Source organism: Sceloporus occidentalis, unplaced genomic scaffold, assembly GCF_023333645.1.
Source record: "Sceloporus occidentalis isolate IW3139 unplaced genomic scaffold, rSceOcc1.0.p SCAF_3, whole genome shotgun sequence".
NCBI classification, from domain to species: domain Eukaryota; kingdom Metazoa; phylum Chordata; class Lepidosauria; order Squamata; family Phrynosomatidae; genus Sceloporus; species Sceloporus occidentalis.
In genome coordinates, this window is record NW_028316983.1 from 94,718,524 (window position 1) to 94,862,702 (window position 144,179).

The following is a 144,179-nucleotide window of genomic DNA, read 5'->3' on the forward strand; positions in this document are numbered from 1 at the left end:
ACAGGCCATGAAAGGCCTAACCATGATAGAGAGGTGATAGTGAAAGATAAGAAAAGGAAGGAGAACTGGAAGGAAAAGCACATGCATAAGAAAACCTTATCCTTGCAGATGGCTTGCTCAATGCTGACCACTCCGGTGCCAGTGCTTCTTCCGAAAACAGTGGACTTGACAGTAAAGGGGACACTTTTTGGTACCAAATCAATTTCACATATGGGCAGCCATTTAGTCTGATCCTATTGCTTTTTCTACTACTACAAACAGAGCAGCGGGTTATCAGCATATCTTCAAACTGATGGAGTGTTATCTCCCCCTAGTGAATGCATGCAGCCAAAGCAGAACCTTGCAGTGTCATAGGAAAAAAATCTCTTAGAGTCAAGTAGACTGTCTAACAACAACAACAACAACAACAACAACAACAACAACTTGAACCAAAGAGTCAGGAAAAGACTATAATCTTAAATCAGTGTATCCAGCTCCCAAGTGGGACAGCCGGGAAGGATTTAATGCTCCATTCAGATAATCTTCTGAAGAATGTGAAGTTATGTTCATCTTGGATTTGTCAAGACACAGACTGTCTGTCAAGGAAATGAATGCATTTGCATTCCCATAGCCTACTTTGACCCTTGGCTGGTATGAATTTAGAAAATCCCTCTCATCCAAGAGTTTCCTGGAACTAGGGGCAAAGACATTCCACATGGCAGGGATGGGTGGAAGAGACAGACAAGCTTTCCTCCTCCAGACCAATTTAGTACAAAAGCATAAGGTAAGGGAGCTTGAGTAATGAGAGGTGGTGATGGTGTTAGGATAGAAACATTTATCATGATGATATAATGGGATTCAACTACAGGATGGTCACAGATTTGTATGACTTCAAAAGTGCTGTTTTAAAAATGTACCTCATGTAACTGGTAACATTTCCCCACATGATATTTGAAGAGCCACTGGTACTCAGTGGGTTTTTGCTAGAAGACAATACTTTATTTTGCTGAATAAAGAAAACAGATTCCACAACCCAGTAAATGTCAGCAACCTGACACCTTCAGTGCAGGACTTTTTTTTTTGTTGTTAAGTGGTTGCTGAGGAACTAAGAAATAAATTGTTTAAAGAAATGAATTGATTAATAAGTTGATTAAAAATATCAAAATCACTGATCCATGACAGTTAAAGTGGTGTCAAACTGCATTAATTCTGCAGTGCAGCCAATGTCCCACTGATCAATGTCTAATAATTAGCTAAAAGTGTAAGTGCAACCTCCATGTTACTATTTACCAAGTCAGAGACATTTCTGTCCTAAGATCTTCAGTACCCATAATTATAGATATACAAAGCAGTTCTGTAGTTACACATCAATAAAATATATCGTGGCTTATCTTCATACAGCAGTGTTTCTAACTGTCAAGTGCCACCTGCAAAGTACAATGTTTAGTTTAGTACTTTGTATTTAGTATTCTGTATCTAAATATTCCTTTTAGGCAGTGCTGCACCCAGCTGAGGCTAAAGGGGATAAGAGTACATTTTCAATGTTCTTTCATAAAATGTTAGTTTTGTAAGATACTATAACTTGTATGTGGCACCTTATTGACACAAACACTGATATATGACAATGATGGGCCAGAACTGGTGGAAGCATGCTAGTTGCACTGACTCACAGAGCCCCCACCCTGAACATTTTGGTTTGGGTTTTTACATTTGGCTAATAATGCCCCCCTCCCCATGTTCACATTGCTGTATTTTTTGGCATGCTTACCATGCACCGTATAAGGAACAGGAGAGGCCATTTTCCAACCAAGATGCATGAAGTGTCATGCTGAATATAAACAATGACTGGCATCCTGTAATGCATAGACAATGGCAGTCATCTTGTAATACAGGTAAGGATTTATAACCTACAGTTATACATCTGTAACCTCTCCATATGCATTAATGCTATGTAATAATGATAGAGGTACTATCACCAGGATTGTAAATACGTCCTTCCCCCGCTACTTACCTTAACAGCCAGCAGCAGCAGTACTCAGTAATGGAGGTCTGTTCTGCTACTGAAGATCAGGTGCAGCAAGACGAAATTTCCAGTCCCTTCCCACCAGTGAGCAAAGCTTCGTTGAGTAATTGCAATAGGCATCCTGCTCCTGATTGTTCTGGTCTTGCTCACTGGCAAGAGGGGCTTGGAAATACCATCCTGCTGTGTCCTGATCAGCAGCAGAACAGACCTCCATTGCTTGGTGTGCCTGCTGGCTGTTAAGGTAGGTTGTGGGGGTGGTCAGGCCAGGAGACAAGCAAATGTGTAACTAAGTATGCAATATAGGATATCAGCCAATAGTGATCTTCTTAATGATGACTATACATAAAACGTTCGGTGCATGATAATATTTGCTATTGCATTTGTGGCCCAATTAACCCATTATTAAAAATGACTATTGTCTATATTTAAGCCACAGGAGACAGAACTGAACCCACCTTCAACTGATAAATTAGTCTAGCTGTGCCACTGTATCTCACCTCATTCATAACATGGATCCTGAAAAATACTTTGTTCAGTTTTTATTCCCTTTTCAATATTCCCTTCCTATAAGTAGTCCAGGGCCTGTAACTAAACCAAGCACGAAGTAACTGAAGCAGCTACTTATTCTTTCCCTGCTTGCTTTTACTTTCACTGTCTTCCTTTTCTTTGGCTATTTCCCATGTCAGATTGTACACTGTAAGCTTCTACTGGGCAGCTACTGTATCTATCTGGCATCTAGCTTCACCTTCATTAACACCAGACTGATTCTCTTGCAGGGTGTAACACCTTTTACAACTTATTTCATCTTGGCCTAAGAAACTGTTTGAAATAAATTGTTTGAGAACAAGTAATCATGCCAGGCCTAAACTTTGTATAAAGTTTACATACAGTGGACATTTCATACAAAATAGTTTATGAGATTTATAGCAGTCCCTCTGACCTTTTTTCAAATTTATAGCAATGCCTTGAAGAAGTAGTATAAATAATTTAAACAAATGAAGATTGGCAAGAATTCTTGTCTCCATAATGTGATGTATTCATGCCATTTTCTATTGTGAGGCCACTGATCAATATTTATTAGTCACCATTACAGTTTTTTTAAAAAGTTATGTTTAGCTTTATTGCTGCAAAATTAAATCCAAGAAGAAAACAAACTACAAGGCTAACATCATTCTATTTTCAAATGTACTTTACTCAGCTGCTCACTTTCTGAGATTGGTGGCCAGTTTTATTTCCTTCAAATTGTTTCCCATCTTAATAGATCTCATTGTTAGTGAACATTGGTTGGAATACAGTTGGTGACTTACATCTTTGTAGGTGGATTTATGTCTGTGGGAATTAGAGTTGGGAAGTTCTATAATGTCCTTGAATCAATAGCCATACATCTCATAGGTGAGCATCTTTATGCCACATTAACATAGTCAACAAATTCTACATTGTGCTGACATTGTGGTTGTGCTACACTGCTCTACTAAAAACCAGCACTGTGCAAATGACTACATTGGGCAATGGGAAATGCACAGTGGCTGTTTCTGTAATCCAAGTAAACAATGTGGTACATTAAAGGCATTGAGAAACAGTTATACAGCATCCAGTCACACACAACTACATGACTGGAATGCTTTTGGCTAATCCCAACCAGAGCAGAGCCATTGAATCCATTGTGGAATGCTAAATCAACACGTAAGTAAATCCACTGATCTAATCGCGCTATTATATGTGGGACTAATAATAAGATTCCATCTTATATGAAATGGTTATCCCAGTGGTATTTCACTCATGTACTCATCATGAACTGAAAATATTCATTGCACAATGACCAAAAAAGTGTAACTGCGTGTGTAAAGAAGCCTACACATCTGTATAACATCAACAGGACTGTGGCCACAATTTGTGATGGATGGTAAGGAGAAAATAAAGACACATTCTTCTATGAGGAAGAAGGAAATGGATATTAACAGACAAGTGACATAAAACAAAAGATCAGCAGCAAGGGAACTAAGAAAAGACCATGCACCCTTCTACATGTCACCATGAAGTGCATTAGCAAGACAGCTAAGACGCAACCACTACCCTATTTATATGTAATGGAAATCAATCAAATTCCTTTTGTTTGTCTCTTTCCCCACCTTTCATCTCTTTCTCTGTTGTCAGGGTGAATTATTTGATGTAGAACCTTTTGCTCGGAATCTGTTCTCCTTTTCTCAGTAAAGTGCCATGCCTGCTGATGGTGCTGTACAGAACAAGAGAAGCAACATAATATGTCAGACTGCTAAAACTCTTATTGTTTACAGAAGGAAAGAATTTAAGGCTGCTACCTGAGCTAACTTACAATTTCCATACTTGTTGGAAAACACTCTAACTCTTAAATGGAAGAAATGCTTGTCAGAATTCTGTATTGTCTTTATGCATGTGCAAGCACCATAGATAGAAGTGCTACACAGTGAATTCTGGCTCAACCCACCAAATCCCGCTTACCAGGCAGCAGCCACTGCAATCGGCAGGAGTCTTTTCCTCTGTCACTCATAAACATATATGTGGAAATGACTGAATTAGTCACAAAAGATGTGACAAGGTTCCTTTCTCTTTTAAAACTGAAACAGATTAATATGTCTATCCATAGTGGTTCTTTAACACATGGGACAAATCAGACTTAGAATAATCTTGGAGTTAGCTTCATTTTCTCCCCCTCTTTTTCTGACCATGTGTTTAAGCCTGTGAATCTCACACAAACAAACCCTGATTTTGAGAGTTACATGTGATCCAAAGACAATGAGTTTCCTCAATTTAAGAAGTAGTAAACTTTATTTGATGTGGGACTAATTAAAGAATGTAGCGGTTGCTAGAGTTACTAATTCAATGGGTATTCAATTCTTACATAAATTTTATTGGAGCTATATAGAGATCATGAGTCTACTTTGGTTGAGATTAACAGTTGTTGTTAACTACTCTAATTTTTGGATACATCCTGTCCTTTAGGTTGTTGTTGTTGTTGTTGCTGTTGTGTCTCTTTAAATAATTTCCAATTTATGGCGTCCCTAAGACGAATGTATCATGAGGTTTTCTTGGCAAGTTTCTTCAGAGGGGTTTGCCAATGCCATCCTCTGAGGCTAAGGTCACCCAGTGTGTTTATATGGCTGATCAGGGATTATAACCTTGGTCTCCAGAGTTCCACTCCAAAGCTCAAACCACTACACCATGATGGCTGTATCCTTTAGGCATGTTTCATCAAATAAGACAGTGTGGTATAGTGATTTGAGCGTTGGACTAGCACTCTGGGAGACTAGGACTCAAATCTCTCTGCTCAGGCTTGAAACCCCACTGGGTGGCTTTGGGCAAGTCATGCTCTCTCACATGCAGAGGAAAGCAATGGCAAACCTCCACTCAATCAATTTTGCCAAGGAAACCCTATTGAAGACACATAGTAGCAATAAAAAAATTTTTAAGAGTCAAATAGGATGGGCCCCATTTAAATCTGACCCATTTCTAAAAAGATGTATTTCAGTGAGTTTGTGATTCTTACATTGTCTTAAAGATAATGGCCAGTAGTCTATATCATCTACATAAGGGCCCATTCACACGCTGAAAATAAGCCATGGTGAACCCAGGTTATTTTCTTGGTGTTCACACCTGCCTGAAATGTACTTGGTGCACTTTGGGGTGGGGTGGGGGGGGGGTTATAGATTTTCTCAGGACATAAAGGCAAGTGTAAATGCACCCTAAGTAAACTATTCTTACCTAGCCACAATAAGTCTGATGGAAATGTCATTCACCCATTCTTCCATTGTTTGTAGAATGGAGCTCCTTCTCCCTATACAGGTGATGCCCAGTAAAGTGTGGTGTGAAGAAGAGTTGCAATCCTGGCAATAGTGCTGCAATTGTGAATAAGCAACAATTGTGAATATGGAATACCTAAAGGTACAAAAGGTAAAGGTAGTCCCTTGTCATGAATGTCTAGTTGTAACCGACTGTAGGGGAAGCTGCTCATCTCTGTTACTAAGCCAGCATTGCCGAGGACTGCTCTGGTGGTTATGTGGCCAGAATGACTGCACCGAATGCTGTTACCTTCCCACTGAGAAGTGGTACCTATTGATCTGCTTGCATTTGCATGTTTTTGAAATGCTAGGTTGCAGAAGCTGGGACTAGTGACAGGCATTCAACCCATCATACAGCGCTTGTACCTTGAACTGCCAACCTTCTGTTCTTCCGTTCATCAGAACTGGCATCTTAACCACTAAGTCACCGTATGGAGCACTTACAAATGAGTAAATCTAGGTAACTATTCTATAACTATGATCACTACTTAGGAGTCTTTCATATGAGTCCCATTCTCACAGTAATTGTGTTAGAAAGAGGAACCAGATACGTATAGGGTTGCCATAGCTGAGGACCTCCAAACCGGGACAAATGTAGGACAAGGTTTAAAAATGTAGGACCTTTTTTTTTTAAAAAAAGGTCCTACATTTTTAAACCTTGTCCTCCTTCTCCTTCCCAGCTTGGGAGGAAGCCTCGGCCTGCTCCCAGGCCGGGAAGGAGCGTGGGGGCCACCTGTCATCGCGGCAATCGCAGCGATGACAAGCGGCCTCCTCAGCCTCGCAGAGGCCTTGGAGGACCCTGTGGCCGGAGCTCCGACCACGGAGTCTTCCAAGGCCTCCCTGGGGCTTGGGAGAGGATATCTCCCAGGCAGCAGGGAAGCCTGGGAAGGGGCTCCGCAGCCGCAGAGCCTGCTCCAAGGTCTCCCTGGAGCTTGGGAGAGGATGTCTCCCAGGCAGCTGGGAAGCCTGGGAAGGGGGAGCAGGGCACCGCGATCGCCGCGATCGCGGGCGGCCCCCACTCCCCTTCCTGGCCTCTGTGGAGGCTTGGGCCTCCATAGAGGCCGGGAAGCAGGGAGAAGGGCGCCCACGCTCGTGGCGATCGCGGGCGGCCCCCACTCCCTTTCCTGGCCTCTGTGGAGGCTTGGGCCTCCACAGAGGCCGGGAAGGAGGGAGCAGGGCGCCCGCGCTCGCCGCGATCTCGGCGATCGCAGGCGGCCCCCACTCCCCTTCCCGGCCTCTGTGGAGGCTTGGGCCTCCATAGAGGCCGGGAAGGAGGGAGCAGGGCGCCTGCGATCGCGGCGATCGTGAGCGGCCCCCACTCCCCTTCCCGGCCTCTGTGGAGGCTTGGGCCTCCATAGAGGCCGGGAAGGAGGGAGCAGGGTGCCTGCGATCGCGGCGATCGCGGTGATCGCGAGCGGCCCCCACTCCCCTTCCCGGCCTCTGTGGAGGCTTGGGCCTCCCTAGAGGCCGGGAAGGAGGGAGCAGAGCCAGGCCGCCTCCCTCGCCGGCAGAGGAGGCGACAAGGCAGCAGAAAAGGGCCTCGCCGAGGTGAGACCCTTTCCTGCTGTCAGGCCGCTTCCCTCGCCAGCGGAGGAGGCCAAGCAGGGAACGGAGGCGAGGCTCCTTTCCCTGCTTGGCGTCCGTCGTGGGGTGGGGGGTGTCCTGGGGGCGGGGCCAAACCAGGGCGGGACCGTGCGGACCCGCCCCAAACCGGGAAAGTCCCGCCCCCCGGCGGGATATGGCAACCCTAGATACGTAACAGTTTCAGAGGGTTCTGTATTGTGTGTCTTTTCAAAAGAGCAATTGAGTTCATGCTGTCTTCCACATTATTCCCTAACCTCACATTCTTGCCCTATGCCCTATGCTTTAAGATATATTTTTAAGAGATATTTTCAACTTGAGAGGAAACCTAGGACAAACAGAGAGGACGAGAGGACGTGAGGGGAGTGGATGGAGAGAAAGGCTGCGACGGAAAAGAGGACAGGGGAGGAGACTATGGAGATATTCTCAACTTGAGAGGAAAGCTAGGACAAACAGAGAGGACGAGAGGACGAGAGGGGAACGAACGGAGAGAAAGGCTGTGACGGAAAAGAGGACAGGGGAGGAGACAACGGAGATATTCTCAATTTGAGAGGAAAGCCGGGACAAACAGAGAGGACGAGAGAGGAGAGGACAGGGAGAAAGGTTGCAACGGAAAAGAGGACAGGGAAGGAGACGACGGACGATTATAAAAAGGGCTTGAGACTGGGGAAAATTGATTAAGATTATTGCTGGTCTGGAACTTGTGCTGTTACATGGTTATATACATAGGGGTTTAAATTGGTCATCTTTGGTTAAAATATAAATACTTAAAAAGCTAAAAGGTATGATTTAGATATAATCAATATAGGAGATAAGAGAGTTGAGGCCTAATTAGGGATTGAGAGAAAGAAACAAAATAAGGTAAAATAAAGATTGTTTCTTAAGATACTAATTTAAATCCATTGAAACTTAAGAAGCTGGAAATTGGAACTAATTTTACTTTATAAAGAACCTAGACTGACCAACGAAGTTATTTAGATTAATTCTTCTAAAGCTGATTTTAAATTATTGTAAAAAGACAGTACAATCATCTCAGACAGAACATAAAATTTCCAGAATGTCAGTCGTAACAAGACAAACAGCACAAAAACAGATACAAGGAAGCATGTCAGCACAAGCTAGAAGACCATCATTGGAAGCAAAACCACCTGACTCTAATGAAAAAATACTAGAAGCAATAGAAAGGATGGAAAAAAATTTCAGGCAGGAACTTAAAACCTCTAGAAGTGAAATGAAGGCTGACTTTAAGAAGGAAATAGAGGAATTAAAAGGCACAATTAAATCTATGAATGATGATTTAAAAGAAATACATAATGAGGTGACAACTCTAAAACAAAAAACAGAAATATTAGAAGCTAAGACAAAAGACATTGAAACAAAGCAGATCTTTGAAATTGAACAAAATCTAATTAAAGAAGCCAAACATAGGAAAAAATGTCTGAGAATTAGGGGGCTAAAGGAAAACACTGGAGAAAATTTATATGATTTAATACTCCCTTTTTTGGCAGAATTAATGGAGGTTTCTATTGAATGTATTGAGGCAGAGACGGATAAGATCTACAGAATTAGTTCAAATTTTGCAAAAAGGAAAGGACTCCCAAGAGACATTTTGGTTTTTTTCTTGAAAGAAAGGACGGTAGATAGGATTGTGAAGGAAGGCTTTGGGAAAACAATGTTAATTGTTGACTCAACTATTAAAATATTTTGTGATATCCCAGCCGCAATATTGAAAAGACGTAAAGATTATTTTTTTTTAACCAAAATATTGCAAGATAGAAATATTCGATTTAGATGGGACTTAAGTGAAGGTCTATGGATCTATTGGAAAGAGAAAAACATAAGAATAAACACAACTGAGAGTGCCAGACAAATATTAGAAGAAATTCAGGAAAAAGGGGAAATACTTGACACCACTGGAAACTTAAAAACTTTAGACCCAGAAGCCAAATTGGACCCAGCTATAGATCCAGAATTAATATAAAACCAGTATGAAATTTATTTCTTGGAATGTAAGGGGAATGAACACTCCCCACAAGCGTAAACAAGTGTTTCATTTACTGGGAAAGGAAAAAGCAGACTTGTGTTGCATTCAGGAGACTCATATAAGAAGGAAAGATTGTAAATATTTATTACAACCTAAATTAGGGAAAGTTTATATCTCTGCCAGAAATCAAAAAAGATGTGGGGTGGCATTATATGTCTCTGATAATATACCGTCCAAAGAAATTTTGATAGACAGTAAAGGGAGATTTGTTGCTGTAGAAATAAAACTAGATGAGAAGATAATACTTGTGATTGGTTTATATGCCCCAATAGATAATAAAGTTTTGTTCTATGAAAGATTAAGAGAAAAAATTATAAGCCTGGGCTATGAGTCACATGTGATCATGGGACACTGGAATGGGGTAGTAAATCCTTTGAAAGATAGAGATCATCCAAATAAGAAAATTAAAGAAAAACAAGGCAAACTACCTAAAGCATTTTTTATTTTAAAGGATACTTTAAATTTGTATGATATATGGCGACACCAAAACGAATCTGCCAAACAATTTACATATTACTCGGACTCCCAGAAATCGTTGTCCAGAATTGACATGATAATGATTTCGCAAGATCTTGTTAAAATGGTGAAAGAAACGAATATTCTGGCAAAAAAAATATCAGACCACAATCCCATCAGTGTGGAATGGTATAGAAGTAAGAAAGAGAGAAACTGGAGATTGGATGAAAACTTGTTAAAAAATCCGCACATAGTAAAACAAGCTAAGGAAATTTTGAAATTTTATTTTAAAGAAAATCTAAATAATGGTGTGAAATTAAATACGGTATGGGATGCCAGTAAGGCCGTCATGCGAGGTTTTTTTATCCAGAAAAGTATAGAACAAACAAAAAAATGGAAATTAAAATATGAGATTCTAAATAAAGAAATTCAAGAAAAAGAACAGGAGTTAAAGAATAAAGGGAATAGAAAAGCTATAATGGCAGAAATAAAAGTGTTGCAGGCCCAATTAGCAGTGATGACATCAGAAGAACTTGATAGAAAATTAAAGAGTGTAAAACAAAGATATTTTGAATGGGGGAACAGATGCGGGAGACTATTAGCTTATAATTTAAGAAAACAGAGAGAAAAGAGAGTAATCTCAGAAATGCGTGAGAATGGTAAACGAATCATGAATAATAGAGAAATTAAGACAATATTTGAAAGATATTACGAGAACCTGTACAAAGAGCAGGAAAAAAGCCAGAACTTTTCGGAAGAATTAGAGAAATATATACGCAAAAACAGATTACCAGCAATTAATGAAAAACAAAGGGAACTTTTGAATAATAAAATTACAATGCAGGAGTTAATAGAAACCATAAAAGGAACGAAACAGGATAAGGCTCCGGGTCCTGACGGGTTGAGTATAGGTTATTACAAAACGTTACAAGAAGAGTTATGTTTACCATTTTTGGAATTGCTTAATGAAATAACAACTTGCGATATCCCCGATTCCTGGACTACTGCATTTATAACTCTGATATTTAAATCTGGTAAAGACCCCCAAAACCCCAAAGTTATCGCCCTATCTCCCTGCTTAATGTTGACTATAAAATTTTCTCGGCAATTCTAGCTAACAGACTGAAAAAGATTCTACAAGAACTGATTAAAAAAGAACAAGCCGGTTTCTTACCTAAAAGACAAATGAAACAGAACATAAGATCCATTGTCAATATGATAGAATACTATGTTGAGAACCCTACTAAAAAATGCGCTTGCGTCTTCTTAGACGCAGAAAAAGTGTTCGACATGCTTGACTGGGAATTTATGAAAACAGTGATAAAGTCGACTCAGATGGGCGATAAATTTGGTAAATGGATAGATATGATATATAACAAACAAACCGCACAGATTCTTGTAAATATGGAAAAAACAAATATTTGTAATATTGAGCGAGGTACGAGACAAGGATGCCCTTTATCCCCATTGATTTTTATATTCACTTTAGAAATTTTGTTAAATCAACTCAGAGGAGAAAACACTGCTACTGAAACAACCAAAACACTAAAAACGTTGGTGTTGATTATAGAAGACCCATTAGAAAATACTAATGTTATCCTTAATGTAATTAAAGAATTCGGTAAGTTTTCTGGACTTAAGATAAACAAAGAGAAAACTCAGACCTTGACGATTAACCTAAAGAAAGAAGAAAATTTGCTGTTTCACCAGAAAACGGGGCTTCATATCCATAAGAAAATAAGATATTTGGGAATAACACTGACGAATAAAAATTCAGAATTGTATGACAATAATTACACTACTTTGTGGAAAGAAATCAAAAAAGAACTAGAAAGATATTCTAAATTGAATTTATCATTAATGGGAAAGATTGCCACAATCAAAATGAACATTTTGCCCAAATTCATGTTTTTTTTTCAAAATTTGCCCATAGTCAAAAATGAAAAAACTTTTATTTTGTGGGAAAAAGAATTATTTGGGTTTATATGGAATAAAAAGAAACCCCGAGTAAAAAGAATTGTTATGAAAGATTCAAAAGAAAATGGGGGTTTAGGGGTACCTGATTTAAAATTATACCATGATGCGTGTACGCTAGAATGGATACAGAATTGGATTTTGTGTGATAACCATGATTTATTAAAACTAGAAGGATTTAACATGAGCTGTGGGTGGCATAACTATTTAGGATACAAAAAGAAACCGAAAAATAAAGAAGTTGGGGATCACGCAGTCAGAACGCCACTGTACCATGTCTGGGAGAGAACAAAAAAGAAATTTTATAATAAATTACCAAACTGGATCTCTCCTCAGGAAGCTTGGGGTCTGAGAATAGGAGAAACACAAAAGATAATCAGATATAAGGATTTACTTGACTGGACAAATGGTATCCCAAAAATGTTATTCATAAAAGAACTAAAGGATAAAGGAATTAATGTAGATTGGTTTACATTTTATCAATTAAAAGAAAGATTTAAATGGGATAGGGAGCGACTGGGAATAAATGAAACTGAAACAGAGCTGGATAAAGTGCTTATACATTCAAATAATGCTACTATATCTAAACTGTACAAGGTACTTTTGAAAAGAGAAACAGAAGGAGAAGTAGTTAAAGAAACATGTGTTAAATGGTCGCAAAACATAAGATATAGTATTTCTTTGGACAGCTGGCAAAGGGCATGGGGAAAAGACCTGAGATTTACTAGTAGTATGGATGTAAAGGAAAACTTTTATAAAATGTTACACCGCTGGCACTACTCTCCTAGTAAAATAGCTAAAATGCAAAGGAGAAATTTAAGTTTTTGTTGGAAATGTCCTAGTACAACTGCAACATTCTATCATGTATGGTGGACATGCCCAGTGGCAAATAAATATTGGAAAATAATTCATGACATTACACAAAAAAATTTACAGATTAAAATTAATTTTAAGCCTGAGGTTTTCCTGTTAAATATACTAGAACAGGGGTCGGCAACCTCCAGCCTGCGGGCCGGATGCGGCCCGCGGGCGCCTTTCTGCCGGCCCCCACTCCCTCCTGCCGCCGAAATCGCCGCTGATTTCGGCCGCTCCAGCTGCCATTTTGCCTTTCAAAATGGCGGCAAAGTCTCGCGCGACCATAAAGGCCGCGTGAGACTTCGCCGCCATTTTGAAGGGCAAAATGGCGGCGCCCATTGGGAGGCCCGATGCGGCCTCTGGAGCCCTGAAACGGGGCTCCAGGAGCCGCACCGGGCCTCTGGGAGGCCCAATGCGGCAGCCGAAGCCCTGAAACGGGGCTTCAGCAGCCTCACCGGGCCCCTGGGAGGCCTGATGCGGCATCTGGAGCCCTGAATCGGGGCTCCAGGAGCCGCACCGGGCCTTCAAATGGGCCCTGCCCACCTCCCTCCTGGCCCCGCCCACCTCCCTCCTGGCCCCGCCCTCCTCCCTCCTATAAATGGAGGGGGGGGAAGGAGGAGGAGGCAGAGAGAGAGAGAGGGAGGGAGGGGAGGAGGAGAGAGAGAGAGAGTGGGAGGGAGAGAAGAGAGAGGGAGGGAGGGGAGGAGAGAGAGAGAGAGAGAAAGGGTGGGAGGGAGAGGAAAGAGAGGGAGGGAGGGAGGGGAGGAGAGAGAGAGAAAGGGTGGGTGGGAGGGAGAGGGTGGGTGGGAGGGAGAGGGTGGGTGGGAGGGAGGGGAGAAGAGAGAGAGAAAAGGTGAGAGGGAGAGGAGAGGGAGGGAGGGAGAGGAGAAGAGAGAGAGAGAAAAGGTGAGAAGGTGGGAGTGATAGGGAGGGTGGAAGGGAGAGAAAGAAAGTGGGTTGAGACAGTGGCATGCATTTTTTGCTGTTTTGTGGCCTTGCCTAGTTGCTTCCATTCTTGCAAATATTGCTCTTATTATTGTTGTTGTTCTCCTTTGGTATTCTCTTTGTAAAATCCCTCCACATGGACTTGCTTGCTCTTTTGTGGGTTGAGACAGTGTGCATGCGTTTTTCCTGTGTTATGGCATTGCCGGCCCTAGTAGCTTCTTGCAAATATTATGCAGCTCCGCCCCTGGAGGGTGGAAACTCCGCTCCTGACATGTGGCTCTGCCCCCGGATAGTGGAAGCTCCGCCCTGGCATGTGGCTCCACCCCAGAGGGTGGAAGCTCCACCCCCATGTGCAGCTCCGCCCCCGGAGGGTGGAAGCTCCACCCTCCGGCTTCGGCCCCCCAGTTGTCTGAGGGACAGCAACCCGGCCCCCGACTCAAAAAGGTTGCCTACCCCTGTACTAGAAGATAAAGGTGAACGTATTAATCTGAAGTTTTTGTTGTATGCTTTTACGGCGGCAAGGTTATGTTACGCCAAACGCTGGAAAGATAAAAGTGCTCCAACAACGCAAGATTGGTTGGAGAAATGGTTGAGTATGGTACAATTGGACAAACTAACACTATTAAGAAAGGACAAATGGTCCGATGACTGGGAAGAAAAATGGAAAAAAATATATGATTATGTGAAAAGTGAAATGTAATGATAATGTAGGATCAGCAGTTTTATTGTATCTTTCAGGAACAAGGATAAATGAAGCTTGATTGCAACTCATTGACAGATTCAGTGTAAGATATGGCAGAGAAGGGGGGGTTTCAAAGTATTGGGGGGTAGAAAAATTTAAAAAACTATATGATCAAGAATGTATAATTGTTTATCTGTATAATCCGTAATTTTGTTTGGAATCTGTAATATCTTGATCTAATAAAAATATATATTAAAAAATATTTTTAAAAAATTAAAGCAATTCTGGAGGTATGTTTAATATGATTTTTAAAAAGAAAGGAGAAAGAAAAGAAGAGCAGGTTGTTGGGGATAATCAAGGGGAGAGGAGGAGGACACTGACAACATGTGACTGCTCAATACCTTTTGCCATAAACTGGAAACGAAGGCACACAACAACAACAATTACAATAAATTGTACACTAGCAAGAGCAAGGACATTTCTATACCACTTACCAATGTACTAAGCTGTTTACAAAGAGTGAGCTAATTGCCCCCAATGAGCTAGGTACTCATTTTAGCAACCTACAGAAGGATGCCAGGCAGAGTCAACCAGGAGACCCTGGCTGGTATTGAACTCACAGATTGCGTGGTTTGTGAGTGAGTGGCTGCAGTGCAGGCATTTAACCACTGTGCCACCCACCAGGGCTCACAGGCAAATAAGAGACCCAGAGATGAGGACTGGGCTAGCGTCACTCTAGCCAGGATAAAAACTTGGAACATATATTCATTTTTTATATATATATAATAACAGGCAAAAGAGATGCCCAGACATGAAGGGCTGGGCTATGGCCACTCTATTTGGGAGTGTGTGTGTGTGTGTGTGTGTGTGTGTGTGTGTGTATATATATATATATATATATATATATATATATAATAAAATATGATTATAATAATAGGCAAAAGAGATGCCCAGACATGAGGGAGTACTGGGCTATGGCCACTGGAGTCGGGATCATAATTCATTCTCTCTCTCTTCATAATAAGCTATGATAGTAACCACCAGGTGTAGCCTAGGGCAAAGGGGATGCCCAGAGGTGAGGCCTAGTCCTGGGCCTTGTCTGTGAGCCCATTCTAGAGTCCCAGGAGGAGGAGGAGAGGGGCCCAATGGCTCCCTTCCTGGCTGCTGCCACCTATTGGCTGCTGGGGGCCTCTCTCTCTCTGGGCAGAGCCGGAGGAGGAGGAGGAGGAGACTGGAGCAGAGGCTGCAGCAGCAGCAGCAGGTGGTTCTCCCTCTCTCTAGTCTCTCTTGGCTGCTCTGGGGCCAGCAGCGCCATGCCTCTGGGCCTGAGGGGGAAGAGGCGAGGGCAGCCCAAGGAGGCGAGGGCGACGCTGGTGGAGGGCGAGGCCCCCTTGGCCAGCCATGGCAACGGAGGAGCAGGAGCAGGGAGAGGGGAGGCTGGGGCTGGGGCTGGTGCCGGTGCCTCGGCGGGGCCCCCCGTCCGCCTGGTCTTCCACACGCAGCTGGCCCACGGCAGCCCCACCGGGAGGGTCGAGGGCTTCGCCAGCGTCAGGGAGCTCTATGCCAAGATAGCCGCCGCCTTCTACATCGCCCCCGAGGAGGTAAGGAGGGTCAAGGGTGCAGCGCAGCCACACTGGGGAAATAACCCGCTTTGGCACCGCTTTAACGCTCTGGAATTCTGGGAGTTGCAGTTTGATGTTTGTTTGTTTGTTGTTTTTCCTGGACAAAAGCTTAAAGAATTCATGCTCCTTAGTCCTGCTCCAAATGGAGGGCATTTGGGAATTCCTCCTGGACAGAAGGATGACATGGAGGACATGTCCTGGAAAAGGAGGACGTGTCTGGTGGTCACCCTGCTGAGGACCCCTGAGGGAAACCTTTGGCCACTTCATTTTGTGCTCCTTGGAGAGAGACTCTTTCTAGGGCTGCATCCTCACTTCCAGAAATGATCCAGTTTGAGACTGCTTCAACTGCTGTGGCTCCTTATGGAATATGGAGAAGTGGAGTTTGTTGGGGCACCAGAGCTCTCTGACAGAGAAGGTTACATATCTCACCAAACTACACATCCCAGGATTACGTAGCGTTGCGCCATGGCGGTTAAAGCGGTGTCAGACTGGATTATTTCTGCAGTACAGATGTGGGGATTATTATTATGCTGTTACTTGTCTTGACTGGCTTTGCATTCCAGCCCTCAAGAAACTCTGGTGCCACAACAAACTACTGTTCCAAGGATTCCATAGTATGGAGCCATGGCAGTTAAAGCGGTGTCAAACCAGGTTATTTCTGCAGTGAGGATGCAGCCCAGGTGTCACCCAGGCATCATGTGTGAAGGGCCAGGTGGGCAGCCAGTATGTGCTACTGGTTTGGGGTATGCAGCCAACTGCAGGGTGGTTTGCTCCAGTTTATAGGAAAACAAGAGCAAGTGTGGTTTGAACATTGAAGTGGGACCCTGGGAGGCCAGGGTTCGAATTCCCACTCACCCATGGAAACCCACTGGGGGATCTTGGGGATGTCACACTCTCTCAGCCTCAGAGATGCAATGACAAAGGCAATCCCTCCCTGAAGAAGCTTGCCAAGAAAACTCCATGATAGCTTTGGCTTGTTGTTGTTGTTGTTGTGTGCCATCAATTCATTTCCTAAGATGGACCTATTGTGGGAAGTTTCTTGACAAGTTTCTTCAGAGAGGGTTTGCCATGGCCATCCTCTGAGGCCGAGAGAGTGTGACTTGTCTAAGGTCGCCCAGTGGGTTTACACAGCTGGGATTCGAATCCTGGTCTTCAGGCTAGATTCGTAGTCCAAGGCTTAAACCATCACACCTCACTTGGTATCAAGGCTTGCCTTAGGGTCGTCGTAAGTCATAAACACACAAGAACAAATAGGAAACAGTAGGGTCTGGCTCCAACATTTTTCTCCATCTAAATATGGGAGCAGGCTGTGCGGATTAAGAGAAAAACAAGCCTTTTTCATCTGCTCAGAAGCCAAAGTCCACATACATCTAAGCCTGGGGATTGCTTTCCTTTTCTAATGGAGGAATTGGAGGAGTACATTGAATTGCCCTAATTTATGAGCATTTCACCTGCTCTCTATCCTAGGCTATCCATCCTTCACATGAAAGCTTAAGGTATTTTAGGGGGAAACGGTCCACTAATCCTCAGGGATAAACTCTCTTAGGCTGAATCCACACTGCAGAAATAATCTAGTTTGACACTACCTTAACTTCCATGGCTTCATCCTATGGGATCCTGGGATTTGTAGGTTTGTTGTGGTACCAGAGCTCTCAGACTGAGAAGGCTAAACATCTCACAGAACTACAAATCCCAGAATCCCATAACAATGAGCCATGGCAGTTAAAGTGGTGTCAAAATGCATTATTTCTGCAGTGCAGATGCAGAGTTCAAACAAAGACAAAAGCTTGGTTGGGGAAAAAAAGGTGTCTCTGAGCAGAGGAGGAGTGAATTTCTTTGTGTTTACTATAGGTCAGTACTGTGTTTCTGTGATACTTGCCCATCTGATATTACCAAACAGCAGCTCAAGGTGTTGTTAGGATCAGTACAGAAAAACACAAGCTCAGGAATGTTGCACAGCATCCAGCAAAACTCTGTTGCTGCATTCATAATGTGCCTCTTTGGAAGTAATTTCTACAACATTCAAGAGAGATTTTACTTCTAAGTAAACTCACTTCAAATTGCAGCCTCCCCTTTTCTCTTTTTTCCTGACATTGCTTCTGATCCTGGTCTTTTAAGGTGTAAGGAAATCACTTGTGTGGGGAAAAATGCCTTCTGGATCGCATGTGAATTGTGTGTAATATTCCAGGATGCCATCATTTGTAATTCCTTTTTTTTTTCTATGTGGGGATCTAAAAGGGTAAAAATTTGGACATCCCTACATACTTTTACTCTATATGTCTGGATGAAGTGAGGATTCTGGTTAGAACTGGGAGCAAATTTAGAAATGTGAATAATAATTTTAAGTGTATCAAGTGCAAATGTCACACATGGCTTTATATCAGACTTAAGTCTTGATCTACTGAACAGTAGAGCTGTTCGGAGACAACCAAAATCATTATGATGCGTGAACAGAGACCCAAATAATGGTTTTATCTCCCTCAGAGACATAAGTGGTATAATAAACACTTTCCCCTCTGTTAATGGTTTCTTAATATTTGAGGTGCATTGCCTTTTCCTGTCCAATAGCTCGATGAGTCCTCCAGCAGTTGTTCTGAATAAAATATAGTTCCTTTTTATGATGGCATTATTCAAATTTCTGGGAAAGGACAATTTTCTTTAAAGTTTACAAAACTTCAGTCAAGGTTGCAAATGGCAAACTGCATAATTTTCTTCCTTTATCCAAGTTGTTGTGGTTGTCCTGTTTGTGTAGCTTGAAGCGTTTGAAAAAGGAGCAAGTCTGAAGATGTGTAATTATACTCCCGACTACACGGATCGTTTTCCCTCGGCATTGCAGCTTGTCACAATAGTATCTCTTCTTTATTATCATGAAGAACAATACGGCCTTTGAAAGACAGTGAAGTTTTCCTGAGTGACAAAGAATTGCAAAAGTTATTTCACACCAGACATGGTTTTGAGCATTGCAAATACTACCATGCCAGCAGTTTTCAGTGCACAGAATGGAGCGGTTCTTATTATTACTTTTCCTGCTTAATTAGCAGGAAAACTTAATTAACTTAATTACATTTAATTAATTTAATTTAAAACTGTCCATCCCTTTTAATTTAATTAAAAGGGACGGACAGTTGCCTAGCTCATTAACAAGCAATTTAACTAGAAATTTACTGTTGTACACCAATAATTCTGACTGGATATAGTTCTCATTACTTGTTTTAAAAATCCAGGAGACAAACCAGAAAGCAGCTGAAGCCAACTTCATTCTTCAAACATTCCTTTTAATTATACCATTAATTATAATAGTTTTTCAGTGTGGGCAGCTATTTTTGGTTAAATTGGTTTCAGACCATTAGGTTTGTATAACAAATAAGTGTTGTTGAATAGGGCTGAACAGAGGTTCTCCAATCATGTAGAAATAGGGAGTTGGGGTCAGATCAAAAGCAAAAAGGACAAGTGATGTGGATACATAGTGCAGAATTCACTCACCCGTGCTTTTCACTTCAGCCAAGACAGAATACAAAGCTGTATGCGATGAAAATATTTACTAGTGGAATGGATACTACTGGAGAAGCTGGTTTACCTCTCTCTGTTCCTGCAAACTCTCAGATCTGTTTGGATGTTCGTTTTGGGGACTTCTGGAGCAATTTTGGGTCTGGACTGTAGGGTTGCTGCAGGGACGAAAGCAAGGAGAGGTTCCATTGCATGAGGAAATGTCTAGTTATGTCACATTGGAGGCAAGGCACCCAAACTAGTATCTGCTGTTCAGTCAGTATATTTCATATATTACACCTCCTTTTTGAACATAATAGGTTAGTATTTAAACATACATGACTGCCACTATCACTCTTGTTTGGTTCTAAGAATATATGTTGGACACTTGCAGTGCATTACAGCCATTGGCTCTTAATTCATGCAGCAGAAGGTACTTTTAATGGAGTGTGCTGCACAATTTTTATGTTTTAAATGTTTCAAACTGTTTTATCTTTGTGTTTTTAATAGCATTCTTTTGTTCATTTTTTAAAAAACTTTACCATTATTACTTTTTAACTACTAGTTTTCCACTATTGGTTTGCTGAATTTTGTTATTGTAGTATCTCTGCTTTGACTTTTCAGAGGCATCACCACATATTATAGATGGGCTCAAATATTGGATCCACGCTATTAAAAAAACCATTGCTATGGATTCGTGTTGACAGCTCAATTTACAATAAAATAACTAAACTCTCATTTGTTTTGCTTATTTGAATTAACAGGAGACTTTTATTGGGTGACTCAGATTTCAGAATTATTGTTCATAGTAAGGTATGCATGTGTTTGTAAATCTGTTTATTTTTTTCTCAAAGGGCAGTGAGTACATCCACCCTTTTCCCCTGTCCATGTTTTCTGTCATTAGTCAAAATATTGTGGTTTGATTGCTGTAGCTGAGAGAGACTGCTGTAGCTGAGAGAAAACAGACCTTGTGGGGAGCATGTCATTTACTAACATGTCACTAATTCTTTATAAAGGTGAGATTGGACATATTGTGGAAATCAATCTACCTAGGTACTCCATCCATTAGATAATTAAGCAGTATTGTTTCCATTCCTCTACATACCTGGCTTCATCATCTCCATTTCTTGTTGGACTTGTGCCTGTGTCCTCTGCCTCCATTGATTATCTGTCTGTGTCTCGTGTGATTTATTCCTGACCTTACGACAAACAGCTCTTGCAGTCAGCATCTCATCCTGTCTCCTATTTGACCAGTGCTTCATTTTTAGTTTTTTTTTTATTTTAAAAGAAAGTTAGCATTTATTACACATACACAATAAGAATACAAGCAAAGCTTCTCTTGCACTTTTTGCGTTATCTGTGAATGCTGTTGTTGAATATGTTGTAGAAATATACATGTTAAGTTGCACGTTTTACAGCATTCTACAGTATTATTTAGACGTGTTAGCCGTTAAATGGAAGTAAAATCAATTAAAGCCTTAGATGTGAAATACTCTCCACTTCAAGTTCAAATTACTCCCATTAATGGGAATATATATTTTCATGCTGGTTAGTGTTGACACAGTTTAAATTATTGGACAATAATTTATTGAGCAGTGATGCAGTTAGATAACTTTAGAGTCTGAACGTACTAGTTATAATGGACTTTTTCTTTATATCGTAATATTAAGTTATGTACTCTAGCCCTTTTGTGTTTGGGGGCATTTCTGCTCAATTCTGTTAACTTGTCTGCCCCGAAGACCTGCTCAATCTTAGCTACAAGCAGCTAGTAATAATAAACCCAGAACTTTTTTTCTTCCTTCATGATGGTAAGCAATTACTGTTTTAAAAAGGTGGATTCATCATCAGTCCCTAGCCAAGCCATAAGGTGGATAGTGGTCTACAGGAAGTTGCAGTCAATATAAGAAGGGAAATGCTAGAACTGCAGAACAAAACTCTTAGCAGTATGGCTTGTCCAGAGACGGATGATGAACCAAACATTTTTAAAGGAGGCTGCACTGGGAGTAACAACAAAAGGAGGGGACAATGTTGAGTCAGCAGAAATTCCTTCTGAAGTATGTATGTGCTCTAGTTCCATGAGTCTTTTACAATATCTGTAAGAAGGGCATAGATGAAAGTGAATTAAAGAAGGACTTTGTTTGCTTTCTATTAAGAGAAGTATGAGTTGGATCCTCCAAAGCTAAAATGGAATTAACTTCTGGAATTCTGGCAATGGGATTTTAAAATAAGAAATTAGATGAAAAAAAGAAACCTGGCCAACTGATGTTCCTTATATTAGAAAAATCTGTCATATAAATGTATTTCAAGGCATTTTTTTTTTAAAAAGTAATGGTTATGTTTTCCAGTGCTTTTGGAAACACTGTGGAGATAAGGGGACATATAGTGAGCTAAGAGCAGAGATTGAGATTGGAAGTTACACAGATTAATACTAGGATCTGATGAATTGAACTGTGCCTATGAAATCTTAGGCTAGAAATCCATCATTGCCTGTTGATACTAGGATATGATAGGTTTAAATATATTTGTAAACTCTCAGTTTCTTTTTTGTCTCAGTCTAAATATTAGGATTTTTGAGAAGCTTCCACTCATGAACCACTTGAATGAGAAAGTGGACACTAGTAATACATACTTCATGTGTCTCCGTGTAGAAGGAGGGTTCAGGAAGCATATAATATCTGTTCTAACTCAACAGCATTGGACACTAAAAAGTTTTCCAAGCCAGTGGCATACCTAGTATATTTGACATAATGCAAATCATTTTTTAAAAATTCCCTCCCCCTTCAGCAGCCTTTTCTGAGTCTGGCGGAGCTACTGGCTGCATGGCAAAAGGAGGGATTCTATTGCTCAGCCAGCAGAGTCACCAGAACCAGAAGGCAGCCCACTCCTTCTGATGGCCGCTGGTAGAGTGGGCTGCTGTTGCTACCATGCTGTCTTTTTGGGTCTGGGGAAGCTGCTGGCCAGGCAGCAAAGGGAGAAGACTCTTTTTACTGCCTAACCAGCAGAGCTGCCAGACCCGAAAGGCAGCTGAGTCCTACCAGTGGTTGCTCCTGCCACCCCACAGCCTTTCTGGGTCCTGCTGGGCAAACAGGAGAAGGAGGAGACTTGCTTTCCCAGCCAGTCAGCAGAGCCGTCACATGCGAAGGCAGCTCAGTTTGACCAGTACACCAGGTGCCACCTTCCCAAGATGTCACCCAGTATGGTCCCTATCCCCTGAACACCATGGTTATGCCCTTGCTCCAGGCCCAATTCAGGGTAGTAATACACACCTTTAAAGACCTAAACAGCATAGGTTTGTCCCCTGTTGCCTGAGATGTGGGACAGAGAGTCTACTTTATTAAATAGAATCTGTAATAAGAACAAGGCTTCTGCTTTATATTGCCTGCATGGTTGGAATTCTTTACTAAAAGGAGTATATTCTGTGCTGCATTCTGCTGTCAAGTGTTATAGTTTTTATTCCAACAGACTTGTGCCACTGATGGATGCTAGGGGCAAAGTGGGTTGCATCTAGACTTAGCCAAGCTTATACTGTAGTAGCCAGATCCAAGAAATAATTACAGGCAGCCCACTAAAACAGAGGAATGAGTAGATCCAGAAGCAACAACAACCATTAACATCCAAGGAACTATATTATGAGAGCTCAGACTTCTTTAGACCAATCTGGAACAGTCTTTAGTGAACTTTAATACAGTCAGCTCTCTGTATCCACAGATTCTGTATCCACAGATTCAACCATCCACAGCTTGAAAATCTAGGTATGCTTTTTAAAAAATATATAAATTCCAAAAAAGCAAATCTAGATTTTGACATTTTATGTAAGGGACACAGTTTTACTATGCCATTGTATATAAAGGGATTTGAGTATCCATGGATTTTGGTACTCGAGGAGGGTTCTGAAACCAAACTCCAGTGGATGTCAAGAGCCTAAATTGTGTAATGCTTTTTATGTTGGAAATAGTGGAATTATTCAGTTATTCATTTAATTCACTCATTCAAACATGGCATTATTACATATAATAATAATTTTCAGCAGTCTAGAATTCTTTGGAAAAGGTTTAAAATTATATTCTGTTTTTAAATACATTTATTTGCATTGGTTGCTTATTTTCACTGTGTATAGCTCTCGACTTGTTTTCACTGACAGTAAAATTAACAGGCACCAACCAATAGTCTGCATTGGCTACTTAGTTATACAGTATATGTGTAGCAAAATACAGTAATATCTCCTGGCCCAGCCGCCCCCAAGCCAGCAGCTACATTGGGTAAAGAGTGTTTGTTCAGCTGCTGATTGGGATGCAAGAAATAGGATATTTTCTGCCTTCTCCCGTCAAAGAGTTAGGTTGCAACAAGGAATTGCAACAGGGATCCTGCTTCTGAGTGTTGCAGCCTTGCTCCTTGGCAAGAGGGGAAATGCATTCTGTTCGCACCTTGTTCAGAAACTGAATGGACCTCATTCGCCTGGTGCAGCTTCTGGCTGTTAAAGTGGGCTTCTGGCTATTAAAGGTGGACTGTGACTATGTAGGATAGTGAATGTGTAGGATTTATGACTGCAACACAGAATTCTGCAACACAGGATGCCAGCCAGGGATTTTATAGAGTCAGAATGATCAATTACAACTTTCACTGAACACATCACCCTGATCTCTACATCATTTAAGCTAGAATGTTTTTGAATTCTATCTTGAGCAAATAGCAGCTGTGATGTTGTACACCGCTTGATCACTCCTGCATAGCTCCCCTGCCAGCAGGAGTGGTTAAACAAGTCAGGGCCTTTCTGTTATTTGTTGGTTTAGTTTGGTGTCTTAAATAGGATTTCCCACCAACATGAACCAAGACACAACCCTGGTTTATGATTCTAGTTTGCTAGGAGTGGAACAAGCCATATATTATGCTTCAGGTGTTTTGGACTTCAACTCCCAGAAGCCTGTCCATCATGGCCTATAGTCTGGGATTCTGGGCGCTGAAGTCCAAAACATCTGGAAGGCCAGAGTTTTGGAATCACTACTTTAAACAAACCACAGATATTGGCCTCAGTCTAACAGTCCATTAGCATAGTGTTAATACCCACATATGCCACAGCAGCTCTGTGCAATGCACATGCAGAATAGCAATATTTTGAAGAACACAGCACAATACACAATCTCAATGCAATGTATAAGATGCACAACCACAATGTGTAATCACCATGTAAAGTGTGGGATGCCAAATCATAATGGGAAATATAGGATGCACAACCACAGTATGTAATCACAGTGCACACTGCACAACCACAAAATGCAGTCACAAGATAAACTATAGGATCCACAATCACAATGTGTAATCACTATGTAAAGTATAGTATGCATAACCAAAATGTACAGTTTGTAAAAACAGATGCACATGCTGTTTGCTCAGCTCTGCTCCCAATGCTATTAAGAGAATACATCTATTGTACAATTGTGACTTTTTGGTCATGCATGCATAGCATGATTTCTGCATGCATATGATTTCCAGCCAGAGATCCTCTGGCTTGTTTTTACTGTTGGCAGGAGGAGGCAACATGTTAAGACTGAGCAACATGCACTAACATGCTTGTTTGTTCACAACGAGCTATTTCTTAAATATTTTTTGGAAAATCTAACATATTGTGATGTGTGACCCTGCCCTTTGATATATATTCCATCCCTTAGCCAAGAGGGGTAAACTATGGGGAAAAAAAGGAGAATATATGCTCAGTATGGGGACTTACGTATAACTACAGTGGGCCCTTGGTATCCACTGTAGTTTGGTTCCAGGACCCCTGTGGATACCAAAATCTCAGTGGGATAGTAAAATGATGTCCTTTATATAAAATGGCAAAATCAAGGTTTGCTTTTTGGAATTTATATATATATATTAAATATTTTCAAGCTGTGGATGGTTGAATCTGTGGATAATAAATCTGTGCATATGGAGGGCTGACTGTATTATGCTTTACTTTTGTGCTACTTTTTTGTTGTCAAACTCCTTTGGAATTTGAATTACTTTTTGGGAACGCAGAGGAAAATGTTTTGCTACATTGGCATTCCTGTCTTACGTAGAAATGGGGAGGGGGGGAATGATTAAAGTTCTACATGGACTGATGTCTTTATAGAGGGAGATGGCATAAAACTGTCTGGAGGTGGAGGCTGCAGTCTGTATGTACTGCCCAGCTGTAGTTCTAAATAGAGTTTTGTGGTCTCATATTTCTAGATATCACATTTCTTTTCTCCTGCCAGTTTTATCTAGCAAAGGTGTGAAACCAGTTATGAGACAAGGTGAAAGTTATGAGGCTTTTCCTTTAAGGAAAAATATCCTTTATTTCATAGGAAAAGGGACAGGAATGTTGTGATTTTCTTAGACAAAATTATGAGGCTTAGCAACACTAATATCTGAGAAGCTTGGACTAAGGGGCTTATGTTGCGACCCTTTGTTCATGAATATTTTATTGGAGATGGAGAAACATAGAGCCACATTTTTGTCACGGCTATAAAGCTTTAATCACATGAAAATCTTTGTATTAACTGATTACGGATTAAAATTTCTGAGAAAGAAATATACATTCCATGTGTAAGCCATATAGAGGAATGCTTTTTTCTTTCTCTGCCAGACCAAGTACAAAAAAAGACTTACAATGGCTTTTCATTCTAGTTTATATCTAAAACTTGTGGATATTTCGTATAAATATATGTCTTTCCTTCTATGAATGATCACATTTACCATTATAACAAGCAATGTATTCAAAATCATTTTAAGGGGGGGAAATAGAAGTTTTTTTCCAGAAACAGCATGCAAAATATAATAAAACAATTAAAAGTACATTTAAATTAACATAAAAGTGACCTACAAAAATAGCAATAAAATAATTTCATATTGAGCCAGCCATTCTTAAACTATTAATGCTCATTTGAAGTCAACTTGTGTTGATTATAGCTCTAAGAAGTGGAAATGGCTCATATTTGAAATGATTTTGCTTTTTATTGTTTTAATGTGAGAGAGTACACTTTATATTACACAATCCTAAACTAATGGAAAATAAATGGTAAATGTGGTTTTTCCTTTTTAACAACTCATAACAACTATTGTTTGCTAATTTGTAAAATGTTATTTCCCCTCCTAAATCTTCAAAGTCAATCTACATTGAAGTTTTGGTAATGTGCAAGTATGTACATTCAGTCTATTAAATCCTGAATTGTTAACCCTGGAAAGGGGAATTGAGAGATTACAAGGCACATCTACAATTATTACTTTGTAAATAATATAGTTCATACGTGTGAAAATTCACTCATTCACCAAAAGCACTGAAAAAGTAGGAGCAGATTTGTTTCTTGCAAAACAATTGGACATAGAATTGACTAGAAATATAGTACATAACTGAGCTGCTACAGAATCTAGGCACCTGCTATTATTATTATTATCATTGTTATTATTGAAACTTTAAAGGCCAGGCAAACTAATGATCCAAATAGGTACCAGGTGGCATACCTAGAGTATGGATAAAAACTGGTCACGCTGTTAATATGACAAACCTTAAACATCACCCTCCCATTTGAGCTTCCAATACAGGGACACACCCTCTCTGATACTGGAGGGGGAAGATTATGTATTCCTATATCAGTAGAGCGGGAGAGAAGCTCCCACCTTTCCACTTGCTCAGCATCCTGTATATTTTTTATACCCGTCTATCATTTCTCCTCTTACATTGCTCCTTTCCCCCCATAAGCTTAAAGAATCCAAACCATTGTAAAGAAAACCACATTGGACCCCATATTGAAAGAAAAGCAGAGTATACATTGCCTGGTGGTGCATTTGTTAAATGCCAGCACTGCAGCCACTCACAGCCACAAGGTTGTGACTTTGATCTCAGGCAGGACTCCAGGATACACTCAGATCTCCATCGTATCATAGGTTGGTAAAATGGGTACACAGCTTGTTGGGTTACATATTGTAAACCTCTTAGGGAGTGCCAGTTCACTCATAAGCAGTACAGAATTGTACTTGATATATTGCTTGCTATTGCTATAAATTAAATTAAAAAATCATAAAGAAATCATAAAGTTTCATCGAGTACCTCGATTAAAAAAAATATTTCACAGTTCATACCATCATAAATTCATTAGGCTTTAAGAAGTCACAAAACACTTTGTTTCTGTTGTAATGGATTAACATGGCCACTGCTCTGAAAAAAAGTTTTAGTATCTCTTGACATATGAAGTTGCTACTTTTCTGACAGACGATGACCTAACCTAATTAATGTTTGGCAATTGATTACAATCAGTTTTGATAAGCATAGAAAGGGTGAAACACAGTTTGACTTAAGAAGTGGGCAAAAATGAAAGGTGCAGGTTGTTCTTCATGTGTGGCATTATACACTGGCACACAGCCTACATGTAAGCAAGCTGTAGTAGGCTATAAATTGCCCAATATAATTGTACAATGGCATGCACTTGATATTAAGCACTGCTCTCTCTTTTTGCCAATGTGTGCACAGCTTTGTTCTCATTTAAAGTAGTTTAACATAACTGATTTTTAATGGGACCTTCTTTGTATTACTGTAAGTGAAATCTAAAACCACACCAAAGTTTTATGATTCACTCCAGGAAGTACAAAGTTTATTGCAGATGAAAGTCCTTGGTTGAAGCATTACTTTCAACAGCAATAAAGACTTGTTTTTAAAGTTTAACAAGGTCAGGCAATCTAGCAGTACTTTCTAGCAGAGTCTGTAAAGTTACTTTTATGGAGAGTTGATATAATGTCATACCGAAGTCATCTATAGCTGATCAGCGACAGGATGATGATCTGGGACACTCAGTTATAGGTGTCTTCATCATATCATTGTATTTATTCTTCTTAAAAGTAACTTTACAAACTCTACTTTCTAGTGACATGGAAATTATACTTGTTGTATATATAGAGAAACTCATGCTATGACTCAATTATGTTTGTAAGAGGCATAGGATACCCAAAGAAAAGCTTCCTAATTCTAAAGAGAATGGGAGGAAATGTTACTTGGATTTTTATACTGTGATTTTGGAGGCAATTAAAACTTGGGTTTGAGTATCGCAAGAACAGTAAATAATTTAAAGAAGAGTTATAGAACTGGACAGTCTGGATATCTTATGGCTTCATTCTATGCCCCACTGCATTCAGATACTAGATTACAGGTATGGCATTAGGTCTGAAAACAGCATTTAGGCCATAGAGGAAGCTATTCAAGTACTAGAGCCTGGAAGTAAGTCAAACAATTAATGACATTAGCAGCAGACTAGTAAAGAGAAAGGAATTCTGTGTCACCTTTAAGACTAGGAGTCTCCCTCCTTGGAAGTCTTTAAACAGAGGCTTGATGGCCATCTGTCGGGGATGCTTTGATTGTGATTTCCTGCATGGCAGAATGTAGTTGGACTGGATGGCCCTTGTGATATCTTCCAACTCTACAATTTTATGATTATATGATTCTAGCCAATTCAATTCAGCATAAGCTTTTGTTGACTTACAGACCAAGCATCTGAAAAATGGGCTGTTGTCCATGAAAGCTTATGCTGAAATAAATTGGTTAGTTCTCAAGTTAGAGAGAGGGTTCCTTTATTCTTCTCTTTTTATACTGGAACAAATTAAGAGCCATATCTTTGAAAAATACATCATTCTTACTTGTAGTAGTGACAAGTGCATAATGATGTATGTTTTCCTTGAACACCAATTTATTTGAACACCGATGTTCTTGATGCAACAACTTTACCCACCTTACTGGGAAATAACATTTGTATATTCCGTTGAGGCTGAGAATTTTCCATGGGCTCCAAGGAAGAGTAAAAAAAAAAACAGCCAATAAGGTTCATCCAAGTGGGACTGGAAAAGCCAGAAACAGAGGTTTCAATCTGGTGCTCCCCTCACTAGTCAGTTTTGGATATTTTTCCCTTTGCTGCCTTTCTTTGTTTTCCTGTTAATGATTTGGGGGCTTTCTTTTGTGGCACATTTGAATTGTAATAAATCTTTAATTTTATCATATTTTTGAGAGGTTTTAGCATGGGGCCCTGATTTTGTTGCTGAGAGATGGGGCCTCTGTGTCCTTCTGATGTGGTTGAGGTCCCCTTATGAGAACTGGGATTATGCTCACCTTGGGTAGCAGAGGAGCCACGTAGTGGTTTCTGCCCATGTGGAATCCCACACCTGTCATTCCAGAAGGTGGCTTGGGTGAACTGGTTGCCCTTCTGAAAACATGGGTGATTCTGTCCCATCAGTTGCCAGGAGGATTGACCGATGCCTTGTTTCAGAGCATGCCAATCTCTGCATTGGACTGGTTAGTTCAGTTGTAACCAATACAAGTTGTGGCCTGTTTTATCCCAGGATATGTCATTATTGCTAAGTAGAGCCTCAATTGCTGCTGAGCCCACAATAATCAGTGTTTACTCTTTATTGAGAAAAAGAAACATACACATTATTTTGAGGCTTACTGAGAGCAATTTGTGGGTTTATTTTTCTATTTTTAATGGATTGGAAAATTATAAGCCTCTTTTAAAATGCTATATTAATACAGTGTTACTAATGCATCCTCCAAGAACACTTATAGTTGATGCACTATCCATTTGTAAAGTAAAGACTGTGGTAACTCTTTAGCTATTTTCAGTAACATTTCTGAGTTCTACCCAATATTTTGGGAAGGCATTGATTGCGTTGACACTAGGGCAAGCCGAAGTGGGAGGCTGAACTGAAATAATTTTTGAAAGAGTGTCTGTGTCAGTCACAGAGGAAGAGAAAAAATTGAATATTCTGTGCATCTGAGTGGATCCCTGGGACCACCATTCAGCCCACAAAGCCATTTTTCCAGCCCTTGGCCCTTCCAGCTTCCCAAATCATCCGTTATCTCGCCTATTGAGAAGCTCTGCCCCCTACTTGCATAGCTCCCAATCTTGCCACTGCTTGCAGTTGAAGTCTAATTCCTCCATGTACAGACAGATATTACAATTATGGGATTTAACATTTAGACAGTAATGTTTTTAGATATAGGAAAAAAAAGTGTATAACCTGTGAGCCAGTGCCATGTGTGGTTTGAGTGTTGGACTACAACTCTGGAGACCTGGGTTTGAATCCTGACTTGGCCATGTAAACCCACTGGGTAACCTTGAGCAAGTCACACTCTCTCAGCCTTAGAAGATGGCAATGGCAACCCCCTCCCTGAGAAAACTTGCCAAGAAAACCCTGTGATGGGTTCATCATAAGTCTGAAACAATTTGAAGGTACGTAACACACACACACACACACACACACACACACTATGATAGATAATTAATGAAAAATAAATAAGGATAAAATAATGTAGGGAGGAGAAAATGGAATACAATTGGTCATGGATTCAAACATCCAGGGCTTGAAAATATTAATACAGTACATGTATATATACATTCCAAAAAGCAAACCTTGATTTTGCCATTTTATACACTATTTTACAACACCCTTATATTTAATGGGACTTGAGCATCCATGGATTTTGGTATCCACAGGGAGTGTTGGAACCAAAACCCCAGCAGACACCAAAGACCCACTGCCCACTGTACATATTTCAGTGGCAGTTAGAGGAAAGAGGGAAGTCTTGGTTTAATGAGTGGTAGAGAGGGAGAAAGGGGATATAGTATACGTTGTAAGGATTGATGTCCTTTTTTGTGGTTGTAAGTGCTTACGCATTTAGGTTTATGTTATTGTCTGTGTAAATATGTATGGTGTTTTTTTAATTTTGAAAACTACTAATAATATTATTTTAAAAAGAAGTCTAGTACCTCTATGCCAGTCTCAGTCCTTATAATAACAGTCTGGATTTTAGATTCCTCCTAGACTTACAGTTTTGTGAGGCAACTGTTTTAGTAGCTAGTTATTTGTGTTATTCACTAGTTCTTTGTGTTATCCACTCTAGAGTTGTTTCTCAATATGGAGTTTTCAATTATGGAGTTGTTTCTCAATATGATCATTATATATGCTTTAATTCTGGTGAGTTCCATAATTTTGCCCATTTTGCCTCCTATGTTTGTGCAGATGACAGAAACCAATGAAGTCAAAGATTTTTCTAGGTTTGCATTCCCAGTACATGTATGAGTTCATATATGTAACTTAAATGAATGAAAAATAGTGAATTTTGGTCTATGACCATAAATAAATGATGATAATGAAGATGATAAAAATATATGCATCCTGAGAGCATATCTGGTAACCACCTACCCCAAACAGCAATTGCATTTCAGGCCAAATTCTGGTTAGATCTTATAGTTATAAACTGTAAAATCAGACAGTGGTTTATTTCCAGTACAGTCAGTACACTTTGGTTGGAAGAGACATGGGCAGGAGTATCAAAATTATACTGAATTTATCCAAAGCAGTCCGTTGCTTGACTTAAGATTGAACAACGTTACCATTTATACCGCTTATAGGGCCCTTTTTGCTCTGGGACACCTGGCCCTGCTTTATTCCTACCTCACACCAGCAAAATCACTTCTATTTAAATAGTAAAACCTCAAATAGCAATCAGCCTTGCTCAAAGGAATACTGAAATGAGGTAGGAAGTCACTGTTATTTTTCTGTACTTCCTTCACTTATACTCCCACTATCAAATTTTGCCATTACTGTTTTTTTCCCCTGTCTTTTTTTTAAGGAATGGCCACCTTTTTGCAAACTGACTTCTTTGTCTCTTGCCTGGAGACTAGAGATTCTAAAACAGATTAGCGCTTTATAGACTTCGCCAGATATTGATTCTCTTTCTGTAAGGACCTATTTTGGAGATTTGCTTATAGCCCTTTTGTCTTGCCTGGAACTGAGGTGTACCCTTGTCTCCTGTTTGGAGATGTCCCATGAAACCCAGAGACTCAGGGCCAGACCCTGAGTTCTAGTAGCCCTAGTCAGCATATACACAATCCTATTTCTGCTTCCATGTGATGTGTGTGTGCATGAACCTTCAAGTTGCCTGTTGACTTACGGCAACCCCATGAATTTCATAGGGTTTTCTTAAGCAACTGGTTTTGCCAGTTACTTCCTCAAATTTATAGCCTGTGATAGATCCTGAAATAGTCCTGTAGTTTGGAGAGATGCTGACTTTCTTTATGGAATGGCTTTTGCAACGAGTTTTCATTTCAGTAAAGGGTCTCAGATTTGACACAGTTGCACAGCTATGGAGATTCTGCATACCAGATACTACAACCTGAATCTGTTGCCTTGAGACCAATATACAGGCCATCCTGTGATGTCAAGGGAGAATGTTTTTCATTGTGAATGGCTGTTTCTGCAAAAATGAATAATATACATTTCCCCTCTTGTCTTGTAGATAATGTTTTGCACTTTGAATACCCACAAAATTGATATGAACAAGCTCTTAGGAGTCCAGATTGGTCTTGAAGATTTTATATTTGCTCATATAAAAGGAATAAAAAAGGAAGTGGAAGTTTTCAAATCTGAGGATTCACTTGGACTTACTATTACTGACAATGGAAATGGATGTGCATTCATAAAGGTAATGATGATGGAATACATGAGTGTGTGAAATGTCTGGGCAGAAATGGAGTAGCAAAATTATTTCAGCGATTCTCTGTTACCAAGAATGATGTAGAGGTGACACTATGGAAAACAGCCCACATCCAAAAGAGAATGGTATGAATGTGAAAATGAGGTATTCATATCGTGACATAAATGGGCTGAAATCCTGTTGTAAGTGCTTATTTTTGCTATGTGCTTTTATTAGAATTCTTCATATAATTGTTTTAAAACTTTTGTATTAGTAGTTTTTAAGGCTGTACTTTGTTTTAATTTGTTGTGAGTTACATGGGTCTGGTGCCAGCAAAAAAAGTGTGATATAATTTAAATAAGTAAACAAATAAACTGCCTCACTTTTACTGTATATACTCACGTATAAGTTGACTTCATGTATAACTCGAGAGCAGGTTTGGGGACCAAAATTATGAATTTTAATATGACCTGTAGATAAGTGAAGGGTCATTATGTGAAGAGAGGAAAGCACCAGTGCCCACTCAGGGGACCAGTTGCCTCTGCCACTGCTGCCACCATTTCCCCACCCAGCCATTTAAAAAGGCCTCTCATCACTCTACTCAGAGAAGGGGATGGTTCCTTTTTAAGTAAAAGTAAAGGCACAGTATTAACTCTTATCAAAAAAGGAACCACCCTTTTTTCTGAGTAGAATGGTGAAAGGCAAGAGCTTAGTCCATCCTGAGAGAAGCTTAAAGAAGAACCAACTCCATCTAGTCTTTCAGTGCTTCTTTGAGGGGAAGCTCCAAAGAGCTACTGCCACTGCCGCCATTTTCCTGTCCAGGCATTCAATGAGGCCAGAAGCGGCACCATGGTGGAGAGAGTAGAGAGTGTTGCTGCTTCTTTTAGGTTCTCCCAGGATCGACAAAGACCTCACCTTTCATCCCTCTACTCAGAGAAGAGTTCCTTTTTTGGGTAATAGTTAAGGTACAGAACTTATATTTTCCTGTGGATACACTGACCAAGTGTTTTGGATGTGGATATTTAGCCTGCTTCTGGTTTTGTAACACTGCTTGAGGATGGACAAGGCATGTGTCTATGTGTCCGTGTGTGGAGCACTTTATTCTAAATAATTGCTACATCTTTCCTATATCCCAGTGCAATAAAAAGCAAGCAAGTGGGCAGCTGTGTGATCAAACTGGATTCGCAATAAAGGGAGCATAGAACAATTGCATAATTTCATGGGCATTGATTTATTGTACGCAACTTTGATGGAAGATCTAAGGCAGGATCTGCAAAGCAGAGACATTTAAAAGGAACTGTCCACATATCTTGGTAAAGAAAAGGGCACTTTGAGCAGCATAGTTGTTCTTCTTTTGGACTGATGGCATTTTGTTGCACAGTTGTTTTTATTTTGTTTCATATGCCATTTTCATTAGCCTAGAATTATTTCAAGGTTTTAAAAAATGAACAATCAGGCTAATGTTTGGTACATCTGTAAATGGATTTGTCCACATTTTCAACAGAAATGTATTGCCTCAGAACATGTATGGAAGAGATTGCGCATTTTACAGTTTTACTGCATAGAAAACTAGTCATCATATACTTTCCAGTGGGACACTCTAGTATAATTCTGTCACTTCTGTTTGAATACAATCATAGAAAGGACCTTCTATTGAAAGGGACCTTTTTAAGTCATTTAGTTCAACCATCTGCAATGCAGCTGTTCTTAAATTGCTTTTGTGAAGCATAGCCTGCCATTATCTGAGGCGGTCTCTTCTAGTTTCATGCAGGTCTTCTCATTAGTCTGATGAAAATCTGCTTTCTTATCATTTCAACTAATTAGATCTAGTCTTGCCCTCAGGAACCATACAGAAAATCTATTTCATGTCCTGTGTGCTAGCCCTTCAAGTATTTGAAGATAGCTATCTTGATTTCCTTTAATCTGTCATCTGTGCTAAACATGCCCATCTTTTTCCAGTTGTTGGTCATGGAACCTATTTTTCAGACACCAGTCTGTATTTATTATTGCCTTTTGGACATGGTCTCTCACAGAGATAGTTCCGGTTCAGTGTAGTTTAAAAGAAAGGGCAACCAACTGCTCCATGATGCATTTGGATTAAATCTATTATTAGTCCCAAAGAGATTATAACTATTAAAATAAAAGAGGATAAAGTTGCAACTAACAAGTCCCATTCATTTCAGTGCATCTTATTTAGTTGGTATTATCATTGGATATAGGCTTTTGTTTATATTCAGTAGCTTATTAAGCATTAAGAGAATATTAGTGAAGTTAGCATAACTATTGCTGGTTTTTTGAGGGGTAAATTTAGGTTTAAATCCAATTTAGTCCTGACTAGAGTAGATCCATTGAATCAGTGGAACATCCCAGTCTTTATTTGCCATTTAGAAATTGATTTAATAGTCTAAATAACAGGGACCAACAATTGGATTTACAGGTGGTCTCAATTTACGTCAGGGTTGTGTTCCTATACTTGCAATGTATATTGAGACTGATGTAAGTGGGAGAGCTAGGTCCATGGGGAGTCACTAGAGACTGGAGAATGTGTTCCAAAGGGGTTTGGCTGAGGTGAGCTGGCTTGGCATTAGATGATGTTAGAGAAGCACACAGACAGGTATGGGTAAGAACGGTGTTCTGCTCCTGTGCCTTCTCCAGCAGCCTTCCTAGGTAAATTAGGTAGGCACATTAGGAAAAAGGCAGAAAGGATATCTCCTGGTCACAGTAGGTCTTCTGCAGCAGGTGCAGGGGGAACTATAGGAGGAAGGTGGCACATCTCCTGTACAGTAACCATCGGTACTGAAAAAAAGCAAAGCAAAATGAAAGACACAAAAGCCCCCCTCCAAAAAACAGCCCTTGAACAAAGTAGCCACTGATTTTTCTCCTCCAGCATGTTGATGATAAGCAGGCTTTAAGATGTCACAAGAATCTGTATCATATTTACTGCAGCGTGCTTAGCAATTATTGTTTTTGGCTTTATTAGTGCCATACAGTGACTCTCTCCACATCATGGCTAAGCAGACAGAGGAAATCCTTTTTCCCAACCACACCAAAACTCCAAGATTCCAGTTTCTTTTTCCCCTTCACATATCCTTTCTAGGCTGGGGATGGAGTTGTTTTCCTTCTGGCAAAACTGGGGATGGAGTTGTTTTCTGTCCCTCTTCATTCCTCCAATATAGGCAGATAAAAGAAAAAGAGCTCTGTGAGGTTTTTTGATGCCTAAACTCGAATTCATACTACTCTCCTCACTCTCTTGCCTTTTCTACCTTGCTCAACTGCAGAAACACACTGGGAGAACTGCATTGTGGGCAATACATGTATCTATTTATTCATTTATTTATGAGAAAACATACTTGTGAACTGCTGTAAATGGAGATAATGTGTATTGAGGTGTTAATCTTACAGTGAATCTACTTGTCTTTCTTACATAATAGCAGAGTGCCAGCATGGTGTAGTGGTTTAAGCAGTGGACTACAACTTTGGAGACCAGTGTTTTAATCCCTGCTTGGCCATAGAAACCTACTAGGTGACCTTGGGCATATCACACTCTCTCAGCCTTAGAGGAAGGCAAAGGCAAACCCTCTCTGACCAAGTCTTGCCAAATAAACCTGTGAAAGGTTTACCTTTGGGTCACCATAAGTTGTAAATGACTTGAAGACACACAACATCATCATCAACAACATAACATTGACACGTTTATAAATACTAATCTGCAGACCACACATAATCAGGCCAAGAGCCACATGCAGCCCATATTAGATGGCTATTGGAAATGGTGGAAGTGAAGTATTTTGTGTTTGTGTATGTTTAAGTATTTGTACTTGACTAAAATGGTATCTGTTATAAATTAAATTTGGTTTTGGGATATTTATTATTGGATCATCAACTTTCCACTCAAAAAAGCCACAGTAGTGAAGAAATGGGATTGGGACTGTGACACTGAGAATGGAAGACAAAATAACCCCATCAGATTCATCTATTTGCTTGCTATGAATGCACTGAATTACTTTGGCCCAAGACAGATGGGCCAAAAGTGGCTTGGCAGCGGTGATACTACGGTTCCAGATCGTGCAGCAAGCACACGGTCTGAAACCCTAGTGTGTAATGGCGGCGGCCTAATGGCGGTGTCCCATCCACACGGGCGCCACCATCTTGACGTAAGGGACACGCAGCGTCCACACGTCGCTACACATCGCTTATGTCATGAGTGCGCTAGTGGCGCACTCACAGCATAACCTGGATGCCACAAAAAAAACCCCAGAAGAAGCAGGTTCTTTTTACTCCAGAGGGACGTTGCATGGTTTGGCGGCTGCGGTGTCCCCCCTGGAGTTAAAATGGGCACCTGCAGACCACTATTTTCTGGTGCTCTGTCTCGGGCCTTTATCTCTTATTGAGACTGATTTGATAACAACAAAGATATTATCCTTTTACCAGAAGCCTTTGGAGAGAGTTTATAGATTATATAGATACTTGCATTGCCCATGGAGAAAAGGGCAAAGGGATTCAAATCTGGGAAAATGGTACAGGGACAAGTTTAATCTCACCACACAGAGATGTCACCTTCATCTGGTATAACTTTACCACCACTTTTACATTACTGCTTTTACTTTTTGGTGGGGGGACAGGAAGATCAGATTTGGTTTTCTGTAAATTGACTTCTAGAGACTGCTAAACATACATCAACTAACAAATTTTTAAAGGGTATCACTAGCATCTTTCCAAGAGACAAAAGAAGAACAAAATGCAAAGTTTTTCAGACAAAGTCCTTGGAAAGTACAATTGAATATGCAACTTTTCACCTACTGTCTGTAACAGTAGTTTGAAGAATTCTGTATCGTTTACTTGTTCTGAGTGTGTAGACTGTTTCAGAGTTTCAGATTGCATTTTATATTTATCCTTGTGTAAGTGCTGATTCAGTTAGCATGAAATATGTTTTGTTAATGAACAATCAAATATGTCTGGTCTGCACTGTGAACATCTAGCAATCTTTGTGGACACTGTTCCATACTTTAAAAGTACTCAATCTATAAGCAGAAAGATTTTTTTTCACCTGAACTCACTGATTTAAAAATATGTGGATGAATATGTGGATCTAGTAAATAGAATAGCTGAGCATTTTGTATCTTTTTGTTTTTTTACTATTTCATCTAGCTCAAAAAATGAGATTTGTTTGTTTTCATACTTCCCCCATCCTATAGTCCTGCAGAATAGTCTTTTGTTTCCTGAATTCATCATAACTAATATAATGCTTTTTCATCCCACAGAGAATTAAAGCAGGCAGTCTTATTGACCAAATAAAAACTATATGCGTCGGTGACCACATAGAATCTATCAATGGAAAAAGAGTAGTAGGCTGTCGTCATTATGAAATTGCTAAGATTTTAAAGGACTTGGAGAAGGGTCAGACATTTACGCTAAAATTAATAGAACCAATGAAATCGTTTGGTGAGTGACATGTACCCATGATAAATTACACCTGTAGTTTCCTGCTGTATGTGTTTATAGATAGAGTAAAACCTGTCCTGTTTGAACACACCAAAAAGACATGCAACTTGAAGTATAAGATTGAAAACAGGCCTTCCAAACATTTGACCCAGTAAACTAACTTTAGCTATGGTACAGCCAGCTAGGGCTTAATAAACTTTTCCTCTCATTGCTGCACATGAAGACTTGTACAAACCAAGGAAATTACAAAGATACTTCCTAAATCACAGAGGACAGCTTTACTTCTTAAATTTTTATATTTTTCATCTGTTATCTAGGTTTTATCTAATTCAAGATAGGATATTTGTAATCCCATAGAATACAGTCCATTTGGCTAAAATGCAGCTTCTTAACATTTGTTTGGTTTTCCCCCAAACCCATTTTGCTTACTTTAAAAAGCTCCTGTCACTAGTCCCAGCTTCTGTCACCCAGCAGTTCAAAAGCATGTAAAAGGGCAAATAGATAAATAGGTACCACATCAGTGGGAAGGTAACAGTGTTCAGTGCAGTCATGCTGGCCACATGACCATAAAGTCATCATTGACAACACTGGTTCCCTTGGCTTAGTAACGGAGATGAGCACCATCCCCTACAGTCAGATACGACTAGACAATCATGTCAAAGAGGAAACCTTTACCTTTAAGATAAATTAAAAGCTCAAAGACCAATTGGTTCAAATCATAGAAGCAGAACTCATTTCAGATGTTTTCTCCTAATACAGAAGTTAACTGTACTCTAATCCTGACCAACTCAGACAAAAATGTAATAACCAAGGTCACACTAGGATTCTTATCTTCTTATAAGAATGTGACATAAAATTGGGTGATTGCTTTGGTACAGGAGCCCTGGTGGCACAGTGATTAAATGCTGGTACCGCATCCACTCACAGCCACAAGGTTGTGAGTTCGATTCCAGCCAGGAGCTCCAGAGTCAACTCAGCCTAGCATCTTTCTGAGGTCACTAAAATGAGTCCTCAGCTTGTTGGGAGCAATTGGCTTACATGTTGTAAACTGCCTAGAGACTGCTTAGTTCAATATGAAGTGGTATAGAAATATAGCTGTTATTGCTGTTGCTATACATTTGCCAATAATGGATTGATCATATGTTGTTGGACCTCCTTCTACAATCTACAGGACAAAAGAATGTGGTTCATGGATTCTACTTTCCTGATTATTGCAGGGACAAAATGTTGCAGTGTAGGAGACATGAGCAAATCTATCTCAGAGCATTTCAGAGGAAAAACCATTAAATCTGGCTTTTGTGAAAAGATTACAATAATTAACAACAGTTTAAACACTCTTTTGTTAGTGTGAAAAGTCCAACATATTCTATGCTCAAGCTTGGTGAGTATGAACGAGTCCCGAAGTCACAAAAAACAATATCCACAGTCTTTGTTTTACAGTTCGAGGACAAAACCATAATTGAGATGTAAAAGGAGGGATGATGACAGACCAATTGAAGCAGTTTTTGGGATGACAAGCTTTGATCAATGGCTTGTGTAACTGTTCTGAGATAGATATACAAGTAAACATGTCTCTGATTTTAAATTAGTAACCTTAAGCCAAATTTTTAAAGCTGCCTTTGTCATTAGATGGCATTCCCATATTTCTAGAATAGAACTGTTTTAAGAACACATTTGGGAATTTGAAGGTGAGCCCATAAAAATTTAGCTTGAAGAATTTAACGCCAGTGGCGGGATACAAACCGCTGCTTTGCGGCGCTTCCCCGCCGCCGCCGTTTGCTCCGTGCGGGAGCTGCAGCAGCCAAACCGCGCGGCTCCCGCGCGGAGCAAAAAAGAAGCTCCAAAATGGAGCTTCTTTTGGAGTCGCGTTTGCGACGTAGCGAGGTGCCAGGGGCGCACTCACTACGTCACAAAGGACGCGACACGTCTGGACGCTATGCGTCCAGTACGTAAAGATGGCGGCGCCCATGTGGAAGGGGCGCCGCCATCTTGTACGTATAGGATACGTACTAGGGATAGGGGGGTGCGGAAGCACCGCCCCTTCCTAACCCTAGTACGTATCCTATACGTACTATATGGCGGTTTGTATCCCGCCTTTGTTTCTCCTCCCAATACAATTGAGAATACAAATGCATATGAAGTCTACAATCTGTCAAGCAATCCCTGGACTAAATTCAGTTTAGATATTCATTTTGATGAATCTACAACCAGAATATATAGCACATGAGCCCAAATTTTGCTTTACCTTTGACCAATACTTAAAACAATAACTATTTTGGATTAACATTCTAAATTACATAATTAATTTCCGTTGTAGAAATGATTGAGCCACGATCAAAGGGTGGAGGTTTTGTAGAGGGGAAAATCTCCAGAGGCAAAGAAACACTTCGACTAAGATCCAAAGGACCTGCTACAGTGGAAGAAATGGTGAGTTTCTCTTTTATGATTTTGCATTCTGGAGATATGGGACAGAATTCTTGGTTTTGAGGAAGGTCTTAAACCGGTGTCCTAGTTCAGCTATAATGCCAAACTGTGGCATTTGGAGATAACTACAGGGGCTTGACAGATGGACAGCTCTGTGCTGCCCGTTTGCGCCACATCATTGCTGCAGCAACCAAATAGTGCGGCAACAATGTGCTCCCTCCCGGGAGCAAAAAGAAGCTGCCAAAAGCAGCTTCCTGGAAGTGGCGCGATTAGTGCGCGCATGCCCCCATTCATGTCACTTCCTGCCAGCACCGTTTGGGAACTGCACAACGCTCGCCCCATCATGGGGCTGCCTGTGTGGACAGCGGCGAGCCATTATGGTGGCATCCTCACGAACTAGGGCTGCTGGGCATGTAAATGCCCAGCCTCATCTAGCCCTAGTTTGCCGGGAGGATGCCACAAAATGCCTGTCCGTACCAGGCCTACAGTCTGTAACAAAAGATGTAAAATTAATTAATACCAAAGTGGAAGAAATACAAGAAAAGACAGAGAAACTAGAGAAATAAACAACAAACTTAGAACATTCTAGATCCAAAGAAGAGGCAGAAAACTCTTTAATTGAAATAAGATTTAAAGTTAAGTGCATCAAAATTACAGGAATGGAAGAACAACCAAATGAAGATTTATTTACATGACTAATACTAAACAAAAAGAAAGAGCAGAATGACTTTTTAGTCTATTCAAATTCCATATTGATTGTGATGCAGAATTCAGTGTCACAGATCTATGTGTCTTTTAATAGAAAGGCCCAGAATATTGAACATGTCTGTACTGTACAGAGGTTTTGTCCCCTAAATTCAAATTCTATATCTAGGAAGCCAAGTGCTCCAGAGAAATTTGAATTATGGCTTGGAGTAAATCCTTTTAAAAAGAAACAGTTGACATTTTTTTAGGATGTAAGAAGTTGTTACTGTCTTGTGCAATGCACTTTATACTTACAGGACTGTCAATTATGCCTGAGCTTTGTGCCTGGAATCCAGACAAGTTAGTTGCACTTTGGTCCCATTGAAATGAGTGTGAAAAGTTGGTATGACTTTGATTCAGAAACATGATCGTGCATTGCTAGATTCTGGCTGAGTGATGATGATTGTAAATCAGGGATGGAGAAATGTAGGCCCTCCCTTATGCTGAAGAACTGCTATTCCCACCAACCATATGGTGGCTCCTGGCAAGGCTGGCTAGGGCTTATGGGGATTGGAAGACAACTTCTGGAGGACCACCGTTTCTCTAGTGCTGGCATAAGTGCTATGTCATTTTTGGACAGAGAACCCCTCAGGCACGAGGTCAGATGCCCTCTGACATATCTGATGAAAATTTTTCAGGCATAATTGAATAGTGTCAAAAGGCAGTGTTTCAGTGATGTGATCAGGTGCTGTGAGATCAATAAGATCTTGTTTTCTTCTTCCTCATATAATGCCCAGAGCTGATGGCACGATTCATTCCACACAATGGGAGGAAAAACAAAACAAAACAAAACAAAATGAGAAAGTGAGAGAGATTGAGAGAGAAGGAGAAGGAGACAGGGAGGAGGAAGAAGAATACCTTAAGCCAGCCAGCAGGGCTTAGGAAAAGGCACTCTCCACCATACATTATCCCCCACATATTGTTAATTAAAATCCAGCCCTGTATGATATGAGGCTGTACTTTTGTGTAATGTTTTCAGATGTTTACAGATGACTTTGTCTATCAGTTTACATTTTAATGCAGAGAATAATATCCATTTCCGATTATTTAGCTTAGAGTAAATCTCATGTGGATTCTAAAATATTGAAATTATGGTGCAGCCCATTGAACTCAATGGTGGTCGCTCCCTTGGAAGGGTTACAGGAAAGATTCTAGAGCAGATAATTAAATATAGAGTGTGTGAGCATCTAGGTGACTAAAATGGTGAAGGATCTGGAAACCATGCCCAATGAGGAACGACATAGGGAGCTGGGAATGTTTAGCCTGGAGAAGAGAAGGTTAAGAGGTGATATGATAGCCCTACTTAAATATTTGAAGGGATGTCATATTGAGGAGGAAGCAAGCTTGTTTTCTGCTGCTCCAGAGAACAGGACCCAGAACAATGGATGCAAGCTACAGGAAAAGAGATTCCACCTCAACATTAGAAGGAATTTCCTGACAGTAAGGGCTGTTTGACAGTGGAACACACTCCCTCGGAGTGTAGTGGAGTCTCCTTCCTTGGAGGTCTTTAAAGAGAGGCTGGATGGCCATCTGTCAGGGATGCTTTGATTGAGAGTTCCTGCATGGCAGGGGGTTGGACTGGATGGCCCTTGTGGTTTCTTCCAACTGTATGATTCTATGATTCTATTCTATGATGCTAAAAGAGGCTAATTTTTTTTAAATGTGTAAAAAATAAAGTAGACATTAGTAACATGTACAGTATTACTGGGAAAATTAAATTGTTGAAATTTTACTTTATTTGAAACATTGATTTGTAAATATTCAGACTGAATCCTTTTTGTTTTGCTCAAGTTTTAGTTGAAAGGTTTCTTTTTATGCTTCTGTTTTGTTTTTTTCCTGAAGCCTTCAGATGTTGAAGAAAAGGCTACCAAAAAAGTGGATGATCTTCTTGAAATGTACATGGGGATAAGAGATCTTGAATTAGGTGAGCAGTTATTTAACCATTAAGTTTCATTTTTAGTACTATAGGAAATCTGGCAAAGCCCAAGTGTGTTATCCTTTGCAAGTGGTGTAAAATCCTCAACCCCGCCCCCACCCCAGATGAGTAGTTAGGCTGGTGTGGTTAGGGGTGTGGAGTTATATCCCCTTTTACTTTAGGTTTTAATTGTGTCTGCGTGTCTGTCTGTCTCACAGAGAGAGAGGGGGGGGGGGGAGGAGAACAAACAGTACATTTGGAATGTGGTGAGCTAGAAATCTAGTTAATTAACCACATAGAAATATGCCTTTGAAAATCCAATCTTGGCTCCAAGTAGAGTTTGTAAAACAAGTAACACCCTGAGTTGAAGTGCACATGCTCTGGAGCCTGGAAGGCTATACTATCCCATTTTTTGGCTTCTTTGGGGAACATTCTGACCACAATGTGTCATTTTCACTGAACTTTAAGTTTAGTTTTCAGAACAGGGGAGACTGTCACTCTTTTGCGGGGGGGGGGGGGGGGGAACCAACATTCTACAATCCCCAAAGGGTTGTCTTTAAAAAAGAGGGAAAACACAAGTGGCTTTTTTTAATGGGATCAATAATGATTTTTTGGGATCAGAAATTTTTTGGAGTGTACAGTCCCATTGGGGAATTACCCCCGACAGTGCCTTTTAAATGACCTGGAAGCCACATTGTTTCCACCTGGTTTTAACTGCTAGGAAGGCAAAATATCCTCACCAGAAAGAAAGATGAATATATATGGAAGACACTTTCATTACAGTGTCCCCTTTCTGGTTCAATTCAGATGTTCCAAAAATGATTTATGCTGTTGAAATCCATATCTGGCACTTAAGCTAACATAGGTGACAGCATGCCATTTCCCATCAGAGAAGGGGAAAAGCATTTCTGTGTTTTTCAAAATCCAGTGGAAAATAATGGAAACGTAAATCACTGAACCAAGAACCTAAATTCAAATTAGAAGGTACTGAAACACTGACAAGAAGAACAAAAGTTCAGTGAAATTGAGTACAAACAGTAAAAGATAGAGGCATATTGATATAGGCTGGGCACTATATTTTGTATTTAATATGTAAATTTTAAGGCCTGGAGTCTGTCTGTACAGTGGAAGAATGAAGAGCAATAAACGTTTTCTGTAACTAGTGTCTTCACAGAATTAACATAATATAACAAAGCCAGTTCTGGGCATTCAACTACCTAAGTATTAACAATACTTTTGGCACTATAGATAAAATACAGAAGAAGATAGCCAAGAGAGAAAAAATAACACCAAACATGCACAATTTAGCCTTGCAGGCAATCAATGTCAGGAGCCCTGATGGTGCAATAGTTAAATGCTGGTGCTGCAGCCACAGTGTTGTAAGTTCAATCCTAGAGGAGGGCTCCAAGGTCCACTCAGCCTTCTATCCTTTTGTAGGTTAGTAAAATAAGTACCCAGTTTGTTGGGAATAATTAGCTTACACGTTGTAAACCGCTAATTCACTGATTAGCTGTATAGAAATGTATTTGCTATTGCTATTGCCATAATGCCAGGTAGCCAGTATATTGGTAGCTAAAGTCTTCTGTGACTGGATTAAACAATGGCCTTGTACAAAATTCCAGTTGGATAATATGTAACCTTGAACAAGTATTCAATGGGTTATTTCCTCACATCAAATGTTCTAAAATTCCAACATTTAAGGTTATATAATGGGAATGTTGATGTTATTCCTGTCTGTTAGGACAATACTGCTGTCTTATGGGATGGGGACCCACCATAGGCTGCTCACCCTCCAGACAAAATTGGAAGTGACTGTTTAGCCTGCTTGTGGTTCTGTAATACTGCTTGGGAAAGGAACAGTGCATATCTATATACATCCATGTGTGTGGCGGCATTTGTTCTAAACAATTGCCACACAGATTGTCACTCCAGGAGTAGAAGCAAAGGAAAGCAATGCCAAATAACTTACAAAATTCCGTGTATATATATGTGTTTGTGTCCACAGTGGGCCCAGGGCTAGCAAAAATGATTGTGGGTACACAGGCTGTGAGGTTATTTTCCCTGACATAGGTCCAAAACACACTGCAGAAATAATCCAGTTTTGAGACTGCTTTAACTGCCCTGGCTCAGTGCTAGAGGATCCTGGAAATTGTAGTTTATTGTGGCACCAGAACTCTCTGACAGAGAAGCTAAATGTCTCATGAAACTACAGTTCCCAGAATTCCCTAACATTGAACCAGGGCAGTTAAAGAAGTCTCAAACTGAATTATTTTTACAGTGTGTTTTGGACTATAGATGGTCAAAGGCCCTGTCTGCATGGGCCAAAGTCTGAATATATCAGTATGAAGCACAGGGCAGGGCGGCACTTGAACCATGTGGGATTCCTCTTTCACTATTTAGTGAGGCCACACCTTCATAACTGTACAAGTAATTACTGTATATACTCATGTATATGTATAGAAATTTTAGTCAAAAAATTGACCCCAAAAACCTGTGTTGATTTATCCATAGGTCAATGTACTGCACTTTAACTCTTATCAAAAAAGAAAAGAAAAAAAGAAACAATTCCCTTTTCTGGTTCGAGTGGCAAAAAGTGAGAGCTTTGTCCATTTCGGGGGAACCTAAAAGAAGCACTGACTCTCCTCTCCTCTCTCTATCGTGATGCCACTTCTGGCCTTTTTTAAAAAATAATTTTTTAAATTAGTTTATACCAACAACAAAATAGAAAAAGCATTCTTGATTTTTTTTCTCTTTTACAACTTAAACTCTAGACTGTAGTCATCCACCTTCTGCTGGCCTTTTTGAATGTCTGAGTGGGAAAATAGTGGTAGTAGTTGCCTCTTCATCCATCCAGCCTTTAGAGTGAGCCTAGACAATAAGGCCTGTTGGAATTTTGCAAGTCCTTTGGCATTGTTTTCCTTTGCTTCATCCTTTGTTATATGACCCTAAATTTTATCCTCGACGTATCCACAGGTCATATCAAAATCCATAATTTTGGCCACAAAACCTGCCCTTGACTTAGACATGAAGTCGACTTATAGTGGTTTATATGGGAAATAGTTACCATTACAGTTCAGAAGGAGTGAGGTTTCTCCGTCAGTAAGTTGCAATTGTAATATAACTTAAGAAACCCTTTTGTTACTAGAAGCAAATTATAATAATAATAATTACAAGTACTTCCAAGCCCAGGGCATGTTCAGCTTTTGAATTCATAAAACTGCCTAACAGTGAAATTCTATCTGCTCAGAAGTACAATACCTGCTGTCAGATAAGTAGTTATATAATTATAGCCAAACTCTGCCTGTTAATGGGAATCTGTTGGTTCACCTATAGTATATAATTCTGACTGTACTAACATATGTGGTGCATATATGCAACTATATATAATTTGAGGACCAAGCATATTAGGCATTGCACAATATGATCAGGGCCAGTTTCTTGCTTTCTTTTTCTTTTTTTGTAGACAACAGATTCTTAAAATAATTTATCCCACCACAAACAAAGCGCACACCAATTACCAAATGTGTTTGATTATTAAATGTTTAATCACTCAGGTGTTTCTGTATAACTAAAAATAGAAAGCAAGGCAGACAAATGAGCATATGTGGTAGAAATATTTACACACACACACACACGGAGAGAGAGAGAGCATGTGTTGGTGGCAAAGCAGGTAGATATGTTCTCACAAATCTGTTGCTTAACATAATATCAGTTATGGGATAATGTCATATTATGATTGCAGATGTAGTCCATCACTCACGGAAATGAAATGTGAAAAATGTATTCATTCCAATAATTCCAATTACTGTGCAGCTAGAAATTTCATTTTTATTACTCATGCTAGATTAGCCTAATTACCACGCATGTGGTATGCATTGAACAGGCAAAAGATTAACATTTCCTCATTTCCACAGTACTCTGTTGAGAAAAGGGCATTACTTTTAAGTAATGTAGTTCATTAATTTGTTAACTAATCATTTCCATGACATCAGTTCCTTCAAAGTAATAATAAAATAATCTAGAACTTCAGAAAGACAGCTAAGAATAAGTAATAACTCCATAATTTTTGAGTAGCTCAGTTCACCAGAGTTATACAACTATTAAATATGAATGAAATTATGTATATATTTTGGGTATTACAGAAGTTACTAATTGGCTGTAAATTATTTGAATCAATGGCATATTTATATGAATCATGGACCAATTAATTTAATGGGGAAAATTTTTAAAAGAAGTGAAGGGAAAAAGAAAGTTAGTTTGAGAGATCATCCAGGTAATTCTGTGTCTGGGATCTAAATTGGCCCATATAACCTGGCAGTTATGCACCTGGTTGTAGTGATGGTGGCTGTTATGTGCATGTCTTTTCTGGGATTTTTTTCTCATTGGAAATAGAAGCAAAACACACTTTACTTAGATGTGTGCAGCCAATGGAATTTTCAGTTAAAAAGCATAGGGTTGTGATATAAGGGAGGCTGTTAAGAGAGGCCATAAAAAGTCTTCCAGCTCATGCACAAATGTGGGCAGCATTTATATTCCTCTATGAACAGAACTAGTGTGATGTAATGACAACTAGGACTCTGGGAGACCATAGTTCAAAATCCTGCTTGGCCATGGAAATTCATTGGGTGACCTTGGCCAAGTAGCATTCTCTCAGCCTAAGATTCAGGCAGTGGCAACAACCCTCTGAACAAATCCTGACCTGACAAATCTTTGGGTTGCCATAAGTCAGAAACAACTTGAAAATACACAAGAAATGAACAGAAGTGTTGCTGCTTGGTACTGGCATGGAAATAGTGCATGTGTTTGGGCCACTGAGAATAAGTGTTTTCAAACACTGCAGTCACTTTATAGTTTGTTTCTAAGGGGAATCACATGTTTGTGCGCGTGTGTGTGTGTTTACAATCACCAGACTGGACATTCCCTTGAAAATTACTTCTTTTGCTGTTATACTTTCATGTTACTTATAGGAGCACGTTTTTCTATGTACTGAAATAAATATACCAGCTCCTACTCTCATTAAGTGTACTTTTAATCCTGTAATAATGCATAGGATTGCATTTGGAGCAATTATAGATATTTCTATTGGAAAATAAACATTAGAAATACAAATGTCTAATATGCAATACTTGTTAAAAACAACACATATTTTTTTGCAATGACCACTAGGGGTCAGTAATTGACCAATGAATATCGACATAGTACTGAAGTCAACTTTTAGTGTTCTAAAGGTGTATGTCTAATCTATGCTGTGAAGATTGTCACAGTTTGTTATTTGATATTAAATTGACTTTGACTTGTGGTGACCTTATGGCATCAATCCAACATCTCCTTAGTGTAGCATAAATATCTGCATACATGAATACACCATGGCAGCACTACACAATCCCCATGTAGAGTAGCAATACTGAACAACAAATGTCACTGACTGGATGCCATTGCACAATGCACAATAAATCATGAACAACAACAATGGAAAGTATAGGATGAACAACCACAGTGAGCAATGCATAATCACTATACAAACTATAGGATACATAGCCACAGTGCGTAATCACTATGCAAGGTATAGGATGCACAACTATAATGCACAATGTATAACTTGCAAAGACAAGGTACTTATGAGCATGCTGTCCGTGCAACTCTGCTTCTGCTGCTATGAGCAGAATATGATTGTTGCACAATGGTGACTTTTTAGCCCTGCACACATAGTGTGAATTACACATGCATATGTCCATAAGTGAATTCCTGCCTGTGAACGAGGCCCCCGGACCCTCAATCATTAAAAACCTTGCTCAAGTATTGAGAACACAGGGACATGGCTTTATTTATTGACTGTGGCTAAAATTAGATGGCTATGATTAGGATCTTAATAAGAAACATAACTTGTGCAATAAAGACATGTCAGCCACTAAAGCTCTGATTATTAAATAGAAGAATGTTGATTAAAGTTTAGTTATATATTTGCAATGTTGGTAAAGTTTTCATCTTCTGATATTTTCTCATTGACAAATGTAGTAAGTTTGAACGACATGGGTTCTTTGATTATTGCCAGACGATGTTTCAGTATTAGATGTACTGCATTAATTTTCTTCAGCACACAAGCCATTCTCTCCTGTGCACAATGACTTGGATCTAAAGAACCATTAGCAGAATGAACAAATGCATTACGTCTGTTTTGTGAACTCTTGAAAAAGAGCCTATGTTTGCAACTAGACTTTAACTCAAGACAGTAAAGCCATCAGTTGTCCATAATACAGTTGGTCATCCATATCCACAGATTCTTTATCCATGGATACAAGCATCCATGGCTTGAAAATATTAAAAAAATATATAAATTCCAAAAAGAAAATCATGATTTTGCCATTTTATATAAGAGACACAATTTTACTATGCCATTGCATTTAATGGGACTTGAGCATCCATATATTTCAGTATCCATGGGGGGAGGGGGGGGTCCTGGAACCAAACTCCAGCAGATATCAAGGGCCCATTGTAGCACAAAACATTGGTATAGGTTTTTAAGGAAGGGGGAAAGAAGGAAATGAGTTTTTTTATTATGTTTAGATTATTAGATTTACTTTTTGGGTTTTTAAAAAAAATGTTTTGGTGTTTTGATTTCTAAAGGACCAAGGGGCTGAGCCCATACTACCCTGGCCCTAGTGCTTGGTCCCTGGGTCAGAGTGGAGAATGGTGGGCTTTTACAAACCTATCTCCACATCAACTGAGGACCCATTACCAGTGTGCACTCCTTAACGTGCCACACTGTCACTCTCCTTAGAAGCCCCCCATCACTGTATCTTATGTGGAAAGGAGGCGCCTGGCTGCACTCATGTGGCCAGGTACCTCATTTCCATGTCAGACACGGCAGTGGGGGTGCTGGTGCTGGAAGGTAAGTAGCATGGGGGGGCATGTAAACAGCCTGGGGTTGCCATGGAGGTTCCTGGAAACTCTGTGGCAAACAAAGGGCAAATTACCTGGTGTATTGGTTGTTTACCCTGAGATTGGGCCAGATCCTCCAGATCTGTGTCCAGTCTGGCAGGATCAGACCCGATCTGGCTCCCAGGGTTTTGGCCTGCTTTGTCTGAACTAGATGACGTGAGCCCAGGAAGAGTCAGGGCCTTTTGGCCCATGCAGACAACCTCTAATTTGTATGTTATGATTTAAAATGGAATAAATATTGTTAAAAATAGCACAAAACATGATTGACCACAACAAAAGATATGCATGTGGTGTTATCTTTTTCTTGAAGCCCTGAGTTATTTGTTTTAACTATTTGTGGTGTGGATTACTTTATTTTGAAGTTTTTAATTTCTTGTAATGTGAGACTGAAAGATGCAGGCAAAGGTTATGTAGGCCCCATTCATACTGGTCTAAAAGACCTGGAAGGAACTGGGCTGATCCGGATGCCCCTCCCCCGAATCACTCCGTTACCAAGTGCCCACTACAAATTTGAAATCGAATGCATTTTGACCTGCAAATTCAGAAATTGAATGCATTCAAGTCTGCTGGCGAGGTGGCCGCTGCCAATCAAGCTATCGTCATGGTGACGTTTGCAGGGCATCGGGGAAAGTGTCCTCCCTTTTTAAAGAGCCAGGCACAGGGGTTTCAGCGGCTGAAGCAGGGAGAGAGATGCCTCTCTCTCTCTCTCTCTCTCTCTCTCTCTTTTTTAAACCTGTGGGCTTTTGGGTCAGACCTGCCCCTGTCCCAGGCAAAGGATGGGATTGCCATGCATTTTTATTTTTTTTTGCTTTTAAAAGCAACATTTTAGCTTTCCTTTTCCTCACCAAACAAATTGTTTAAAATGTAACATTGATTGTGAGGCCTTTTGCAACATTATTGTAGCTTCCTCCTCTGCTGAACTCTTTTCTCCTGCTTACACTTTGCCATTGCCTTCCACTGAGGCTGAGAGAGAGTGACCTCATGGGATCAATTGGGAATTTCCCTACATCCCAGGCATGTCACCCCCCAAAAATGTGCATAAATTGTCAAAAGAGGGTGCTTCTCCTACATCCATTTCCCTACATCCCAGGCATGTCACCCCCCAAAAATGCGCATAAATTGTCAAAAGAGGGTGCTTCTCCTGCATCCATTTCCCTACATCCCAGGCATGTCACCCCCCCCCCCCCAAATGCGCATAGATTGTCAAAAGAGGGTGCTTCTCCTGCATCCATTTCCCTACATCCCAGGCATGTCACCCCCCCCCCAAAATGCGCATAGATTGTCAAAAGAGGGTGCTTCTCCTGCATCCATTTCCCTACATCCCAGGCATGTCACCCCCCCAAAAATGCGCATAGATTGTCAAAAGAGGCTGCTTGAAAAGGGGGGGGGGTTGTTGCTTTGATTGGGGGTTGGACTGGATGTCCCTTGGGGATCCCTTCCAGCCTTGGGATCGTGAGGGAGAAGAGCAATGGGGAGGCTGCGGGAGCGGGAAGTAGACCACCCCCCCTTTTCCCTCTGACACACACACACACAGAGAGAGAGAGAGAGAGAGAGGAATCTCTCTCCCTGCTTCAGCTGCTGGAGGCCTGCTGCTGCCTGGCCAGCGACCCTCCTCCTCCTCCCGCCATTCCCTGGCTGCCAGGCTGGCTCTCGGGGGAGCCCCTCTCTGGGTGCCAGGCTCCAGGCTGGAAGCGGCTGCCTCCGTGGGCATGCAATGTGCCCTCCTGGGGTTGGCCAAGTCCCCCAGCAAGAGAGGCGGCCTTGAATGGCCCCGGAGGGAGCAGGGGACAGCAGGAGGAGGAGGAGGAGGAGGAGAGCATCCCCTTCCTCCCGGCGCCAGGAGCCCTGCCTGCTCCTTGCCCAGCAGCAGCCCTTCTTCCCAGAGCTCTTTCCTCTTCCCCCTCCCCTCCGATGAGGGGAGGAAATGCCTTGCCCTTTGCCCACCCTCTGACCTAAATCCCTCCCTCAATTTGCCTCGATCGTGATCGAGGCCAAGTTCTCATTCCCAGGACCCGGGTTTTTAAAAAAGAAACAGTATTTGCGCCGATTTCAAAAACACCGCGCTAGGGGCCATTTACCACGGAACGGGTGTGCAAGCCTCGGATTCGCTTGTGTGAGATTCGGGGTGAGTATGAACTTCACGTGATTGAATCAGTTTCAGAACCGATTTTTTTGGTAGTGTGAATGAGCCCCTAGATTCAAAGAATGACATGTGAGAGGATTTCAGCCTAGTTCTACCAAAGCTAAGCCAAAGATGCTGGGTGCAGTCAAACTTTAGAATTCTTGCTGTATGTTGGATACAACAAAATCTAAAATCCAGAAAGTATCAATACATTTATTGGCCAACTCCAAAGTGTAAAATACATCATGCAAATTTTCAAAGTTTCACCGGCTCCTTCAGGCAAAGATGTTTAAAACCACAAAAGAGAAGAAAGGTGATGATGTTAGAGTCACAGGCCTACATATTGGCCTGTTACAGACTGCCAAAATATATCTGCTTCGGGTCTCTTTGGAGGTATGCTGTATAAATGATGCACACATCCTAAGAATCCGGAAGCTGCACCAAAGCTGCACTCCAGTGCTTAGGAATGGAGTGTGGCTTTGGTGCGACCTCCGGACTCTTAGGACCCATGCATCATTTAAATAGCATACCTCCAAAGAGGCCTGAAGCAGCTTTATTTTGGCAGTCTGTAACAGGCCATTGTCTCAGATTTTAATCTGTTGTCAGTTAAAATGGCATTTGGGGATCTCAATTCAGGCAGAGGCCACTCCCCTGTAAATTGGAGAGGCTGAAGAAATTGTAGCTCTTCAGGGTGTGATTTGTTTATTGTGATATCTAAATCCAGCCCCTGGTTTATCTCGTCATCTAAATGCTTAAGAACTCTGGTTTATCATTGCTTCTGAATGTTTGACACTATCAAGTGTCAACTATACTGTATTTGCTCAATTGTATGGGTCTTTTCTGGTGTCAGGGGATAGAAACCCACCAGCAAATTAACAGAAAAGTTCATCCTTGGCTTTTAGTCAGAGCCAAGGAGACAAATTTGTGGGATTTTATTAGCATTGGGCAACTTGCAATTTTATATTTTTAAACAATTGGAGGTTTTTCTGTGCCTCTCATATGTCTGGCCCAATCCCAGGAGTCATTTGTCACATCTTGGAATACTCTGGGTTTAGAGAAGTTCCATGGGTTTGCAGTAAAACTTGTTTTGCTTAATTATTAGTGACATTTTGAATGTTTCCCCATAGCTTTACATTTTACATTTTACAAGATCAAAACAAATACTATACTAAACAAATACTAAATAAACACTACATTGTAGACTTCGTGCTTTTAAAATATACTAGATAACTCTCCTTTCTTTTTGTTTGTAGCTGCAACAATGGTAGAAGCTGGGAAAGGCAAGAACAACCCTGATGAGTTTGCAGTTGCCCTTGATGAAGCTTTAGGAGACTTTGCATTTCCAGATGAATTTGTCTTTGATGTGTGGGGAGCCATAGGAGATGCAATGCACGGACGATTTTAAAGAGAATGGCAACTTTCTGAGGACATAAAATGTACAGCTATATACATGGCACAGAATACAAAGCAAGTCCAAAAAAATAGAAGCTTTTGAATATTCAGAAGGCTGGATAATTGATATTAATTGAAAGTGATGCAAATATATTTCAAAATAAAGCTGTGTTTAGGACTGTACTCACAAAAGGCTTTAAGAATATCAATCAATTTGAAATATTCACTTGAAATCTTCACAGAATCATATTATTTGTGGGCCTACCCTACCTCATTGCTTTTCTAAATTAATGGGGGCAGTAGATCTAGAGATCATGGTGACAGTCCCATAAAAATATATTGTTTTTCTTATCATGAAAGGAATATTTCTGGGAATTCCTGAAGCCAGGGAAGAATTCTATTGCTAACCCATACTTGCTGTTTTGTTATTTCCCTACAGTGACTACAGATGACATGATGCTCTCTTTCCAGCATTTACCTCCATTACAACAGGACATTATACTTGGGGTTGTATTGGCACTAAAGAAGGCCATTATTTAGATGAGAGGAAGTGGAGGAGAGAGATCAGTGTTAGAGGACATAGTTTGAACATATTAAGTCATGGGTGGACCACTGAATGAAGGCCAGAGACCATTTCCCCTCTAGCCCCCCTGTAGGCTGCATCCCAACATAGCAAAGTTTAAATAACTCCATTCCCTTTGTAGTTCCTCTCAACATGAATACAGGAAGTGACTTTGCACTGCAGAGGAAATCTGAGATTTTGGGGAGTAGTACAGGGTTCTGGGGGTGGGTTGAGGGTTTTTCATATGTTTTCATGCATTTTGTTTTTTTGGGGGGGATTGTCCCCAAATCACACCATTTTTTTAAATAAAAAAAACATTTTTGAAGAGATTGTGGGATTTGGGGGACTGAGGAGAGGCATCAAAGGCCACAAATGTGAAGTCCAGGGGCTGCCTGGAGGCCATTGGCTGCTCTGTGCCCACCCCTGTATTAATTCCTCAGATTAAGTGCTTGGCTCTGCCCTAGGACCTCCAATTAAAGATTTTAGGAGGGTTAGGAATATCTCAGCCACTGAAAACTGTTGCCAGGCAGAGTAGACAGTACTTAGGTAAACTATCATTAACTGAGAAGATCTTATTTTTAAAGTCACAGCCATGGAAATTCTGTGTTCTGTAGTGGTGGTGTTTTAAGGTATTAGAGCACTAGAAAATTTGGTACAACACACAAATGATTCTTCTATTAGTTTTCACACTTGACACTTTGGCAAAACAAATGAAGAAAAAAATGACCAAAGAATATGTATTAAATTTGAAAACAACCTTTGGTTTCCTTTTTGTATGAATGCAATTCCAGAACATACATTGCAGGTACAGTATACAGTCAGCCCTCCATATCAGCAGGCTAGCCATCTGTGAATGCCCATTTATTGTCAATGGCAGTGTGTGTATGCAGTCACACCAATGTGGCCACACAGATGTTAGCATCCATTGATGGTAATGGGATTTGAAGTCCCACATTTTTTTGGTGTGTGTGTGTGTGTGACTGAACTACCATCGATACAGAGAGCCGACTGTATTTATTGTGTCACTTAGGACACTAACTTTGCTTTTCATTGCTGTTTCAGATGGAATTAAATTAGGGGTGGCAAATCCTTTGTTTCCAGTGTTGCTGAGCTGCAACTGCTACCATGGATCATACTGCTTAGAGCTGATGGGATTTGCAGTCCAATGATATTTGCACAGCTTTACTTTGTCTACTGTGGCTTATATGAATGTATTTTGGAAAAACTCAGGCATAAATCCAATCTTGTGTTGTTCTGCAGCACAGTGTATTGAAATGTTCTTCATTTCTTCTCCCTGCTGCATCATTCAGTGCTGAATAAAAATCAGTTTCAAAGGCCTCCCAGGCCCTGAAGAAAAGTTGCTGGGGTGCACCAATGGCCCCATTATGACCCATTTCACTTCCACTGATAGAAACAGTGTAACTCACTGGATCATGGGCATAGTATATAAAATTACTAAATTTAAATCACGTTTACTGTTTGCTTTACGTTATCAGAAAAAGAACACTATTCTTTTGGCTTCATATGTAAGTTTGGGGAGTTTGGATAGGTGTTGCTACCAAACTGCAGTGAAGCTTAAAGAAATGTTTAAGCAAAGGCAACCCTTCTCTGAACAAATCTTGCCAAAAAAACAACAAACTGATAGGTTTGCCTTAAGGCCAACTTGAGGGCACACAACAACAAATGGTTTATTTTCCATCAAAAATTATCCCTCCATAAGCAAGAATAAATAAGAATAAAAAAGCCCATTTTAATGCTACTTCCACTTATTCTTTATGAGCAGTATCCAGTGGAGTTCTTGTTATAAAGCCCAGTGTTTATATCAGAATCTGTAACTCTGTCTACACTGTAACTCGGTTAAAAGAAAAGTAATCTGGAAAGCTGGGAAATCCTCTGGAACAGATCTTTTGCACCATAGAGATTGCAGCAGGAGAAGAAAGGTAAAACATCTCAGTTCTTCTCATATTAGGTACCAAAGTTGGATGTAGGCTTATAGTTTAGCTATATAAGATTCATGTTAAAGTCCTAGAAAATAACAAGTAACCTCATCATAGCTGATGATGATGATCATAATCCTGTTTATTGCACTAACATATCTTGGTCACTTTTTAAAAAAAACAAAACCCAGAAGTTATTTCTATTTATTTGTGTTCTCATGTCACAAAATGTAAATGTGTTTAAGTTTTAGCATTAGATTTTTTTGAATGCAGTTTTTTGTAAATTAAAACACTCAGGCTAGTGTGCCAATTATTTTTAAAAAGAGAGAAATGAGATGAATTCCACTAGAGAAAAGTTCTGCTTAAGACAACAGATGTTTGAATTACACACATCTTTTCATAAGATAGAATGGAATGACTGGTGATTTTAAGCTACATAGAGGAAAATCTACTTATAAGTTCTATGTAATCACTTAAAATGAATATGCAAATATTCACTTTTTCTCACACCAGTTAATTTTGAGATTGTCAAGTCAATTATTAAGGTTTCCTGCATGAACACTCAGTTTAACCTGTCCAGGACACCAAAGAAAATAACAGAACATTGCATAGTCACTTAAATTCTGGAGTTGGGCATATAATTAATACAGATTATGTATGGAACATTCACGACACTTCAACAATTGGAAAATAAATGAATTATTTTATTGCGGGAAAATACCTGTATATATTTGACTGTAAGTTGACATCAAGTATAAATTGTTATGACCCATAGATAAGTGTAAAATTTAGGGGCATGTAATAAAGGATGTAACGGATGAAAAAAAAAGAGTGTGATGCCAAAGGGTTTACAAAATTCCAGCAGGCATAACTGTACTCACCCTAAAGATTAGGTGGATGAGGAGGGAACTACGGTAAATCATGGCTGTGCAATGTGTGTGGCAGGCAAACATGTGCAAGTGGGGCTAAGAAAACACAAGTGTTAAAAAAGATGAAAAAGCAAAGCAAAGAAAATGTCAGTTAGTAGTGATTATAGCCTTTAATATTAATGGGATAACTTGCCTGATTTTAGCTCAGAGAATGTGACAAACATACAAAAACGTCTTATACAAATCCTTCAAAGTTTGATTCTTCTTGGTGTTCCTTTGAGAAGAAGCTCCAAAGAGCTGCCACCACCACCATTTTCTGGCCCAGGCATTCAAAAAAGTCAGAAGCGGTGCTGCAGTGGAAGAAATAGGAGTTGTTGCTTCTTTTAGGTGATCCCAGGACAAGTTATGTTCTTGCCTTTTGTCACTCTACTCCAGGGGTAGGCAACCTTTTTGAGCTGGGGGCCGGGTTGCTGTCCCTCAGACAATTTGGGGGCCGAAGCCAAAAAATAAATAATTAAATATTTTTTAAAAAATTAAATATATAAATAAACCAGGACAAATGTAGGACAAAATTTTCAAATGGAAGACACTTTTTTTAAAAAATGGAGGACACGCGAAAAAATTTGCTGATTTTTTAAAAAATGTTAATATAAATGCATGTTTCTGAGGCTTCTATAGACAATTGCCCCCTAAAGGCCCCGGCGACAATCGGCGGCAGGACCGGGCTGGGGCCAGTCCCAAGGCCTTGCCGGGCCGCATTCGGCCCGTGGGCCGCAGGTTGCCTACCCCTGCTCTACTCTAATGATTCCCAAACTTTGGTCCCCCAGGTGTTTTGGACTTCAACTCCCAGAAGCCAACATAGCCAGCAGGCAGGAATTCTGGGAGCTGAAGTCCAAAACGTCTGGAAGATCAAAGTTTAGGGACCATTGCTCTACTCAGAGAAGGGGATGATTAAATTTGACTAAGATTTCTACACTGATACCTGAGTATATACAGTAGTTTGTCTCATGGGACATATTCCTTGCTTGAATGTATACCTCGACATGCCCCTACAATGTCTATGGGTCCATTTGCACATCACTTGGAGCCAGGGGAATACCAGGCTGTGCTTGTATTTCAGCTGCGCTACCTTATATAAAGAAGGTTTGTGTGTTTGTGTGTGTGAATTCTAGCTACTGAAGTTACCATGAAGGCAATATCTCTATCAAATGGAAAACAACAATAATTTGTCTATAATGTTTTTTAGCATAATGCAGCATCTGAAACAAGGAAGGACTGCTGTTTAATCTGATTTAGATGTATTTTCTCAATTGTGATTCTGAGCAAGAAATCAATTTATTTTGGGTCTGTCGTTGTCCCAGTTGGATTAATTTCAGAGTATAAATATGTCTTAAATACTGGAAAATATCAAGGCAAAAGTAAAGTTGAGTAAATGTGATTCAAGGGGATGCTAGGACCTAAAATGATATTTCAGTCATTTTGTTTAAAAATGCTTGAAAATAAAGTTTAGCAAACCTATTTTTAGAATACCTGTTTCAATGGAGATGGTCTGCCAACTTTAATTCCAACCTCTCTTTAATACATATATTTAATTTGCTAAACATGATATTACAGGCTAGAGTCAGATAAACACTCTTCAAACAGTGTTAAAACTACTGTTACATTTTGTTGATTATGGTGGGTTTTTTTTGTTCTGTGTGATTCTGAACTTTGTATTATGTATGTTTACCATATTTTCTGCTACCCATGTTAGATTTTAAGTAGTAAAGAATGATGATTGGAGTAACACATAAAATCTGACACTTGTTTCAGAACCACTGAGGCCTAAACGGAATTGTAGTGAATTCTGTTCTGTAGAAAAAACTAATTGAATCAATGGAAACCTGATTAGTCAGCATTTAGTAAGTTCCATTGATTCAGTGGACTTCATCTAATTGGAACTAACCATTGGACTTGGACATGTTTTTTTAAAAGCCAAATGTGCTATGAGAGCAAAATTTTAAACAGCTTGAGCTTATTTGTGCAAACATTGTAACTTCACAACATTCTTTTGTACTTGGATGCTAATAAATAAAAGAAATCCTATTTTTTAAAATTACTTTCAAAGTTTGTTTTTCTTGAACTGAGGTGTAGGTTTGTAAGAATCCAGAAGGTAGAAAGAGTTGTAAGACAATCTAGGACACAGAATTGTCTCTCCCCCAAACTCCCAGGATAACCAATTCATCTTTTAAATAAGTTGCAGTAGTTTCTTGTTCCGATTAAAATAAAGAACTACATCTTTTCAAAACCAGTAATGAACATCTGGATCCTTCCATTTGTTGTTGCTGTTGTTACTACATGTTTAGAGGCAGAACACTACAAAAGTTGTCAAACCTATGAAAGTTGTCAGTGTCTGATCTAATACATCCATGTGCAACCATAAAGGGGAGCATTGTATTGTGACTCACTTCTTGCTCTATAGTACAATCTGGACATGACTGCATTTTGAAATGGCTACTGAATTGCTGATTGTGGTATTCTGCATGTTGTATTTTGTGTAAAAATATATTTTGTGGCTAATGCAATGCATGTTGCACAAAAATGCTTGCTGCACAACAAGAAAATACTTGCATTTTCATTCTTGCACAGGGTGAAAACATTGTGATGGTTGACATTTTTTAATGGGGATGTTTCAGAGTATTGAGCAAATTTGCAAATATACCTCTACCTCAAAAACTGTCGTAAAAAATAAAATGGGCATTGAGGAACATCACTCATGCCCTACAAGTTCCCTGTAGAAAGTCTTGGATAAAATATACAACAAACAAAATCTAATCTGGGCAACAGAGACTGCAATACCTTCTTCATGTCTTTGTGTGTCTATGATGTTTATCACACTATGCTCTTAAAGTGCTACTATTCCACTTTGACTCCTCTAGCTGCCTCCTGTTGCATTGTGGGATTTGCAGTTTTAAGGAGGGATATTTAGAATTCTCAGGCAGAGAACTTCCTATACGCAGGGGATCCGTTATGGAACCCAACCCCCGTATGAGAAAAAGAGCATATGCTCAAGCCCCATAGAAAATAATGGCATGTGTGCTTGTGGCAGCACACAGGACATGCAGCACAAGTACGTGCCCCATTATTTCTGCCGGGTCTTGTCTTCCGCATAAGCTCATAGCTGCAGAAGGCAGGCCCACCTATAAGGAGGGCTGACTGTATGCTGAAAACATCATAAGAAAAGCAGAATTAAAATCAGAAAAAGGAGGAGTGAAGATAGGAGGAAGCAACCTAAGATATGCAGGCAACACCATAATATTAGCAGAATACATTCAGGAATTGGAACAGTTAATAAAGAAGGTCAAAGATGAAAGTGCAAAGGCAGGTCTGATGCTGAATATAAAGAAAACAAAAGTAATGACTACAGAAGAAATACAAAAATTCAATCTAGACAATGAGCAAATTGAAATAGTTAAAGAATTCCCATATCTAGGATCAAACATTGACCAGAATGGAGACTGCAGTCAAGAAATAAGAAGACGACTAGGAATGGGAAGGGCAGTTATGAAAGAAATGGAAAAGATATGAAAGAGCAAAGACATACATTTGAGCACTAAAGTCAGAATCATCCAGGCCATTGTGTTCCCAATTACCATGTACAGATGTGAGAGCTGGACAGTGAAGGAAGCAGCCAAAAAGAAAATCAACTCATTTGAAATGGGCTGGAGAAGAGTACTTAGGATGCCACAGGCAGCCAAGAAGACAAACAAATGGGTTCTTGAACAGATCAGACCAGGGCTCTCCTTTGAAGCTAAGATGATCGAGTTAAGACTACTTTGGCCACATAATGAGAAGGCACAGATCACTAGAAAAAACTAGAAAAAATGCTAGGTCAGGTAGAGGGTAGAAGAAAGAGAGGAAGACCACAAACCAGATGGATAGACTCGATCACAGGGGTTATGGGCAAGGGCTTGGGGAATCTGGGCAAGGCAGTGGAGGATAGGGATTCTTGGAAATGTCCCATCCACATGGTTGCCATGAGTCGGAACCGTCTAGAGGGCAGCTAACAACAACAACAACAAAAGATAGTGATGAAGATAAGCAACATTCAGCCCAATTATAGGCTTATTTTGACCATCTGCTGAATATTTAAGGGGTTGTTCCTCCTTGTATTATTGAAAACATAGCCCTTCTGTGCATAAACTGATTCACTTATAGTTTCCTTTAATTTATTATGGAGGTGCTTTTATATCCAAAGTTGACATATTTGCCATTGTAATAAATCAATAAAATTGCCCCCCCCCCAAAAAAAAAAAAAAAAAAGGAAACTTAAGACAGGTACAGGACACTTGTATATTTGCCAAACAGGAGACTATGTGCTAAAACAGAGCAAAACACATAAGGCAATGCATGCTGATGCAAGATTAGAATTGTAGCAGCCTAAGGTGCCCATAACTATTTAGCACAGCCTTTTCTATCTTAGCTGTGCCCATGAAACCTAATTTTTACTCTAGTCTTCTGAAGAAACTGCTTTTTGACATCTATGAGAATACCTTGTGAAGTATGATAGACACACTTAATAATTTCAGCACCTGCTATTTTGTTTGTTTAAAGAATTGCTTTAAAATTAATGCAGAGATGCTGTTTCTGTCCTTGAGGAGAAGATAGCTGCCCCACCCCTTTAAAAAGCAAAACAAATATTAATCCTATATTCACAAATACTTACAACTCATTGTCCAACCTTCCTTTTCCATCAAGATATTGGAGACTATTTCTGAAATCTAAGTTGTTTTGGAGGAATCTGATTGTTTGAATTTCCTCTAACTTGGTATTCAGACAGAAACATTTATGGTTATTGACCATCCCAGGTGGGTACAATGTATGCCCAAGTATAGCTATTATTAGTTCTCCTGGATTTCTTGGCTATGTTAGAATCATAGATTTGAAGTGGACTGCAAGGGCCACCAAGCTGGATGGAGAGGAGATGAAGGGGCAGAATCTTGTCCTTTCCAGTAGACTCAGACAAAACCAAACTGCTGCATCCTCTTCTCATTTGTGTGTTCTTCATCCTTAATAACTTGACCACACTGTGCTGTTTCTTGGCCACACATGCCCCAGTTTTCATCTGTGAAATGTTGTTAGATGTGGATTTATAGCTGTCTCTTCAATTCTAGCATTTAAAAAAAAGGTTTAGAATACATGTTCAGAATACTTTTTTTAACTGTTGTGTGCTACCTGCTCATATTGCCTTTTTATTGCTGCTTCATTTTTGTGGCTCTGAGAAGGTTTTTATACTGCCTGAGTTATTTTATTGAAACCTCTTTGCATTCTTTTAAAGTTTTAGTAGATTTAGTAGGTATGTGTATGTGTATACACACACACACACACACACACACACACACTTGGTTGATGTCTTTGGTGGATTTGGTTGAGAACAGTTGAAAGTAAATAAATAAAAACAGCCTAGCCATATTCATCTGTTGTAGTGAAACCCACTGGAATCATGTGGTACATTAAATAGTGACATAACTGGTTTGGGCTGACAAAACATTTATTCCCCTACAGATTTTTTACCATTTTGCAGGTACTACAAAGCTATTATATGAGAGGCTATGTATCAAATCCTCTGCATAGTAACCCTTGAGGAATCTGGAAATTGCAAGGAAGAGTGAGGAATCAACATGACAATGATCCTAAACATATAAACAATGCTAACAGAAAATGAAATTTAATTTTAGGCCTAGTCAAAACTGAGAACTTTAAACCTAATGAAAACTCATCAAAATGTTGAGGCAGGATCTGAAGTGTACTGTCTTTCCAGCCTTCAAATATCACTGAGCTGAAGCGGGAATGAGTCAGAATTTCTAGAAACTAAGAGAGTGACCAAAAGTTACAGAAAGCACATACTTGGAAGCCCTTTCTACTCAAGGGGAAACTAGCAGGCAATTAATCTAAAGGCTGACATTCTTTTAAAGTTTATTGTTGTTCAATAAATACAACTTGTTTGAACCTTACAATTGGTGTCATGATGCTCCCTCCTCCACTGACCGAAGCTTGTCAGTCTAACCCATTTGTGTCATTCGCAGAGACCACAAAGAAGGACAGGTTGCTTACCTGTAACAGTATTTCTTTGAGTGGTCATCTGTGAATGCACCCAAATCCTGCCCATCCTCCCATCAGTGTCCTGCTTAGTTAGTTTCTTTCTTCTGTCTCTATTACATGGCATAATTTTGGAATTGAGGAAAGAGCAGGGACACTAGGGGCTTTATATAGGGTTGGCAGAGCTACTGCCAAAAAGTTGGAAAGTTAACTTTGCCCAGTGATTCCAGAAGTTTCCATGCTTTACTAGGTAGGCGCAGATTAACCTATTTGTGTTTATTCGCAGATAACCACTTGAAAAAATACTTACAGGTAAGCAACCTGTCCATCCACAGCATTTCTTTCATCTACCAGCTGGTAATTTTATTTTATTTTTTAAAAAGATAAGATTACTCTGGCATGACTTCCTTTTGAGAAACCCATGTTAACCTTTTGCGATTATGTCATTCCTTTCTAAATGGTTACTGATTCTCTGTTTAATAGGCTTTAGAATCTTTCCTGGTATTGATGTCAGGGTAGCTTTCCTTTTCTGCTTTTTCCACTGTAAGAACAGTACAAGTCTTAGTGATGTCAGGCTAACAGGGTGGTAATTTGGGATCCTTCCCTCCTCCCTTTTGAAGACAGGAACATTTGCCTTCCTCCAGTCCTCTGGGGCTTTTTTGGTTCTCTAGGAATTCTCAAAGATTATTGCCAGTGGCTCTGAGATTACTTCTGCCAGTTCTTTTAATACCCTTGGATGTAGTTCATCTGGTCCTACAGACTTGAATTCATTTAGATTAACTAGGTATTCCTGTACTACCTCTTTACTTATTCTGTGCTGTATATCCCCTACTGCATCATCTGCTCCATTTTCCTAAGGTTGAACACCCTTTTCCTTTTGTGAGATGATTGAGGCAAAGTAGGTGTTGAATAGTTCTGCCTTTTCTCTGTTCCCTGTTAGCATTTCATCATCTTCTCCAGACAGCGACCCTATCATTTCCTTCTTCTTCCTTTTGCTACGGAAATTCCCCCAAAAACCTTTTTTATTGTTCTTAATCTCTCTAGCAAGCCTGAGCTCATTCTGTGCTATACCTTTACTTACTTTCCCCCTACACAGGCTAACTATCTGTTTGAATTAGTTTTTAATATAACACCAAACTCCTATTGTAACAAATAAATATAATTAGATCTCTTTTATTTATTTATTTATTTATTTATTTGTCTGTTACATCAAGTGTTGATAAATGCTGAAAACTCATTGTGTCTGTGTATCATGTATAACTGGGTTATCTGTTGCTGTTTAGTATTATGGGGTAGGTTAAGAACTAATAATACTTTAGGTAGGAAATAAGCGGTTTGTATGTTTTTTTCCCACCACTGTACCCATGTCTCTTCCAAGAAACAGTTGTGCAAATTTGCTACAGCCGGAAAATGTGCAATAATGCACAAGCATTTGCATATAGATGCACACGTGTATACAAAACCAGGCCAATGCAAGAAAAAAACCACACTGTAGTAATTAAAAAAAAATCAAAGGCATGTAAATCAATTTACTCTGAAAAAAATTAATTCTGCCTAGCGTGTGACATAGAACCACTTGCAAATTAACAGCAGAACTGGACTAGGTAAATAGAACCTTCCATCTGGGTCAGCCAGAGAGAATGTTCATGGGAGGATAAGACCAGTTTTAAGAATGCTATAAACATTGGGGGAAATTATAAAAATGTTTAAAATGAAAACACTCCCAACAGGTTTAAACTGTCAGGATTTTCAAGATTATTCCTTAAGGACATGGCCGCAATTAGAGCTAATAGCTTAGGTACAGATTTTCTGACAAGCTACTGTACAAGTGATTAATGTGAAGGTTTTGTTACTCTTTAAGTGTCACTTATGCGATCTAAGGTTAATTGAGATAAAGGCTAAATTATACAAGATATGGTGACCCTCTATGGATTCTTCTAGCGATTCTTCAGAAAGAAATTTATCAGCGGTGTAAAATTGCCCAATATTTCAGTCCTTAAAAGAATTCTCAGAGGGATATATAAATACCAGGTTAAAGCATGTATGTAAAAAAATCAGTAACAACAGAGTAAAACAATGGATCAAGAGTGTATCAGAATAATTTTTTAAAATGGGTCTAGAATGTCCAGGACAGAAAGGAGATCTTTATCTGATATCAAAGAACATCAGGTGAAAAAACTATAAGGATATCACAATGAAAAAGTCTTTCTTTGTCAGCAGCAAATCCAACACAGGTGAAAATGTGAGCCTCCTTTAGACATTGAGAGTGAATGTGTGAAGAGGACAAGTAGATTGCACATCCATGCAAACCCTCTAGTCCTGCCTTATCAGGCATCTTAGTCATAAAGAGGCTTCTGTAAGCATTTAAATGAACACTAGCTAAAGATTCCTTTTAAATTTCAGAGGATTTAAGAGTCCCTTTCAGAATGGGTACATGGAAGGGGACAGGACTAATGTGGGCCATCTGTACACTCCCTAAACCCCAATCCCCTTCCCTAAGATCTACACAGTGCACCTTTCTATATTATTATTATTATTATTATTATTATTATTATTATTAAAAGAGAATCAATCTTTGAGAGAGTAGGAAGGAGGAGAGGGAGAGGAGGTGACTGAGACACTATCTGAATGCTAGTACTGCAATGGTTTTGAGAGCGAAGTTTCACACAAGCCCTAATGAGACTACAGTGCAACTGGGAGCTTATTGACACATTTTACCTGTCAGTGAAAAGGGATGCCCCATCTATTTTACAACTGTAACTGCAGTTTAAAAGCCACCTATTGCTGACTTCTATGTGTATCTTTTCAGGCAGCCACTATGGAAATATATTCTGTCTGCCTTCTTTTGCTAGAAAATAAAAACCAGGACGTGACCAGCGGTGGATGGTGAGGGGTGAATCCACACCGAATTTCCATCCAAACTTTAAAGGAGCTATCATAGATGCCGAACCATTCTGGAAATAGGATTCAGCATCTTGGATAGTCCCTCTGCCTGACACTCAAGCCACCAGCCACCACTGGGAATGACCCTAGAGGAAAAGGAAAGTAAGTAATGCCTAAGTGTAGTAATCTACACATAGATCCAGTAAAAATCAAGCAGGAAAAATAATTGCCAATTGTCCTTATTTGGTTTGGGTTGCTTTCTACAGGACTGGTGTTTTCATTTCCATTAAAAACTACAACATGTAATAAAGGAACTGGGTGCCATTTCACACATGGCCACTTCCTAATATGGATGAAGATCTGTTTGCATTGGGATATTATTTCTAAAAGGGGTAGAATACTCATTTTTAGGGATGGGCAAAAGAGGGTTAAAAATCCTGTCCAATACTCTTAAGTTCCTTTTGAAAACTTTTAAAACTTTTTATTATTTTTTCTTGTCATATTACTGACAGCTTATTTGTGGAAACAAAAACCAGCCATTTTATTCCTTCAGGCTCAAGAGAAAAGAAACACTGCTCATCATCAAGAAATGTCAGTAAAATACTAAGAGGAGCTATAACTTTCAAATAAAAGTTCTCAATGCACCAGAAAACAAGGACAACCAACTGTTCATCATCAGCCTCAAGGAAGAGAATTGGTGGGCAAATGATATCACAGTATTTATTGCTCTGGACAAATCCTAAATATAACATCAGATGATATTTTGGGGAGAAAAGGCCTTAATACTGGTGGGTGAATGCTCCGACCAAACAATATCCCAATTCTGATTTTAAAGAGAGGTTTTGTGCAGAAGGCGATGCAAGTGGGGATATAGAGTGATGCTGAATGAAAAAGAATAGGATAAAAATGGTGTTCGAAGCACTGCCAAAGTGCCTAGCATTATCTACTGTTTATTTGCCATCACTTACTTGATGTGCCAAAATTGTTATTAAGCTATTACTTACAAGGAAAGATTGAAATTTGTGCATTTGGACTTGGCTGGATAATAGGACATGCTCAGACAACTATTTTATTGTATAATTAACACAGACCTCTTCTCAGAAATGCAGAATGTCTGTTACAAGGAAATTGCAGTTTTACTCAGAGCAAAACCAGCAACACCTTATGGCTTCTAAATAGGGTTGCCATAATTCTTTTCCACAAAACCGAGACAAAATGTAGGGGGAAATGGAGGACATTCGAGGAAAATGGAGGACATGACCAACTAAAAGCCAAAAACATTAACATTAATTTATGCTTCTCGGTCATGCTCAAAATGAAGGACATTTTGCAATTCTTCCTGGAGAGAAGGTTGGGATGTAGCTTTGTGTTGTTTGTGTGTTGGACTAGTTCTCTGGAGTGGAGCCCAGGGTTTGATTCCCTGACTATTAGGTGACCTTGAGCAAGCCACACTCTCACAGCCTCAGTGGAAGGCCATGGCAAACGTCCTGTGAACAAATTTTGCCAAGAAAACCTCAGGATAGGTTTGCTTTAGCGTCTCCATATGATAAGTCGGAAAACAACTTAAAGGTACACAACAACCCAGTGCCAAAGGAAACTGGAAGGGGGGGCTGTGCCTGGGGGTACGGGGTCCTGCTGCCTTATCACCCCCATCATCTGCCTTCTCCCCTTTATCCAGCACCAGGTGAGAATCAACCCACCTGGTCCACGATGAGGGACCAAACTTGTTTTCTGCTGCTCCTGAGAACAGGACCTGGACCAATGGATGCAAGCTACAGGAAAAGAGATTCCACATCAACATTAGGAGGAGCTTCCTAACAGTAAGGGCTATTTGACAGTGGAACACACTCCCTTGGAGGGTGGTGGCGTCTCACTCCTTGAAGGTCTATAAACAGAGGCTGGTTGGCCAGCTGTCAGGAATGCTTTGATTGAGAGTTCCTGCATGGCAGGGGGTTGGATTGGATGGCCCTTGTGGTCTCTTCCAACTCTACAATTCTATGGTTCTATGATGGAGAAGGAAACGCAGAAGGAGGCGGAGGTGCTCCAGGGAGGGGGCCTGGGAAGTGGAAAGATGATAAGGGCGATCCCGGACCAGCAGCTGGGGCTGGAGCTGCTGGGCTTTTTGTACACTGCTCAGCTGGGCCACTTGCTAGTCCTGGCTGGAGGTGGAGGCCGAGGATCGGTGGCTCCTGGAACTGAAGCAGCATTTCTCACCAAGGCTGAGGCCCAGTGGTAGTGGTGGTACTGTCAGAGCCATGCCGTGGCTGAGCAAAGGTCAAAGACAGCAGAGGCGGCAGCAGCAACAACAGCAGGAGGTGGCAGTTATGGGGCAAGGAATGGCTGGGGCAATCTCCTCATCCTCTGCCGCCTCAACTGGGGCTGGGCCTTCGTAGGGTCTGCTCCCTCGTCCTCCAGGAGCCATGGCCTCCTCTCTCCCCACCTTGGCAGGCCCAGAGCACCCTCCCTGTCCCTCCTTCTCCAGCTGAGGAGGAGGTCACATGAGGGAAGGAGACAATCCTGCCTTGTTCCAGGCTTGGCACATTTTATCAATCTCCAGTCTGACTGGAGATTGGCGAAATTTGGCCTGGAATGAAATAAGAATCCGGGATTGGAGGTTCAAAAATGCCCAGCTGGGACATTTTTAGACCCTCCAATCTGGGATTGTCCCACTTTTCTGGGTCGTATGGCAACCCTATTTCTAAAGTGTAGATCTTTTGATGTAAATTCAGGAGTACTGAACCATGACTTTAAAAAAAATGTTTTTTTTCTTGCAGGAATTATATCATTTGCCACTTCCTTTGGCTCTCCTGTCCTTTCAGAGCTTAGCTGAAAACCTCATAGTAATTGGTAAGGGGAAACGTTTTTGTTGCAGCTCCGTCTTGAATGATCAGTTATTAGTGTTACAGAAGGCCTACTCTTGAAAATCACTCATGCTGCCTTATTGATACAGATCAGCACAGCTGCCTGGGGTTTTGGACTTGGGGATATGGCACCATCATAATGAATGCCTGCACTTCACCATTCACCACTCTAACACTATCACAACTACATCTGCTGTTGAGATGATGATTATATGAGTGATGATGATTGCAGCACTCATTGCTACATAATGACTGTGACATCTCTTCCATGCTTTCACCATGTTGAGAATACAAAGAGTGTAAAATGTATTTCTTTCTATATTTTTTTTTAAAGAGATGGTACTTCATGTGTTGCAATCTGTTAAAATAAGTGAATACATTGGCATGGTCATGTTCTTTTTGTTGCAGATTTTGCTCCTGTCCATTGTGCTTGTGGCTTCCAAAAGGTTCATAAACTTATTAGAAAATCTGAAATCATTGCATTGTGTGCATGCAAAGCACCTCAGATCATTAGTTGACTCCCCTTGCTGTCTACAAATTTTTGTTTGGATTGTAAGAGGGCAATTGCTTAAAAAAAAACAAAAACCACAAGTCTATGGAAAAGCTAACACTGGCTGCACCTGCACAGCAGAAATAATGCAGTTTGACACTGCTTTAACTGCCATGGCTCAATGCTATGGAATCCTGGAATTTGTAGTTTTTTGAGATGTTTAGTCTTCTCTGTCAGGGCACCTAGGATTCCATAGGATGGAGCCATGTGGACCAAACAGATAAGCAGTCACCTTTCTGTAAGGCGGCAGATGTGAAGCAAAAGGAATCCATGAACAAGTTGCTTAGACTTGGGATCAAACTGAGATAGGGTTTGAAGGAATATTCACAACAACACGGTTTTCCTGCACCATTTGAGAAACTCCATCTGGAAAAATAATAGTAGTTTGAGAATTTTGCACATTTCACCTTAGGACGGTATTCAAGATCCTGCAGTGTTTTATAGGGGTTATTCTGCAGAGAAAAAATATGTTCTGTTTTGTTTTTTTGCACACACACACACAAATGTTTCCTGCACAGAAAATGGGTTTCATGAATACAAAACAGCTTCTTGTGCAGGAATCTTGCTTTGTGCCTAGACACAGGATTTTTAAAAAAACTAAACTCACATATTTTTCTCTACAGAAGCATTCTTCCACAATACTTTGGGATGTTTGAATACTGGGAAAATACTGTGGAGGAATATTTGTTTTCTCCAGCAGTGGGAGAAAAAACATTGCAACAATTCATCCCTACATTCCATCAGGGGCATAAATACCCTAAAAGCACCAGATCCTGTCTGATCTTAGAAGCTAAGCAGAATCAGTCCTTGTTAGTATTTGGTTGGGAGACCACCAATAAATACCAGGTGCTGTAGGCTATGTCTCAGAAAAAGGAATGGGAAAAAACGCCTCTTGAGTGTTCCTTGCCTAACAAAACTCTATGAAATCCATGGGGTTTGCCATAAGTTAACATATGACTTTAAGGCACATACCCACCTACACTCTGTCAGAGACAGCTAGCTTGGTGTAGTGATTTCCTTGCCTAAGAAAAACCCTATAAAACTCATGGCATTGCCATAAGTCAACAGGTGACTTGAAGGTGCATGTATGCGTGCATGTGCGCGCGCGTGCGCACACACACACACTCCACCAGAGATATCCAGCTAGCTGTAGTGGTTGGAGCACTGGATTATGGCTCCGGAGACCATGGGTGGAATTCCCATTCAATAATGGAGACCCACTAGGTGGCCTTGGGCAAGTCTCATTCTCTCAGTATTTGAAGGAGGAAAAGGCACCCCTCCAACCAATCTTGACAAGAAAACCTGGTGATAGGGTCACTAAAGAGTTGCCATAAGCTGGAAACAACTTGAAGACACACAACAACAAAAATAAAAAAGAAGCCAATAGGCCACCTAGTGATTTCCCAGATCATCTGACTGGGCTATACTAACAAGCGACATCTTCTCACCACTGTCAGGAAAGTCCCAGGGAGCATCATAACCTAGATAAGCTATTTTCTCCATCAACAAGGTACTCTGCTGTCAGAGTAAATAAGGCAACTGATCCCATTGCAGCTTCTGTAGGTCAACTACACTGACATCTTATTTTCAATGAACTATTTGATTACTAAACAAGTCCACATGAGAGACCCTTAAAACTTTAAACAAAGACTCTCAATGATACACTTGTTTTTCAATTGCTGAGGTAGAGTACACAATCTTTGAAAAATCTGAGTTTATTATTCACTGGTTCTGGCTGAGGATGATAAAGAAAGACACAAATTGAGCCTAAAAGAAAAATAATCATTTCTTTGGGATGCTTCAGATCTAAGAAATCTGGTCAGCATGAGAATTTGCCTGGACAGCTCTCAATATCCCTCCAAATTTATGAAAGTCAATAACAAAACCAGGAGCTTTTTCGAGTGAGATCCTATGGGAAAATGGGAGTTAAACGTGATTTAAAGTACATTCGAATTTAAACAAAACTCAGGGTGTTTATCACATTAGGGGACTGCCCAAGTGAAGTAATGTAAAGTTAATCCAAAAGCAAAGCAGAGAAAACCGGCAGCTTTTTTACTTTCGGGTTGTTCCGAAAGTATAAAGTTGCTGGTTTTCTCTCCTTTGCGTTTGGATTAATTTCACGTTATTTCATGTTAACTACGACATCATGTGATAAACTTTGGACATTTCTGGGTTTTCTTTGCTTTAAATCTTGTTTAACTCTTGTTTTCCCGTGGAATCTCGCTAGTGTGATAAAGTCCTAGGTGAAGTTAAGGTGGTCCACTTTCTTACCCATGTATATAAGCTTTCAGTTAGTGTGGATTTTACCTAAATAAAGATCACTTATATTTACAAGTGATCTTTATTTAAACAAGATCCACACAAACATTCTAAGCTCCAAAAGCTTATATATATGGGAGAAAAAGTTCCACATTAAAAATAAATTAGTCTGTGAGAATTTTTATTTTGGAGGGAAATGGACTTGTATAATGTCCTGGCCTTTTTAAAAAAATGTTTTTAAGGACTGATGTTTTAATTGATTTCCATTTTAATATATTTTAATACATAGTTTAATTACCTTTTTAACTATTGTATGTTGTGAATGTTTGTTTTAACTGCTGGAAGCTGCCTTGATTCCTGAGGTGGGATTCAACAACTACAGCAGCAGCAGCCAACCAACCAACCAACCAACCTGTCATGCTCTTAAGTTTTTTTTTAGAATGGCTTTCGTTCTTTCTTTCTTTCAAAAGAAACTGCTCATAGCAGTTATTGTACAGAAAGAACAGATCATCTTTCATTGAAAATAAAAAATGGTCTGGAGTTCCCATTTGGGACCTTAAACGACTGACAAAACTAATTTTATTAGCAGTTACTGATATATTGCAGGTTTACATCCCATTACACATGGACACATTTCAAGAAATAGTTGTTCTTGGAGCCCTTGTAGTGTTCAATGCAGGGAATAAGCCATTTCCTTAAGCATGGGGGAAAAATCTGAAAAATAAGAAATCCCAGGACAGCAAGGTTGATGAAATGGATTGGATTTTTGCAGACTTTGGTTTATATCTCTGTTCAGCCATAAATGTGCTGAATGTACTTAGATGGGTAATTATTTTTCAGACAGTGCTTCGCCCCCTTCCCCAGTTTATTATAGTCCACAAATCAGATACATTTCTCATTTGTTAAATTGGGCCTTAATAAAAATGCAGAGCTGCCTGATGGTTCGTTGTATGAGTAATGACTAGAAAGCATTTTTCATATTAACAACTATAGTAAAGATTATCTGGAAACATCTGAGCAGACCATTTTTCAGTTTATTTGGACAATGGACTTCTCTCTTTTGAGATAACCCTTTGACAGATTGTTGCCATCAGAACACTCCAGTACAAGTCACACAAATATTTACACAACTTGCACCTGAAAAGAGTTATCTATTTCAGCTTGCTTGTATACAAAAGCAGATTTATTTCAACTTGCTGGCACACAAGGATAATTGCCCAGAAGACTCCTGAGGCTTCTTCTAGAATTAGAAATGTTTATATAATGATTGTGAGCAAGCTGAGAAAGGTAAATTGCCATACAATTTTAGTAGCTCTTTTAATGTCCCCTAGCACTATTTCAGAGAGCAGAAAAATTATAACAGCGTCATATGGGACTTACACATTCATTTTAGCATAACCTTTCATGGACAAACAGCCCACTCCCTCAGGTGCATGGAACTTCAACTTTACAAGCATACTACGGTTAACAAAGGCTCTGTTCAAGAAGCTCCTTTTTATGAAATCTCCTTATACCCACCTTGTTCCTTTCCCTTCCTTGTATTCTGTCTAGCTAGAAGGGCCTGTTTAAACAGTAGCATCAGCACTGGAAGGCTGATGGAGCAGTGCTGAAGAAACACAGACTTTGTTAAGAGACAGCCGGATCTGTACAAGAGCCCTGCCCAGATGTATATGCCCTAAACCGTACATGTCCTAAAATGGAACCATGTTTAACTCTCCAACCTAGGAGAACAAAGGTCAGCTGGAAGGGCCACTCCTGGTTAAATCTTGCAGCCAATACCTCTGCTGAACTCCATCATCTACCACTGTCAAGTTTGTGTAAGTTTAAGCAATTGACCACTAAATTCCCTCAGGGCAAAATTCTGTCTGTCCTGTCTGGCATGTGCCCCCCACCCCAGTTCACAAACAATGCATTATGGATAGGAAATGACACTTTCCTTTGGGGCAAGAGTAACTGACATAAGACTTCTGATGGCTCAGTGGTTGAGGTGCCTACTCTGATGATCATGAGGTCAGCAGACTGGCAGTTTGAGACCCAAGCACTGTGTGACAGACTGAGATCCCATCACTAGTCCCAGCTTCTGCCAGCCTAGCAGTTTGAAAGTATGGAAAAGTGCAAATAGATAAATAGATACCACTACAGTGGGAAGGTAACAGTCATTCTGTGCAGTCATGCTGTCCACATGATCACAGAGTTATCTTTGACCACGCTGGCTCTTCAGCTTATTAATGGAGATGAGCACCACCCTCTACAGTCGGACACGACTTGGCAATCATGTCAAAGGGGAAACTTATACCTTTTTAATGTCTTTCTTAAGTGGATACTTGTCTGAGCCATTACCATCTTTGGCTAACCTAAGTACTGTACCTCAGGAAGTTCAGGTAGATACCTTGTCTTAAGAGACAGAGAACACTTTTGTTTTTGAGAAATACTGATATTATCCTCATTTTCCCATGGGTGAAATACTATAGGAAGGATTTAAATTCAGAGCAAATCATTCTGGAATGGGGTTCGCTGGGACCAAGAAAGCAAGCTGCCTACCTCCTTCTGGAGACGCCTTGTGAGCTGAAACCACTCCTTCAGGCCCACAAAATCTGGAATTTTGGCTAGAGAATCTCACAAGCTTATTCTTTCTTAAAATCTTGGCCCTGGCATAGAGAACCTTGATTTGCTTGTCCTCCTTCCCTTGTACTGTTCCAGCCAGAAGGGTTCCCTAACTTCTTGCAAGTTAAATGGGACTAAAGAACATATGCAAGGCATCTTGTAGCACCTTTGAGACTAACTGAAAGAAAGAAGCTGGTAACAGGAGCGTTCATAGACTTGAGCCTACTTCTTCAGAAAGAGGTAATTCCTCAGTCAATTATCTTTCAAGGAGTACTTTTCCTGAATATTGTAGCTCCCCCAAACTGCTCCCTTTTTTCTGGTATATGTGTGGATTAGGGAAAGTATTGCCCTTGTGTCATCTTGTCAGGTGTAAAAAGGATCCCAGGGATTGGAAGAAATGCTTCCATACCTTCCAACATTTCACAGATGAAAACGGGGACATATGTGGCCAAGCAGCATGCAAATATTTCTCACGAGGAACAAGAGACAAGCTAGGAGATGCTACAGCAGTTTGCTTTTCCCTGAACATGCTGAGAGGGATAAGATTCTGCACCCTCCTGTCTTCACCACTGTAAGTTAACTGAATGCAAACTTTTTCATTTTGAACTCATTTTGCAGCAACTGAAGTAAGGTGAGGACAAAGGGAGAAAGAGAAACCAGAACATTTTTAAAGCAGCTGAAGTGGGACAATAAAGATTTAATTGGAACTGTCCCTGCCAAATTGGGACAGCTGAAAGGCATGCTTCCACAACCTGTCTTTTCATATTAATTTGTTTTGTTTCATGGAGTTGTAAAAGCTGCCAAATGAATTCTGATTGCCTAAACCAAGACTGAAGAGACATCTTTGTGCTCCATCTATGTAGTTTAATTCTCCTTGGTTATATTGCTCCAACTGTGTAAATATTGCTTTATCTTTTCAACATAAACATATGGCAGGTGGGCGCACTTTTACTGTTTTGAAAGTAAACCTTTTTTTATCACTCATTATTCTAAACAGTATGGTACTTTTAAGTTTTATGTGTAACAACAAAAACAAGTGTTAAATTCACCATGATACACTATTAAAATTCCTAGCACTTGTTTACATCTTTGCCTCAGGGCTCTTCTGTTGACTTGACAAAACACAACGGCTCTTTTGAGTTAAATATTTCTAAAGCATCAGATCCTTGGAGCCTCAGTGAGGTATTGAGATGAAATGGTGACTGGTTGGACAAACTGCAGGACCAATGTGGCCAAAGCAATGTAATCTTCATGGATGGCCTCCTCTTTCACTGAGGAAGTATACTTATGTTCAGGATACATCCCATGCTTTCAAATCCTAATATTTTTATTAGGCCAACAAAAAGGTACTAAATACATTAAAGTAGCTTTTGAAGTTCATTGGCTTTTTTTATCAGGCAACGATATTAAAAAATCATAAAGAAGAAGCAAAACAACAGGCCTGCTTCTTCTTTGAGATATTTGCTTAAGATAGTAGAGCACCAGCATGGTGTAGTCATTTGAGTATTAGACTACAACCCTAGAGATCAGGGTTCAATTCCCAATTTGAGCATAAAACCCACTGGATGACCTTGGGCAAGTCACACTCTCTCAGTCTCAGAGGATAGCAATGGCGAAGAAACCCTACAATGAGTCTCTCAAGAAGCATTTGCAGTACCACATGTTACCAAGTATGGTTTTATATAAAATTTTGGGTGCCATGCGGTCTGAAGCTATGACCCCTGACTGACCCCACAGCAAGCCGCCATTAACCTAAGAGTGAGGACCACGTGGCCAGATGCCTGACAAGGCCAGGTCTCAGGAAAAAGGTAGATTTAAACCTTTCAGAGGAAGTTTTGGTAGTTGCAAAACCAGATTCGCAGAAACCTACACAGAGGAAGTCAGTAGATGTGGCTTCCTTCTTAATGAGCCAGTGATTAGCTTAACAGCTCAGTCATCAAGGTATCTGCTCTCCAGAAAAGTGTCAGACCTCTTGCATTGTGTAACCATTGTGTAGCTTTTGGCTTAGACAAAGCCCAAGCAATTAATGCCTTTGTCTTGCAGGCAGCCCTCACCTGAGGGCCTGTTTAGCCCTATATAAGGTCCAGGTTTTCAGCCCTTCACCGGGCTTGTTGAGCATTCCGAGCCTGAGATTCCAAGAGCATCTTGCTCTGTTGAAATCCCTGAGCGAAGCCAAGCTCACTGTCACCAGGCCTCTAAGTTAGCTTTGCCCGCCGGAACTCAGCTCTTAAGCCACCACGGCCACTCTTTTCTTTCCCCGTTCCCGCGGCTGTGATCCACTATCCATCCTACATCTCATTTGGTTCCTTGGAGAAGACGTCTAAGGTAAATATTCCCAACAGTGCCTCTCTCTTCCTTCCTTTACTTCCCAAACTCACCCCTCCCTTGCTATAGCATTGAATGTGTGTGTGTGTGATCCCTTTTGTTGTGTGGCTTTAATAAATGTTCATAGTTTAATTGCACCTCATTGGTATTCGAGTCTCTTTTTCTTGGGGGTGGACTAGGCGACCTCTGGTATACACATAGGGACACGATCCTGTGCGTGCGTTGTTAGGACACGCCTCTCATATTTGAGCTAATTAAAATTCCCCTAATTTGATCCTTCCTAACACATATCTGCACATAAGGTTAGGTGTTGTAACAGATAAAACTGGAGTCACCATCAAATTTAGCTGTAACAGGGGAATCCTAAACTAGAAGGAGCAAACAGACTGAGGCTTTTACCTCCAAAGAATGTAAAACAAAATGAATTTGGCTATTATTTGCAAATTTTACCTGTTACAACACCTAGCCCTGTATCCAGATGTAACAGTGGAATGAGAGACTTGCAGTACTCTACCTACAAAAGGGCTTGCAGCCTCACACAAAACAGATGATCTACTTTACTGGTACTAGTGGAGATAAATGTTTTATTGTCTGGCTTTTGCTATCCTTGTCTTCTGTTCCCAGCCAAGAAGAGGTGTGGCCTCTACCTGGATGAACCCCTTCTCCAGACCACCTTAAACATCATCTAAAGCAAACATCTCAGACAAGATGCAGGCCTGTAGCTTGAACTAAGACTGCTGTCACACTGCAGACATCATGCAGTTTGACACTGCTTTAACTGTCCTGACTCCATCCTATGGTATCTTGTAGTTTGTTTTGGCACCAGAGCTCTCTGCAAGAGAAGGCTAACCAAACTACAAATCCCTGAATTCCACAGCATTGAGCCATGGCAGTTTAAACAGTGTCATGCTGCATTAATTCTGCAGTGTAGATGCAGCCAGGGTCACTTTCCTCCTCCTGTATGATTTTTTAACAATTTTGATGAGAAAGCCAGTGAGGTTCAAAAGCTAGCATTGTGTATATAGCGTCTTTGGGCTGGCCTAACAAAGGTATTGCTGCAAAGTATATTATGGATTTTCTTGTATTTTGGTGCATGGCCAACACAGCAACATCTGTATATTTCTCTGATCCCATGCTTTTGACTCTAAAACAGAGTGGGAATTACTGCTGGGAATTACTGTGCCATGTATGTCCTTAGTTTTTCAGGTCTGCAGTATTTCACATCTTAGCCTCAAGTTCAGAAGGAAAAGTGAGCTGGGTGACCTTGATGTTGAACAGCAGGGTCAGGTACAAGGTAGGGAAGCTGCTTTGACTGTTTGAGTCCATGGTCCTAAACAAAAAATAACAAATGGGTATGACCATGGGATATTTTAATCCTCAATAAAGGTTTATTTTTTTAATGCAAAATGATGACATTTTCTCTAGCCTTCTTTCTATTCAATAACCCAGGGAAGGTATTATTCTTATTTCTGTGTTTGCAACAGCATCCATTTGAGACTTTAGGCAATATCTTTTCTCCTGCTTTGAATGACAGGGCTCCCAGAAAGCAACAATTACTAATTATTTTGAATGGTCTCTAATAATGAAGTCTCACCATTATTTGAAATTAGCAGCAAAAAATTCATGACTTGACTTCTTACTAAATAATGTGTTTGTACAACTGTAATGTTGGAATACAAATGTCTCATGCAGTGTATAAAATACAAATTAAACCATTGCTTGTTCAGTTTTTTACCATTATGCTTTCAACTTGAGAGTAAGTGGAAATGTGTTTGAAAATGAAGGATTCGCTGATATCATTATTTAAATACTCTGTGGGAGACTTTTGCTATATTTAAACGGAAAGAAACCCAGGATGAACTACTATTTTTAAATTCTCAACGAACAACATGATCAGAACAAAGGAAACTAAGCTATGTTCTTTCCTCTCTAGTACCTTTCCACTTGAAGATCTTCATATAAAAATTGCACAGCTTTCGTGCAGGAGCTCAGTCCCCCCCACTTAATGATAGTAGTGCTATTGCAGGATAAACCATCTTTCTGAAATGATAATATTTTATTCATGAGAAGTTTAATTCTTTTCTACAGTAGTATATTGCTTAGGGGAATGTGGCTCTGTCAGACTTGTAGACATCCACAGGATAAAGCTTGTGACGCCTCTAACCATAAATGACAGCCGTTTCTCCATATATATATAGTCTGAATTTTTATTATTATTATGTTTTACACATTCTTTATAGCCAAGAGCAATCTTCTGCAATGTTGTTCCATATGGGAATATGAAACTACTCCAAAAATTCAGTGTCAGATAATCTCTCTCTCACCACACCAATTCCTTTTGACCTTAAGAAGCTTTTGTTGTATCTCTTTTTTAAAAAAAGCATTATATGTCAGTGAACTGCAAGAGTATAGCCACATTTCTTATCTACTGTCTGCTTCTTGCCTCCAAGGTTGCAGTAGACATCTCTCTGATTAGATAAAAGAGCATTAATCTAAATTCAATTGTTGATTCCAACTAGAGTAGATCCTGACTTTCCAAATGGGTGCATTGTAGATGGGACTAACAAAAAGAAAAGTTTGCAGAAATAAAGCAGTTTGACACCACTTTTAACAGTCATGACTTAGTGCTATGGAACTCTGGAATTTGTAGTTTTGTCAGTTATTTAGCCTTTCCTGATGCCCCACCAAACTACTAATCCCAGAATTTAATAGCATTGAGCCATGGAAGTTAAAGTGGTGTCAAACTGCTTTATTTTTGAAGTGTGGCAGCAGCCCAGGCTAGTAAACAAACACCAGCCATTTCTAGCAACAAGGCTTCTAGGTCTACATATCTCTGATTTGAAGCTGGTATTTGAGTTTTCAGAAATGAAGGCTAGTCATTGATATTTTTATGCAGTGGCAAGTGAAACTCAGCATGTTCACAACTATCATCCATTCAGTTTGCTGTTTGCATCTTGTAACTGGGTTTAACTGCAGACACAACAACTGCCTAAATTTTTGCTCTCTTGTGTTTTTTCCTCTAATGCGTTACAAACAAACACATAGCTCAATGTTTTGGATTGGCTGGAAGCTCACCTATTTTGTGGCATTTAGGTTAGTTCTAATAATGATAGCCAGCATGGCATAGTGGATTGAGTGTTGGACTATGACTCTGGAAACCAGGGTTTCATTCTGGACTCAGCCATGGGACCCCTTGGACTAGTCACATGCTCTCAGCCTCGGGGGGAAGGCAATGACAAACCTCATCTGATCAAATCTTGCCAAAAAATGACTTGATGGCACACAACAAAAACAAAAAAGATAGTTGTTAATTATGCTTTTTGTTTTTATTCACAGATCTCCAGAAATTCCTTTGTTTCACTTACTTACTTTGAAAATAGGTGCATGCAAACTGTGTTGACTGAATGTGTGAGGGGGTTTGCACTCTTTTATTTTGAATGGCCTATTGTTAAAGGAGACAGAAGATACTGTCTTCTTGTTCCCTATTGACTTTTGTTGAACAAGCTCCTCTCTGTCAGTCTTAAGGTACTATCTTGTAATGTCTGCTGACACATGATGGCTGACACTAAAAGGAACAGAATGTGGCTCAGAGTGAATGGCTCTTATGTCAATGGAAAATAATGAAGAAGTGACAGTAACCATGATCTTGAACTCAGAAATATCAAGACCATCTTGGACTCTCTATACTGCTGGGCTACAAAAGAACGTTTACCATTAAAATTTACTTCCTGGTTCTTCCTAGCATATGTGTGTCAGTCATTTGTTGTCCCTATCCATAAGTCACAGTTAAATAAAGCACTCCCCCCCCCCCCCCCCGCCCATACTTTTCATCCATTGATGTAAGTGCTGTAAGAGATTTTCCTGCATAATTGCTAGAAGCAGCTGGAGCTGGATGTGGAAGTGATCAGAAATAGAAGTCTAAAATCTACCCTAAAAATGGAATATATATATGAGGTTCTACATCCATCACAGAATCCATTTAGTTTGATGGAGAAATACTTGTTAAAATGCTTTCCTGTCTGATATCTCAAATCTGTCAATATTCTGACAATACAGCTGAGATACAGAAATGTGCTTGGGGGAAAAAAAATCAATTGTGCTGTTTATAACCTTTCCTTGGCTTGTAAGGAGGAGGTGGGGGTTGTAACATGTGTCTTTATAATGTCAAGAGAGTATAGTATTTCTACAATGATTCACCAAGTCATGGTAAGTGTTCTCTGATGGCAGACTTCCTAAGCACTTAAGATAGAAAATTGGAGAAGTGTGAAAAAAGGGCACAACTAACTGTCTTTTCTTTTTAAAAATGTCACTCTCGAAAGAAATTGGACAATATTTGTTCAAGAAAATGTAGTTCAGCAGATTGTAACATATAGTGAAAAAAAACATAGATCTATAGGATAAGAAAAGCTTTTACCAGTCATGTTGACTTAAGAAAATTACTCTGTCTCACTTCAAATTAGCTAAAGTGGGTACATTGCTGTTTCACAAGCAATAGTTATGTTTATTCAGTACTTTGTAAAGCCTGTGGCCTAAGGGCCTTTAGAATTTGATTCCTATTCCATGCATTTTATGCCAACTGTGTTTGGTCTTTATCAACACATATTTGTGGTGATTATGAGGTATATAAAGCATGAGTGATAAATGCTCTTGAAATGTTCTTTTTTGTTGCAAATTAGTCTTAAAACATCTTAGAACAGACCTTTGGACTTTCCTGTGAAACCACAAACTTTTTAGTTTTATTTTATAAAGAGAACTAATATTTCCGTGGAAGCAGTGTGGTATAAGAGTTTGAGTGCTGGATTACGATTTTTGGAGAATAGGGTTCAAATTACTGCATGGTTTGGAAAGCCACTGGGTGACCTTGGGCAAGTCTCACTCTCCCAGCCTCAGAGAAAGGCAAAGGCCACCCCCTTCTGAAAAAAACCTTGCAGGAAAACCCTGTGATAGGGTTGCATTACAGCTGAATCAGTAACATGAAGATGTGGATGAATAACATCAAGATGAGGCCAGGCAAAAAGAGGTTAAATGGGGAAGAACACAGGAAATTATTATTTTTTTTTGCAGAGAAACCTAAAAACAGATATACTGTACTGAACTGAAGGGGCCAAAAATATTTTAAAATTGTTCCTATTTTAATGAAATGAAGGGAAAGTCTGAAATTGATTAATGAATAAAGAACTGTGTGTCTGTAAGAGACTGAGAGATAGTCTGGTGTACAGTTCTGGTGGGACTATAGGGTGTTCTTGCAAGAAAAGCCCCTCTTGCAACCAACCACACAGGCTATTGAAGCAAACCTTATCAAGATTAGCTACAACTTTTCTGCTGCGAAGAGCAAGTCTATGTTCTCTCCTCTCTGGCAGTCAAAATCCTCCTGCCCGGCTAACTGAAGCTTTGTATTTTGAAGTGGGCACTTGGTATTTGCTAAGGATATCCAGGACACCCTGTGGATACCAAAACTTGTGGATCCTCAAGTCCCATTAAATGCAATGGATATTAAGATGGTTTCCCTTGTATAAAACGGCAAAATCAAGATTTGCTTTTTGGATTGTGTGTGTGTGTGTGTGTTTTTAATATTTTCAATCTGTGCTTGAATCTGTGGATAAAGAATCTGTGGATATGGAGGACTGACTGTAAAACCTTTTGTAAAACAAACAAACAAACAAAGGCAAAGAAGTGAGTGAGGCAAACAAAAGGGACAACAAAAGCTAATTGACAATGGCCAATCTTTCCTCACTAAAAATCTATACATGTAAAGGCCACTCTATTCTTGACAGCTTTGCTACCAGCACAATATCCTGGGAAAACATGCCTCCACATGTGTGCCATGATTCATGGCCATCTGGAACATTTGCTGGAGCTTTCCTTGCAGCAGTGGGAAACAGGATTTTATTGCTGATTCTTATTCTGGTGCATGGGCCAGCTGGTACATGGAACCCACAAGACTGGCACTCAACCCATTAGGCATTTCCTGGGCTCTCTGTCATGTGGGGCTGGGGCTATCTTGACTAGCCCATCATGCTCCACTGCACAGGATTGTTTTGGAGCATCAGAAGCTGCCAGTCACACTCACATACAAAACTTGCATTGGCAGGATGTTGCACAGTCAACACCTTGTAGGTGATGCAGCCTGTCAAGAATGGGGTCCGGTGGTGTCTAAGGACTCCATGTTAGTGGAAGGTTCCATCTGTTACAGGTTTTGGCTTGCTTTGGAGGACATTCCAAGTGCTGAATCTATTTAGGAATAGAATTGAGTTTGCTGGGACACTCTTTGGAAGCCTAGTTTAAATGGATCCACTGCCTCATTGACGGAGACCCCCATCCCCCATGGTTCCAGTGTTTGCTAAATGATGCCATGTTAGAACAGTTCATGCTAAGCTTATCTAGCTGGAAACTCTTGTTAAAATGGCCAGTTTTCTTAGTAGTAACTAGTATTGTTAGCTTGCATGGAAGGAGTACAGAGACTGCTGCAAGAGTGGGAGCTACTGACCATTTCCCCCATCAATGAAAAAGGATGCCCTAACCATACTTGGCATACACAGCAGCTATGGTTTGGAGATGACATCATGTGATATTGCCAATGGCACTATTTTAGGACTATAATCATGGTTTAAAAGCTGTGTATAGTAAACTCCTTAGACAATTACAGGATAAAGACTAATCTAAAGTGGTCAAACCAATGTGTAGTGCAAACATGGTGGAAAGCTTTTTTGTATGAAAGAGCAGCAATTTCCAAACCAGATCTCAATCAGTTATATCACATTATTTTCAAAGATACAGTGGTCTCCCTCCCACCAAGTGATGTAAAAATATCATCAATGATAACTGCATTGATTTCCTACATATTTTATCTATTCAGCTGGTCTGCTTATTTTGTGAAAAATTGCTAAAAATTCATTTTAGAACTGACATGAGTACCTTGATGGAAATTTAAAGACATAATGATTTGCTAGCAGATAATCTTTGAGGTCAAGGCATTGCCATATTCACCAAGTCAATACAAAGCCTGAAAGATCTGAAGCAGAACTATTCGTACTCGCTTTCAGTCACTTTTGGTTCAGCTTTATTGCTTCCTCTGATTAGGAATGGCTGTGCTTGGACAGCCAGCGTTGATTAAAAAGGCACAGTATAGATACCAGTGTACATTGCCCACATAAAAGCATGGATAGAAAATATAGGGTGATCAAGTGTTTCATTTGGGAAACAGAATTGCTGCTTTAAATTTTGGGAAATGACTTGCTAGTAAATTAACAGGTAGCTTTCCATGAGATGAAACAACCCATTTGTGAGGTAATATAATTTTTGATGAGCTGTTCTTACAGCAGATCATTAAAATTTTGAAATTTTATATCTTATAATACTTCACACTACAAAGGAATAAAAATATGAAAAAATAATGTAGGCCTGACAGACAGAAAGCATTGTATATACAGTCGGCCCTTCTTATACACGGATTTTTTATACACGGATTCAAGCATACACGGTTTGAAAATGTCCCAAAAAAGTATAAATTTACCTTGATTTTTCATTTTTTATAAGGGACACCATTTTGCTATGTCATTATATTTAATGGGACTTGAGCATACACAGATTTTGTTATACACGGAGGATCTTGGAACCAAACCCCAGCGGATAATAAGGGTCCACTGTACTCTATTATACATAAAGGATAGCCTGTTATACACTCCACCCTTCCTTTAAGCGGGGAATCCATTCTGGACTCCCCCACGTAAAGGGAATTCTGCCTATGCTCGTGCCCCATTTAAATGAATGGGGCTTGTGCATGTGGTGGTGTGGCGGCATGTGCACACCATGGACACATGCCCTATTATTTCCTATGGGACGTGCCGGCTCTTCTCCCAGCGCGGCTTTCAGCATATGCTGAAAGCTGCATAAAACACGCCCGCGTATGACACGGGTGCAATTTATATTAGAAATGTATTTAAAATAGTGATGGGCAAATAGACATTGTTGGACCTCAAAACCCATAAGTCCCAACCAGTGGTGAGGAATGCTCTGAATTGCAATCCAAGAACATGTGGAGGACTGAATGTTGAGGAAAGAAAACAAAGATTGGAAAACATATTTCAGACAATACAGTTATGGTATTTAGACCTCCAAGAAAACTTACTAAAATAATCAGTTAGGCTACGGATTACAATGGGTAATTTTTGTTGGGCAGGAGAAGGCAACACATAGAATGCCTACTGAGATTTCTGTTACTTCCTAGAGTATTATGAATAAAATTGCAACATACATGAAAAAGTGTGAAGAAAAATTACCATACTTTTATTACAGTGATAATGCTTTCTGCACCACATGCCTTAATTTGTGATGAGGTGAGAGCTAAGATGATCTGTTAATGTAACTAAGGGGCTCAACAGACTACCCCAAAAGGGCTGGCTGGAGGCACCCAGTTTTCCTCCGGAGGGACACCACAGCAGCCAAACTGCACAGCATCCCTCCTCCCCACCCACCCCCCCCCCGGAAAAAACAGGTTCTTCTTGGGACACCGCGTGGTTGTCACAAGTGTGCCATTGGTGCACTCACGACATAAGCGATGCACAGCGATGTCTATATATTGCGCATAGCTTACGTCACGATGGCAGCCCCCGTGTGGATGGGAGGCCGCCATCACATCACCGCCATAATGTGCTAGGGTTAGGGAGCGTGCAGTTGGTTTACACTCTCTAACCCTAGAATTGCTGCCAGGATGCCGCTTCCTGCCGGTATGTATTGGGCCTAAGTTATTATAGTAAGGGACAATTTCTGGCACATGACCTGAACAGTATTGTGAAGACCCTGGATGGGTCTTGAGGACATAATTTGATGATGGGTCCTATTTTTCCATAGGGGACAATTTTAGGTTTTGGGGGACTTCTGCTTGACAAATTGGTCTTTGATCTACAGTGTTCTGCAAAATTCCACTTGTTCCCTAAGTGTTACTTAGCATCTACAGGAAACAACTGGGAAGATTAAATAGGAATTTGGGTGCGTTGTCATCAGTAAGCAACATAATAAATTTAGACTAAAACTTCAGGGCAGCTATACTCATCCATATCTATGTAGATGTCCATGCACCAATGGATGAGTCTTAAATGTTGTTAGCCATTTTGATTGCTAATCCGGCGAGTAGAAAGTTTTGATATAAATGATTCTAATAAATTTATGATATAGTATAACTGGGGATGTTTTCAAGATATTGCTTGAAAAGCCAGATAAAATTTTGGAATTACATGGATGCAAACTGGGAGCTTAACAGTTCAGGAAGTCCCAATGAACTCAAAGGAGTTAATCTGGAACAGCAGCATATAGGAATAGTGCTATCAGCCACTTAATGCTTCTTCTGGTTGTAGAGACAACTTGGTGAGGCTCACCGCTATTTATTATTTATTTATTTTACAATTCTGTACAATTCTGATTTTTCCTGAAAAGAGACCCAGAGCAGCTCACAGATCTTAACTCATCCTTACTTTTAGCAATTGTGTCCCACGAGTTTCAGTCCAGGTGTTCCCTCGTGTTTTATACATTGTTCAGTAATACACTGATACCCTGGAAAATTAAAAATGTGTCTTTGGTCTCATTTGGTTCTCTGTCTCTCTGTCTCTCTCTCTTTGCTGTCAATGAGAACCATAGCTGCTTGTTGTGGTAGTTTGAATATGCTTATTATAAAAGTTTTTGAACAGGAAAAAAATATCCCTTTTGCTTCCATAATTAAAGATAATGCTGAAACAAAAGGCCTAGAATCTTCTGTAGCACAAATCACAGCTGTACAGTTTGGTGTTGTTGTTTTTAATAATATAGACCATGGCTGGAAATGAATTCTTGGTTTCCTGTGCAATCGTTGGAAGACCATCCTTCACGACTGCCAAATATATTCTGCTTCCCCAGTCTAATTGGTTTATAGTAGATAGTTCCTGCTCTTAAATCAATTCAGTATCTGGGACTAACAGTAGCATTTAAAAATTGTTTGCTTAAAAGAATGGTCTGTTGCAAAATCATATCACCAACTCCATCTGGTCATTTCAGCCAAGATGTATATTTTAGTAAAGGTGATGGGGAGGATGAGCGGGATTTTGAGCTATGCAAACATTATTTCCCTACAAAATTAACTTCAGAAATAATGAAATGCTAATTCTATTTTAAAAATCCAATGGAGTTACAGTTAGTGTGGCATTTCCATGCTGTTTTTAAACATTCTGATGTCAAATGAGTGAAGAGAAAATCTCTGTATTAATTTGACCTGCATTACTCTGAATTGCAGAATGTTTTTGTGCATTTACTGCTTAATTGTGAGAAGGCAATTACAGTTGGTCCTTCTTATACACAAATTTTTTATACACGGATTCAAGCATCCACGGTTTGAAAATGTTCAAAAAAAAATATAAATTTCAAATATCAACCCTTGATTTTCCATATTTTATAAGGGACACCATTTTGTTATGTCATTATATTTAATGGGACTTGAGCATCCACGGATTTTGTTATCAACCGTGTATATGAACCAAACTCCAGTGTACAACAAGGGTTCACTGTACAATATGCAAGCAATTTGCATAAAACACACTTTATTTAGAGAAATGCTTTTGAAATAAGCTTTTCAGGCCTGTTTTTCTTTTTCTTTTTTTTTTAAAAAATAGAAGTGCCGGTAGCATAGTGGGAAGCTCTGTAAATAAGATGCCCAGCCAGCAGGGTCCCTCATTCTCAGCTCACAGCAAATGATTTGCCATGGCAGTCAGGTGGCACAGAGAGACACAAGTACAAACAGATGCCTGGTGTCACAATGGAGGCCTTCAGGTAATTGAGGGACATTGGGGTAGTTCTGGGTTGCTCCTGGAGTATTCTTCCCCATGTGAACCTTGGAACATTTAAGATTTCATTGGCAACAAGACTGAAGGAATCATCATGGTAAACCTTTATTCATATTGTTTCAGTCTTATGATGGATGTCATCAGTGTGAGATGCATGACCCTACAAAATGCTCTTTGAAGTTGGAAAGGTCAGCCAGCTGGCAATGAGAGGCATTAATCTAATCTTCAACTGTTGAATTTACATCGTGCGTGATGTGACACTGGACTGGCTGCCTCCACAGGCTTGCAAATGAGTGTCTGATCAAACTGCTGGAGCAGTCAAAGATAGATGTGAAAAGCATTCCCTGCTCGATACAGGCGATAGAAATTGTATTCTGTAAAATATGTCCACCCATCAAATACTGATTTTCCATCAGTCATATCTGATTAGATTTAGCACTTCTTTTCAGAGAAATATTGAACAGTTAATTGAGCTGAAGCAAAACGAAACAGAAAACTTTGTGTTAAGGACTGATTTCTGTGATTTAGGTTTCCACAAAAAGCTATTTCATCTAGCTTATTCCTTCCATGCTTATCTAGCTACCAGACCCTTTATTTACAATGCCATTGCACCAGGGGTTAATGAGTGATACAGTGGTGTTGTGCAAGGAAGGACTAGCTACTTGGGCTGCATCTGCACTACAGAAATAATCAAGTTTGACACCACTTTAATTGGTATGGCCCCAGTAGCATCACTAGGGGGTGTGGACCGCACTGTGTGACACCACTGAGGGGGGGGAGTGTAACACCACAGAAGAGGGGTGACACACGATGAGCACTCCCAACTCCCTGCCACATGCCATGGCACGCAGACGGGAGGGAGAGGGCCCAGCACCCCCTGTCCCTGCCCTGCATGGCTTTACTCAGAAGTAAAGCCGCACAGAGCAGGGAGTTGGGAGCGGGCCCTTTTGGCTCCTCCCCAAAGCCCCACCCCCACTGGGTAACACCAGATGCCACCTTGGTGCAGGATGCTGTTGCATGGCTCAGTGCTATGGAATTCTGAGATTTGTAATATTTTAAGATATTTTAGCTACTCTGTCAGAGAGCTCTGATGCCACAACAAACAACAAATCCCAGGATTCCACAGCATTAAGCCGTGGCAATTATAGTGTCAAACTGAATTATTTCTGCAGTGTGGGTGCAGCCTGAGAGCTTGCTGCATAAATCTCAGGCAACTAATTCCATGTTCAGATTGGTCTTTATATTGCTTAGTAAACAGTAACATCGTTGATGAGATGTACATACTAGGATGTGGGATATGTTCAAATTTTAACTTGAGGAAAGTTCCTAATCTTAATACCAGACTCAGATCTAGAAATGTTACTATAGGAAAGAAGCTTAATTTATAACTCATTGTTGCATCTGGTAGAATACAGACCATGTATTCTAGCATGACATAGAATTGGGCTAGAAAGCCCTTGAGATCCCTCCCAACTCTATGATTCTGTGACAAATTTCTATGGATGTTGTAGTCTTGGGGAGTGCAACATATCAAGTTACATGTTATTAGTCAGTTAGTGTTAACAGTCTATTATCTTGTAGGTTTTTAAATGTAGGAAAGTCCCATGGAAGGATTCTCCTTCCACAATTTGATGGGGACTGCAGTCACATCCTCCAGTGAAAGTGATATTTTCTCTCTCCCTTTCTCATCCTCTTTCCCACTTTTTCTTGTTCACAAGATTGAAACGTTCTCTTCCTTTCAAACCAGAATTGACCAGCTGCATATGTGTCATGCAACTCTGCACATGTGCCATGCGAACTGGATTTGGATTTGAAAGAACAAAAACAAAGAGTTTGTTTTCAAAAGGAGAGAGAGAAAAAAAAAGAAAGGAAGAGTAAGAGGTTAGTGGTGTGTGCGCGTGTGTGCAATGAGCAATGAGGGAAACTGCTGTTCTTGTTGTGGGGAAAAGGAACCAAATGAGGGCTTCATTCCTTCATTCAAAATGATAACAAGCAGAGGTTGTTACCACCAAATGGAATTAATTACAAGTTACACATGGTTTGGGTTTTTAGAGGTTTTTTCTTTCTCTCTTTCTGGAACATTTGGGAAGTTTGTTTTAAAAAAACAACAACCTGATTATCATTATTAATTCATACTTGTAAACTGATGTCTAACAAAAGGTCCTGGGATTCCACTGGGGTTACAGAGGCAGCTGTTATAGCAATTGTGATGAAATTCAGGGAACTCAGTGCTACTTGTGGAAAAGATCGTTTTGTGTTTTAAAGAATTCTAAAAAAGGTGGTTATGCTTTACAGATGTGAAGAAACAAAAAAGAAGAAATCAACTCTGATTACTTAAAAAAACAGTGGGACATATTAAAAGTTTTTTTCTTAGTTGTATTCATGGATTCCAATGGATAAAGTTAATAGAATCTCAGTGCATGGTCATGTCAGTTTTCTGCTCAGATTATCTAGGACTGCTGCTACTGTGGTTGTTCACGATAGGCAACATTCATTTTGTTGATTACTCTATGAATTTTTATAGAAGCTCACAGCAATGCTCTCAGAGATCAATGATAATATTTTAGATAACAATATTAGTATATAGCTAACTTTTCCGGAGAATTCTATTGGGATTGGAGCATCCATGGATGGCCCCATCCCATTATTGTCAATGGCAGTGCATGCATGCATGTTGCTATACACATGTTGCCATGCACTGAAAGTAATGGAACTTGAGGTCCCGCATCCAGAAATGGAGCCCCCACCAATATGGAGGGTTGATTTGAAATCCTAAGTACTTACAAGAGAGGAAACCTGCTGAACTTAGTAGAATTTGCTTTAAGTAAACATACATGAAATATGGTGAAATATGTGTCTGATTTTTTTAAAACAAACAAACACCAAGACCTGGGCACAGGACGGGATTGGGACTGAAAAGGGGAAATGGCTGTTATCGCATACAAAAATGTGGACGACCACAAGCTGTCCCCCAGCTGCTCTTAGCTGGCAGATTTTGTGGGACAAAAGCTTTCCGTCCCACAAAATCTGCCTGCTAAGCATGGCTGGGGGGGATGGCTTGTGGTTGCCCTGCAACAAAGTCCATGTTTTTGTGTGAAATAACACCCATTTCCCCCCTGTTCAGTCCTGATCCTGTCTCATGCCTGGATCGGGCAAAAATGGCTGTGCAATAAACTCCTAGGTTGTGCTCATTGAAATCCACAGGACTTAAGTCTTGATTAACTTTTCAGTTTTTGCAATAGGACTGCAGCTATATTAAAATGCTTTACATGTAAACAAACCTTCATGCCTGCGGTTAGAAAGAGCCCATGACTAGCAGGCTGACTTAGTTTGTGGTTAAATTGGGGACAGATTACTGAATTGTTAAAAGAAAAAAAATCCCGAAAGACTGTCTCTAAAGCAGGCATTCAGCTTTATTGCAAGTAAGCATTTCTTTCAAAATTACAAGCAACATTTGCTGACTAGGCTAGGTTCTCCCTACAATGAATTAATGGGTCCATGGGGTACATTGCCAGGCAGTTTTTGTCTGTATTCTTGAAAAATAGGGGTCCACCTTGTACATTCTTTTTATTAAATTGAAGGATTTTACAATTTGTTGGAAAAATAGTCTGACACATATATACTCTAAATTAATTTATATTCTAATGTATATATGGTACTCTGAAAAAGCTGCTGATGAAATAAAAATAACAACTGAAAATCTTGGGTCATGTCATGGTGCATCCAGACACTGCATCACTTGTGCATATCTCCATGAGACATCTTTTAAAAGCAGAAGCACTGGCAAAATCACATTAATCAAAATGTGACTTGCAATAGTGCAAGAAGGCACTAAAGATGGATCTCTTCAGGTGGACATACCCATCTGACCTTCTGTAAAAAAATGGAAGAAATCCCACTTCTGATCGGAACAGTACATTGTAACTGATGTTTTTATTAGTATTGTTGATTCAAGTTTTAACTGATTATTGTTTATAATACGTATTTTAGATACCATTGTATTGTATGTGGTTTTATAGTTGTAATCCCGCCTTGATTCAGTGGGAGAGGCGGGAAAATATAAATAAAATTATTATTATTATTATTATTATTATTATTATTATTATTATTACCACACAACATCATATATGTGATTGAATGCCACCCCCAGATGCAACATGCAATATGAAGAATTTTTGTTGTTGTTGAGGATATTTGAACAAGAACTGGAAAAGAAGTTTGGGCACGCCACTGTCCTGGGCTCCTCTGCGGCCCTTCCAGCCCCAGATCTCTCGCTCCGGAGGGAGGTCTGGGGCTGGAAGGGCCGTGAGGGAGCCCAGGACCTGGCAAGCCGCTGTCCTGGGCTCCTCCATGGCCCTTCCAGCCCCAGACCTCCCTCCGGAGAGAGAGATCTGGGGCTGGAAGGAAGGGCCATGAGGGAGCCCAGGACTCGGCACACCGCCATCCTGGGCTGCTCCACAGCCATTCCTTCCCCAGATCTCTCTTTCCGGAGGGAGCTCTGAGGAAGGAAGGGCTGTGAGGGAGCCCAGGACCCGGCACGCCACCATTGCTCCTCCTCAAGGCCCTTTCCCTGCCCCCAGCTGTCTTTCTAGAGACAGTTGGAGGCTGGGAAATTTCTCTGGGGAGGAGCAACTGGCACACGCTGGTTGCTCCGCCTCCGCCTGACCCTTTCCCAGCCTCCAGTTGTCTCCAATAGGCAGCTGAACATCAGGAAAAGGCTGGGAGGAGGAGCCAGACGTGCATCCTTCTGGCTCTTTTTGCCCAGCGCCATTTTCTTGCTGTCTCTGAGAGACAGTGGGAGGCCTGAAAATGGCAGGGGGGAGGAGGAGGAACAGGCACACGCGTGCCTGTTTCTCCTTCCCCAAGGGCCTGTGCCTGGCGAAACGGCCCGGAGTGCCACTTCTGGCACGCGTGACATAGGTTCGCCATCACAGGCCTACATTCTTATTGCAGGAGACCTAAATGCCAGAATAGGCCAAACAGATGAATCCCTGTACTCCCACTTCAAACAAAACCCACCAGAACCTGACGCTGCCCACTATATTCCAACAAGGCAGTCAAAAGACAAAGGATGCAACCGCGCTGGCCTTCACTTAATGCAGCTAGTAAACAAACTCGATTTAGTCATCTTAAACAGGAGTATCACAGGGGATAGACCTGGCAAGTACACCTTTGTATCTGGAACAGGAGCTTCAACAATTGACTATTTCATAGCTTCATATAGCCTATTAAACACTATTTCTAGTTGCTATGTGAGCAAACGTTTAGAGAGCGACCACTTACCTCTAGTACTAAAACTTAACATCGATACTCAGGACATCTTCACAGAATGTATCCAGATGTTAAACCTTGATGCTGAAAAAAGGTTTACTAGAATAAAATGGTCAAACCAACTAAATAAAAAAACAACAGTATTACAATCTGAAAGCAGTCTACGCCAACGAGAAGAACTGATGACAGCAGACTCACCTGCATTAGTCTTCACCTTGTATCAAGAACTAATCTCGAATCTGCAAGAATGCCTGAAACCCTCTGGTATGCTAAAAGTTTATACTAAAAAATCTAAGCCCTGGGTTGACCAGGAATGTATTGCCATGAAAAAAGCCCTGATAAAACAATATCAACACTACAGAGAACAAAATCTTCTCACATTACCACCCGAATGGTTCGTGTTAAGAAAGAACTACAAGAATTTAATCAAAACTAAAAAAAGATCAGGAAATAAGATCCACATGGCAAACTTTAATAAATGCATCAAAGATGAAAGACTTGGCTACTTTTTGGCAAGTGGTCTCGAACGCCAAAAACATCAAATATGGATTATTTTATTCCTCCCAATTGCTGGGAAACGTATTTCAGTACCATCTTTACTCCAGGGGAGAGCTATCAAACAACATCTGAACTAGACATGAGAAATTTACCAGACTGGCCTCCAGTTACTGCTAAAAGAGGACATCTTCTGATTTCCAAATTAAAAGCAGACAAAGCTCCTGGCTGTGATAACATCCCTCCTGAACTATTAAAAACAAATACAGATTGGTGGGCTCCTGTTCACGCAAGTTTGTTTACATGGATTGGTAGAACAACACACATCCCAGAGGATTGGGGTTTAGCTATTATTATTCCAATCTATAAAAAAGGTGAGAGAACTGACCCAGCAAATTACCGACCTATCAGCTTGTTAAGTATTATCAGCAAATTATATTCGTATTTGCATGAAAAGCATGGATAGAGCAAGAAAACATTCTTGTTGACGAGCAAGCTGGATTTAGAACAGGTCGAAGCACAGTTGGCCATGGACTTATTCTGCAACATCTCTCAGAAAAGTATGCACCAGCTAATGAAGGTCTTCATACTGCATTCATAGACTTCAAACAAGTTTTCGATTCAATCTCAAGGGAAAAACTTTGGAAAAAATTGGAATCCCTTAACATTGATAAGAGACTATTGGTGCTTATGAAGAAGCTTTACAAAAATACCTATATGAAAGTCCGATGTACCCCTGCTGGACATTTAACAAGAAAAATACCCACCTATGTTGGAGTAAGACAGGGCTGCATACTAGCCCCATGTTATCCAACTTCTATATCAACTCTTTAGTTCACCACTTGGAATCAATAAAATCTCACTTCCCTCATTTAGCAGATAGGCCAATAACTGTGCTATTATATGCTGATGATCTGGTGCTTCTATCGCAGACAAGAATAGGTCTGAGACGACGCCTCGTAAGCGCTCTTGCTACCTACTGTAAAGATGAACTGTTGACTATAAACTACAACAAAACAAAGGTTATGGTATTTAATAAGAAAAAGACCAAACATAAATGGCAGATCGACGGCCATCAAATAGATCAGGTTACCTCATACAAATACTTAGGGATAACCTTCCAGTTAACAGGATCATGGAATCTGCAAACGAAGCATGCCATCGCAAGTGCCCAAAGAAGTACCAAAGCACTTCTTTCCTTTTTCTATTCTAAAGGTGGCCAGTATGTCCCCACAGCCATCCAAGTATTTGTCAGCAAAATAATTTCCCAGATGCTGTATGGCTGTCAGGTGTACATGCTTAATGATTACAACTCATGTGAAGCAGCACAAACCAAATTTTTAAGAGCAATTACAAGAATCCCAACATGCATCCCAAATGTAATACTCAGGTTGGAGACAGGACAAATTTCTATGGAAGCCCGAATATTGATGCTTACTGTGAATTTCTGGCTAAAGTTGACTTTTCTTCCTGTGGGACTTATGCCATTAATTTTGGCAGATACTTTTCAATCTAAATGGGAAAACTCTCTGACTACAAAACTCCAAAATCTGGGTCTCACGACTAACGCCCTCCAGTCTATGGCATATTATAAAGCTAAAACAGCCATTATGCAGCGCATAAAGGACACAGAATTCCAAAACCAAAAAACTCAGTCCGCAAACTATTTTTCTTATTGGGACAGTATAGGACAGTATATCGATAGGTTCGTGACGTAGTTTGGCACAGTAAGCGGTCCTATACTGTCCCAATAAGAAAAATAGTTTGCGGACAGTATAGTATCGCTTACTGTGTCAAACTACATCACGAACCTATCGATCCCCAGATATAGAATAGCTTTTGCACCAGCTAGATTAAATGTTCTTCCATCAGCATTATTGGAGGGTAATTTTTTAAATTAAATTTTTATTATTAAAATACAATCAATACAAAAAACAGAAAAAACAAACAAAGAAAGCAATACAATACAACAAATTGATAACATCAAAAATAACATTAAATAACATCACTAAACAAAATAAGAAATAACATTAAAATTACCTTCCTTTCCTTTGAATTGAATATTTACATTATGTCTTTTATATGACTTTCCTTTAAATCCCTTTAAACCCCTTTAAGCGTATTTATGAAATATCTTTCATTTATCCATTTAAATATTCATCTACTTTATACAGTGATTCACGTCTATTATTATCTCTATTTGTGGTTTATTTTTATTTTATTTTCCCCACCCTATATAACCTATTATTTACATAATCCATTGTATTCCTTCATACTTACCATTACCAGTATCTCTTTAACATCTTATCTCTTAAAACTTTAAATAAAACTTATTCAATCTATGCTTTCTGATATCTGTTAACCTCCACTCTTTCTTTCCATCAGGTAGTTCATAACTGGCTTCCATTGTTTTTCTATCTCATTAACATTTTCATTTTTAAGCAAATACGTTAATTTGTCTGAAATTATCATATCATATATCTTCTTACACCATTCCTCCATTGTTGGAGTTTCTTTACATTTCCATTTCCTTGCAAAGACCATTCTTGCTGCTACCACCATATAGAATATCACTTTACTGTATTGTCTTTCTATATTTTCATCTGGTATTATAACTAATAAAAATAGTGTCATATCCTTTATTTTAATGTTTAAGATTTTTTTCTATTTCTATATGAATTTGTTTCCAGAATTCTTTCACTCTCCTGCATTCCCACCACATATGTGTAAAGGTTCCAACTTTTTCTTTACAATTCCAACATTCTGATTTTCCGTTTTTGTTAATTTTGCATAGCTTTTCTGGTGTCAGATACCATCTATATTGTATTTTGTAATAATTTTCTTTTATATCAGCACAGAGGGTGTATTTTATTCTTTTGTTCCAATTTCTCTCCCACTCATCTAACAATATTGGCCTACCTATGTCTTGTGCCCAGGTTATCATAAAATGTTTTATCGTTTCACTTTCCATTTCCAAATCTAGTAAAAATTTGTACAATTTAGATATTTTATGTTCCACATCATTAATTAGTATTTTTGCCAGTGGTGTCTCTTCTTTTTCAATTTGTAGTATTTTAGAATCTAATTTATACCTTTTCACCATTTGCATATAGAGAAACCAATTGCAGTTTAGGCAATTGGAGGGTAAATTTAGTAAGACTCCTGTTCACGAGCGAATATGCCCCTGTAACTCAGGAGATAAAGAAAATGTTGGACACGTATTGTTTCATTACCCTTTTAATGAAAATGCTCGTAGAGATTTGATCATTCCTATACTCTTGAACATACCTAGGAGATCTGAAGCTTTTTATTAAATTACCTATTATCAGACTGGAACTCGCATATAACTTATAAAGTGGCACAATTTTCTGCACTAGCAATCACTTGTAGGAAAAGAACAACTGATCAAAGTTAAACACATAATATTGTGTCATGTCTGATACTGCATGTCTGGTTAAAATCTGATATTGCTAATCTACCTTTACTATTTCTATTTTAAGGGCAGGAACCCACAAAGGTTTATTTCTATTTTATTTATTTTATTTTATTTTAAATGAAGCTATCTTAAATGTAATGGAAATGAATTATTTACATTTGTAGTTGGCAGATTTTTATCCCAAGCAATCTTTTTATGTGTATTATTTTATTTTTTATGTTATATTTTATATAGATGCTGGTCTTTGACCGTAATAAAGAATTTCACAATGCGATCAGTTTTACAGGATGGTATAAAACTAAAACAAAAAAAAAGAGTTAAAATGAATACGGAAGAAAATCTCCAGGAAGTCTTTATTTTAAATTTTTGTAGTTGTATTGCATATGGTATATTGTATTGTATATTGTAAACTGTATTATATTCATTGTATATTATGTGTTGTGTGTTGAGAAATGTGCGTAATGTTATCTTTTTTTCTGTTATATCTCTTAATAAAGTTAAAAAAACAAACCCTATAATTGATCCCACAAGATTCGGGAAGCATAAGTGAGAGAATAACTTGTTGCAAAACATTTTAATTCTGAGGAACACAGCCTTTTCAACATAGTTTTATGTCTAATGTTAGTCAGTGTGGTTTGAGTATTGAACTAGGACTCTAGCAGACAAGAGTTTAAATCCTATATGGTCAAGGAAAGCCACTGAGTGACTCTGGGCGAGTCACACTCTGTCAGCCTTAGAGGAAGACAATGTCAAACCTCCTCTGAATAAATCTTACTATACTAATAAAACTCTTTGGTAGAGTTACCGTAAGCTGGTGAACAACATTTCCAATAGAGAAACCTCATGATCTATCAGTGCTTGGGAAAAGAGAAAACTCTGGGATCTACAGATCTGACACCTTAATACTAGATGGAAGTGCAGAGGACAAAACCCATTGCCTCCAGCACAATCCTGTGATTTCCACAATTAGACCCTGGAGATTAATTGTATACTTGCCATGGGATATTGTTCATCACTTCCATTCTAAAGAACATTACTGAAGAAGCTGGAAATCAATATGTTTGGATGCTTTTTATATAGCATATGTTTTCCATCATTTTATTACTGTATTTAAAACGTATAATATTCTTTTGAGACCCATATTCTACCAGAAAATAAACCTGTTCTGTTCAGTAATTAGTTTTAAAAGAGCAACTAGCAACATTATTACAAGGTAGAACCTGGATCCAGAAGGATACTATAAGGCTGACATTTGTTTAATAAAATTTAATAAATTATTGAAAATAGGTGTTTATAAAAAGCAGCAAACATTTCTGCCTCTGGCCACATTGGTGATGTGTGTGTGTGTGTGTGTGTGTGTGTGTGTGTGGCCCCCCATCCAGCAATCAAAAGGGCAGAATGATGCCACTGCTTCAGGGCCATCTGTTTTGCTCCTTAATTAAACTAATATATTGTCTTAGTTAATATTTTTGTAGGTAATGCTGAGATCATCAATATCGTATATTTCCACAGGTTAGACTGTGTTGCTAAAGGACCATATTATATTCTTTCTAAATTAATAAATGATATCACTGGAGACCAAACCTCTTTAAACATGTCTACATTTTTTTCTTCTCTGATTTATTTTATTTGCCTGGTTAACTTTTCTGAAAAGGAAAACTTTCCCCATTATCTGTACCCTGTTCAACCATCCCCTAAACAAAAACTTCTGTGACTGTTTCCCCCCCACCCACAGATGTTAGCACTAACATCAACAGACGTTTGTGGCATCAGTTTTTATAGTCTTCTATAAAGACTGAGAGTAACAATAGTTCATCTGTCAGTTCAATTGTCTCCTTAGTCAATTAGGAAAGGAAGTTGATGACTTCTTTCCAAAGATACTTTATCTGCAAGCACTGCAGTCACACATGGTTTAATGATCCCCTCTCCTCACATCTTCTCCAACATAATGGTGTCATATTCTACAAAATTTGGACTGGTGTGCTAGATGTTGATGGCATCTCTTGTTACTTTTAAAACTGTCTCATTTTCTGATACTGAAGTTGACTTTAATGGAAGGAAGAGCCACATTTCATTCCATTTGTTTTCTAGCATGCTTATATGCTACCCTGCATATTGTAAGTTATGGACTAGGCTATAATTGGATTCAACAAACCAATTATCTCTCTCTGACCTCGAGGAGGAATTAATGCTTGCAAGCAGTCACTGGCTAGCCTTGGTAACTAATCCAGGAATCCCTCAAGGCAGGGGGGGGGGTCCTCTCCATTGTTCTGGACCCAAATTTCTCCTTCAAAGTCTCCCCTTCCCCGCTATAGAAATGCTGGCCAGCTTTCTCTCCCTGGGCATGGTTCTTCCTTCCCTTCCCTATCCACAGCTGCCTCATTGGCCTCTCTTCTTCCACTCTGCACTACTCCAACCACCTCACCCTCTCACTTAAGTTCTTTTCCCCTAGCCCCCTTTCCCTCCCATTGATTTTTCTCTAGTTCTTCTTGAGACCATATATTTTCTTTTCCCCTTTCTGATTCTATCCCTTGGGTTCCCCCTCTCCATATATTTTAACAGATGCCTGGGGACGTTGCTGGGGTTCAGGAAGACAATTAGGAATGTGGGAAAAAGCGCACTGAGAAAAGTCAGGGTAAAGCTCATTGGCACTCCTAGGGACATCCTTAGACACCAGAGCCGGATTACAGGTAGAACTGGAGGATTAGATGCCCAGACAAAGAAAGAGGGAGAAGTTGGAGTTCCCATGGGGAAAAAGAAGTTTGAGTTGGTGGAGAACACTTGTTGGGTTTAATAAAGTTAATATTTAGTTTGAAGCAGCAAATAGTGTCTCGGCAGTTTCTTTGACTTGACACATAGGGGTTGGGAGGAAAGACATGCCCCAAACTGTGGTGGCCCCAGGCTCTGCCACACACTGGCTCCCTTGCACAGGAAGCACACTTCTAAACATTGATTGCAGATCCCAAGGGCAACAATACTATTCTTAGTCGTTCGCCAAATCTAGCAAAACTGCCAGCTCTGACTACTTCTGTCTTTACACTAAAACTTCAGTAGATGTATTTTATGCCATACACAGGTATTGGTTTCATACCAAAATCTGAAGATAAACTACTTATCACTGAAACAGATCCAGTCACTGAGGAATGATAATCTGATTAGCCCTCACCACTGCTAAGAAATTCAACTGTCACTATTACAGTATTTGCTCCACTAGACCTTCATTTCTTAGCATAGTTTTGGAATATATAAAGTGAGCTTTTTTTTAAAAAAGGACCAGATCTTAACAAACTGAAATGTTTTCTTTTTTCTCTTCTGCAATTAGGTTGTGGCTAGAACACTTTGGATATGCTCTGATATACTGGCATTTCCACCAACATTTGATATGCAATTCAGTGGGGAAAATTCTTTGATGATGTTTTGGAAAGAGGTTTGTTATAAACAGTTTAAATTATTTGTTTGTATAGGGATTTCTGCTCCTTTCTTTGCTAATGAAATAAAGCTCTCTAGGCCAAATTCTGCTCTCAAATGTAATACATTATCAAAGACATGAAAAGGTTTGTTTATGTTAGTGAAAGTGTACAGGTCTGAACTGCCAATTTCCCATTCTAAATATGCCCTTAATTTCATTTGCTTCTTCCTCTTGGTGAGCTAATAACCAACTACTTGTGGCATGTGATTGTGGCTGAAGTACATCCAGTAATCAAGACTGCCATTACTCTAACCTTTAGAAATGCATATATGTTGCTCCAAGAGATCCAGTATTGTGTACTGGCTGAAATGTTTGACCAGGAATCTGGGAATCTGCACTTAGTGACTTGATTGTGGCTGCAGCTCTGATGTGGAGGTTCTAGTATTGTCTGTAATAACAAGTTCAGTTTATGGTATTATTTTTTCTTCTACCATACTTGGAAAGCTAATTTCTTTTGTACTACAGATCCCAGAGTTGGTAAGCATGGGCAACAGAGAATTCTGAAAATACTATGGAAAAAAAGGTAAAATTTCCAACCTCTGACCATATCCATCTCTAATATTGAATTTTCTGTACAGTTGGTCTTTCTTATACATGCATTTTTATACACAGATTCAAGCAACCACAGTTTGAAACTGTTCAAAAAAAGTCTAAATTTCAAATATCAAACCTTGATATTCCATTTTTTATAAGGGACACCATTTTGCTATGTCATTATATTTAATGGGACTTGAGCATCCATGGATTTTGTTATCCACGGGGGATCTTGGAACCAAACCCCAGCATATAACAAGGGTCCACTGTATTTTCTCTGCATTTTCACGAGCATCACTGATTTTTTTTTAAAGTTAGAATTTGTTTCTTGGAAATTAGAGCTATGAAACAAATTTAAAAAAAAACATAACCAAACTGACCCATGCAAAGGCTTCAACCAAACTAACCCATGCAAAGGCTTCAACTCCTCTTTCACAATTCATTTGGCCCTGATTCATTTCTAGTTTGGCTATTCTGGCTGCAGCAGTTCAAAAACTATGCCATACTTTCCATTCACTTGAAATCAATATGGTAACCTCAGAATGTGGTTTTCATTTGATTTTGTTTATGAAATAACATTTATTCATTAAGCCTGATCAGTCACCAGTTTTAAGTACGGTAACAGTTACATTACTGATGATATGTTGTTCCTTTAGGAATTTATATTAATTGGGGTGAAAAAGGTAGCGGAAGGGAAAAAAGCAACATCTTAGAAAAGGAAAACAAAGCCCCTTTTTATGAGATGTAAGTCTCTATGTTCTGCCAGGTATTATGTTTTAAATTAGCAACTGATGAACATAAATCTGGAGCACAAAGCTGAACTGTTCCATTAATAAGCTCTCAGGTACTAGTCTATGGCTGGAGTCCAGAAGTAAAAGGAAAATGTGGTTCCCATTTCCTGCCACAAGAACAAGCTCTGGGAAGTCTTGGATTCACACGCTACCTCTCTCTATTCTTCCTCTTCCATATTTGTGAGAAGATTTATCGGTTTATTGCATGGCACTTGGAGGAACAGGAATAGAATGGAATGGAATGGAACAGAATGAAATAGGTGGAGAATGGGTGTTATTGTAAGAGAGAATGCTGCCGATGCCGCCAGGAGTCCCTAAGCTGTTCCTCATCCGTTCCCCAGTCATTCCTGGTCATGCGATAAACTTAAAAAATTCTACAAGATTTGTCTGCAGTGAAATCTGAACTTACTACAGGAACAAGTGAATTTTGAACCACTGGTTTGTTTAAACCAGGGGTGGGAAAATGTATTTTATCACCTTCACGAAGCCTCACAGCCACTAGTGTGCCCCCCCAATTACCCCCACAAAATCATAGATTACACTGCAGCCACAGAGGAGATTTATCATTAAAATATAGCTGCCTCTTAACCTAAGTCTCTTTTAGGCTTTTTAAAGAAACTGGAAGGGACTGGGTAAGCAGCACTTTGTGTTTCTTTAAAAGGACCCATTGGCTAACAACAGACAGAGGCCATATCTGCACTGCAGAAATACTGCAGCTTCCTTTCATTTTAACTACCATGGCTCAATGCTATGAAATTTTGGAACTTGTAGTTTTGAGAGATATTTAGCTTTCTCTGTCAGAGAGCTCTAGTGCCAAAACAAACACAAATCCCAGCATTCCATACCATTGAGCCATGGCAGTTAAACTGGTGTCAAACTGCATTATTTCTGCAATGTAAACATAGCCACTGTGGGATCAAATTAAGTTTAAATGGCAGCTTTCATCCTCCAGAGGCATGATTTACCATTTTGCCACGGAAAATTTTAAGGCAGAATGTATGTGTGGGGGAGACAGTGTTCAGGAGGTATAGCCTGGTAGAGTATGAGGAGGGTAAAAATTGCTCATGAACCTTCAGAAGTTGCTCACACTTGAGGGAAACTATAGTTAGTGAGAACTAACAAGGATTTAACTAATGGTTTTGATTGTTGCTTATTTTGAAGCCATATAATAGCTCAAGCCCTGTCTTCATGGACCAAATAAACTGGCTTTCCCCCATCATCTCAGCAAGAAGCCTGGATGACACAGGGCCCAATCCCCAAGTCTTGAATAAACAGTCTGGACAATGTCTAACCCTTTCAGCAACAAACCCAGAGTAAACAGCTCTTACCACAGCAAAAAATAAGTCCCTCTTTGCTCTGGATCTTTCCAAAGGATCTGGAGCTTCTGTTCTGATGCTGGACAGCTGTTTAAAACATGTCCTGCCATGGCACCTGGCACCACTGCTGCTGATGAGAGTTACTCACCTTGAGGTCAGAACAAGATGCCCAGCAATGTCACTGACACTAGGCACCTTGTTCTGTGCTCAGAAATGAATGACTTGCCACGGCAGTGCCAGTGTTGGGTGGTACAGCAGGATATGCATACAAACAGCCACCTGGAAACTCCAGGTAATGGAAGGATTGAAAGCCGCTCGGGGGCCAGGATACTCTGAGCTGTCCATTCTGGTCCATGCAGATAGGGCCTTTAACAAACCACAGTTCCCTGAATGTGGATGTCATATGGAACTGCAGTCAGTTTAAAATCACAAGTATTTTAATTAAGTGTGGACAATGCAGGGGACAAGGTCAGGCTATTTCTCGGCAGTTTCTACTGTGATTTCCAGTATCTTTGCCACAGTTAATTGATTATGAAAGCAAAAAGTCATAAAGTACACAATGTGTTTAGGAGCAGTCATGCCTTAAGGATGAGGTCCAAAAGATTTATCCCAGCTCTGTCTTCAGTGATCCATCCCAAGCAGTTAATAGGTTTGAGAACTGGCAGAGAGAGCTTGTAGGTGGCAAATTTCATAAGAGCTGGCTGGACTCACATTTGAGGGGGAAGGAAATAGATTTCTGTGCTGGGGGATTGATTTATAAATGCTTCCAATTAAAAATGTGCATCCATTTATATGTCCTGTTACACACAGAATAATATCCATCTATCCATCTATCTATTCATCCTGTTATTTAGTTGTCTTTCCCCATATTCTAATTTAGACTCCATTCGAATTTGTTTAGTGGTGCAAATATATACTGAAATAAAGAGACAGCAAATTGGAACATTTGTTTTCTTTTTAAGCTGCTATAATTGATGTCACAATTTCCGTATCTGTCTGCCTTTCATGAATGATGCTGTCTATTGCTGCACTAATTCAAATTCCAGATGTATCCATTTGTTTCTGTTTATAGGTGTTGCCTGGGTGGTTTCTGGGTACAGTTTACAGTGTTATGTATCACATTTCTGGTCTCTTTCGTTTTATTTCTAATGCAGACATTGGGAAAGTTGAAACAATTTCTGGTCAGTGCAAAACCATAATTACATTCTTTTATGATGCATAATTTGTAGAGATATTATGCTTGTTTCAATGTCCCTACATTTTTGTTGTTGTTGTGTGCCTTCAAGTCATTTCTGACACATGGCAATGCTAAGGCAAACCTATTATAGCATTTTCTTGGCAAGCTTTGTTCAGAGAAGGTTTGCCTTTGCCTTTCTCTGAGTCTGAGAGAATGCGATTTGCCCAAGGTCACCCAGTAAGTTTCCATGGCTAAGCGGGGATTCGAACCCTAGTCCCAGAGTCCTAGTCTAATGCTCAAACCACAACACTACACTGGTGTAACTACATAGGTTACTTATATTATTGGTCTTTTGAACAAATTATATTCCATCTCCATTAAACAATACAACTCATGGAAAGAAACCAGCTACAATACAAACAGGGGTTATTTGCAAATAAATGGGAATAATCTGGATGATATTGTACAGTGAAGTATCATACTGATGACATCCAGGTCTACTTCATCTTATCAGATATATCAAGGGCGGCCGTAGAAGTGCTTGACTGATGCTTAAAATTGGTAATAGGCTGGATGAAACCCAATAAACTAATGATCAATCCTGATAAACGGGGCTGTGGGGCTGTGGGTAGATGGGTTAAAATTTATCAGACAGATCAAATTCAATCACTACTTACTTTACTTGTATTATAGATTTCAAGCTGATATACAAAAATGTCTGGAGAATTGTTTTGGGAGAGGACAGTAGAGTTTATAAATTCTAGAAGGAAAAAGAGACAGACAGTAAGAAAGAAACTTTCCCATTAATTAATCAGTACAGCAGTAGTAATGTTTGGCCAGAGAATATTTAGTTTTATAGGTTATTCTCTATGATAGCAGGACTATGATTTATGGGGGAGAAAGTGTATTTTCAGTGATTATGTGTTGTTCCTTTTATGGCATATGCTCCCTAGAGAGCTCTGCCTAACATTTAATTAATCTAAAGTTCACTTAGAAGGTTTATATTTTCCTGAGCCTTTTATAAAGAGTGACTCCATCCCTTCCTCTTCCCAACTTTATACAGCTTGTAGCACTTTCATTTGGTTAATCTGGTACTTTGTCACTTTTATTTCCAGCTGCACCATTTAGCCCTTACACTACTTCTAACAATTAGATGAGAATTTTAGCTGTAAATGGTGTTTAGATTTTTTTTTTTAAAAAAATAGTATAACCTTTGAGATGTTGAGAGTGCAGACAAGCATTTATGCAAATGTGCAAAAATCTGCAGCAATTTGCATGATGCTATATGCTAAACTTTAATCAGCTATAATTAGCAGACACAGAGGTAATTGAATAAAGTGATATTTACATGTATTAAGAGGCACTGCGGATCAAACCCAGCATTTCTACACCAGGAATGTAGAACCCATGGCAATCCTGAAGTAGCTGAGAGTCCAAGTCCTGCCAGCCTAACTTGCATAGCTCCTGGCAAGAGATGGTGGGAACTTAGGGCAACATCATCTGGGAGCCCAGATGTTTCCACTGCTTTTCTAGTAAACATAACAATATGTATAACCATTGGGGTCATTCAAAAATAATTAACAACTGGTCCCCATCCCTAGCACTCCTTTGTGGCTCTGGAGGATCCAGACCTTCCTTCCTTCCGACTTTCTTGCCTCTCTTTCTCCTTGTCTCCTGCTCCTCTTCCTCTTCACTACTCCTGGCTCCCCTGTTAACCTCCCCAACATCCACATCTGGAGAACTGGTGCAAACTCTAATTCTCTCTCACTCTTTCTTTGTGTGAATATTTATGCATATGAATCATATTAATTTAACTGACTAGCTTCCAGGCCTATCAGCATCCACTTTTATTTATTTATATGAATCATTTTCAGCAGAACTCCCAGAATAGTTCAGAAAAATCATGAAATAGAAAAAAACACCCCATAACATCCAGAAGTTGTAAACCAAAGTGTTAAAAGAGTATGCATAGAGTGTGCAACTCAGTCAAGGCTGGGCTCCCTGGTGGCATGTAAAGTACAATAGGTTGTTGGTTTTCCAGAATAATCTTCCATTTCAGAAAACATATGTATCTGTGGTACCATTTCCTCAGGGCTGAAGTGAATGACCCTCTCTAAAAAAGAAGATAGTGAAGTTTCAGTTTGCCTGTTAGATTGCAAGGGAATGGATGATGTAGCACCTGTTTATGTAAATATAGCTCATCATAACTGGATCGAGGCAGGAATGGACAAACCTTCTGTCAGATATCTGGGATTTACAATAGAGCTTCATGAATCTAAAGGAGATTATCGCACTGCGTTCTGAGACCGTTCTCATCACGTGATGAGAACGGAACACATTTGAATATACCGCACGTATGTGTTCCAATCGGGTTCTCAGAACGTTTAAATGTGTTCCACGTGTTCCAGGAGGTTACAGATCGAATGTGTTCCCAGCGAGCTGAAACGTGATGAGAACATTCCAACAGAGGTGTGTGCGGTATTCTTATCCGTTCTCAAATCCGTTCTCTCATTCCTCCGTCTCCTGATTGGCTGAAAGAATGACAGGCAGGGAGGCAGGGAGGCAGGCGGGCGAGCGACTGCAGTGAGGGAAGGTGTGTGTGTGTGTGTGTGTGTGTGTGAGGGGGGAAAGAAGGAGGGAGGGAAGGGAGGAAAGTTGGGATAAGTGAGAGAAGAGGAAAGGAGGGAAAGAGAGAGAAAGAGAGAGGGAAACAGGGGGGCCAGAGCAGAGAGCAAGAGGGAGAGGTTCTGGCTGCTTCTGCCGGGGGGGGGGGGGTCTGGTGTCATGTCCAGCGGGGCTCCTGTGCTGGCAGCCTGCAGGAAACAGGGATGGCAGGGATGCCCAGGACCTTCTCCTCCTTCCCTCCAGGAAGGAACCCACAAAAGCTCCTCTGTTTGGAGCACCACACAAAAGCAAGCAAACAACTCCCAGAATTCCATAGCAAAGAGCCAGACAAGAATTAAAGCGGGGAGGGAAGCTCACAGGCCCCACCTGGAATATTGTGTCCAGTTCTGGGCACCACAATTCAAAAAGGACATTGAGAAACTGGAGCGTGTCCAAAGGAGGGTGACTAAAATGGTGAAAGGTCTGGAAACCATGCCCTACGAGGAACGACTTAGGGAGCTGGGGATGTTTAGCCTGGAGAAGAGAAGATTAAGAGGTGATATGATAGCCCTGTTTAAATATTTGAAGGGATGTCACATTGATGAGGGAGCAAGCTTGTTTTCTGCTGCTCCAGAGACTAGGACCCGGAGCAATGGATGCAAGCTCCAGGAAAAGAGATCCCACCTCAATATTAGGAGGAACTTCCTGAGAGTAAGGGCTGTTCGACAGTGGAACACACTCTTTCCTCAGAGTGTAGTGGAGTCTCCTTCTTTGGAGGTATTTAAGCAGAGGCTGGATGGCCATCTGTTGGGGATGCTTTGATTGTGATTTCCTGCATGGCAGAATGGGGTTGGACTGGATGGCCCTTGTGGTCTCTTCCAACTCTATGATTCTATGATGCTATGAAGGCACACATTACATGCGCACACACACAGGAGGCAAAAGGGTGACAAGCAGCCAAAAAGGGGAATTGGGATGACAGCAGAGGACTCTTCTTTTCTAACCGGTTTAAAGAGCTGCTATGGCTGCCGAGGCTCTGCCCTTGGCCCAGTCCCCTCCCTGGCAACTTGCTTTCCTTCGGCTTGAAGAGACCTGCATGGAGCTCCTCCTTCTTCCCAGCCTTGCAAAGGAGGTTTGGGATGTAACTTGCAAGGCTCATCTCTCCCCATTTCTCTTTCTCCCTGCCTTCCTCCCGATCCCTCCTTCTTCCCTCCCCTCCCTCCCTCCTTCTTTCCCCCCTCTCTCTCTCACACACACCCCTTCCCTCACTGCAGTCGCTCGCCTGCCTGCTTCCCTGCCTCCCTGCCTGTCATTCTTTCAGCCAATCAGGAGACGGAGGAATGAGAGAATGGATTTCTCTCGGCCTTGGTGGAATATGTTCTCGGAACGGTTTCAAGAAAAAGGAATTGCTGTGCGGTAAAATGCCATTCTGATCACGTTCTGATCACGTTCTAGTTGCTAATGCAGTAATATCTGTTCCAGGAACGTTCTCATCACGTGATGATACGGAACGGTCTCAGAACGCAGTGCGGTAATCTCCTTTGACTCAACTGTTTCACCACAGGAGTATGAACATTCTTGTTTTTGTGATTTTCAAGTCATTTCTATGACATCCCTAATGTGAGCCCATCAAGGGTTTTTCTTGGCAAGATTTGTTCAGAGAAGATTTGCCTTTGTCTGCCTCTGAGGTTTAGAGATTGTGACTTGCCCAAAGTCATCCAGTGGGTTTCCATGGCTGAACAGAGATTTGAACCCTGGTCTCTAGAGTTGTAGGCCAATGCTCAGGCCATTACACCCTACTGTCTAGTATAAAACCCACCCTCCATTATACATCTGAAATGAAGAGCAAGTGATGTAGCCTGGGCTCAACATTCTTCCACTAAAGGTATTTGCACATCCAGGAGCCAATTTATTCAAGTGAATAAAAAATTGCCTGTACCATATAAAATATTGATTGCTGTTTCTTAATTGCACAGAAGGAAAAATGATGACTTGACCTAAATGAGACAAAAACTCAATTTCTGACCTCATAAAAATCCTTGGATTCTAGGCTATGCAAAATAATAATTATAAAAGAGCATTCACAAAGGGAACAATTAATCAAACTGTAAAGATTACACGTATAAAAAAGTCATTAAAATGAAATCATGGACACTGACTATTTGGGTCATTAATTAGAGCATCTGTTCCATAAGCAAAATGCAGGGCTGTTGGGTCCAATAGGAACAATTATTTCTTGCTAATATCTACAAATGAGAACTACCTTACCTCCATCAATATCCTACAATAAAGTTGCTGCATAGTGGGAGTTTGATCTAGTTACACTCTAATTTTGCTATCGCTTCTAGGTGAATTGCTCTGGCCAAGCTAGGGTTATGTATATGCATGAAGGCTATACTGACTGAAGCATTATCTGACTGAAATCTCATAATTAGCAGAATATCCTAAGATTCATACCCACAAGGTTTTCATGGGATTGGACTACTGGCTGTGGTTCCTGTGGTAGTCCAGACTTTCCTACCACCACAAGTACAGTGCGCCCGCGCCATACGCGGGTGCGCCATACGTGGACTTGAGTGTATGCGCTCAAGCCGCGGCGCGCGCGCGGGGCGGAAGGGGCGGCACGTCCCATTCAATTGAATGGACGCGCGCGCGCCCGTTGTGCCCCGCACGCACCTGCGTCGCCGCGCCGCCATGCTCGAGCATAGGCGGAATTCGCCTTATGCAGAGGGATCCGGAACGGATCCCCCGCATAAGGCGAGGACGCACTGTACAATAATTGCTGTTGCCTACTGACCCTGTTTCATCCACCATTGCCATCCAACTGCTGCCATCTTATTATGAGAACATGCTAGCTCTGTTGGCTCTGTGGAGAGCAGCACTAGCTGTACAAAATACCTGGCATTGCTCTCCATTGCTCTCCATAAAGCTTGCCAGGCCCAAATGTCTGTCTCTGAGAAAGAACACATCAGAGCTGGATGTTTAGGGGCTTGGCTGGCTTTATAGCAGTATGCTAAGTATTTCAGTCAGCAAGGGTCACTAGAGACAAAGGGCTCCTTCCAGTTCGTAGGTGGAATTTGTCACCACTCATACTCTCATTACCTAAGGACTTTATCACACCAGTCTTGTAAGGCACTACAATCACAATCTAGGAAACAAAAGCATACCAGATTGGGCGGGGACAGTCATTATCCCAGGGACATAGCCAGGATTTTAGGAAGGGGGGTGGTCCAGACTAAGTGCCACCATTATATTGGGGCTTGGGTGTGGCAGCGCAGCAGCATGCACCATTCATTTTTCTAAGGGGGGGGGGGTCTGGACCCCAAGAACCCCCCCCTTGGCTACGTCCCTGATTATCCACACCTTTTCCGAATCACCATGGTACTGCTTTGGTCTGGCCTCATGTTAGTCTCCATAGTCCTGCCCTGTGCTCTTCCCAGCATGCCTCTCAGTCTGTATTTATTTTTATTTTTAACACAATTGTGCAATCAGTGCAGTGGTGTTCCCACACCTGGTGATACCTGGTGTGGGGTGGCAGGACTTCTGGGGGAGACTTCTGGTGGGGTTTCTGGGGCCCCAAAAAGACCCACCGTGAGGTCTAGGCACCAGGAAAAACCCCTCCGTATGGCCTGGGTGCCAAGAAAAGCCCCTGCATGGGCCCTGGGCCTAGGGCTTAGGCCCCAGAAAAAGCCCCTTTGTGGGGCATGGATGCCTGGAAAAGCCTCTGTGCAGCCCAAACAGTGCCTGCAGGGGGCAGGGAGCCAACCTGGTGTCACCCCCCCTTCTCAGGTGTCACCTGGTGTGCTCTGCACCCCTACACCCCCCAGTAACACTAGTGAATCAGTGCAATCCATTAAGTAAAAAAAAAGAAACAAACAAAGAAAGAAAGAAAAGAAAAAAGAAAAACAGCCTGTTTGGGAGTAGTGAGGAGGAAGAGAGGAGCCTAATCATGCCCAACTTATCACACTCTCTCAATAGTGGAAAAACAAAATGGCTGGGAGGCATTGACAGGGTTTGCCCATCAATTAAATAAATACATGCAACCTGGCATTGAAAGTTTATACAGTGGGTCTCTTGATATCTGAGTTTGGTTCCAGGATCCCCCATGGATACCAAAATCTGTGGATGCTCATACCCCATTAAATACAGTGGCATGGTAAAATTATGTCTATTATATAAAATGGGAAAATCAAAGTTTGCCTTTTGGAATTTATATTTTTTTTGAAAATTTTCAAGTCGTGGATGTTTGAATCCATGGATAAATCTGTGGATACGGAAGGCCAACTGTATTGCTTTCACCATTGTCCCAATACTAATGCTGCTAAAAACATCCAACTAGTCAGAGAACAAGTAGAAGAAAGTGGGGGCTGGGCAGTATAAAAATACTTTGTAAAAAGGACCTTCTTAGTCAGAAGTTTTGTTAACAGAGGCATGCCTGTTTAGGGGAGGGATGGCCCTTCAAGTAACAAGGTCACTTAGGGTTTTGAATGTCATCACCAGCACCTTGAATTCAGATCAGAAGCGTATTGGCAGCCAGTGCAACTCTTTAAGATTAGTGTTACACTATTTTATACAATGTTTTGGTTGACAATGTAGCTAGAACATTTTGTATTAGCTGCAGTTTTAAAGTTGTCTTCAAGGGCAGTCCCATGTCTAGCACATTGTAGTACTTTAAATAGGAAGTTACCAATACATGAATTACTCTGGCTATGGTTATCTGTGCCCCAAAAGGGTGCAAACAGTGGATGAACTGAAGCACACCAAGCCACAGAGTCCACCTGGACTTCCAGTGACAGAGACGGATCTAGAAATACAACTATGGACCCACTCTTTCAGGAGGAATCAGTATGCAAAGGGATCTTGTAGCACCTTTGAGTCTAACTGAAGTTGGCAGCATGAGCTTTCATAAACTTGACCCTACTTCCTCAGAGGCATTTGGGGTCAGGAAGTAGGCTTAATGATGAATGCTCATGCTACCAACTTCTTTCTTTCAGTTAGTCTCAAAGGTGCTACAAGATCCTTTGCATACTGTTTTTCCAGACTAACATGGGTATGTATTTTAATTCTTTAAGGAGGAATATCATTCTCACCCAAGGCAGGTAACTTATTTGCACCTCAAACCCTCCCCCCCTCATCTACAGAGCCTCCATCTCATTGAGAGCCTCCCTCTTATTCAGCTTCAGTTTATTGCTCCTCATCCAAACACATTACAGGATCCATGGAACCATCCAGAACCTGCACTGCCCTATCTGATTCTGATGACAGTTCAGTGACATGCTTACCAGACTTAATTCTAATGCTTATGTGCAGCACTCACACAGATTTAGATAGATGAAAAGATGCAGGCAAACCTTATTTAGGTTTGATGTACATCTGGGATGCTCTACCATCGAGATTTAACTTTAGCTATTGCCTTATCTCTTGAATGGGAAACTTCAGCAGGCATCTGTGCGAGCAGATCATTATGCAATCCAATTGTTTTGTAGCTTTTCTTCTGAACAATGTGTTGATTTTCCCCAAAGGTCAACCAGTGAGTCAAATGAAATTCAGATCCATTTCCCATTCTTCCTTGGCAAGGGAGTTTTACCAGACTCATTTACTGTGGTTTGCTAAATGATTGTGAATATAAATCTTCTTACATTGAAATTTGAAGGGATTCACTGTCATTTGGTGGCAGAATATTTTATGTCTGATAATGTATGTGATTAAGCAATGGGGCATTATTCTATTGCAATTGACTTAGCTCATGCACAATAAATTGTTTTGCACTGATATCTGAAGGGACTTCAGTCTTTTCAAAGACTGCAGAATGACAGTCTGGAAAATATTTGCCATGACTACTAATTGATAACCACTGGTGTTGCTGCTGTTGTTTTCACTATGGATATTTATATCCCAAACTGAGAACCAAACTAAGCATTAAGCAGATTCTGCCATATTTTTGCCATTATTCTCTTAAGGGACAATAGGTTCTAATGAACAATGGGTCCAGTGCCCTTGGGTTGGATGACTTTAGAAGTTTGCTGCATTGTTTTAAAAACAAATAGTGTGTCACTCCTGTACAGTATATACATATACATGTTAGGATAGGGTTCAAATGCTCAAGATTTTGTTGAATTAACAGTAGATGTGTGTTTGAAGAATAATGAAGACTACTCTCTTCCCCATTGCACATTTGGAATCTTCACAGCATTTCATTCACACACAAAAACTTTACCACACACAGTGTTTGGTACTACTCACCAAGGACTGCCGGTTTTCTAGTTTGGCATGCACACAGAAATCCCTCACCCCCCTCCTCAAAATGTAAACCACAAGTTTCTAGTCCAAAGGATATGTGGAAAGCCTGGGGGAGAATGGACCAATCAGCAAACCCGTTTAACCTTTATTTTAGTATTACCTATATCCTCCACATATCTTTGGGTCAATGTGGGAAGTTTCACATGGGAAACTTTCTAGTGTTCCAAAGGTCATTGTGACCTCTTAGGAACATGCCTGGCCATAGATATGAAAATCTGAATACAGTGCACCCTTGTTATATGCTGGGGTTTGGTTCAAAGATCGCCCGTGGATAACAAAATCCATGTATACTCAAGTCCCATTAAATATAATAACATAGCAAAATGGTGTCCTTTATAAAAATTGGAAAATCAAGGTTTGATATTTGAAATTTATATATTTTTTAACATTTTCAAACCATGGATGCTTGAATCCATGTATAAAATATTCATGTATAAGAAAAGCCGAGTGTATATGAAAAGCCTATATACAACGCGGGGGGTGTTGGGTATGCTAACACACTCTAAGCACCCATCTTTTTATTTATTCTCTTCTAACTATCAATTGACAAAATTCTCCCCTCCACAACTGTTATTTCATTGTCATATCAACTCCAATCTCCTATTTCATTTAACTTTCTAGTGTTCTCTTTCCTCATTTCCAAACCTCAACCATGCTTTATCATATCTTTGTAATGGATCACATCTTAAATTATTCAAATGCTGAATATTTTCTGGTTTATAGGACAACTTCTTGACCTTCTTCTCATCTACTTGACCCTATACCACAAAGTAGCTCCTGCCAATCATATTTTGGTTTTCTTTGACATTGCTTCATTTTGTATATGGAACAAAAATGGAAAACCATAAGATAATAAGCAAGAGCCAGTCTGGAACCAAGGTACCTATCAAGGTTCCCCATGACAGTCTGGCAGACAAGCTAGACCTCCATTTCATGGGAGGCTAGACTAGCTTCCTTCCTGATTTTTTTTTTTCATGGCAGGTAAAAACATTTTTATTTAAGCAGGCTTTTTAATGCTTAAACAGGGAAGGTTTTTAATGTAGATGTATATTTTATCTGTTTTTTTAAAATTGTGTGTTTTTAAAATCAGTTTTATAGTATTTTAATGTGGTGTTTTTTAAAAATTTGTCTTGAACTTTTTGTAAATGTTTTTAATGGAAGCCGCTATGGGTCCTGGCCTGAGAGAAAAGAGGCATATAAATAAAGTAAATAATAAAGTAAAGTAAAACATGGCTAGACAATACTAGTTTAGGTAGATAGGTAGCTGGTTGACATACTAGCCAAAGTGTTCCAGTCAATAATTCCTCCTCATCCTAGAAAGTAGTGTCATCCTTTATGACACTATTGTTGGAAAACGTAAGCGATTGTAACAGATCTCCCAATGAATGAATGAATTTTAATAATATATATTTTTAAAAAATCAAGCATTTGAGTCACTGATCAGAATAAGCACAAAGGTTTTACCTGACTTCTGGTCATGCTTTTGTGTTGTAGGCTAGACACTATATGTGGTAATATTTAAAGCCCTGAAGCCTGTATATTGGAGAAATAATGGCAACAAATGTACCCTGTGATGAGTGTCTTCATAGAGTAAAAAGCCAAATAATTATGTGTCAGAAGCAAAGTATTAAAAGTAAAGTCTTAAAATCTGATTCTGGTCATTTAGTCAAGCTGACTCAAAAAGACTTAATAGAGATGTCCAGGAGAGAAAAATAATAAAGAGGTGATGTAGCTAGAGCATGGTGACCTTGAGAGAAGCTGAGTAAGAAAAATTAAAATGAAAGACATAATGAATTGGTGCAAAAGTCATAGTCTGATTGCAGGCGGTTAGGACAGCAGTGAGGAGTTATTGTCTTATGTGATTGGACAAATAGTAGCCTTGTATATAAGGCCAGTTAAATCTCATGCCCAATTGGCTATTGGATGACCTTGAACAAACTGGTTATAAATACTAGGGAAACTTGTCACTAATTGGCTGATTACAAATAAGTCAATGTGTACACCAGGAGGTACTTTGAGGTGCTATATAAGCCAATAATAGACCAGACCAGGTGATTGGTCTCCTTGACTGCTTCTACTACTGCATATACAGCTCTTCCATAAAACCTACCTGCTATGCTGTTCCTGGCTGAATGCTTTTTCTGATAGGGCTCGTTGCAGGTGATTAAACACTGCAATGGGCTAAAATGCCTGCAGTAGCTAATGCAATGTGAGAAGGATGATTCCTTACATCAAATGTAAAGTATGATAAAATGCACCTAGACTGTAAAATCTTTGTTCCTTCAGACTGGAGTGGAAATATATGTACTGATAGTTTTATATTAATAAATAGCCTAAAATGTTACAAAGCCAAATGTTTATTCTGTCATTTTTAATTTCCCCAAGACTCTGCTACTTAAGAATACTTAGCAGGTGTTTTGAAGCTAATCTGCCAATCTAAATAACCTATCAGTTCTATGGTTTATGACTGCAACTCTGACTTTTAACTCAATGGTTAATTACTAGTCCTACAAATCATCAAGTTTGAATTACTGCTGCAACACAGATTTACACCACTGCTGTTGATATGTATTTCAGCATTTTTGCTAACCTGATAAAGAAAAAGATTTTTGGTGGATTTCAGTAAAATTGTTTCACTACAGTTACTTCAGAATATAGAGAATTAACAACTGTTCTATTCACTTTTTATGACATATTTCTTGCAGAATTCACTAAATTCAGTTAATTGATTGACTGCAATGTTTTTCTGTTCTTTCCTATACATGTAATTTTGACTTTGTGTGTTGTGTACCTGTCTGCGGTTGATCAGTAGATTAGCCTCAAAGGTGCTACAAGATTCTTTTGCATACTGAAAATAATATGTATGATATATGGTGCAGAAGGAAACATAATTAAGATAAAGATAATGGCTGGCATCCTGTTCAATATTTATAAGATTGTTGACCAGACTTATTAACTTAAAACCTTTGAGATTCACATTCAGAGTTATTAGTGACCAAACATAACTCCCCAAACCCATGCCTTAAGCCAGATAGTGCTCCAGATGAAGGGTTTTGAAGCACTGGAGATCAGGGCACTAAGAAATGATGACTGCAGTGCTCTCTCGTTTGCATTGAGACAAGCAGTTACAGCAGGAATCTGAGAGATCTCTCCAGCTTCCTGTCTCTATGTGGCCAGTGTCTGGGGGGATATTCACATTCATTTTTTTGTCCGAAGGAAATGTTGATTGCCGCGCTCATGCATACTATGTTTGTTGTTCCCATTTTGTTTTGGTTTCATGAATCTCTCCAAATCAATTTAACCCTGTGTTATTCACACATGCCATTGTTTCAGCTTAAAATAGAGTCACTTTTTCAAATGCGTTTGAGTCTTCTTGGTGTTTTTTAAAAAATCAAATGATGCACATCTGTATCATCTCATTTAAAGCAACAAAATGAAAGCAAAAAGAGATTAAAAGCCTTGTGGAAATTTTAGGAGATGGGTTTCCGCCTTGCGGAGCTGATTAGAGACAAAATCTAAGCATAAGAAATACTGGCCTTGTGGATCTTTAAAAATGGCTTTCCACACTGCTGGTATGTTGTGGCCGAATGAAAACAATGTTTTCAAAATGGCACTTTGCCAGCAGCAGAGGGGAGGGTCCCCAGATATGGTGATATGGTATTCCATTTGAAAAGGAAAGATACAGCGTGGTTTGAATCAATTCAAAAGCTTATTCACACTGCCAATGATGTAGGTCTTTCAGGAAAATTGGGGAGGGGGGACCCAGTATTAAATATCCTGAGTTAAATCAGTTTTTTTGCAGGCTCTCCTCCCCCCAAGTCCATCGAGTGCATTCAGGATGCGTGTGAAGAACAAGGGTTCAACCCAGATTAATCCCAGATTATTTTCATAGCATGAATGGGGTCTGAGAGAGCACTGAAGCCATCATTTCCCAGTGCTCTGATTTGCAGTGCCTCAGAAACACTTCAGTTGGGGTATTGCCTTGTTTAAGGGGTAGGTTTTGGTGGATGGCATCGGCAGAAGTAGCTACAATGACAGAGATCCATCATTGTAGCTGCATCTTTGGATATAGGATCTGAGCCAAAATTTTCCCCAAATTATTTATTTCCATGAAAGTCATGTATGGCACAAATCCAGGAGTTTTTTTATTTGGAGTTTAAAAATAATAAGTTATGAACACTGACCCATTTCCTCCTGTCGTTGCTAAAGTGAAACAGATCTCTTACTAAATTTAATTGCTTTCCTGTGTCATACATGATATAATAGGCTTGTTCACATTAAATACCAGCTTACTAATATATCTATTCTTTTCTTTCTGTAGCATTTATTTTGTCAAAAAGTTATTTTCAAAGGGTATCCATATACCTTGATGGCTCTCTGAAGACTGTCTTGCTGATATTCAAATATACACAAAGCTGGATTGCCAATAATTAATGCAAATGAATACTTAGTGTGACAGAGTTACATGTTGCTGTAAAACAGGGGTTGGCAAACTGTGCCCCTTCCATTTATTGGTGGACTACACCCCCCCCCCCCCGCCATCAATCTTACCATTGCTGTGCTGACTGGAGCTTGTATATGCTTGGTGTGCAACATCTGGAGGGCTGCATATTTCCCACCTCTTTTGTAAACCATCTTTAAAATGCAGTAGAAAAAACCCATCTCTATAAAAAAATGCAGGATTTGGGATTATTGGTGCCATGGAAGTGTCTCAGAAAGTAATTTGGTGTGAGCTATTGGAGGATGAAATCTGTAGCAAGCAGCTCAAAGGTCCAGCACAAGAAAAATTGCTACCCTGCTCAGGTCCTGATTGTATCTTTTCATTGGTTTTAGATTGTAGATACCTTATGTAGCATGAAATATGGTAAACATGGTGCTGCACTCTAGCTGACCTGGATCGATTCCATCAAAATTAACATAGTACTAAGCTATGTAGCTGTGCTGAAAGAGCTAACTCAGTGCTTTTTTGGCTTTTGTTTTGTTTGTCCCCAGGGAAACTGGAAATCAGGTGATAGGTATGCACCACAAAGTGATGAGGGCTGTTTCACAGACAACATTTTTCCTACATAGAGACTGATCTGAAAAATAGTTCCCATATCATACAGAAAGAGGACTTCTGTATCTGGAATAACTCCCAAGTAGACTGACATGCAATAGCCTGCACTGCAAGTTTGCTACATCATGCACACAGTAAGCCAAGATAGGAAGATAGGAAGGAACGTCCCAGTTTGTGTATAGCAGTTCACACGCACAGACAGGAAATCTATGTGCGAGAAAGTTGTATTTTGCAATGTACACATTAGATACCCACAAGGGCTGTTTTGGTTTCTTCCACAAGTTCTTTGCTGGTTCTTGACTTATGTCCCAGCATCTTCAGAATATAAGGGAACCTAAATATGAACAAGCAAGGCTGATAGAAAGGCATACTCACTTTCACTGCACTGCACTCCAGCTGCACTGGAGAAAGCAGCGTAACAGCGACACAGTACTCATCATACACAGAATGTAGAAATGTTACTTCTTTTGCACTACAACTCCCACATCCTCTCTCTCACCCAGTTCTTTCAACTTTTCTAAGATGTGCTGTCACAGATGAAACCACCATACATAATTATTGTTATTTGCCTTCTAAAAGAATCTTAGTTCAAATCAAACATAATTCTGTTTTGGAGATGGAAATCAATTCATCCAGCTACATAAAATCCTTGAACTTTATTAAACCCCTTTGAGATACACATATGCATCTCAAATGTAAAGAAAACTTGACATAAAGAATAATACCTACTAAATATGGGTGGGCTGTTAAAACGTTTATGACCTGTCCAGTTTTTGGCAGATTCCTTGGATTTGTTAAATAAAGAAGCAATGTATGATGGCATTTGGCAGACCAGGAGTCTTTTCACACTATACAGTTTTGGCTGCCTTGGCAACATCCTATGGGATCCTTTGCAGTTTAGGGAAGGTTATTTAGAATTCTCCACCAAAAAACTCTTGTGTCTTCCCGGAGAACAAATCTCAATTCAATAGGATACTGACATAGCAGGTAAAGTGCAATATAACACTATAACTCTGTAGTGTAAAAAGACTATGGTCTTTATGGACATGGTGGTAGTGACTTACACTGGCATACATGGTTTTTTTTTTTAATACCAGGGTGTAGTGATGGCTGAAGGATGGAAGGGGAATGTTAGTGAAAACTGCCATTGTCAGGAGATAAAGCTGCTCTACCAGCTCAGGAGCAGGTGGGACAAAGATAGCTTTCAGTGCTATTCTCTCTGTCAGTGGAAGCTGCACAGCTCTTTTTCTGCACTAATGAATTGAAGTAACACACCATCTCCCCCCTAAAGTAAAGTATAAAGTGTGGAAGAAACATGCATTAGAATAATTAGAAGGATCTGTAGGAAAGCCTCATGGCTTCCTATTGGCTTATTACATATTTAGGTGGGATATGGACCCATCTTTCCCAGTATCAGCATTTACTATGGGCAGAGTACATCTATCCATGTTAGGCTTGGAAAGCATTCACTGAGCACAATCAAGTTACAAAGAAGAATTAAGTCAACAAAGGATTCTACCTTAAGAGTACAACTTTATGCATGTCTATTCAAAAGAAAGTTGCATAGAGTTCAATTGGGATTATTCCCAGTAAGGATATAGTCCTAGTCTTAAAAATCTCACATGCTAGTTTGGAACATTAAACACATAGTGTTTTGAAGAAACGTGTGGAATATTCACACCTAATCAACAGCAAGGAAGAGATTTTCTGTTTACATATTTTACCAAAACAGTTTAGTACTTCAAAGGCTCTTGTAATGCTGGAACCCTTTTAAAAATATCCATGATTTTGCCTGAAAGTTTACATAAATCTTCATTCTACTTTTAAAACACTTTAAAAAGAAACATGTGTTTAGTTTTTTTCAAATGTTGCAAAATATTTTTTAATTTATATCCTAATATACATTAGGTAACACACATGACAAGATTTTCATTTTAAGTAAACTTTTTTTTTAATTTACATTTTCCTAGATTGGGGTTAGGTGGAGTTAATCCACAAGAGTCTTTGAAGATTTGATCCAATGGTGTTATTGCCCTTTTCATCTGCTCAACACATGGCTTGAAAACAACAACATTTTTTTAAAAAGTCAAATAGCTTTTCCAGTAGATCATTCATCACAATGCACTCTACTGCAATGTGGAATTTATGACTACTTCAAATGAGTAGTAATTTGGTCTTACCCAATTTAACATCTAAGTCTGCAGTTCAAATAAAGGCCACTGGAATTTGAAAGTCATGATCACCTAACTGTCCTTCAAAAGACAATTGCACTCTCTCTCTCTCTCTCTCTTTGTGTGTATGTGTGTGTGTGTGTGTGAAAGAGATTGCACACTCATGACAGCAGTTATCTTGGTTAGTTCCCCAATGATTTTGATACCTACATAGCCCCAGCAATATTTAAGTGAACATGGCGATAGAGATATAATTTTAAAAGCGATTGCTTGAACATATTTTAAGTTTAACAACACAGATGCTCTGAGATTCTCAAGTGCTATGAATCTAGAGCTGCCCAAAAGGTTATGAAGATCTTGAGAGGCAAAGAAGGAGAAAGAACTGCAACTCTCTTGTTCTCTATGCATGCATCTATGTGTTCAAAAAGGGAGGGAGGGAAGCTGAGGAGATTACTGCACATGGCATCTAAACCACAATTATAGCCAGAAAAAAGTGCCTTTGGCAATACTTATTGCATGAGGCCCTTAACCCATAGTTGCTGTGTCCCCCAAGAGTAATTAAGGCATTCTTCTTCATTGAGCTCCCAATTGTGCTAGTTCTCAGGTGTGAAATGTTGTTGTGAGTGCAGTTGCAATATTGGCAGCCATGTGGTGTCACAGTCTCCTCCTTTCTCCCTGTCCTCCTTTTATAGTTATAGGAATGCAGTCTTACCAAATAGCTGAGGAAGAATATTGCATGATTCATATGGTGTCTCATCCTGTGCATCAACATGCCAGTGCTCTGTGATGGATGTTGCAGGAATGCTGAGGTGGACAGGAGAGTGTGTTTAGTACCATGGACCAGTGGTTCATTTGCATGCGCACACACACACACACACACGCACACGCACACACGCGCGCACACACACACACACACACACACATATATATATACTGTTAAAAACAATTAAAACAACAACTGTTACTCTTGAATATGAGAAAGATAAAAAATTACTTTGTAAAAAGTGTAACTAATTATGGAGTTTTTTTTAATTATAGCAATAACTAATTACTTTTACAATATTTTTTCCAGGTTTAAGGCACTCTAGGATTTAAGGCATTCTAGAAAATAGACCCTGTATGATGCTAATGTGGATGCCATTATCCGGAAGCAAGCAGGTCATGTAGGTTAGCATAAGGAGTTCCCAGGGATCTGTTTTCCAGACATTTCATTATTATTATTATTATTATTATTATTATTATTATCTCCCTTTTTGAGGATCGAGGCAGGTAACAGCAAAGTTCAAATACAAATTATATAATCAATAATAAAAACATTCTCTAATCTCTCCAACTCTCCTACCCTCCCACCTTCATATATAAATCATAACAATAAAACCGTATGATAAATAATAACATTATTAAGAACAATTAAAACAGGAGTGGCATTGGGGGGGCTGGTTTGGATGGACAAATAGTTCTGTTCTATTAGGAAGTCAGTCTGGGAAGGGCTGCCAAAAGAGATTCGCTTTTATCACCTTTTTAAAGGCATCAAGAGATGTAATAAGGCGGATCTCCTCTGGCTCTCTGCCATGTGCAACTTCCACCTACCCTTCCCTCCTTTTCTTTCCTCCCACTCCTCCATTCCTCCTTCATCATCTTGTTACATTCAGCCACTTACATCTCTCACATTCCTTTCTCCCCACCCCAGGCTGCTTCATGTTCACAGGGAATCCCTTTCTTAGTTCTTGAACAATGTTTCAGCACCGATCACCCTCCCTTCCCTTCTTCTCCCTCCATTGTCTCATCTCACTTGGGCTCCCTCCACTCTGCTTATGCACCTTATACTCTCCCTCCCCTTTCATTTCCCCATGACTTCTGAACACTGCTGTTGTGCCTCTCACTCTTCTTTTCTTCCCTCCTAAGGAACATTCCCTTACCTCACATCATTGTGAGTGCCTTAATTCTTGCACTCTGGACTTTATCACACAGGAAAATCGGGGGTTGAAACTGTCATTACCCTGTGAAAGCCATGCGATGATGCTGAAGATTTTCACACAACGTCACAATTAAAGAGAACTTATCCTGGCAATACTCAGGTAATAATTGGCAACAAATCATTCATGGGAAAATCCCATGCATGATTTGTTGCTGGTTATTACCTGGCTATTCCTGGGATAATTGTGATGTATGTGAAAATCTTCCCGTGATTGGGCAACTTTCCTGGAATAATGACAGTTTAAACCCCGGCTTTTCCGCCTTCTGATAAACTCTTCTGCTGATGCATTTCCCGCATTCCTGCCTCTTCCCTCCCTTTGCCACCCTTCCTTCACCTCACATGTCCTCTATGAAAATATCTCATGAAGACTTATGAAAAATATTTTATGAAAATTAGTAATTATAATAGTCTTAAACTTAATGAAAACTATGTGTTATTCATTTGGATCATTTGTTATCAAGGCACTGTTTTAGGAGAAGCTACATCAAAGGCTTGTGCTTATAATTCCACATTTGTAAAGGAACCTCATTATTAAAGCTTATTCATGCACAGCTGGCATTCAGACATTTTGTGTCAGCCTTGTCTTATCAATGCAGTGTTTTAATTCTTCTTGCTGAATCCCCCCCCCACCATTCCTTCCCTGCCTCACCTCATTCACACTTCCTTCATAGCTGCTGATGAACCTCTCTTCCCTCCTTCTCCATCTCTTGCCACAACCATGGCAGGGCCACAATGACATGTTGCTGCATCTATCACTCTTCCTTCTTTTTCCTCCCCCTTTTCCATGACTTCCATGTTTCTCGAAATCTTCTGCTGCACCCTAATCCACTTTCCCCTCCTTCTCCCTTCCTTGCTTCTGTTGCACTCTCATCATGCATCCTTCCTTTATTGCCTACATTCCACAGCTACACACTTCCATTCCCCCACCCTACATCTTCCTCCTTAACACCCTCATTTTTATACCTGTTCCCACAACACTTTTCACTCTCCCTTTCCATCTGCTCCACCTTTGTCTCATCATGTACATGTGAAATGTTCCACCACTTCCACTGGTACACCTCTTACCCTTCCTAGCCCTCCTTCCCCTTCATGTTGATATACTTTCCATCACTTTTATCTTCCATCCACATTCCCTTCCCTCCCTCCAGCTCACCTACTCACCCAATTACTTTCACACCAGAATTGTGATTCCTCTCCCCCTCCCATCCGTCCCTGTTCCTCCAGTTCATGCTTTTCTGTTCAAAACAGAGTTTTGAAAGTTTTCCTTGGTTGGACTACAACTCCCAGATGGCTTTTGAAAGCAGTGCTTTTAAAGATATTTTAACAGATCTGGGAAATATCCCTCCACCCCTGTGCAAATCTTGGAAAACATAATTTCTAGCCAAATTTTTTTTTAGTTAGGCTTTTATATTTTATTTGAATGACATACTCTGCGCATTTGTGGTTGATGTTTCATATATGAGGCTTAATGATCACTCCCATAACATTAACAGGGGGCATCCTTAGATATCAGGTTTGATCCAGAAATCTCACGGACTCAGAAACCATGATCTGTAACCACTAATCCCACTGTCAACCTTTGACTGAAGCAAGAGCCATGGAAAGCTCTTAACTTTAGAAATTAACCAAAAGAAGAAAGAAACAGTATAGTTATCAAAAACCAAGGAAAGGAGAATGCATTTTTTGTTTTACAAAACCCTCAGAAATAAAATAAACCCATTCACCCATCTACTCCCTTTTTGTGATTGGTGAGTAACAATAGCCTAAGACAAAAAAGAAACAATAAAATGCAAAATTAGATCATTTAAAACATTTTTTCTTGACTGTGCCCTGCTTGTTTTGTATTGTTCTATAAACAAGAATGAACAAATCAGAGAGAATCCCTCATTTCCTAATTAAGTATGGGTGTGGCACTTTCCAAGTGTTATGTTTTATTTAGACATCAGAATGAATGAAAGGAGGGATAGAATCATAGACTTGGAAAAGACCTCAAGGGCCATCCAGTCCAACCCCCTGCCATGCAGGAAATCTAAATCAAAGCATCCCCGACAGATGGCCATCCAGTTTCTGTTTGAACACCTCTAAGGAAGGAGACTCCACTACACTCCAAGGGAGTGTGTTCCACTGTCGAACAGGCCTTATTGTCAGGAAGTTCTTCCTAATGTTGAGGTGGAATCTGTTTTCCTGCAGTTTGCATCCATTGTTCTGAGTTCTAGTCTCTGGAGCAGCAGAAAACAAGCTTGCTCACTCCTCAATGTGATATCCCTTCAAGTATTTAAACAGGACTATCATATCACCTCTTAACCTTCTCTTCTCCAGGCTAAATATCCCCAGCTCCCTAAGGCATTCCTCATAGGGCATGGTTTTAGTTGCCCTCCTTTGGACATGCTCCAGTTAATCCACATCCTTTTTGAACTGTGGTGCCCAGAACTGGACACAGTATTCCAGGTGGGGCCTGACCAGAGCAGAATAGAGTGGAACTATTACTTCCCTTGATGTAGACACTATGGTTCTATTGATGCCACCTAAAATCGCATTGGCCTTGCTAGTTGCCACATCGCACTGTTGACTCATGTTCAATTTGTGGTCTACTTGGACTCCCAGATCCCTTTCACACGTAGTCTCGTTCAGCCAGGTGACACCCATCCTATATATGTGCCCTATGGGAGCTTGTTTTCTGCTGCTCCAGAGACAAGGACCCGGAGCAATGGATGTGGCAGCAGTTATGCTTACCTCTTTTTGGGGATGAATAATTTTCAAAAAATATTTTGTCTTTTATTAGTTACATTTATATATCTCACCATTCATTCAGTGAATTCAGTGTGGATAACTTTCTTTATAACCACTTTATCCTCATAACAGCAATTGTTACACATGACATTATATGGTTCAGAGAGGAAACCATATATAGAAAATAGGAAAATAGATCTTCCATGTCCCATTTCAAATCTCTACCAATTGCCAACTGTCTCTAAGTCAGAAGCAATACAACATAAAACTCATTTCCATCAAGAATCTGTACAAACACTAATCTGAATTTTATATTTATGAACACACAAATTGTTTACATGCATTCATCCACCCCCTACTTTCTGGGGGAGGTTTTTTTAAAAAATGGGGTTGTTCCTCAGAGTTATTTTATATTAAAAATATTTAATGAAGATTAAAACCAGGAGAGACCCCTTTCTGAAACAGGAAATGAATTGGAAGTGACTTCTCTTTTTTTTGGGGGGGGGGGTGGGATGGAGAAGGCCATTCTGGGTTCATGAGGGCCCTCAAACTTGGTGAATGTGCCCCCATTGAGGGAAATTATTTTAAAAGCAATTTTTAGGGGTATGAGGGATACCACATGCAGCTTTGGGGCCACACTTTCGCCCATTCTTCATTTAAACAAAGCTAGAGGACATATACCTGCCCATATACATTGGTGTTGGAAAGTTCAGATGCACATCTGCACACTGGCCTATGTGCCAGAAATGCATATGGTGTATTGTGGGAAAGTGCCACAGGTATCAGTCACTCATCAATTATATACATCATTCTCTGCCATGTATTTTTTTTTTAAAATGTCAATGTACTATGCCCACATATTCTTGGAAATAATGCAGCGAGGAATAAAAAAGGGGAATCCATATGCTTCCATCTATGGATGTTATATTCTGGACAGGCAAATCTGCCCAAGGGAAAATACTTTTAACCAATAAATATTATTTTTGGCTCATAGTAGTAGTTATTTTCAGATGCCTTTATTTTTGATACCAAAGAGTAAGTGTGTGTGTATGGTGTGGGATATAATGTCAGAACATGGTGCTCTCAGCATGATAAATGTTGGACATGAGAAGTGAAAACAAACATACTATGAGAGAACTGTTAAATTATTTACTATAGAATAGGATCAGAAAAATAAGCTTTAAAAGTTTCTTCCTTTACAATAACATGTTGCAGATAGATAAATCTATACTTAAAGCAAACAGCCATTGTTTTATTACACATCTGTCATGCATACATTCAAAGAGATGTAGCTTGCATTTTAAATCTTTTTCTTGGGCAGAGTTGGAATTGTATTGAACTAAAACATGCAGAAACTCTCAAGGCTAGTCTATACATAAGTGTACTATGATGGTTAATTTTCTTCACTTTCCTGCACAAATTTGCATCTATTCACATTTATTTACCTTCTGTCCGTTAAAATTGCAGTTTTTTGTGGGTTTTTTGGGCTATGTGGCCATGTTGTAGAAGAGTTTCTTCCTGACGTTTCGCCAACAGCTGTGGCTGGCATCTTCCACAGTTGCTGGTGAAATATCAGGAATAAATCCTTCTAGAACACATCCTCATAGCCTGAAAAACCAACAAAAATCAATGGATTCCAGCCATGAGATCCTTCACATTGTCAAGTTCAACACAGAGAATCTTCTAACTAAGGCCACTCCCTTCCCCCTACTTCAAAAGACAATTTTCTATTTTAAGTGTTATCAAAGCATTATTCTCCATTTGAAACCAAAGTCTAATTGAAAGACTCCCCAGTCCAAGTCTATAAAGCCATAGCAAGAAGGATGAGCAGGGATCTCAAAGTTATTGTCACTCAGCCTAGAGAACAGACTGAACGGAGACATTCAGGTCACCAGGCTATTCTTACTATAGTGTGATGTTTTTCCATTTAGATTCCACCTGTGCATTAGCATATGATAATTTTATATTCTGGAGCCACTGAAATGGAACTAGATAGTCAGTCTCATTCATAAATCCCTTGGGCTGGGCGGCTAACACACATTTCAGAATCATAAAAGAAAGGGATCTTGCAGATTGGCTGGTATTTTCCAGTATGGTAGGATTCAGGGAGAGTGTTTTTCAGTAATGTCTCTGCCACAGCCTCTTTCAGGCAGGGTGGGAAGCTGCTTTGGCGCAGTGAAGCATTCTCTATTGCTCTGACCCACTCAGCCTGTTCCCTTCTGGTTGCTTTCAAGAGCCAGAAAGGGCAAGAGTTCAGCATGCCATGTGGTAGTTCACACCTCTCTAAGGATACTGTCCACATCCTCATGCCGCACAAAAGGAAATCATTAACACTGAACAAGCAGGAGCCAAAATTACATCCACTGGTCTCTATGAACAACAGCATCCAAACTGGAGTGAAAATGGGTTGTCAGGTGTGTTGGAATATTTTTGCATTCTCTTTACCTCTCCTGCATACAAACTCTCCTCTCTCTCTCTCTCATTCAAACTAAGCCTTTTAGGAAAGCTAGCACATTGTCTCTAAAGATTTTCTACTGCACTGCATATTCTCATCTTCCTCCTCTCTCAACTTTCTTTGGAAAGATGGTGAGTTAAAGATTTCTTTTTACCTAAACTATTAATTAGTTAGATTAAGATATAGCCTCATAGAGTAAATATAGATTAAAACCATTAGTAAACTTTTGTTTTGAACTACAAGCTACTTGTGTTATTTTTGAGTCTGTCTCAGTTCTTAGGGAAGCATAGGCCCGGTACAGACCAGCAGGGAGCGGTGTGTCCATGCCAATTCTAGGGTTCTGGGGCGTGCACCAACTGCATGCTCTGGAACCCTAGTCCATATGCGGACTCCATCATCATGGCGGCCTCCTGTCCACACGGCACAGCATCCGAATGTCACTTCCAGGAAGTGACGTCATGGTGGCGCCCTCTCTCCTTTACAGAGCGGCTTCTTTTTGGCAGTGTGTCAGTGTTGCGTGGTGCGGCTGCTGCGGCACCAACAAGGGGGAAATATGGGAAGTGTGGAGCCTCCCATGCGCGGTACAGAGCGCCAGGAAAAGGTGGCCGGGAGCCGCCTCTCATTGCTGTGCAGCAGTACTGCAGCAACCAAATTGTGTGGTATCATTGAGCAGCAAAAAACATCATACCTGCGCAGCAGTGATGCCCTCGTCACATGCTAGGGTTGCGGGGTGTGTGGGTGCTCCGCCCCCAGGCAACCCTAGCACATGGTGAGGGCATCACAAAGGGCCGGTATGTACCAGGCCATAGTTAGTCAAAGGCACATTTCTGCTACTCTACTAATTTTACGCTAGACCCTAACAGGCTTGGCTTTGATATGTTTTATATTGAAATATTTTTGTTTCCTTACCAAAGGCTGAAGCCTTAGGAAACTTAAATTACCCTGCAAGGTGGTCTAATGCTTAAAGATTTATTTTTTAAGCAGGTGAGCCAATGCCTTTAAACATTATTCAAAAGCAAAGGTTAACCTGCAACAGAAATTGCAAAGAGGTAAGATAATAATCTGTATGCTCAGTTCAGAAATTCAGGATAGAATCCATGAACTATATCCCATATGTTCTTAACTACAGCAGGATTTTTTCTACTGTGTGTGCCAGTATTTGTGAAAATACTGCAATAAGTAAAATGGTTTCAAGTGCTATGTTTAGCTCTCATTGGAGAAAGGGGAATATGTTACATCTTAATGATTTAATTAGCATTTTATTCTGAAAGGAAAAGACTGGGAAGATGCTTTCATCTAAATTAATACGTTGTTAGCAATCATTTGGCAAAATAGTCTTCCAAAAGCTGCCAGTAAGAACTGTCAACAGATGTTGTGGGGAGAAAATATTTTTAAGTGATTTCAAAATTTCAAGATCCCCCCCTCCCCAAGATCCTCAGTTATGGAAACACAATGTAACATCATTACACATTTTCCACTAAGGAATATAAACAGTGACTGTTTGTTTTATTGCTGTAAGGCATTGACTCTGTGATATCTATAATAAAATGTTTGGTCAGATTGTTTCCCATTCAAATTGTTCAGTCTTGCTAGTGAGATATTGGCTCACTCTGATAGCTGGTATCAAAGGAGGGTTTTCTTTCCTGTGAAAATATAGAGGCTTATTTGAGGGTATAATGATGAACCATGATTTAATACTGCATAAATAAGCAGAAGTGAGCTGTGGGCTGGTAGACTTTGGTCCAAAACACACATCAGAAATAATCCAGTTTGAGACTGCTTTAACTGCTAGGAAATCCTGGTATTGTAATCTATTGTGGCACCAGAGCTCTCTGACAGAGAAGGCTAAATGTCTTACAAAACTACAGTTCCCAGAATTCCCTAGAATTGAATCAGGGCAGTTAAAGCTGTTTCAAACTAGATTATTTCTGCAGTGTGGTTTGGACCTATATTTTACCTCCCTTCTCCTCCAATATGGTTGATTGGGGAACAGATCAGACCAGAGCTCTCCTTGGAAGGTAAGCTGAGACTATTGTACTTTGGCTGCATAATGAGAAGGCAAGGATTACTAGAAAAAGCAATAATGCCAGGAAAGACAGAGGGTAGAAGGAAGGGAGAAAGACCACAGACCAGATGGATAGACTTGATCAGGGGGGTTATGGGCAAGGATCTGGACAAGGCAGTGGAGAATAGGGGTTCTTGGAGATGTCTCATCCACAGGGTCATCATGAGTCAAAGTTGACTTGAGGGCAGCTAACAACAACAAATAATAATACAATAAAATAACTGTATCCATCCTTAAGATAATGGAACTACAGAGATTCTTTGGGTGTGTTAACTGCAACTGTACATAAATAGCAGAGTAACACACTAAATCACGACACACAGCTTCTGTTAGACTGGGTGTCCTGATTAAACTTTCAGTGGGGTTACCAATGTACTGCAGCAAAAACATTGGAGTTGTGTGGCACCTTAAAGACTAAGAAGTGTTATGAAGATATGTTTTCATGGACTACAACACACTTCATCAGATGCATAAAATGCAGCATCAATTGGTAGATAAACTATTTACTGAGTTCATAGATGAGTAGAGTTTTTGAAAGCATATAAACAGTGGCATCATTAGGGTTGGTGTCACCTGCTGCAGTAACTCATGGTGTCACCCCCCCCCCCCCATTGGCCTCCTCCCATATCATACCATACAGAATCCTTAGTAATGTTTTGTGTACTATTGTTACTCTTAAATTCTAATTCCCATATATCACAGCTAGCAAAATTAAAATTATACCTTTAAATTACAATATCATATGCACGGCTGAAATGTATTTATATATACACAGTTTCATATAGTTAAAGTGAAATTTTGGTAAAATGTGATTTTTCTGCCAAAAGGCTATGCTTGATGAGAAGCGGTGTCACCCACCCCTTAGGGTGTCACCTGGTGCAGTCCACATACCCTGCATCTCACTAAGGATGCCACTGCCTATAAACAGTATTATTGATTCATTTTTAATTTTAGAAGTAGAGAACCTCTGCCCTTTCTGGGCTGGAAATGAGCTGCAGGACCATCTGTCCCAAAAACTAACTCTACTGTAATTTCCAGTAATTGACCAGCTGTTTCAAGCTTGGAGAACTGCAAATGAACTGTAGTTTGAGAAGGTATAACAGAGAACTGAGGTATGCTTGGTAGGAAGGTATCCAAATTGGTAAAAGTTGTCTCTTAGAGGCAAAAACAGACGGCCCCTTTTTTGGATCCTATTTTGCTAAGGTATGTTCATTGTTTGCAAAGCCCTTCATCCCTAGAAACACTGAGAGGTGAGTCATTTCAGAACTTGTCACTTTTATATTTGACAATGTTTCAAATGAATTCTTCCTCTGAATATTAACATTTTGGAAAAACACCTTGAGAAGTATATACAAGAGCAGATGAGGTTTAACTGAAAATGCAGTCTTAAAATCAAAACCAATGTGTGGAATATGATCTCCAGATGAGGGAATCCCAGTATCCCAAATGTGACCACAGGACAGATATGCATAAAATCATTATGATATTTGCTGCTTAATGGTCAGTTTCCTAATCATTTCTTGCTTGGAATTTGCTTTTTTTTTTTGGTAACAGTTGCACACTGGAGACCATACTTTATGTAGAGAGATCTTGTAGCACCGTTGAGACTAACTGAAAGAAACTGGCAGCATGTGTTTATGTGTTCTCTTAGAAACATGTATAGATACATGGTTTAATGTCCTACAGAGTGCTCATTCAGATTTCCTTTAGAAGGGGCTTAGATCACAAGGATAGATGTGGGAATGAAAATATCATCCGATTATATGGAAGCTCCACATTCTGAGGAGGTAAATTCAGAACTACCGAATGGATTTTGCCAGGATGGGGGTGAGGGAGGGGATCAATACAGTACAAACATGCTCTGCATCTGGGTTTCCTTAGAAATTCTCATTGTCTACCTTGGGAAGCAGTATGTTCAGCTAGACAGAATTTTGGTCTGGTCCAACCCAGTTATCTTATCTTTTCATGGAAGGAACTTCAAGATGAAGGTAAAAGTGAATACACTTAAAAACCACATTGTTTTTGTTTTTGCCCAAGAAATTGTGCATCATGTTAGAAATAATATAAATGCTATGTGAAATGCTTAAGTCAATTGTCATATGGCCCAAGTGTTGCTCTGCACAACTGTAGATTACAGTCCCTAAAAAGGAGAAATTCCAGCTCATCCAATCTGTAGTTATATTCAAGTTCTCATGAACATCTAGAGCATTTGCCAAACCTTAGTGTTCTTGAATAACAAGAGCTGAATACAATTGTGAATGAAGTACATTTTCTTTTGTTTCATTGTGCTGAAGATTTATAAATTGAGTCTTGGTGGTAATCACTTCTGTGTGCCAAATATCTCATCTGTTAGGATTTCCTCCTCAATAAAGTGAAAGATCTGCATTCTCCCTCCAGAATAGCATATGTTTTGACTTAATATGGACCTTTTCAGTGAAAAGTACTAATTGTTTATACATGGAATCTAAGGCTTAAGCCTGGTGTAAAGGTTACTGAACATTTTAGTGGGCAGCAGGGACCAGTAATTCTTGACAGAAAGCAGAGTCCAAGACTTAATTTGATTGTTATACATATCAAACTTTCCAAGCCTCATTCATTTCCAAACATTGCCACGTATTTCATTTTTATTTTTAAGATTGTTTCTGCACTTCACATTCAGTCTTGTTCACATCCCAATACAGCTCTGAGACAAGCTGTATTTCTGAGATAAGTGCCTTCAGCATGCCAGTGTCCCTGTACAAACAAGAATGTTTATACACATTTTAGAGGTCCATTACAGAGGACATTGTCCAAAGAGAAAATTAAGTTTGGATCTTAGTTTGTTGGTTTAAAAATGGAGAGGAAAATGCTTTGTTCTTCCATCACTTCTTTTATCTCACATCTGAAGTGGTACATCATTTTGGAAATCTGAGGCTCCATTCATTTCCCCATTGACTAACCTGAACAAATGTCTTGCATATTTTACTTTTTTACAAAACTAAAAGGAATTGGCAGGGGTACATACTGAATGTATGATGCCTGAATATAACAAGTGACGAGATTTCTGCACAAATTGCCTTTACAGTTTGAGTTTGTTTTTAAATAGACCATCTGATAACACTTAAAATATTTCCCCTCTCCCTGTAAAGAGGATTTTAAGTTTTGGGAAAAGGTAACATGGTACCTTGTTTAGATCCTTAAAAATTAAAACCTTCCCTTTAAGTTAGGCTTGAAAAATATATTTGGAACCAGTGTACTAGCATACAGATTTGTCCTTGCTTTGTTTTATATAGGGACCCACACAGTAGACTGTTACACTCCATACTTGGAGAACAAACAATTCATAGACTCTCCCAGAATGATTTAGAAATAAGAAAACCCCTTAGGGTTTCCATAAGTCAGAAACAACTTCAAGGTGCACAACAAAAACAACAAAATCATACAAGGAGCCTACATGAAGGAAGGTGTAACCATCCTTTCCCCTAACCATTGTATGTCTACAGGGTGAAATAGTGGTGAGGTCAGATTGTGTATTTTCTTCTTGTCTTTTGTAATTTCTATCTTTCTAATCTGTAGACTAATATTTTCACTTTATTCACCTCCAGTCCTTTCCCCTCTCTCCAAGCTGGTGCTTACTATTTCTAAATGGAGTTACCATAATAGCATTCCTTTGCCTTTTCTCTAAATGATCTTGGTGATTTAATCAAGTTCACACTTCTGAGAACATCTCATATTGGGTAAGTAAAATAGTCACAGATTTTTGTCATCCTGAACCAGAAAGGGTTCAGTGAGACACCCCAGAAAAAGAAAACCTGCCCACTGTCCTGAGATTTTTTGCTTCTGAGCTGGAGCAAAAAATTCTGTCATTTTCCTCATTAGTAGAAATAGGACAAATTATTGTGATTTGTGCAAAAATACAGTTTTCTCCTCAGTCACAAAATAAACTCCCTATCAAATATACACATCCAGACTAATTAAAAAGTCCCAGGTTATTTCCTGTTCTTTCCAATTTTACTTTGGAGATCCATATATTTTTGTTTATCCCAGAATATTTTCTGTCAGCTCCTGTTATGATCAGAGATTTTTATACTGGCTCCCCAGGTTTGTTTATTTTGTTGTTGTTAACTGCCCTCGAGTCAATCCCGACTCAAGGCTCTGTAGATGAGATGTCTGCTCAGGTCCTGCAGATTCAGGCCCATAGCTCTCTCCCTTTCCTAGCTTTATTGTTGTTTCTAATGATTCATGCCTTCTCACGATGCAGCCAAAGTATGGCAGCCTCATTTTAGTCATTCTGGCTTCCAGGGTTTGATCAGTTCTAGCATCCATTTGTTTGTCTTCTTGTCCAGCCACAGTATTCTCAGCATTCTTTTCTAGCACCACATCTCAAATGAGTTTACTTTTTTTCTGTCGGCATTCTTCACTGTCCAACTCTTACATCGGTACATGGTGATGGAAAATGCAAGGGCTTGGATTGTCCTCACTTTATTGTTCATAATTATATCTTTAAATTTTAGGATTTTCCAGTTTTTTCATAGCTGCTCTTTCCAATCCTAGCTTTCTTCTCATTTTTGATTGCAGTCTTTCCAGTCCTAGCCTTCTTCTCATGTTTGACTTCAGTCCCTGTTTTGATTAATGTTAGAACCAAGGTATGGGAACTCTTTGACTATTTCAATTTTCTTGTTATCTAGGCTGAATTTTTGCAAATCTTCTGTGGTCATTATTTTTGTTTTCTTAATGTTCAGCATCAAGCCTACCTTACCATTTTCCTGTTTGATCTTTTTCAGTAATTGCTCCAGGTCTTTGTTGATTTCTGCAAGTCGCAATGTGTCATCTGTATATCTTAGGATGTTAATATTCCTTCCTTTAACCTTCACTCATCCTTCCTCTGAATGTAAATCTGCCCTGCAAACAATCTTTTCTGCATACATATTGGATAATAACCTTGCTGACTCCTTTGCCAATTGGAAACCATTCTGTTTCTCCACACTCAGTTCTGATCGCAACCTCTTGTCCTGAGCACAAGTAATGCATAAGGACAATAAAATATAGCAGCACTCCCATTTCTTTGAGAACGTTCCATAGCTTCCCATGATCTGTGTAATCAAAAGCTTTGTGGTAGTCAATAAAGCACATGCTGATTTTCTTATGGAATTCCCTGGTTTTCTTCAATATTCATTCTATGTTTGCAATGTGATTCCTAGTACCGCTTCCTTTCCTGAATTCAGCTGGCACCTCTGGGATTTCTCTCTTGATATATGGTAGGAGACTTTTCTGAAGAATTTTGAGCACGATTTTGCTTGTGTGGGAAATTAGTGCAATGGTTCTATAGTTGCTGCCATCTTTTGTATTTCCTTTTTTGTGTATAGGGAAGTAAATTGATCATTTCTGATCTGTAGGCCATTGGTTTGATTTCTGTATTTTTTTTTTTTGACAGATTTTACCCCAGTATAAAATCAGAAAGAACAGGAACAAACTCTGGGATTTTTAAAGCAATCTGGATCTGCCCATATTCTCACCAAGCAAGGGAGAAAAATTTAAAATTTAAATTTAAAAATGTCATTCTCACTTATGAAATAAGGGCAGTTTTACACCTACATGAGTACAAAGGCTTCTTACTGAAACTATGTGACTCCATTTCAAGGTGGGTGGCATGGACAGCAACAGTGGGGTCAAGGCAGAACCAGTGTACAGTGCTCCCCCTCTTCCTCATCCTATAACTAAAAACACCTGGATAGTGCTGGTAAATAGTACTGAATATCTGTATGGTCGGTTGTTACAGAAAAGTAATTTCTCAGTGGTTTTGTCCTGGAACTCTCTTCTTTCTTTTTGTGAAATATAACCACATTGTCAGATTTCTAGCTGATTTTCTTGTTATTGTATGCCTTTGCTTCTGACTTATTGTGACACTAAGACAAACCTATCATGGGGTTTTCTTGACAAAATGTGTGCACTTATGACATGGCCAGGGCTTGAGTTAACCACTGTTGTAATTGCCAACTTGAGTGAATATGGACAACAGCATTTAGCCCTAATATGAGCTACTCACCCTGACATCTAACTCGAAAAACATATGTCAGTGAGTATACAAGGCAGGGCTTTCTCTGCATTTATGGATCTCCTTCCCAATGGTAGTTGGGTTGGCTTAATCTCGACTGTGCTTCTAATGGCCAGCCAAAACTACATTATTTCACATGGTCCTGAAAGTCAGTTTTCAGATTGACTTTTGGATTGTTTAAATTGTTTCTTTTTTTAAAAAAAAATGTTTGTTTGTTTGTTTGATATCCCAAATGAGAGTTAAAGTAGGTGGCAACGCAAATTAAAGGAATTAAAAATAACTGTTAAATCTAATTTTAAAGTATGTTTGTTAGGCAGCACCATAGAATCTCCCACAGACTGATAGTTACTAAACAAATATTTTACTAAATGATAATAATAATAATAATAATAATAATAATAATAATATGCTGTCGGATCCAAGTAAGGGCAGGAGACTGGTTGTTATGGATTAGCAATAGTGATTCAAACACAGTTTAATAACCTCTGCAAAGTCTTTAGTAATGTAGACCTTGCTATTATAGCTGTATCTTCCTGATTTATTGCCCTCTTATACTAACTAAAGTTTTATCCAAACATGCTGCTTAAGTACACAAAATTGGCACTTCATCAATGCCATATAAATGGAACAACATTTGTGAGATGCTAATTTTCCCCACTGGAATGTCAATGGTGAAAGGAGCATTTTAAGTATCTCACAGGGAGATTTACTACATTACCTTCAAATATGTTTTGGAAAGATAAGAGGGTCAAGTTCTGTTTTCCTTCACTGGAAATACACAGAAAGTGTGCAGACTAACATGAGACAACAGTTTAGAGTTGCTTTACTTGTCCTGGGCTGTGCAAGGGGATGAGCTCTGTTCACAACAAACTCCAAATATGGTAGAGCCTGAAAACCTATACCAATGCTTTACACCACAAACCATAGGTTTGCCATACCCACAATTAGATACTGACAGAGCCAATTGTGTTTGAATATCCCACAAGCCACGGTTTAATTCATAAAGGTGAAAGTATTCCTCTGCCTCTGCCTGCAGTTATGGGAATGTTCCTTTGCAAAGTTCCTTTGCAAAGTTAGGGCCACTGTTTCCATGGTATTCCTGATTTAAGGCTGTAATTTCCCAGAATATCTCAGGAAGAAAATAACAAGAACTGTTAACTGGTGACATGACATCCTTCTTAAAATACGCACATTCAGGACTAGCTATAAAGTTAGCTGGATGTTGTCCTAAGCATACTTTGTTCTGTAGATAGAAAAACTGTAGAGCGTCGAGCATGTGGCACATTTTCTGTTAGATTAGTGCCATAATACTTACATTCTTTGTAAAATCAAGGAAATTGACTTGTCACCATGATGTTTTGTATAGGACATCTTTTGTTTGAAGAATGTGAATAGTCCAGATTTCATTGTATAATATTTTTATTAAATAAACACACACACGTGTGTGTGTGTGTGTGTGTGTGTGTGTGTATAATGTTGGTTGTTGTGTGCCTTCAAGTCATTTCTGATTTAGGGCAAGCCTATCACAGGGTTTTCTTGGAAAGTTTCTTCCGAAGGGGTTTGCCATTGCCATCCTCTTAAGCTGAGAGAGTGTGACTTGCCCAAGGTCACCCAGTGGATTTCTATGGCTGAGTGGGGATTCAAACCCTGGTCTCCAGAATTGTAGTCCAGCACTCAAACCACTACACCTCTATCTCTCTCTTTCTCTCTCTAACAACATTTAAAAATAACATCTAATAATAATACAAAAAAAAAAAAATCTATACAGCAACTAATAATGTACACATCACCAAAACCTAACAAAAGTCAACTGCAGCTAGAGTTCCCTCCCTTAACTGAAGACCGTAACCCACAATTACTTTAATATACTTCCTAATTATTACAGTCTAATCATACATCTATGGTAAGCATATTATTATTCTATGAAACCTAAAATTGATACATTTCTCCATCTTTGTCTCAAAAAAGCAATAAAAATGTCCCATCCCTTCTTAAAATTTATCAAATATAGTATGCAGCACCTGGTATTCCTTGGTGGTCTCCCATCCAAGTACTAACTTGACTCTATCAGAGACCTCTGCTGATAATGCAAAGTACAGTTCCCAGGACTGCCTAGCATCAAGCCAGGGCAGTTAAACTGGTCTCAAACTGGATTATTTCTGCTGTGTTTTTTGGTCCCTGGATGACTGTTATTATAAAAAGAAATACTGATACAAGACTGCATCTTTATACATTTCTCCTATGTCTTGCATCCAAAATAACAGGGGCACTTCTCCTTGTTAAAGAACTGGAAACCTACTTCACTCAGGGATATCACACTGTAATGCATATGGAATATACATGCAAAGTGTTGCAGTCTACATAATTGTTGTTGCCTGAAGTGGACATTTACTAAGCATTTCTACACAATTCAGCTCAATGTTAGACATATTTAAACTCATCCTTTCTTAAATGCAGGTGTACTTATACTGTGCTGGAACTTTGTTGTTGGATTTGAACTAGTATTTCTGCCCAACACCTCTAGCAAAAGAAATCTAAACTCTATCCAGCTTTTGAATTGGACTGTTAATGAAAATACCTCTGTCTTAACTAACTTGGAATGTGAATATATAAAACAACAACCTCTTAAGTGTCCTATGATAACAAATTAGCATTTCAGAATGATTGTTTATTGTTTAAATTTGTTCTGAAGAGAAATAAAATGAAACAAAAATTCAGTATGAACTGTTTCTTTCGTACTCCAGGAAAATCAAAATTAATATGAGGTCTGTTTTCTGTTCTTTAAAATGACACCTTGTAATAATGGGTCTTAACTTTGACAGCCAGCACATAGTGTTTATTCTTTCTTTGCGGCACATTCTGCTATACTGAACCTTCTCTTCAAGTTCTTTCTTTATGTAACTTCTTGTTAAAGAAATCATCTAGATTAAAACATCATAATGAAGTCAGTTTTAAGTTAACCTTGTAAAAAAAGGATGGAGTTAGAGGACCATCTTTATTATATTATTAAACGTTGATTTCTTATCAGTGACAACTGGTACTTTGATTTGATTGGGTTGATTCATTCCTCCTGGATATTAGTTTGAACCTTAAGGGAGCTATCCAAGATGCCAAAGTTATTTGGGGAATGTGACTGGTATCTTGGGGCCCAAACAGACAGGCCAAAATAAAGCTGCTTTGAGTCTCTTTGGAGGTATGCTCTTTAAATGACACTCGCATCTTAAGAGGCCAGAAGTTGCGCCAAAGCTGCTCTTCAGTCCTTAGGGCTGGAGCGTGGCTTTGGTGTGGCTTCTGACCTCTTAGGACGCATGTATCATTTAAAGAGCATACCTCCAAAGACACCTGAAGCAAGTTTATTTTGGCCTGTCTGTTTGGGCCCTTGGATAGCTTTTTAAAAGTTCAGGCTTAGACCTGGTGCAAATTCTCTATCCAACTCATATCAAAGCCACAAACTGCCAGTGACTGTGGTTTACAACTTACAATGGGCTGTATTTATGAGGCATGAGCAATATAGAAGCAAAGTCCTTTTCTCCTTATTGAACAGAACTTTGCTTTTGTATTGCACATTCCCCATGTTCTGCCCATATTCTCTTTCCTTCAGGTCTTAATTGTTCCATTCCTCTCTCCCATCCGTACCATACTAAGCATGACTGTTACCTAATGGCTACACTTACAGTCAACACAGGGCTGCCTCATTGTCACATATGATATTGTTCTTCCTCTCTTAATCTAACACATGTTTCAGAGGGACACCAACAAAGCTCACTCTTCTTAATGGACAAAGATCAATCTACTGTAATTGCTCTGCCATGCCTTTTCCCAGACTAAATCCAGACTCAGTTGCAGGCAGAAGCTTCATGTTCCATTAAACTGGTGAATGGTCAAAAACTAACCATAGTCAAAAACTAAAATGACAAAAAATGTCTGGTATGTACTTTTGTTGTCTCAGCCCTCTGCAGCAATAGGCACAGGTAACATTCAGGTAACAAGAAATTCATCACAACATTTTCTTGTGGGTTACTACTTGCATGAATGATTACCAACTGGTGAGAACATATGGATTATCTATAATTCTGCCTACTTACCAGGTTTCCAGGGAGATGTATGGCTGTTTTAGGAGACAGAGCACTGTGCTACGTGAGGCTTCGATTTGATGGTGGAGAGCACTAAACACATTAAAATTGTGTTTAGTCTCTTTCTCTCTCTAATTTGGAAAGTCCCTTACCATTGTTTCAAAGGGATCCCTGAAACAGAGCTAAGAATAAATTCACACATGCAGAATCACTCATGGAATTACATGAGACAACCATAATATTATAGACCAAACTCTGACGTCTTTTCAAGAAACATCTCCCAAGCACAGGTTGCTTTTGAGTTCAGATGAGAGAAAAGATACCAATAATTATGAGTGGATATGTGAATCAGCCAAATGACAAAAAAATTAAGCAGACGATACAGAGGGAAAAAAATCCTTAATAAATATTATGTATTTCATAATCTTTTAAAATATCAAAATGTATGGCTTGGCGCTTTGTGAACAAAGTCAGTCCACAAATGATCTCCTTGAAATTAATTAAAATGCTCCTGTTGGCATGGATATAGGTTGGATACAGGTTTAGATGAGGATTTTGATTGTGGCTGCAGAGTCTAGACTGCTTCATACTAGTGGAAATATGAAAACTGACAAAAGTATATTTGACTGTCAGTTTAATGTAGGGACTGTGTTTAAAATGGAAGTTGATTAAGTCTGGGGATATAATGAGGTTACTATTATGTTGTAAGTTTTTGGGTAAAGGATTATTTGTATTATTTTGATCTACCATTTAAGAACTTTAAAAGGAAAATTTCAGCTGCTTTTTAGCATTTGACATGCCTCCTCAAAAATAACATGTAATGTATTTAAAAACATAGAAAATCCCATGGGAAATTATTTGTCATAATCAGGAATTTCCTTGCAAGAAGAGATTGCTCAATCATTCTTAAGCAATAATGCTATTATATTTGTAGCATTCTAGTATGCTTTTATTTTCTCATTAGAAACATCTTTCTCTTGTTGCCTGCCTTTGTGAAACAATAATCAACTAATTTGTTTATGGATAATCCTGTCTACAGAGACACTTCTTAATACCTGCGGTCTCTTCACTGGGCTGCTAGTAAGCTGTGAGTCAACACAACATATCTTCACTGAGGTTTGGTTATTCTCATGCCAAGCATCTGACTGGAGCAGCCCATGTGACATCTAAGCATGATCTTTTGTCACCTGTTGGTTCTTCCATGTGTGGACACAGATATTTGGATTGTGGGAGCAGCTCATACTATGAATATTATACACCCACATTCTAGGGCTATTCCAAAAGAAGAAGAGGAGGAGGAGGAGGAGCAGGGAAGGAAGGAAAGAAGGGACAGAGGGAAAAGAGGTGGAGAAGGTGGTGGCCAGTCATTCCTTTTATGAATGCTCCTTGTACATCATGTGGTAGCCTGAACTAAGAATGAGCTACATTCCACTTTTCTGTGGCTCTTCCAAGCTCATTGCTGCCCCCCCCAGATCCAAACTGTTTCTGATTCTTTGTTGGAGGGCACACAAAAAGTTTTGCTTTAAGCTTACTTACCCCTTAAACGAGATGAAAATGGCTGAGCCCAAAAACCTAGAAGTGGAAACTGGAAACAGACTTCTGGTTCTTTCTGAATGCTACTTTTGTCTGTTTTCCAGATGCAACTGTGGAGGCATAGCCCACAACTAGTCTGTGGGGTGAAAATTTCCCCCTCTTCACTGCAGTTGCCCACCCCGGTCTATAGATTCCTCTCAAGGCCCATGAGTTCATGTTATCCAGAATGGAAAAATATGGCCTCAAGTCCTACTTTCAGTATAGTGGCTTTACATGAACAACTCTCTTTCACTGCTGACTTTGAATCCATAAAATGGGAACATACTGTACAATATAAATGATTAGCTTCACTATGTGTTTTTTTTAAAAAGAAGAGTGACCTCATTTTCTCATTTCTTCCATGTGATGTAACTACTATAAACTGTTTTCTTTTGATGTGAGTCATGATCCAATAAGGCTCCATAAGTGAGTGCAAAGACCTGCATGCATGCACATTTTCAAACCTTTATAACTTCAGTTATCTCCCATGGCAGGGTATTTTCTGTAGAAGTCTTGAATTTGGTGAGGGAGGAGGTCCAAAGATTGCCAGAGTGTGAGGATCCAAAGCTCTCATAATGCATGAAGACTTAGAGCTGCACTGAAACAAGGCAGAATGATTAAATAAAAGAAACAAGTTCAAATGTGATGGATAGGTTTTTGGCTGTTCTGCAGTAGAGTCTGGACCAAACTGGACTGCATAAGTTACATGAGCTCCCTTTTTGACCTCAAGATTCTTCAGTAAAATGAAAGAAAAGTGATCTAAGAGAATGGGGGGTATTCATCCTAACTGTGACTTGTCTAGAACATTCCGAATGACATCCAGTACCTTCTAAAACTTTGCATAGCTAGTATGTCTCTAAGAACATCTGTCTGTGCTATTTACTTTTGTTTCCAAGAGGGGGAAAATCCCTTGGTGGATGCCAACTGACAGAGTCTTATAAAGCCAGAAACTCCTTTAGAGCTTTTTGTACTTTTTGATCTGATGCATGCTCTTGTTTAGACTGGTAGAATTAAATAATCTTAAGCACTGGCAGTGACATTTTTTTGTATAAGTACTAAGGGTTCTTATTCAAGCATCGGAAGTTTAATTTTAGTTGGATCTTGGCCTTAGCAGAGACTTCACCATTATTCTGAAGACAAGGCACATAGCAGATAATGCACATACCCTGCTATGCTAGTTATTTAGCTTTTTCCTATTACATGCCTTTTCCATATATATGGCCCCAAACTTGCCACAGTCAGGAAAAGTTACTTTTTGTACTGTGGTTCCTCAAATCCACCAGCCAGCCTAGTCATTGGTCAGGTGGATGGGATGGGAGATTTTGGAAGTTGCAGTCCAAAAAAGTAACTTGTCCAAGCATTGACTCTAGCCCATAAGATGTATGTGTCTATTTACATAAAATCATACAGGTAACATTCTTTAAATCTATTTCAAAAAGTATTTGTTATTTTTTCTTGTTTCAAATTTCTCGTCTATTCCTCATCTCCTGTTTTTAATTTTCCTTTACTCTGCATGATCTGTATGTATCTTGCCTGATTTAAATTGTAAGCCTGCAGGCAAGACTATTGATCTGCTCCATTTCAGGTTGAGCACTATTTTCCTTTTAGAAGACCAAGGCAAAAAAGGTGTTGAGTATTTCTGTCCCTAGTTAGCATTTTGCCATCTTTCCCACATAATGCCCCTGCCATTTCTGTTTTTCCTTTTGCTATGGACATAAAAAAGCCCTCTTCATTGTTTTTAACCACTCTAACAAGTCTGAGCTTGTTCTGTGCCTTAGCTTTTCTGACTTTCTCATTACACATACTGTTTGTTTGAATTCCTCTTTTGTAATTTCCACTTTTTCTCATTTCTTGTACATATTCCTTTTAAAGCTTAGCTTAGTTGAAAGTTCTTTAGACATTCATTCTGATTTCTTTAGACACCTCACAGTTTCCTTCTGTTTGAAACTGTGCCTTCAATCTCTGACTTCTAGGAAACTCCAGTCCATCATGAACTCCCTTCTCTTTTATTATTCTTGACCACAGGATCACACCCAGTATTTCCTAACTTTACTGAAATCAGTTCTCTTAAAGTTTAGAAGGTATGTCTGACAACACATTGCTTCTCCTTTCCACTGTATACAAACTACAGGAGAACGTGGTTACTCCTACCTAAGGATCCCATCACTTCCACCCCATTAACTAGATCATCATTGTTGGTTAGGATCAGATCTATAGCTGATCCCCTTGTTGTCACTTCTGCCATATGGACAATGAAACTGTCTTCAAGGCAAGTGAGGAATATGTTGGACCTTTTGACCTTGTCAGATTTTGATTTCCAGCAACTATCAGGATTGTCTAAATCTCCCATTGCTACTACATCTCTGAATTTTTGTTTTCAACCCCCCCGGAAGGCAATATCCAACCCTCTGGCTTAGGGGGTCTGTAGTAGACCCCACAATGGCATCACTGTTGTTTCTGTCCATTTTAATTTTTACTTAGATGCTCTTAATCTGGCTTCTAGGATTTAAGTCCAGGATCTCTTCACAGGTGGTGTAAACATCCTTGACATATAATTCTATTCCTCTTCTTTCCTCGTTTGATCTATTTTTCTTAAATTGGTTATACCTCTCTATTCATATCTTCCAGTCATGACACCACCCACCAAGTTTCAGTAATGACTATTATATTACATTTGCTTTCCAATGTTAAGGGTTCAAGTTCATCTTATTTCCCATTTTCTGTGCAGTAGTATAACAACATATAAGACCATTGGTCATTCCCCCTAGGTGCTTATTTAATTCCCCCCCCTCACTGTTCTGCTCTTTTACTATTCACCCAGCCCTCTCTATAACATTAGAGAACTATTATCTCCAACTAAACACAAGAATATTCTCACCCTCCCCAGACAACTCAGTTTAAATCCTCCCTGATCGGGTTTGTGAGACTCTTAACAAAAATATTCCTGTCAACTGTTGTCAGGTGCAACTCATCACTCTCCAGACATCCACCTTCATGAAACC

At 39.7% G+C, this 144,179-nt stretch overlaps 1 protein-coding gene across 1 annotated transcript; it reads left to right on the plus strand.

Annotated features, from left to right (window-relative positions):
- The first annotated feature begins 15,667 nt into the window (after positions 1-15,667).
- Positions 15,668-59,374, plus strand: LOC149316444 (PDZ domain-containing protein GIPC2-like). Its single transcript, XM_089515507.1, has 6 exons — positions 15,668-15,955; positions 32,760-32,945; positions 38,198-38,378; positions 40,696-40,805; positions 43,389-43,470; positions 53,776-59,374. Exons 1-6 carry the CDS (start codon positions 15,668-15,670, stop codon positions 53,925-53,927), a joined length of 999 nt encoding a protein of 332 aa, XP_089371633.1. The 3' UTR covers positions 53,928-59,374.
- The last annotated feature ends 84,805 nt before the right edge of the window (positions 59,375-144,179 follow it).

Excerpts from the sequence above, each read along its gene's own strand:
- LOC149316444 (XM_089515507.1), top strand. The coding sequence starts at position 15,668 with ATGCCTCTGGGCCTGAGGGGGAAGAGGCGAGGGCAGCCCAAGGAGGCG. Across the intron at positions 40,806-43,388 it reads CTGCTACAGTGGAAGAAATG|CCTTCAGATGTTGAAGAAAA; the intron begins GTGAGTTTCTCT and ends TTTTTCCTGAAG. Across the intron at positions 43,471-53,775 it reads GATAAGAGATCTTGAATTAG|CTGCAACAATGGTAGAAGCT; the intron begins GTGAGCAGTTAT and ends TTTTGTTTGTAG.